The sequence below is a fragment of the Lepus europaeus genome, chromosome 8 (genome assembly GCF_033115175.1).
Source record: "Lepus europaeus isolate LE1 chromosome 8, mLepTim1.pri, whole genome shotgun sequence".
Classification (NCBI taxonomy): Eukaryota; Metazoa; Chordata; class Mammalia; order Lagomorpha; family Leporidae; genus Lepus; species Lepus europaeus.
In genome coordinates this window covers 108,607,917-108,752,095 of record NC_084834.1, presented here as the reverse complement: position 1 = coordinate 108,752,095, position 144,179 = coordinate 108,607,917, and the positions used below count along the sequence as shown (strand labels likewise).

The 144,179-nt window shown below is 39.3% G+C and overlaps 3 protein-coding genes and 2 pseudogenes across 3 annotated transcripts; 1 reads left to right on the top strand and 4 right to left on the bottom strand.

Annotated features, from left to right (window-relative positions):
• Positions 1–11,506: 11,506 nt before the first annotated feature.
• Positions 11,507–12,440, bottom strand: LOC133765351 (GPI transamidase component PIG-T-like; annotated as a pseudogene).
• A 960-nt stretch (positions 12,441–13,400) lies between these two features.
• Positions 13,401–25,890, bottom strand: LOC133765146 (UDP-glucuronosyltransferase 2B13). Its single transcript, XM_062198772.1, has 6 exons — positions 25,138–25,890; positions 24,409–24,557; positions 21,933–22,064; positions 19,697–19,784; positions 18,267–18,486; positions 13,401–16,076 (listed from the first exon to the last, which is right to left on the bottom strand). Exons 1-6 carry the CDS (start codon positions 25,862–25,864, stop codon positions 15,797–15,799), a joined length of 1,596 nt encoding a protein of 531 aa, XP_062054756.1. The 5' UTR covers positions 25,865–25,890; the 3' UTR covers positions 13,401–15,796.
• Positions 25,891–58,921: 33,031 nt separating this feature from the next.
• On the bottom strand, positions 58,922–68,142 carry LOC133765702 (UDP-glucuronosyltransferase 2B13-like). Its single transcript, XM_062199245.1, has 6 exons — positions 67,390–68,142; positions 66,652–66,800; positions 64,445–64,576; positions 62,827–62,914; positions 61,403–61,622; positions 58,922–59,374 (listed from the first exon to the last, which is right to left on the bottom strand). Exons 1-6 carry the CDS (start codon positions 68,114–68,116, stop codon positions 59,368–59,370), a joined length of 1,323 nt encoding a protein of 440 aa, XP_062055229.1. The 5' UTR covers positions 68,117–68,142; the 3' UTR covers positions 58,922–59,367.
• Positions 68,143–73,828: 5,686 nt separating this feature from the next.
• Positions 73,829–75,405, top strand: LOC133765701 (S-adenosylmethionine decarboxylase proenzyme-like; annotated as a pseudogene).
• A 23,545-nt stretch (positions 75,406–98,950) lies between these two features.
• On the bottom strand, positions 98,951–126,642 carry LOC133765145 (UDP-glucuronosyltransferase 2B13-like). The gene is made up of 6 exons (XM_062198771.1): positions 125,862–126,642; positions 124,071–124,219; positions 109,531–109,662; positions 107,537–107,624; positions 106,429–106,648; positions 98,951–102,083 (listed from the first exon to the last, which is right to left on the bottom strand). The coding sequence occupies exons 1-6, from the start codon at positions 126,601–126,603 to the stop codon at positions 101,804–101,806; spliced, it is 1,611 nt and encodes a 536-aa protein (XP_062054755.1). The 5' UTR covers positions 126,604–126,642; the 3' UTR covers positions 98,951–101,803.
• Positions 126,643–144,179: the final 17,537 nt, after the last annotated feature.

The following is a 144,179-nucleotide window of genomic DNA, read 5'->3' as shown; positions in this document are numbered from 1 at the left end:
TTATACCTGTATTGTGCAAAAGAGCACCAGAGTTTTATTTCCCTTAATTGTGACTTTGAACCCATTGACCAAACTCTCCTGACCCTCCCCTCCTCCATTCTGAGTCTAGTGCTCCATGTTCTACACTCTCCTTCTAGAGATTCCACATATGAGTGAGGTCATGCGGTATTTGTCTTTCTGTGTTGTACCCATTTTACTTAATATAATGTCTTCTAGGTTTGTACATGCTACCCTGAAATGCCCAGAATTTCTTCCTATTTTTTTTTTGTGGCTGAATAGAGTGCCGTTTTTTATCAGATGTATAATATTTTTTAAAATCTGTTCTTTCAATATTGAACATTCAGGTCAATAACACTTCTTGGATACTGTGTTTTATGCTGTGATAAATAAGGGATCACACATATTTTATTATATACTTATTTCACTTACTTTTGGCATAACTAGTAGTTGTATTGCTGGATTATATATAGTAGTTCTGTTTTTTCATTTTTTGAGGAATCTACATTCTGTTTTCCATAATGGCTACCTAATTTGCATTTCAACAAACAGCATATGAAGTACTGGCTCCAGGCTTTGGCCTGGACTAGTTTGGGTTGTTGTGGCCATTTGGGGAATAAACCTGCAAATGGAAGATCTTTTTCTCTTGCTGTCTGTGCCTCTCTCTCTGTCACTCTGTCTTACAAATAAATAAAAATGAAAAAAAAATTTAATCTTGGTAAAGTTCAATTTATCAATTTTAATTTTTTTTGACAGGCAGAGTTAGACAGAAACAGAGAGACAGAGAGAAAGGTCTTCATTTTCCGTTGGTTCACCCCCCCCAAATGGAGGCTACGGCCGGCATGCTGCGCCAATCCGAAGCCAGCAGCCAGGTGCTTCTCCTAGTCTCCCACGCAGGTGCAGGGTCCAAGCTTTTGGGCCATCCTCCACTGCCTTCATGGAACACAGCAGAAAGCTGGACTGGAAGAGGAGCAACTGGGACAGAATCCAGTGCCCCAACTGGGACTAGAACCCGGTGTGCCAGTGCCGCAGGCAGAGTATTAGCCAAGTGAGCCGCAGCGCCGGACTATCGATTTTAATTTTGTCACTTGTGCTCTTTTGTCATATTTTTAAAATGATTGTTAAATTCAAAGTCAGAAATTTATACTCATAATTTTTCTGTTAGAGTTTTCTACTTCTAGCTCTTAAGATTTTTGAATTATTTACAACTACTAATTGCATATGGTTTTATATAGAAGATTCAGTTTTACATGTGAATTGTTGATTTTTACAGCTGCATCTGTTAAAAATATTGTTCTTTTTTCATTATTTATGGTATCATCCTTGTCAAAAACCAATGGAGTGAGCTATATGGGTATTTGCAATGTTGTCAAAACATATTACATTGATCTATATGAAATTATCAATGGTAAATCATGTATTGAAGAAGTTGGTAATCAATATGATTCCACAGCAACCTATAGTAAATTACTAAAGACCTACACATTTGTTTTGTTTTATGTATCTAGATTTTGTATTTGCTTTTATGTTCTAAATTTGGATTTAACCCAATGTTTTCTTTAATCAGTGATTTGAAAATGATTTTATAAGAAAGGAAGGAGGGAGGGTGGGAGTGAGGGTGCTAGGGCAGATAGGTATCATTATGCTCTCAAATCTGTATATCTGAAACACTTGAAATTTGTTCACCTTATAGAAATAAAAAGTTAAAATAAGGAAAGATTTTGATTTGTGTCCACTGGTTTCACGTTATTTTATGAAAATTTGATGTGTTTGTTTTGGCAGAAAAGCAAAGCAGATTTGTATAATTTATATAACTTCTCAACTTTTTTGTATGGGGGACATCTAAAATCCACTCCTTTAGAAAATCTCATTTATGAGGTTTATTGTAATTAGCTACAATCTCATCTTTACAATACCTTTTCTTAACTTATTTCTCATTATGCTGAAATTTTGATTCATGTGAGAAGTTTTGACATGAATGATGTGTGTCAAGATTGGTAAATTTGGGGTTGGCACCATGGCTCACTTGGTTAATCCTCCGCCTGCGGTGCCAGCATCCGATATGGGCTCTGGGTTCTAGTCTCGGTTGCTCCTCTTCCAGTCTAACTCTCTGCTATGGTCGGGAGAGCAGTGGAGGATGGCCTAGGTGCTTGGGCTCCTGCACCTGCATGGGAGACCAGGAAGAAGCTCTGGCTCCTGGCTTCTGATCATCATCACAGCGCCAGTCGTAGTGGCCATTTGGGGAGTGAACCAACGAAAGAAAGACCTTTCTCTCTTTCTCTCACTGTCTATAGCTCTACCTGTCAAATAAAAAAAAGTAAAGGTTGGTAGGTTTGGAGATCCTTAAAATGAAGAAAATAAGAGCTGTTTGGCAATTTATAAATTACAATGTGATTTTTTTAAACTTTTGTTTAGTAAATATAAATTTCCAAAGAACAGTTTATGGATTACAATGGTTCCCCCCCCCCCCGTAATTTCCCTCCCACTCGCACCCCTCCCATCTCCCCCTCCCTCTCACATTCCATTCTCATCAAGATTCATTGTCAAATATCTTTATATACAGAAGATCCATTTAGTATATATTAAGTAAAGATTTCATCAGTTTGCATCCACAAAGAAACACAAGGTGTAAAATACTGTTTCAGTACTAGTTATAGAATTACTTCACATTGGACAACACATTAAGGACAGATCCCACGTGAGAAGTAAGTACACAGTGACTCCTGTTGTTGACTTAACAATTTGACACTCTTATATATGGCGTCAGTAATATCTCTACGCTCTAGTCATGAGTTGCCAAGGCTATGGAAGCCTTTTGAGTCCGCAGACTTTGATCTTATTCTGATAGGGTCATAGTCAAAGTGGAAGTTCTCTCCTCCCTTCAGAGAAAGGTACCTCCTTCTTTGATGGCCCCATTCTTTCCATTGGGATCTCATTCACAGAGATCTTTCATTTAGGTCTTCTTCTTCCTCTGCTTTTTTTTTTTTTTTTTTTTTTTTTTTTGCTGGAGTGTCTTGGCTTTCCATGCCTAAAATACTCTCATGGGCACTTCAGCCATAACCGACTGCCTTCCAAGCTGATTCTGAGGCCAGAGTGCTATTTAGGACATCTGCCACTCTATGAGTCTGCTGTGTTATCTCGCTTCCCATGTTGGATCGTTCTCTTCATTTTTGATTCTATCAGTATTAGCAGACACTAGTCTTCTTTGTGTGATCCCTTTGACTCTTAGTCCTATCAGTGTGATCAATTGTGGACAGAAATTGATCACTTGGACTAGTGAGATGGCATTGGAACATTCCACCTTGATGGGATTGTATTAGAGTCCACTGGTACGTTTCTAACTCCACCAATTGGGGCAAATACGATTGAGATTGTCCCAAATTGAACATCTCCTCCCTCTCTTATTCCCACTCTTATATTTAACAGGGATCACTTTTCAGTTCAAATTTAAACACCTAAGAATAATTGTGTGTTAATTACAGAGTTCAACCAATAGTATTAGAACAAAAAAAAAAATACTAAAATGGCTAAAGTATTTCATTGTACGTCAACAGTCAGGACAAGGGCTGATCAAGTCACTGTTTCTCATAGTGCCCATTTCCTTCAACAGGTTTCCCCTTTGGTGCTCAGTTAGTTGTCGATGATCAGGAGAATATATGATATTTGTCCCTTTTGGACTGGCTTAATTCACTCAGCATAATGTTTTCCATATTCCTCCATCTTGTCGCAAATGACCGGATTTAATTGTTTTTGATTGCTGTATAGTATTCTATAGAGTACATGTCCCATCATTTCTTTATCCAGTCTACTGTTGATGGGCATTTGGGTTGGTTCCAGGCCTTAGCTATTGTGAATTGAGCTGCAATAAACATTACTGTGTGGACAGCTTTTTTGTTCGCTAATTTAATTTTCTTTGGGTAAATTCCAAGGAGTGGGATGGCTGGGTTGTATGGTAGGGTTATATTCAGGTTTCTGAGGAATCTCCAGACTGACTTCCATAGTGGCTTAACCAGTTTGCATTCCCACCAACAGTGGGTTAGTGTCCCTTTTTCCCCACAACCTCCCCAGCATCTATTGTTGGTAGATTTCTGAATGTGAGCCATTCTCACGGGGGTGAGGTGAAACCTCATTGTGGTTTTGATTTGCATTTCTCTGATTGCTAGTGATCTTGAACATTTTTTCATATGTCTGTTGGCCATTTGGATTTCCTCTTGAAAAATGTCTCTTGAGGTCCTTGGCCCATCTCTTAAGTGGGTTGTTTGTTTTGTTGTTGTGGAGTTTCTTGATTTCTTTGTAGATTCTGGTTATCAACCCTTTGTCTGTTGCATAGTTTACAAATATTTTTTCCCATTTTGTCGGTTGCCTCTTCACTTTCCTGACTGTTTCTTTTGAAGTACAGAAACTTCTCAGTTTGATGCAATCCCAAATGTTAATTTTGGCTTTGACTGCCTGTGCTTCTGGGGTATTTTCCAGGTCTTTGCCAGTACCTATATTGCAGGGTTTCTCCAATACTCACTAATAATTTGATGGTGTCGGGTCATAGATTTAAGTCTTTAATCCATGTTGAGTGAATTTTTGTGTAAGGTGAAAGGTAGGGGTCTTGCTTCAAGCTTCTGAATGTGGAAATTCAATTTTCCCAGCACCATTTATTGAATAGACTGTTCTTACTCTAGGGATTGGTTTTCGATCCTTGGTCAAATATAAATTGGCTGTAGATGTTTGAATTGATTTCTGGTGTTTCTATTCTGTTCCATTGGTCTATCCATCTGTTTCTGTACCAGTACCATGTTGTTTTGATAACAACTGCCCTGTAGTATGTCCTGAAATCTGGTATTGTGATGCCTCTAGCTTTGTTTTTGTTGTACAAGATTGCTTTAGCTATTCGAGGTCTTCTGTGTCTCCATATGAATTTCAGCACCATTTTTTCCATATCTGAGAAGAATGTCTTTGGTATTTTGATAGTTATTGCATTGAATCTGTAAATTGCTTTTGGGAGAATGGACATTTTGATGATATTGAATCTTCCAATCCATGAGCATGGAAGATTTCTCCATTTTTTGGTATCCTCTTCTATTTCTTTCTTTAAGGTTTTCTAATTTTCATCATAGAGATCTTTAACATCCTTGAGTAAGTTTATTCCAAAGTATTTGATTATTTTTGTAGCTATTGTGAATTGGAATGATCTTAGAAGTTTTTACTCAGCCATGGCATTGCCTGTGTACACAAAGGCTGTTGATTTTTGTGCATTGATTGTATATCCTGCTACTTTGCCAAATCTTCTATGAGTTCCAATAGCCTCTTAGTAGCATTCTTTGGATCCCCTAAATAAAGAATCCTATCATCTGCAAAGGGGGATAGTTTGAGTTCTTCCTTCCCAATTTGTATCCCTTTAATTTCTTTTTCTTGCCTGGTGGCTCTGGCTAAAACTTCTAGAACTATATTGAATAGCAGTGGTGATAGTGGGCATCCCTGGCTGATACCAGATCTCAGTGCAAATGCTTCCAACTTTTCCCCATTCAGTAGAATGCTGGCCGTGGGTTTTTCATAAATTGCTTTGATTGTATTGAGGAATGTTCCTTCTATACCCAGTTTCCTTAGAGTTTTCATCATGAAAGGCTGTTATATTTTATCAAATGTTTTCTCTGCATCTATTGAGAGAATCATATGGTTTTCCTTCTGCAGTCTGTTAATGTGGTGTATCACATTGATTGATTTGCAAACGTTGAACCATCCCTGCATACCAGGGATAAATCCCACTTGGTCTGGGTGGATGATTTTTCTGATGTGTTGTTGCATTCTATTGGCCAGAATTTTATTGAGGATTTTTGCATCTATGTTCATCAGGGATATTGCTCTGTAATTTTCTTTCAATGCTGCATCATTCTCTGGCTTAGGGAATAAGGTGATGCTGGCTGCATAGAAAGAATTTGGGAGGATTCCCTTTTTTTCAATTGTTCTGAATAGTTTCCGAAGAATTGGATTTAGTTCTGCTTTAAACGTCTGGTAGAATTCAGCAGTGAATCCCTCTGGTCCTGTGCTTTTCTTTTTTGGGAGGGCCTTTATTACTGTTTCAATTTCTGTCTCTGTTATGGGTCTATTTAGGTTTTCTATGTCTTCCTCGTTCAATTTATGAAGGTTGCATGTGTCCAGGAATCTATCCATTTTTTATAGATTTCCCTGTTTGCTGTCATACAAGTCCTTGTAGTAATTTCTGATGATTCTTTTTATTTCTGTTGTGTCTGTTGTTATGTTTCCTTTTTCATCTCTGATTTTATTGATTTGGGTCTTTTCTCTTTTTTTTTTAGTTAGTTGGGCAACTGGGGTTTCAATTTTGTTTATTTTTTCAAAAAACCAGCTCCTCAACAAAACAATATGATTGTTGAAAAATCTTTAATTCTGATAATGATAAAGTATGTCTAACTGCCCATGAATACTTAAAATGAACTCAAGCATTGACAGCAGCAATTACTATGGTCTTCTATGACCAAGCTATTCCTATGACTACTACCAAAATAAGGTAATGGAGTTGGAATTCCCTATAATCTTCATAAAGGGAGTAGCATCTACAAGTGCTTAAATTCTATTTGGTAAGTGTGAAGTAAAATAACTTCAAGGTCTCAGTAAAAAAAATAGCATAGGTGATTCAGAGAATGCTATACTGTGTAGGAAAATAAAAATAGTTTTAAAATGGCAAAGTTTGTACATTTATATATTAAATATATTCTTAATGTTTCTATGGAAAAAAAATAACATTGGAGTTTCTTCCTGTGTCAGGCTTCCTTCTAGATGAATTCACACTAAATTGCCTTGTTCATTCCCAACTGAGAAAGGATGTTAATATAATGGGAAGCAGAGCCCTTTGAGGGTCACATCTTAAAAATTTGCAGGGTCCTATAGTGGAATGAGAAGGCCATGCCAAGGTGGTCACTGGCAAGAGAGCATCAGTTACTTAGGAATGGCTTTGAAACCCACCTGGCAAAGGAACCCTCCTGGCTACAGGCTGTGATTGGATGGCTTTGGAAACTGCCTGGCGACAGGTTGTGATTGGATGACTTTGGAAACTGCCTGGTGACAGGCTGTGATTGGTTGGGGCATAGACTGCCCCTTGACCAGATTGGCTGGTCTTGGCAATATAAGATGTTGTACCAACTGTAATAAACAAGTCTGCGGGCTGCTCGCCTCAAGCCTGCTTTCTCCCGACTCCCGGGGTCTGTGTGTTGACTCCGTGCCTCTTGCCCTCACCACGGTGCTCCTCTCAGTATCAAACCCACTGCAACATTGTTGAGAAATCAATGGCAACAGGGTCCACCATAAGAGAAGGATCCTGTGTTCACCTTTGGACTTACATCTGCCTGCTATGGACATTAGCAGAGCCAAATCAATAGGGCAGGTTGGATCACTCTAAAAGTGGCTGCTTTGGTGAATGCTTGGATACTTACTGTTTTGGTGAACACTGGACTTCCCTTATCTGGATAAATCCCTGAACAGCACAATGACCAGACCTATCCACAATTTATGGGAAGTAAAAAAAAAAAGCCCAAGATTACATGTTCAGACTAAAGTACATGTTAATATTTACCTTTTGCCACAATACCTGCTTATCCCTACTGTATGAGGGCAGTTACTCAGTAACATTTCTTTCTTTCTTGATAACATCAATAGAGTGTGCAGTGTCTTCAGTTAAATTTGTAAGGAAAAGGAGGGCATGACTTAGCAGAATTTGATGACTTTTGTGTAACTGCCTGACATACCATTATAATGCCAACTTCCCGTTGCATCTTGTAAATATATTTCTTTCTGATACCAATGTTAATTGCCAAAGTTATTATGAACAAAACTCAATCTCTTAATTTAGCATGTGCCATGTAGTTGTATATATTTTAGGTGATTTTGTATATACATTAGAACTGCCATAACAGTTTTCCTTTTACACAGGATGTTTCTGTAAGAAGAACTTTTTGTGGAGTCTGGAAAGGGCTGATGCAATCACACTGGCCCTTTCTGCTGATATATTCAGGATCACTGACCCCAGAGAAACCATCACAATACCTTTTTCTCCAGAGATCTGGACAAAGTCCTTCAATTCCTGTGAAGAAAGACATCAAAAAGAGCAGTAGTCTAGCAACTCTATTGAAAGTGTTGGTGCCAACAGCTAAAGAGAAAATCAAACATTTGTGTTAATAGCATTTTCCATTATAGAAACTTAAAATTTAGTACCACATCATATATTGACAGTACTTCTAATATAATCCAAATAGCCTGATTAGTTGGTGTCTCTATAAGATGAGAGACATAGGTCCTTCGATTTTTTCAGTTGGGCCCAAACTGGAAAAACCAAAGTCCAAGATTTACTGGAAATGTTAGAGTTCAGATTGTTTGAAACTTTGATTTTTTGAATGCCTGTCAAGAATGCCAAGAAGGCTCAAAATCCAAAATACCTGGTTGAAATAAGATTCCTTAAAATCATGACATAACATAGACCAAATTTGATCGTTGTTACAAGGTGATTATTCAAATCTTTGAAAATAAGCACATATTTCAATAACCCATAGCTCTTAGTAAAAATTCGGCTGTTTTTGAACAATTAGAATTTAACAGACATCAAGAGAACATAAAGATTACTTTAACACATAACTTTAACAGAGAATCAGATTTTAATTCTATGTCAAAGAGAACTTGAGCTTCCTGTGATCTTTTGCTGTGAGGTTTCCTTCCTTTACCTTCTTTCATATTGGTGACCATGTTTCTGTGTTTCTGTGTGTAACACATCTTTAAGCATCTTTTGCAGGGCAGGACGAGTGGCAACAAATTCTTTCAATTTCTGTTTGCTATGAAAAGTCTTTATTTCACCTTCATTCACAAATGAGAGCTTTGCAGGATATAATATTCTGGGCTGGCAGTTTTTCTCTCTTAGTACCTGGGTTATGTCTCGCCATTCCCTTCTAGCTTGTAGGGTTTCTGATGAGAAGTCTGCTGTGAGTCTAATTGGAGATCCTCTGAGAGTAATCTGATGTTTCTCTCTTGCACCTTTTAGAATCTTTTCTTTATGTTTCACTGTGGTGACTTTGATTACAATATGTCGTGGTGAGGAACTCTTTTGGTCATGTTTACTAGGGGTTCTATGAGCTTCCTGTACTAGGATGTCTCTGTCCTTCTCCAGACCCGTGAAGTTCTCTGCAAGTATCTCACTGAAAAGGACTTCTAATCCTTTCTCTCGCTCCATTTTTTCAGGAACTCCTAGAACCCGAATGTTGGTTTTTTTAATAGTATCCTGTATATTCCCGACAATATTTTTTAGATTTCTAATTTCTTCTTCTTTTCTTTGGTTTGCCTGTTTCCTTTCCTGTTCTCTGTCTTCTAAGTCTGAAATTCTCTCTTCTGCTTCACCCATTCTGTTTTTAAGGCTCTCTAATGAGTTTCTCATTTGATCTATTGAATTCTTCATTTCACTATTTCTTGTCACTATCACAGTTTCTTGTTCTACTAGTTGTTTCATTTCATTTTGATTCCTCCTTAATATTTCATTTTCACGAGAGAGATTTTCTATCTTGTCCATTAAGGATTTCTGTAGTTCAAGAATTTGTTTTTGAGAACTTCTTAATGTTGTTATCAATTTTTTGAGATCCATTTCTTGCATTTCTTCTATTTCATCATCTTCATATTCTTGAATTGGGGTGTCTTGTTCATTTTGGGGCATCTTCCTTGTTCTTGTTACCTCTGTTTTTGTGTTTCTTGTTGGCATGTTGGAGATATTTGGTTTCTTCACTGTGGTGTTTTTTCTTTTTATACTATGGCTCTATATTAAGTGGACTGTCTGCTTTTGATGGCGCCTTAGAGGCTTGAGATGAGTGTGGCCTGAGAGCTCTGTTGGGTTCCTCAGGGTTGAGGCTGTGCCAAAGGTAACACTCCCAGGTTAGGCGTGGTAAATCTCTCTTTCTTTCATTCTTTTTTTTTGATTCAAAAGGGAAGTAATTCCGCACAGCTGAACGTAATTGGAGGTAGTTAGCAGGCGAATGATATACCCACAGGAGCCAGAGATAGGAAGCTCTTTCCCAAGGACCACACAGGGAATCTCTGCTGCCCTCAGTGTGGGCTCCAGTTCTCCTGCAGTCTCCCACTGGGTTGCCAAGTTAGATCCTAATCTTCTGTTATTTCACACTCCCAGAGTCAGGTTTTTCTGCTAGGCTCAGGGCCGGTGCAGACCTGAGGTCGCCCTGCTTATGAATTATGTCCAAAATGGTTCCTGCTCTTTGTCTTGCTCACCTTTGAGAGGTGAGCGGAGAGAGAGAAACTCGTGTCTATATCGGTCACTTTTTTTTTTCCTCCCTCTCTTCTAGTTAGCCTGGTGAACTTTTCCCCACGGAGTTCCAAGCCTCATTCTCTCTAGTCTCCTCTTTCCACTTTCCCACTGGTGTTCGGGCTAATGAGGTTCGGCTCACCTCGCGTTCCAGCGCTGGTGTGTTGAGTCTGCCGCTGGTGTCCTGAACTTGGGCTCCCATGCTCTCCACATTGGTCCACTGTGAATCACTAGTTCCAGAAGAGTTTCCTCTGCTGTTTCTTCCCCTACTCTTCTTTGAACCTGCAGTATCTCCACTTTTATTAAACTGTCTCTTCCCGGACTATCAGTGTGCTCCCTTCCTATTCTGGCATCTTGCAGCTCTCTCTAAGGGGCAATTCTTAAAGGACTAGACATATGTCTATACACTCGTCATCAGCTGTCATCACTTCCCCTGATGCTGTGTGGCCAATTAGCTTTGGTGGTAAACAATTTTTTGTTCTGCCCAGCTTACTTCCTTTGGGTGCCTAATTTCCCCGTATATTCCCCCTCTTTTGTTTTAGCCTATCACCTATCTTGTTTGAGGTTCAAGCATGCCCACCTCATTTGAGGTTCGAGCATGCCCACCTTGTTTGAGGTTCGAGCATATGGACATCTCCATTAGGAATTACTTTCTGGCTACATGGATTTTTTTTTTTTATTAATTTTGTCATAATGTAATTGGAGAGTCACGAGTTGGATTTGTTCTGTTTTGGCTCAGATAAGTTGGACCAGTTTATCCAATTTTGATTCTATTTGATCCTGTACTTCCAGGAACCCATCCTTTTTGTTTTATTACAAATGAAGCTCCTAAGCCAACCCCCGTGGCACCCAAACCTATCAGTGTGGTTATCGCCACGGTGGTCATCACTGACGCTGGTGTAGGCACACCGCCACTTCTTCATTTGAGTGATATTGTACATGGCAGATGAGGGTCACTAGTGCGCAGGAATCATTACTGTGCTCCAATACCCCTATCGAAATACAAGGTGTGAGTCCTGTAGCCCTGCATAGTCAAAACATCCCTCCTTTCTGGGGTGCCACCCATTGGCCTAAGATCTCATTAACAATTTGACATCCATTCCAGATTTTTTCCTGAGACCCTTCTGACTAATCCAGTGACCCATCCCTGTAGTCTCACACCCCCCTTAAGATGGGGGCTGGTCCCCCCTTTTTGTTTTAAAAGTTGTTCCTTTAGGCCAGCCATTTGGCCAGGCCGCCGGTGCTAGGCTCCTCGATGTAGAAGGAGCAGTAGCACATGGCCACCATGGTGCATGTGAGACAGAGCACATTGTAGGGCATGCTGAAGTCCAGTGTGGGCAGGCTCACCAGCAGTGGCTTTGTGTACAGTCGCACGAAGTAGCTGGAGCTGTAGGAGACCAGGAACAGGGTGGCTCTCTTCCCAGTCCACTGGCATGGCTGCCACCATGTTGGGCACAAGGGCACTGAGGACAGACGGGCTGACATAGAAGCCATGGTTGGGGTCTGGAGTATATTCGTTCCACCTGAGCAGAACCCGCTCAAACTGGATGGAGACCTTGGTGATTGAGTTCGTGGGCAGCTGAATGAGCATCTCCAGGAAGTGGGGCTGCAGGCGGTCCTGGGCAGGCTGGTAGTGGATGTAACTTGGTTTGTTCTCCTTGCCCTTGGACGTGATGGTGAGCATGTGCATGTAGAGCTGCAGGTACCAGGCATGGTGTCCAGCAGCAGCACAGGGAAGGCACGGTATAGGTAGGTGTTGTACAGCATGGTGCTCAGCTCCCCCTTCTGCAGCCCGTGGAGACCCAGTGGCCCTCGATGGTGGGTGACATCTGCACGGTGATGCACGTGACATTGTGCAGATGTTTCAGCATGTAATGGCACTACGATTCCTTGAAAGCCCTCCAGGTGCTCTTCTCCAAAGACCTAGGATGGGACCTGCTGTGTGGATGAAGGAATGCAAAACCCTCCCTCAGCCCGTGCAGCAGGAGGGCCAGAAACAGGTATCTGAACAGGAGGCGGCACAGCCAGGACATCTCCAGTGCTCCTTGTGGGGCGCCTGCTCCCTGTGCTCTGAACCAATGCCAGTGCAGCCCATACCCGGCAGGCGCGGCGCGGGGCTGCAAAGCGCAGGCTCGCTCTTCGTCATTACTCTGGGGCCCGTGTCCGGCTCAAGTCAGCATCCGCATCGTGGCCTCTCAGCGAGTCGCCGCTGCCTCTCCTTGCCTGGCCCCGTGTTCCCTGCTTTGTTCGGCAGTGGAGATAGGGCCCCGGAGCCACAGCCTTCCCCTCCCACCACGTGGAGCCCAGCTCCACCGCCAGTCCGAGCAGCCAGGTGCAGCTCTTCGCATGGCTCTGGCAGTAACCGCATTGAGTCTGGGCCAGCCAGGCGGGTGGCCAGCGCCTGGCAGCCCTCGGCAAAGTTGATGAGGCAGTGCAGCAGGCGCACCCAGGAGCCCTGAAAGGCGGCAGCCACGTCCCTGGAAGGCAGCGGGGTGATCCTCCTGCAGGGTATCACGTGGGGGCTCTACCTGGCCCCTGTCACCTGGCCCCAGGAGCAGCAGCACCAGCAGAGTGAGTGGCATGGCCACAACCATGCCAGCAGCTGCCCTTGCACAAGTTACCTCATTTCTCCTCCCTTTTCCTGGGCAGTCGCAAGGGTCCAAAACAGGTAGCCCCCTCCGCAGCTCTATATAGGGGTAGGCCGCCTCTGCCCTTGGGAGGTATTGGGGGGGGGTTTCCAGTCCTTCTGGGGCAGATGGTCTGGGTGGGGTGACTTTTACTTGTGTTTTTACTTTTTGATTAAACTTAGCCAATTCTCTCTCCCCACCATCTTCCTCTGAGTCTTTAGGCTCTCCAAAGTCCTGTAAGGCCTTTAAGGCTGAGTCCACATTGGACGAAATTGCATTACACATAATGAGGGTTTCACTTACCCTGACAGACCGCTTGGCCTTGGACAAAACACTACTGGTCATGCCCCACATTGGGCGCCAGATACAGGGTCTTAGTCCACCCGTATGAGGATGGACTGGGCCCGTGGAAAGGTAAGCGTGCTGCTTGCCTATTTCCCAGCATTGCAATCCCAGAGACAATCAGACGCAGTGGGGAGTCAAGTCTAGGAGGAACTTCTTTATTGTGTGTATAACAAAGCCTTTCAAAGCACAAAAGCGCAGAGTCATTGGAACAGGGCATAAAGACCAACCAATCACTTAAAAGATCATTGTACGGGGTGATTCTTACAGGACTAGCCATATGTCTATACACTCGTCATCAGTTGTCGTCACTTCCCCTGATGCTGTGTGGCCAATTAGCTTTGGTGGTAAACAATTTTTTGTTCTGCCCAGCTTACTTCCTTTGGGTGCCATCTTTGAATTGCCTCATGTGCCTAATTTCCCCGCCTGCTGCACTGCCTCACCAACTCTGCCGAGGGCTGCCAGGCGCTGGCCTCCCGCCTGGCTGGCCCAGACTCAATGCGGTCACTGCCAGAGCCATGCGAAGAGCTGCACCTGGCACTCATTTCAAATGTATTTTGTTTATCTGATTTGATTTTTAAAAAAAAATCTTGATTTTAACAACATCATTACTGAATCTGTATTGGTTACTTCATGAGTATATAGAAAGAGCCTTGACTTTTGCTTTGGCAATGTATGTAGAGCTTCATTATTCATAATAATGGGCACGTATAAGTTTCCCCTCTTGTAACAATACATTAATGAAAAATTTAATAAAAGAAAGCACTTATCCATTTATTACTCTGGACATAATTATCACAAGTAGTTACCTTAACAATTATTGCTAAAAATTATTTTGTAGTGTAGAAGAGTGCTTGAAAATCTTATGCAGGCTTCTGTCCCCTATGAATGTTAAAAATATTTCTTGTTAGGCTAAAAAGTGTCATCTACTTGTTTTCGTTGTTCTTTATGTTTACTTTGCCATCTGATTTCTGTGTCCAAAGGCTTTGGTTAACAATGTTTAAAGGCAAGACGTGCAGATATTTTTCCATTTAAACAACTTTCTCCAAAATAGGTTTTAAAAATTGGTGTGCATGGCCAGTGCCATAGCTCACTAGGCTAATCCTCTGCCAGCGGTGCCGGCACACTGGGTTCTAGTCCCGGTCGCTCCTCTTCCTATCCAGCTCTCTGCTGTGGCCCGGGAGTACAGGAGAAGATGGCCCAAGTCCTTGGGCCCTGCACCCGCATGGGAGACCAGGAGGTGCACCTGGCTACTGGCTTAAGAACAGTGCGGTGAGCCAGCAGCAGCGGCCATTGGAGGATGAACCAACGGAAAAGGAAGACCTTTCTCTCTGTCTCTCTTTCTCTGTCCACTCTGCCTGTCAAAAAAAAAATTGGTGTGCATGATATTTAGCTTTTCATGACATCCACAATGTTATATTCTATGTATTGCGAGGGGAGACTTCATTAAAAAAAATTCTAGTTTCCATATCCTCAGTATCCTGGTTATTAAATTAGTTGGAAGTATCTGATTTGAAAAGGTAGGGCTAAGTAATGGAAGATCATCCTATAGGAGGAGGGAAATCTAGCATTGTATATATTGAATAAAGCAAAAATTGTAACTCAAGCATTTTCAAGGCATAGTGTAGAAAATATATCTCACCTTTCTAACCAAATAATTTACAAGATTACACAGATTTAGTTAGTAAGTGTTAGGGCCCTCCAAGTCAAAAAGAACTTTTCTTGATGACATATTTTGTATTTCATGAGAAATGTGAACTCTGAACCCCATGTAGTACAAAAGCGTTTCCTAAGCACCGTGCTAAAAGACTTGAGCAAGGTTGCTCAGTCTTGCATCTGCCCTGGGTCACGTGCTATATCCCTAAAGGTGAATCTGTCATCCATGGCTTAGTTTTGCTGAAGAAAACACAATTCTGTCAAATTGCAAAATGGACTTTTTCTAACACATCTTGATAATCACTTTTAGTGGTTTTCTACTTCATCTTCTCTAATGTTCCTTCTACAATTTTTTTTTTCTTACTTGTGGTTCACACTCTTTCTATTCAACCCTCACTTTCCATCCTTTTTAATGTCAGAGTCACTTTGAGTTAGTTAAAGTTCAGTCAGTTTATCTTGGAATCTCTCTTAGATTCATGGAAATCTTGGTAAAATCTGTGTACCCCCTTTACCAGGATCTGGCTCTGGTTTTCTTTGGTTTGGATACAAATGTTCTACTTGATTGTATTGAATTCAATAGATGATGTTTCTGGAAATGCTCATGAAAACTTCAGGCTACACTCCTCAACCACCAGCAGGTTAAAGTTCCAGAGAGTCATTTTTCAGTGCTGTGAGAAAAGTAGTATTACTTGAGGATCTCTGCAATTTGAGTTGTGTGTTTCTAAATGTTTAATCAGGAATGAAACATTTGGAAAAATCAGGAAGACACAGGTCTGACCAAATGAGAAGGACCATCTTCCACACAATGACACATAGTCTGATATAAAAGGAATGATTTCAACTCTGGTAAATTAACAGCCTTAGAAATTAACAAGCTCTAATCTCTCTTTTTCTTCTTTCCTGACCCAACAACATTTCGATAAACAAGAAGGCAACATTTCATGACAAGGTAAGTAGTGATTGCCACACAGGCCAGAAGGAACCCAATCACATCCAGAGAGTGGTACTGGTACCAGGTGAGGTCATGGGCTGCAACCCGGAGATGTTTGGCTCCTTTGTGGCGCATGACATACTCGATCCAGAAGACTGCTCGGTCCAGTGGCTTCATGGGCTGATCGTGGTGAATTCTTGATAACCTCATGGCATTCTCCTTATAGCTGAAGGAAAATCAATGGACATCATCTTATAGAGTCAACTAGGAATTGTGGGTCTATACTTTTCATGCAGATGGGAAAGATGAGTTTCAAGAAAATGTAGAAGAAAAATTATCTCTTCAGAAGGCATTATAGAGATCTTACGTTTATAGGCTGGAATTTGTTGGTTACATAAAATGTGAAGATGCAGAGAGAGGTTTGCAAAGATCAAGGATTTTTAACATCCCAGTCTAGAATTTGTAATTAGTTACATCCTCTTGATAAAGGGAAGCTACTGAAAGCAAAACAAGCAAAACCAATAGAACTACTTTGAGATGTGGAGCTGGAATTATTCAGTAAGCAATTGTGAATGGACCTGACATACAACGTTCAAAATAGTTCAAAACTTAAATACAGGCTGCTGGTCCACCATATAGGTTAGATAAATGTCTGTACAATGTTGATAAGTAGTTGGTATCAACCAAGAGTTGGTATAGTGTTGAAATGTTAATCATTAATGAATGAAGTAATGATTAACATCATGAAAGTATGAAAGCGAATTGCCTTTCTTTGAATCCTGATTCTTACTGACATTTTTTTGCCCCCCCCCCTTTTTTTTTGACAGGCAGAGTGGACAGTAAGAGTGAGACAGAGAGAAAGGTCTTCCTTTTCCTTTGGTTCACCCTTTCATGGCCACTGCGGCTGGTGTGCTGATCTGAAGGCAGGAGCCAGGTGCCTCTCCAGGTCTCCCATGTGGGTGCAGGGCCCAAGGACCTGGGCCATCCTCCACTGCACTCCTTGGCCACAGCAGAGAGCTGGACTGCAAGAGGGGCAACCGGGACAGAATCTGGCACCCCGACCCCCCAACTGGTACTAGAACCCTGTGTGCCAGCGCCGCAGGTGGAGGATTAGCCTATTGAGCCAAGGTGCCGGCCATTTTCTTGCCCTTTTTGTAAATTTTTGTGATCCCAGTTTTTATTGTTAGATAAAATAATGTTGGAGGGGCCAGGGCCGTGGCTCACTTGGTTAATTCTCCACCTGTGGCACCAGCATCCCATATGGGCACAGGGTTCTAATACCGGTTGCTTGTCTTCCAGGCCCGCATTCTGCCGTGGCCAGGGAAGGCAGTGGAGGATGGCCCAACTGCTTGGGCTCTTGCATCCACATGGGATACCAGGAGGAAGCACCAGGCTCTGGCTTTGGATTGCCATAGGTCCGCACATAGGGGCCATTTGAGGGGTGAACCAACTGAAGGAAGACCTTTCAATCTGTCTCTCTCTCTCTCACTGTCTAACTCTATCTCTTAAATAAGTAAATAAATAAATAAATAAATAAATAAAAGATAATATCATGTCTGAAGAAAATATCTCTAATTTCAAAAATATTACAAAATAAGGATATTCCATCTTATGTATTGCAAATCAATTAAATCTTTATTTTATAATCTCCCAGGTAAAACAGTAATAACCACAGCCATAAGACCTAAGAATATCCCCATATGTAAAAGAAATATCTCCTTTTTGTTCAGTAAATTTTAATTGAGAAAACTTGAAAACCCTAGTTGCTACTATTTATCCGTGACAGCATTGCAATATTAGAATAGAAAATTTGAGAATCTTGGAATGTCACTGGAAATATTGATTGACAGTTCCAGGCAGATTTACTGAAAACAAATAAGAATAATTTTAGAAACACAACTATGAATATATATGTGAAATAATGGCACATAGACTGGTACACTAAAGTACCATTTTTTACTATTAATATGTATTCCACATATTAGGCTTTATATCTTGTACCAACAACAAAATTGATTTTGAAATAAAATTTTAAGAGTTCTTATGCTGAAAGAAAATTATAACTGTGCAGAACATAAGTTTGTACAATTATAACATTCCTGCTTCCTGGCTGCAACTCTGTTCCTAATACTTCCTTGTCATCCTCTGTTAACCTTCTTCATTGATGCTCCACATGTCTATCATTGGCTAATTCAAAATATGTGCACTATCGTTAAGCCTCTGAAAATCATTCTTTATATCCATCACAAAAAGATAGAGTGATACTCCCAATGAATTATTGATGATTATCCTCTAGCATTCAGCAAATCTATACTCAGTCTGATGTTCATGTTCTAAATTAGTATTGAGTCCCTGGTCCTCCACTGAAAATTGATCTAAAAATACTGTGTAAATTTAAAGAAACAGTAATACTCACGAAGGGTCATTAATGACTGTCTTCAAGGCATTGAGCAAATCTGCACTTGACATTGTTTTCAAGTCCAACTTAACAGCTGCTCCCTTGGCCTTCATGTAGACAATGTTATCAAGTTGATCTCCAAACAAAGGAATGCCCACCATAGGAATGCCATGGTAGATTGCCTCGAAGACACCATTGGCTCCACCATGAGTTATAAAAGCCTTGGTTTTTGGATGACCTGGGATGGAGTGATTTTTATAAAATTATTAATTATAAATCTTACAAATGAAATGAGAAACATATAATATGAGGCACTGAAAGCACAGTGTACTCTGAAAACACAGTATCAATGTTCATGAAACTGCATTTAAATAGCTTTTAGATCAAGAGAAAGAGGCACCTAAGTGCACTGGGGAGGTAAGGGAAGGCCATGTGGGAGAGGTGGTGTGTGACGTGAGGCTGGTACTGTATGCAAGATTGCCAAATGGGTATGAAAGAGTAAATTCTGGGAAAAAGGAACTGTATATGTGTCACATTAAAAGGTCAAGTGCCCTGTTAGAACATGTTCTCTCCAAGAAACTGTGCCACCACTGAGTGTGTGATTTATAGGTTGTAGAAGGTTGCCTGTACTCTATCTTGAAATTCCTTATTACTTATTTTAAAGGTTGTTGATTTTTTCCCACAGAAAACATAGAATTCTGCATAATAACAGAAGGGTATTATTTTTGGTGGTATTTGTAACATTCTATATTAGGGGAAAAGGCAAATGACAAATGTAATGATTGAATTAGGATTCAATCTGACAGCCCAGGAGATTATTATTTAATTAATATATTTGAAAGAAACAGTTCAAGCACTAGACACACACATACACACATACACTTACACACACAGTGCAAGGGACATCCTTAGAGCAACAAAGAGAGAAGGAGATCTTCTTACTATGGCTCAGTCATCAAATGCACCGAACAGCTGGGAATGGGCCAGGCCGAGGCCAGGAGCTGGGGACTCAATCCAGCACTACTGTGTGGCTGCCAGTGACTCAGATATTTTAGCCATTAGCTGCTTCCTTGTTCATCTAGGATGAGTCAGCAGGAAGTAGGCATCAGAATTGGAGTTGGAACTTGAATCCAGGAACTCCACTATAGGAGGCATGTGTCCCCAAAGCATCTTAACCCTTCTGCCAAATGCCTCCCCTGTTAAAAATTATTGAGAAATTCTCTCTGAGAGGTAAATACACTGAAAATAAGGATGCTTTGATTCTGGGCCTACAAATTTTGTAATCATAAAATGCCAACTGTTATAATTCATTTTATTTACCCCAGGACTGGGCAAGGGTTGCAAAGACATTTGGCTTGATTCTTTAGGTTTTCAACAATAAAGTCTTACTACTCTCATCTTGATCGACTGTTACTCGTGTTTTCAGTGTCTGTTCTCCAGAGTCTTACCAAGAAGGTCATTCTGGGGCATCCACTTATAGAGCCGAGTGTTGGATCCTAACGTGTCTGGTTTCTTGCCTTCAAATCGCCAAAGAACCTGTTTGGTAAAGTAATAGCAATTTCATGAATTGGATTTCTAATTATGGCATGTTAAAATTCTAAGGAGGTTGAAAGATCAGTCACATGTGATGAATTCAAGCATTTAAGAAATTATTAGGTGGTCTTCATTCAAATGAAAGAAGAAGAATTCATTACCAGTTTACTTGTGATCTGCACTATCTATATATCTGTAAGACTCTATAGATACACAGCTATATAGATATGTTTGTGTATGCTTGTTTGTACATGTGTTTGTGTTTACCATGTGAAACTCATCTTCCAAATCTATGAACATTTTTATATTTAAAAAATGGAAACAAGGTTTTATTTGCATTCACTGTTCCATAAGTTGTTTTATGAGATTTGTCATTTTTTAAAGATTTATTCATGTATTTGTAAAGCAGAATTACAGAGGAGAAGAGGCAGAGAGAGAGAGAGAGAGAGAGAGCGAGAGAGAGAGGTCTTCAAGCCACTGGTACACTCCCCAGATAAATGCAATGGCCAGAGCTGAGTCGATCCTAAGCCAGGAGCCAGGAGCCTCCTCCATGTCTCCCACACAGGTGGAGGAGTCCAAGGATATGGGCCATTCTTCATCACCCTCCCAGGTCACAACAGAGAGCCAGAATAGAAGTGGAGCAGCCAAGACCCAAAGCAATGCCCACATGGGATTCTGGCACTGCAGGTGATGGCCCCACCAGCTACGCCAGGGTGCCGGCCAGGAAATTTGTCATCTTTTAATTTGAGTGAGAAATAAAATAGGTTGGCACTGAGGAACTACATATAATTTGTTATATAAAAATTTTGATACATTTTTGAATTGAAACCATAATAATACTATTATTATATTATATTATACTACTGCTAGAAATGGAATTTCTTTAAATATAGGAAAAAAGAGTAAGTTCATAAGCATGCAGTGTCTGAAAATAATCCATTATTGTGATAATGCTAAATTTTATTCAACTGACTGTTAGATTTTTTAAATACATATTGAAAGCATTGGCAGCTGTTAATTCTGATTACTGCTATATCCAGATCATTTCCATGTCAGCTACCAAAATAAGGTACTGATATTAGAAATCTGAATTTATCCTCATAAACTGGAGTATTTATCCTCATGAACTGGAGTGTACCATTTCTATTTGCTTCAGCAGAGGTAAAGTAATTTCTGATTCTCTGCATAATATTAACATAGGGAGTTACTAGAGGGTTATATCAGCTAGAAAGCTAAAAAGTAGTTGCAGAATACGAAGAGTTCAAAAGTGTCTTGTATATATCAGAAATTTAGTTCCTACTATTACTTATAGAAGGGGACATCTGAACTCCATCACATGTCAGGCTTGCTTCAAAATGACTCCTTCTTGTACTGCCATCTCCATCCTCAATCCAGAGGAAGTGCACTCATGAGTTAGGATCACAGTCCTGTGGAATGATGTTTTTATAAAGTATAGCAGGTGCCTTCAGAACAAGAACATCTCCGATTTTTCACTTATATCTTTCTGTGAAGCCACTGCTAGGGTTCAGTAGTGAGGGGCAGATTAATTTTTCTGTTTCTCTAAATCTAGTTAGATGAGTGCATAGCTGGATTCATGTTTGGTGAGCTGTGAACTTCTGCTCTCCAAATAGGCTCCTCATTAGTATCTTAAATACCCCTACATACCAATTAGGGAAAGTAAGGAGGCATGGATTATATGAGAATCCTAAACTTCATAATGCTCTTAAGATGTGTTTCAGTATTCCCTTAATGTTATTGAGATAGTGCAATCAGTAATGAAAATTCAGTTTCTTTGTGAATACAGCTTTAGAGTACACAGTGGCCTCACAATCCCACAAGAGAAAGAGACAAACAGCAGGGTAGAATTCAGTGATTTCTCGTTATCTGCCTGCAAGATGATTGTGTATTCCAAGGTTTCACAAGTCACCTGTTAGGTACATTTCTGATCAAAATGTCAATGTCAAAGTTATGTATAATGAAATATACTTTGTGCTATTTTTGCACCTGTCAGGAAGAGTTTAACTGATGTCTGAAGAAAATTAAAGATATCATATGTGTCTCCACTTCACATAGGAATATCTGTAATGAGACACTTTGCAGAGTTTAGCAGGCTCATTCAGCAGTTGCTCGCCATTATTGCACATTTCTGACCTTCTGTGGCAGCTGGGCAAGGGCTGATGCAATCACATTGGCCCTTTCTTCTGTCAGGTTACTGATCATGGATCCCAGGGAAAACACCACCACTCCCTCTTCTCCAGAGCTCTGCACAAAGTCTTCCATCTCCTGTGAGGGGAAAATTGGGTCTGTCATAAAGAGCAGCATTGTTGGTTACCAGTGTCTCAAAACACTTTCTTTTCCCAAACTAAAACTTCGTGCCCTATGGACATTATGTGATACGTACTAAGAGCATTGAAATCCTAATTTATATTCATCTTGCATTTTACAGAAAATATGTGATTTTTTTTATCTTCCTTGTTCTTCTGTCTGTAATAAACCTTCTATTTTACTGATTTAGTGTTATTAAAAGTTCTTCGATAGAACAATTTATAATGGTCTGATATGTATGTGTTTGCATATATTTGTATATATATATATATTTAAATTTTAATCATTCCTTAATATTCAGTTTAGGTTACTAAAAAGGTATTCTTATAAATAAATGCTACAGATACTGATTTGGCACTTACTAGTTCCTTTTCTCTGCACAAGTTTATGTCTGGTAAAACCAAAGAGTATATTTTTAAGTCACTCTGTTATTTGTTAAATTTCTCTCTTCTGTCTTACAAAAGGACAGAGATTATCTGAGCTTACAATAATTAATAAAAAAGCAAGTTGGTAAGGGAAACAGATGTTTTAACAAAATATGTAATTAAGTTCCAATTTCTGTACTTGGTTTCAAATATTTTTTATGTAACTAAATCTGTGAAGTCTGAGAAATAAAATTCTGCAAGTATTTGAACAGAATTGACACTGGTGCTTTAAACATGTTGGAAACCATAATTGAGAGTTATATCTTTTATTATTATTAAGAATATAAATGTAGATAGTGAAAGGATAATACAACAAGTTTTTCATATATGTCGCCTTATAAATAGGACATTGGACAAATATGAAACTTTTTGTGTATTACATAATAGCAAATAAATGACTTTCATTACAAGTACAATTATTTTCAGCGAAAACATGCAAAAATTTTTTTTTTTAACAGGCAGAGTGGATAGTGAGAGAGAGAGAGACAGGAGCCAGGTGCTTCTCCTGGCCTCCCATTTGGGTGCAGGGCCCAAGGACTTTGGCCATCCTCAACTGCACTTCTGAGTTATAGCAGAGAGCTGGCCTGGAAAAGGGGCAACCGGGACAGAATCTGGCACCCCCAACCGGGACTAGAACCCAGTGTGCTGGCGCCGCAGGTGGAGGATTAGCCTATTGAGCCATGCCGTCGGCCCAAAGTACTTTCAGGAAGCATCCCATCGCTTTTATGGCAATATGTTGTTGGATTCATGTGATACAGCTTGTTTTGATAGTGTCATTGGTCTTACTAATTTTGAATAATATGAGTTCTCTTGTCAAATCATCTTAGACAGTAATAGGTCCAAGCATTTTATACTTTCTTCCTCCTGATAGGTCCTGATTTAAATAATTTTCGGTATGTTAAGCATTTTTCTCTTTTGAAATCCAAGACATTTAAGAAATCTTTCCTGTTTTTGTCACAACTTTGTGAATAATCCATGGATTTACTAGACTCATATCAATTATTTGTTTGAAGAAAGCCTTACACAATTTTAAACCTTTAAAATTTGTTCAAGAACTGCATAGAGATGGGAAACATCACTACTTGCCAACAACAACAATAAACAGCATTATGAACCAGTGGATAAGGCTCGTTTTCTCTCTCTCTCTCTCTCTCTCTCTCTGTATGTGTGTGTGTGTTTGTATGTGTGTGTCTTCCCCTCTCTTGTAATTCTGACTTTGAAATAAATAAATCTTTAAAAATGTCCTTTTTATATATTTCTTCTTCCCTCTTCTCTACACCTATTCTTGCACATCCTTCATATTTCACCTTTGTTAGTGGCTCCTGGACATCTCTTATGATCCTTACTAGCACTGTCCTTCTTTCCATTCTAAACATTTCCAATCAAATTTAATCATTTGCCCATAGTGTATCCTAAAAGGATCTAAAGGAGATGGAGGAGAGCAGACACTGTGTCTACATTGCCTCTGTATGTCCAATACATGCTTCTGTTATATTCTAGTCACTTCATGAGTATACATCAAAAAAGTGACTTGTATTTTCTTATGTGTTGAATAATGAAGACCTTAATTTATCAGAGTCTTGTCTCAAAGTCTCCCAGATATTCCATTATACTCTGTAATGAAGGTGATCACTGGATAATTGTGATGGAGTTGAAATACAAGCATACTCTAAACAGTCCTTGGAAAGTGTACATTGGCTTCAAATTCAAACTTCCATGAACTTTTAAAAGTCCCCTCCTGTTAATTTCTCACTGAAAGGATTTTCCCCCAGTTCCTATAACTCTTCCTTTGAATCAAATGTTGTAAATGAAGAATGCCGAGTCATTTCCATGAAAATACGAAGCAAACCAAATACAGCACACAGGAACTTACTTACCTGAGGCAGAGGTTTGGCAGGTTTGCAGTGGAGCCCTCCAATGAAATCAAAGTTTGGTAAAAGTGGGCGAGGAAACTCCAAGTCCCAGGAGCTTCGAATGAGCCACATGTCAGCTTTCCCCATTAGCTCCAAGAATGTAACAGGTCTACCTGAATGTGAGAAAAAGAAAGAAGAGGGAGAGTAGTGAGGGAAATGTGATGTGAAGTATGTTATGTCAATTCTGCAAGGTGTTGGAATTATGCAGTGAATGATGTATAAAGTACACAGTGTAAAACCAAATATGTTATATAGGCATCGTATAATTTACATTTACAATTTATGCATTGTTCACATTGTATATGTATGTGTGTTTGTGTGTGTGTGTGTGTGTGACAATACCAGGGAATAAGAAACACAGAATCTCACCTCAGTAAGCTCATAACCATAAATAATCATTAAAATAGAGCACTACAAAATCAAACATGGAAAATGTAGAGTAAAATAGTCATGGAAAAGCTTGGTGAAATCCTCCTCTGTATTTCTATTTGTAGTTGTATGCAGTCCCGGAACATCCTAATCTAGTGATGGTCCATTGGCTTACATTTGCTTTACATTTGTGAGAATGACAGAACTTTTTATATTTTTATTTCATTATTTTACCTATAAAAGACAAATTCCTCTAATTTTCACATTCATATAAGCTCACATTCAAAGTCACAAAAGTTAGGATCAATTAAAAAGATGACTTACCCAGTACTTCACTGTAAAATCGATCCCATCGCTTCTCATTAAATTTTGGGAACCAAAAGTCAAAGTAAAGCATGCATAGCAGATTTTGCACCCTCTCCATGAATGTCATTTGACTGCTTAGACCAGACATCATAACAGGTACATAGGAAGGAGGCAATAAGAGTCCTCCACCATGCTTTTGCAATATGTAGCCAGGAAAGCCACGAAGACTGTACACGAGGGGTATTTTAAGTAGCTCAGCCAGCAGCTCACCACCAGGATTAACAGGATCTGCAAGAACAACATCAAATCTTGATTCCTTTAGCTTTGTCATGAGTTTCTTGTTCAAAACGACTTCTTTGCAGATGTCTTCATCAATGTCAGAATATTTTAAAACAACCATTTTCATTAATGAAAAGGATTCCCAGTAACTCTCTAATGACACATTATATATCGATGCATAGAACCAATCCATGAAAAAGCCCTCGATTTCATCTTTACTGTAGGATGTATGGAAAGTTTCAAATTTAATTCCCGATTCATTGTTGGAACTAATTACAATAGAAGCTGAAGATCTCAGGACAGTGACTTCATGGCCTCGCTGGACAAGTTCATCTAGGATCATCTTCATATTCATCCAATGACTGAATTCCATAGGCCACACCAGCACCTTCCCACAGCTCCCAGAGCTGAAGCAGCAGCTCAGCTGTAGCAGCAGCAGCAGAACTGAAATGCATTTCACAGACATCCTGGTGAAGTGCAGTGCTTCCTCTCCAGTTGCTGTTCCTTTTTTAGCTAGTCAAGCCTGTATCCATGAAGAAATTCATCACGTAGTTAAAATATAACCTGAATTAGTCATATTAAACATATCTCAATCTGATCTGTGCACTGAGATGGCATTTGGAAAAAGTTAAGGTAGGTGACCTTCTGTTTATATCAGTGTGTTTAGAGTCTCCCCCACATTTTTAAGGACTTACAGAGAGAGGGAAAAATAGAGAAAGACACCTTCCATCCACTAGTTTACTCCTTTAATGTTCACAACTGTAGGGCCTAAGTCCAAGCTGAATCATGAGACTGTGGCCCTCTTTGGGTTTCCTATTCAAGTGGCAAGCCGCCAAAATACTCATGCAATCTTTCTATGTCTTCCCAGGGACATTATTAGGAGTTTGATGAGAAATGGATCAGATGGGAGTTGAACTTCTGTCGCTTGAACTGATGCCAGTGTTGTGGAGAGTGCCTTGATCAGCTGTGCTTCACTGGCGGCCCCTGGAGTCTCTTTTATGGTTAAGTGCTGCCACCTCTCTTGAATTCTCTGACCTGCTTGTGTGAGGCAGTTAGGTTATGTAAGAGATTTTAGAGCAGTGTCCATAGCAGCAGGAAGTGAGAGGTGACTTGCATCTGCAGTCTCTGTGACACAGAACCTGACAATGTTTCATAGCCTGGTTCAGGGCATGATTTGGGGGGTAGAATCTCTGATAATACACATGCATCCATTTTGCTAAAGTAATGTGTATAATTCAGTGTTTCATGGTATTCTCATATAAATGTGTAACCACAATCACTATCAAATTTTGAGCCTTTCATAACTCCAAAAGAGAAAGCCAATGCCCTTTATCCTTTGTGCTTCCCCTTCCAACTTCTGATTCCTACAGTCATAGCAAGTACTCATCTACTTCCTGTTTCTAAAGATTTGCTGTTGCCGGAATTTCATGTTAATGAAATACTCCAGCATTTGAGGTGGAAACACTGATGCATGTCTGTGAGTGACCTCCGTGCCTGATGAGTAAGTCTGCAACCTCTTTTCTTTCTTTCTTGTTTTTTTTTTTAAAGATTTTTATTTATTTATTTGAGAGCTAGAGTTAGAGACAGTGAAAGGGAGAGACAGAGAGGTCTTCCTTCCATTGGTTCACTCCCCAAAGGGCCGCAATGACCAGAACTGAGCCGATCCGAAGCCAGGGCCAAGTGTTTCTCCCAGTCTCCCATGAGGGTGCAGGGGCCCAAGCCCTTGGGCCATCCTCTTCTACTGCTTCCCCAGACTACAGCAGAGAGCTGGATTGGAAGAGGAGCAGCTGGGACTAGAACCAGCACCTATATGGGATGCTGGCGCTCCAGGCGGAGGATTAGCTGACTGTGCCACGGCATGGGCCCCCTGAATCCTCTTTTCTTTGGTTGCCTCTCTTATCATAGAACCTCCAATGTTGGAGTGAGCTGGGCAATGATTATGTGGGATTCGGATTCTCAGAATGCAGTGCTTGAATAAAACATCTATGTTAAGAATACAACTAGTCAATGTGATCAGTTTCAGTTCAAAATTGAACATAATGATAGGATTAAGAGTCAAAGGGATCACACAAACAAGACTAGTGCCTGCTAATACTAACTGATACAATTAAAAAGGAGAGAACAATCCAACATGGGAAGCAGATACACAGCAGACTTCGTAGAATGGCAGATGTCCTAAACAGCACTGTGGCCTCAGAATCAGCCCTTAAGGTATTTGGATCCAGTTAAAAAGCCCATGAGAATATTTCAGGCGTGGAAAACCAAGACAATCAGGCAAAAAGAAAAAAAAAAGACCTAAATGAAAGATTTCTGTGAGTGAGATCCCAGTGGAAAGAACAGGTCATCAAAGAAGGAGGTACCTTTCTCTGAAGGGAGGAGACAACTTCTATTCTGATTATGGCCTGGTCTAAATTAGATTGGAGTTGGCAAACTAAGAGGCATCCATAGCCTTGGCAACTCATGACAAGAGCCTCGGTTGATTACTGACACCACAAACACTAGTGTCCGTTGTTAAATCAACAACAGGAGTCACTGTGCACTTACTCCCCATGTAGGATCTCTGTCCTTAATGTGTTGTACAATGTGAATTAATGGTATAACTAGTACTCAAACAATACTTTACACTTTGTGTTTCTGTGTGGGTGCAAACTTTTGAAATCTTTACTTAGTATATACTAAATTGATCTTCTGTATGTAAATATAATTGAAAATGAAAAAAAAAAAAGGGGAATACAACTTGAGACCCTTCTTAGTTATCTGGAATTAACCCTGACACATAGCAGACCTGTGTTTATAAGAAAGCCACGAGTACTGTTGTCCTCAATTTGGCTAATGGGAAGTACAACTTATGTCATAATTATAAACTGAAAGCTGTTGAGCAGAGGAAACTTGTGATCTAGTCAGTATCTACCTGCAGTGAAATTACTGTACACTCGGCTAGAAAGTTGGGAGAAGGAACAGGTCAAGTGTTAAATGCTACAGGCTCTCACTGTTTTTACCAAGTCTTTGAATCTCTCTCTCTCTCTTCCTCTCTCTCTCTCTCTCTCTCTCTCTCTCCCTCTCTCGCTGTCTCTCAATGCTATATACTCTATATCCAAATTTGAGAGCTATTAGTTTATTGTGCTTTTAAATACTTTTCACTTGGTATTCTTGCCTCACCTGAAAGCTCATCTATGGAGATTTTCACACTGCTATATGAAATTTTTCTTTTTCTTCTTACTATTTGTTGAATTCTTTACATAGTGGGGAGTTAAGCTTTGATTATAAAAATTAAAAGTATGTCGGCCTGGCTCTGTGGTGTAGTGAGTTAAGTGGCCGCCTGTAGTGCTGGCGCTCCAAATGGGTGCCAGTTAGATACCTGGCTGGTCCATTTCTGATCCAGCTCTGCTATGGCATTGGAAGGCTGTACAAGGTGGCCCAAGTACTTGGGCTCCTGCACCAGTATGGGAGACCAGGAAGAAGCTCCTGGATCCTGGCTGCAGATCAGTGTAGCTCTGGTCATTATAGCCAACTGGGAAGTGAACCAGTGGATGGAAGACCTCTTTCCCTCTCTCTGCCTCTCATTCTCTCTCTGTGTAACTCTGACTTTCAAACAAAATAAATAAATTATTTGACAGGCAGAGTTAGACAGAGAGAGAGAGAGAGAGAGAGAAAGGTCTTCCTTCCATTGGTTCACTCTCCAAATTGCCGCTATGGCCGGTGGGCTGTGCTGATCTGAAGCCAGGAGCCAGGTGCTTCCTCCTGGTCTCCCATGTGGGTGCAGGGCCCAAGGACTTGGGCCATCCTCCACTGCCTTCCCGGGCCACAGCAGAGAGCTGGACTGGAAGAGGACAGAATCCGGTGCCCCAACCGGGTCTAGAACCCGGGGTGCCTGTGCCGCAGATGGAGGATTAGCCCAGTGTGTCGTGGCGTCTGCCAAAATAAATAATTTTTTTTAAAAAAATTAAAAGCATGTCTTTATAAAAATTAAAAGAAAGAAAGGAAGAGGGAAGGTGGGAGCATGTATGGGTTGGAGGGTAATGTGGGAAATATCACTATGCTTTTTAAATCTGTATATATGAAATACATCATTTTTTTCACTTATATAAGTAAAAATTATTTAAAATGTGGCTATTTCAAGGTTTTCTTTTCAACTTTTTGGGTTTATAAACGTTGCATATATTTAGGTTTTTACAGGTATTGGAATATTTAATGTTTTTTGACAAAAGTTCATTCACAGATATGTAAGAAATTATATTGATTGTTTAAAAATGGGTACCAAGTGGATCTACGTTGGATTTCTGATCAGTTGAGACATATGAAGGATGTAGTTCAGGCCACCGAAGATTAGAGATGGGACACGGGCACTCCCTTGACTTGCATCCTCTGGTCTGCTTTAACACAAACCAGGAGGAAAAGAAAGCTAGGCATCAGAAGCAATGGGTGGCAGGCCTATTAATGGCTGATCTGTACAGTGATCTGCCCTCAAGGAGACCCAACAGGCCAGTCCACTGCAGTGGCTTTCAAAGTGGTAAGCCTGGGCTTCAGCAGAAGTCAGCTTGTGAAGAGCCCGGGCAGCTCTGCCAAGAGTTGGATCATTGGAAATGGACCTGCCCTGGAGTCGAAGGATGCCCAGGTCAGAGCCACAGATCTTATTGGCTCGAAGCTGAAAAGCCCTTCACTCAGCCCAACTTCCAAAGTGACCACTGCAGCTGAGGGTGTGGTCAAGTAGGGTCAGCAACATTGCAGGCAGAACTGTAAATTTCTTGATAGAGATGCCCCCTGCCTTTACCTGGCCAGCTCTCCTCCCAGGCCAGCCAAGTAATGAAAGTCAACAGAGTGCCTTCCCCTAGGAGGTTCACACCTCCCATAGGATATACCCCATGTGAAGAGATAGATAGGTCTGGGCCTCTTAACTTACAAGGCCTAAAGCCCACCAGATTATTATCAAGCCCCTTCTATCAGGTTCTATTTGCCTCTCAATCAGAAAACTTAATTGTAGCTTAGACAGCACCTTTCTTAGCTCCTCTAATAATGACTCTGTCCTTTGTTCTAGACCCTGTCTAGAGTACTTGGGCCTCATTCCTTTGTAATCATAACCTCTACTCTACCACCAATGGCTCTACTCCTAACCTGTGTGTACTGATGGTCCTCTTCCCCACTTAATGCTGTATAATTGTTCAGACCTGGTTAAGGCCACTCTTAGGATCATTGGTTACTATCCTCACCCTGTCTTTTATGACCTTGTCTAAATATGAGCAGAGTCGGCAAACTTGGAAGGCTTCCATAGCCTTGGCAACTCATGACGACAGCCTAGGGTGGTTACTGGTGCCATAAACTAGAGTGTCAATTTGTTGGGTCAACAACAGGAGCCACTGTGCACTTGCTCCTCATGTGGGATCTCTGTCCTTAATGTGCTGTACATTGTGATTTAATGCTATAACTAGTACTCAAACAGGATGTTTCACTTTGTGTTTCTATGTGAGTGCAAACTGTTGAAACCTTTATACTAAATTGATCTTCTGTATATGAAGAGAATTGAAAATGAATCTTGATGCAAATGGAAGGGGAGAGGGAGCGGGAGAGGGGAGGGTTGCGGGTGGGAGGGAAGTTATGGGAGGGGGAAGCCACTGTAATCCATAAGCTATACACTAGAAATTTATATTCATTAAATAAAAGTTTAAAAAAAAAAGAGTATAATATAGCATCTTAACCCTGCTCTGTTAGATTAGTATGGCTATTTTACCAATTGTTATTCTGAGTCACTAAATAGAGTTTTAAATTATCCTCATTGATTAATTTTATACATTATAGGATGTGGGGAACCACAGGCCGGCTGCTCGTGACAACCATTCCCTGAGGCTGGAGGGCATGTAGCCTGGCTCACTTAAAAACAATGGACTGAAGTACATCCTGTTTTTCATGCAGGACTCAAACTGAAACAATAGTTTGAGGAAGCACATCCTGTTTTTCATGCCCATTTTTAGTAATTGGGCTGTGGACTATATAAGAGGGATGCCTGGGGAGAACGGGAGAGGAAGGAGAGAAGCAATAAAGAAAAGCTGAAAAGCGCATGAAACGTGGTGGATTCTGCTTACTATATGGATCTCGGTCTTGTCGGGGACCCATTGATTTCCGACATCTGGTGCCGTGACTCGGATGCAAATCACCGATGGGAGAATGTAAGAAAATTCAAATTTGAAACGTCTATAGACGTCTAGGGGTAAACCTAGGAGATATCCACGGAAACTCAAAAATGGGAAACGCACCATCGGTGGTAAAAATGAGGGTGCTAATAAACCGCCTGCTGAAATCCACAGGGACGCCTGTGAAAGCAGCGGCAATTGTACGCTTTACTACAACAGTGGAAAAACACTGTAAGTGGCTTATCGAAGCGGGAGAATTGTCAGGAAGAGCGTGGAGACAGGTAGGACAAGAGTTACGAGAGGCTAAGTGTGAGGAAGGCATTCTCCGTTTGTGGTTCCTGATAGACACAGCCCTACACACGGAGGTTCAGCGTGTGGCAGAGCTGCTAGACGAAGGAGTAGAGCTAATGGAAGACATCAGCAAACAGTCACAAAGGGGTAGCGAGGGAGAAGAGGAGGAAGAAAAGGCAAGGGACCTGGATGGAAGGGAGTCCGGGAAACAATCGTTTTATCCCATGTTGCTGTCAGCTCCTCCATATGAGCCTCCAGACGAGAGTCCGGGCGGCAAGGCCCGAGGCTGCTATTTGGCGACAGGATCAGCCTCGGATTTTAAACCAGTAACTTTAGGTCGAGGAAAGGGGAGGCCACCCCGATTCCAACCGGTAGAGGAAGGGGATGATTTATCAGACGTTGAGACAACAACTCAGTCAGAGAGGGCATTTCCGGCCATTGCGAGAAAAAACGGACCCGTGCAGACAACGGTGCAGATCTAAGCCCAACTGGGGAGCCTATTATAATCCATTCCAGGTCTTTCCAGTAACTGAGGATGCACAGGGAAACAGGGGCTGGACTCCAGTTGATTTTGCCGCCCTTAAAGAACTTCAAAAGGTGGTCAATCTATATGGACCCCAAGCTAACTTCACTCATGCCATCTTGGGCATGCTGGGGACGCAAGGGCTAATTCCCGATGACTGGAAAAACATTTGCAAGGCAGTCCTTGGAGGAGATTTCCTCCTCTGGATGTCAGCTTATCAAGAATTAGCCCGTACCCAGGCTACTAAGAATCGCATGGATGGACAGCCGGCATGGAATGAGGATATGCTATTGGGAGAAGGACGCTTTGACACGGAAGACAGGCAGTGCAGGGTGCCAAGAGAGGTGTTAATTCAAATAAGGGAAATTGTGCTTAAAGCATGGAGGGTAGTGCCAAAACGTGGAGAGATAAAGCATAGTCTTACAAAAATCTTGCAAGGACCCTCAGAGCCCTATGCAGACTTCATTCATCAGCTTAATGAGGCAGCAGGCGCCTTATTTAACTCTGTTGATGAGGCCATGCCTTTAGTAAGACGACTGGCCTATGGAAATGCTAATAAAACTTGTCGTGCGGCCTTAAGACCCTGGCAACACAAGGGTATTCCTACCTTCCTAAAGATTTGCAGGGACGTTATGGATGACATTGCCTCTGGTTCACATGCGGCAGTCGCCATGGCAAAATTATTGCAAGGAGTTCCCCCGTGTTGCTGCAAACTGGCCACTCTCATTCTCTGCCGCTTTGTTTCAGATGTGTTTCCCTGTCCTAAGCAATGGGCTCCTATGCTGATGACCAGCTCTTTTCTGTGCTGCTGTAGTTAACTTATCTGAGAGTTTGCACGTGTCTTGAAGGTTTCGTGTTTTATTGGATTTGTCTGTCTTTAATGTTTGAGTGACTACCTAACTCTAATCAGATCTAGCCCACAGCCTTGGTTACTAGTTTTTGGCTGAGCGGTTTGACTCTCTAACAGTTTACATTCTCAAGTGGACTCTAACAACTTTGGGACTTCCAGTAGGATCCCTGGAACTCTCAAAGAATGAGACTCTAAGTTTGTTAAAGTAACAACTGTTTGAGTCAATTCAAATTATACAAAGTGTATAAAAATGTTGTAAGTAATGTCAGACCTATGTTGTATTCATGTTTTTGCTTTCCAGCTAAAGTGGTCTTACAAGTCTTTACATGTCCTGAATATGCTTTAAACTTGTTTCTTTCACAGATCTGTTTTTGCAAAAATTATAGAGTCTCTTTTTAACAGTGTCTACTTAATTGGTTACTCTGCTGTTTCTAAAGTTCTCTTTTTAGCTCTGTTAAATAGTTCTGAGTTATGCGAGGATTTTGTGTGCTAACTCTTATGTTCAAGGTTTTTATTTCTGGTTTCAAGGTAATCCAGTTTGTACTCTATTGTCTCTGTTAAGTTCAGATTGATGAAAAGCATTGGTAAATATCATTATGATTAGACCTAGTCTAAAAGTGTTAGGATCACCCTGTCTAATGAAGGGCTATCATTTCAGGATGTCAAAAAATTCTATTCTAACCAGATACTCTAAGTTCTCTTGGCACCTTTAACAAAGTTTCTAAAAATCAAAGTTCTAAATTCTCTAAACTTTTGGTATCTCCAAAAGGGCTCCTGGAGGTGTCAAAAGATATATCTCTCATCTTACAGAGATAATAACCAATTGGGATGTTTAAAAGTGCTGCCAAGACGTAAAATGATTCAACACTCTACTAAAATTCCTCACAACCCACAGGACATTTTTCAAAAGGGTCAAGGGAATCAAGGTTCCAAAAACATTGGGGACATTTAACCCCTAAACCTCAGATGCTCGTTAGATGGAGAGACCCTCTCACCCGACTCTGGAGAGGGCCTGACCCACTGATTGCATTGGGAAGAGGATTTGGCTGTGTGTTCCCCATAGGGGAGTTGACTACAATTTGAATACCGGCCAAAAATATCGGGCCTATGCCTGATGCAAGTAACAACCCACCCAGGGAGCAGTTTGTCCCTGAGGGAGATCCCCTTGTCTTTCCTCTTCCAGAAACAGACAGAGATCCAGAGGCAAGTGATGATGCAGACGCTGTGATTGTGACAAGAAGTGCCCGGCCCAGTGATGGGGGATTTGATGACCCAAACATGATCATCAAAACACTTCAGGAAGGAGCACCCATGGCATTCACAGATGGGGCTAAAGGAGGAATTGGAGAAGCCCTCCTAGGGGATAAAAGCTTTCAAGTAGTTACCGCCTCTCCATCTCCACAGCATGCTGAGCTAGCTGCTGTATCAAAAATCATTAGCTGTGTTTCAGGACCATTAAATATTTTTTCAGACAGTGCTTAAGTAGTCAATGCAGTAACAAGGTTAGGTTCACCATCCTTAATTTCCAAACATTCTGCAGTTCATGCCTATTTTGAGCTGGTACAGCAAGCCCTATTTCTTCGTGTCGAGCCCATATTTATTGGCTTTATCAGGGCTCATACAGGCTTGCCCGGACCCTTATCCAATGGAAATGCAACAGCAGATTCACAATCTCATTTTTTCATAATCGGTACCGTAGTGGATCAGGCCAAGAGTTTTCATAACCTATGGCATGTTAATAGTAAAACTTTATCTTTAAAATTTAAAATCCCTATTTGCATTGCAAAAGAAATTGTACGCAATTGTCCCAAATGTGTCACTTTCCAACCTGTTAAAACACCCACTGGGACTAATCCCCGTGGCCTATTTCCTTGCCACATATGGCAAATGGATGTTACCCATCACTCCGAGTTTGGTAAATTGGCATGCATTCATGTCACAGTGGATACCTTTTCTGGCATACTCATGGCGTCAGCCATGGCCAAGGAAACAGTGACACATGTTAAACAACACTTGTTGCAATGTTTTGCCACCTGGGGCATTCCTAAAGTCATAAAAACTGATAATGGGCCAGCATACATTTCTCAAGAAATGAAGCGCTTTGTTCAACAATTTGGTATTACCCACATTACTGGCATTCCCTATAATCCACAAAGACAAGCCGTTGTGGAGTGAGCAAATTTATATCTTAAAACTATCATATTAAAACAAAAAGGGGGAGTAGGGGCACTCATCCATTCCCCTAAGGATATACTTAATTATGCCCTATTTACCATTAATTTTTTAAACAAAACATCAAACGGCAAGACCCCAGCAGAACATCACATGTTCTGATACGACAGTTTTGATCATCCCTCACAGACAGTCGACAAACAGTCCTCTGCACACTCGGCTGAGAATGATAACGTTCCAGTCGACACAAAACAAATGATCCTATGGAGGGACCCCCAAGATAACCAATGGAAGGGCCTGTTCCCATTGCTAGGAAGGGTAAGAGGTGCGGTTTGTTTTTCTCCACAGGGAGCCTCACAACCGGTTTGGGCACCAGAGAGAAGGATTTGGCTGCTCGAGAAAGACCCAGAGGAGCAACCCTCGGAACTGTCCGCCGAACCAGCTGCAGAGACGGACTAATGAAAAGACTGTTGTGTGTCCTTTTGATAGCCTTGCTGTTAATCTGCCTTGCTGCAGTTTTGGGAATTATTCTTGATTGTGCTTTAGATGTATTTTTAGAGCTCAAAATGCTTCACGGGTATAAGAGATTTGCCTTAATGCTGATGGTGGCGGGTGTTGCCTGCAATGAGAAAGAAGGTGTCTCTTGGGGATTGCTTAGGGCACTTCCCTGGCCTATGCCTCTGTCCAATACCTCAGCTTACTTGCCTGTTATTATTGCTGGAAAGGCAACAGTGCACCAACTTGGTGATCCGACAGGCTATGTTGGCCATCCAGCGGGACGACCCCCATGATGAAGCAATTTGGCTCAGTATGCTGGAGCGGTAGTCAATGACGGGTAACCAAAGGCAAGCACACGGAGCAACCTAAGACAGAACAGGGAGAAGAGCCGCTCCCTGTTTCCATGATGGGTACGGGTAAGCCCGTGGTGCATTGCTGGGGACCTAAGACAGGCACGCTCTCTTGCTAGAAAACTAAAAAGGGGGAGCTGTGGGGAACCACAGGCCGGCTGCTCATGACAACAATTCCCTTCGGCTGGAGGGCATGTAGCCTGGCTCACTTAAAAACAATGGACTGAAGTACATCCTGTTTTTCATGCAGGACTCAAACTAAAACAATAGTTTGAGGAAGCACATCTGTTTTTCATGCCCATTTTTAGTAATTGGGCTGTGGACTATATAAGAGGGATGCCTGGGGAGAACGGGGGAGGAAAGAGAGGGGAGGAAGGAGAGAAGCAATAAAGAAAAGCTGAAAAGCGCATAAACTGCATGGATTCTTGCTTGCTATATGGATCTCGGTCTTGTCAGGGACCCACTGATTTCCGACAATAGGATATTGTTTTAACCAAGTGGTGAATAATATTCTCTCTCTCTTTTTTTCTTCTCAGCTATATGCAGAAAAAAGAAGAAAGATAAACAGATTTTATCTATTTTTTTGAGTGGTAGAGTTACAGAGACAGGCAGTGACAGAGGGAAAGGTCTTACATCCAATGGTTCACTCCCCAGATGGCTGGCTGGAGATGAGCTGATTGGAAGTCAGGAGCCTTGAGCTTCTTCTGGGTCTCCCATGTGGGTGCAGGGACCCAAGCAGTTGGACCATCCACTGCTGCTTTCACAGGCCATAGCAGAGAGTTGGATCAGAGGAGGAGCAGCTGGAGCCCATTTGGGATTCCGGCATTACAGGCAGAGGTTTAGCCCACTATGCTACCGTGCTGGTCCTACCTTTTGATTCTTTTCTCCATGAAAATACTGCCATCAGTGAACCATTCAACATCTAGATTTTCCAGAGGTTCATCTTGTAGATCAGCCTTGCTAGAATAGACCTTCTATGGGGTCTCTACATTAGAAAGAGCATTGTTATCATTGCCTTCCAATGGCAGAAGAGCAGCTGGATTGAGGACATGGTGTACTTTGAGAGTTAATTCAGATGATTTTTATTATGACTTCCTCTTGGTGATCACTAATGTCATTCATTCTTGAACTCCTTGTATCTGGTGTTGAATTTAAACTTTAAGTGACTGGCTTAAAATCAGCTGGTGTTTTGTTTCTGGAAATATGCTGTAGCAGTTCCTGCTCTTATAATGCAGGCCATTGTGCGATCCTTTATTTTTTATTACACAGGTAGATTTACAGACAGTGAGAGGGAGACAGAGAGAAAGGTCTTCCTTCCATTGGTTCATGCCCCAAATGGCCGCTGCTGCCGGTGCTGCGCCAATCTGAAGACAGGAGCCAGGTGCTTCTTCCTGGTCAGACATGCAGGTGCAGAGGCCCAAGCACTTGGGTCATCCTCCACTGCCCTCCTGGACTACAGCAGAGAGCTGGACCAAAAGAGGAGCAACCGGGACTAGAACCTAGCGCCTATATGGGATGCTGCCACTGCAGGTGGAGGACTAACCAAGTGCGCCACGGCGCCGGCCTCATCCTGTGATCCTTGAAACTAGTTTCTTAGAACAGCAGGCAACTGGTCATGAAAGTGGATGCAATTTCTGAGTGACCACACCCAGAGCCCTTCTCTGCTATAAACAGTGAAAATAAATTTCACCAACTCCCATAATAATAAAACTCTGAAAATTGGAGTCCAATGGGGAAACTTATTACATAATATGTGGCTCCTGTATCGATTAGTATATCAACACTGTTACCCTTGACATTAGTGATCACCAAGGGCTCTTGGCCAAGGTTTTTTTTTCTTTGTTTGCTTTTTTATTTATTTATTTTTTTGTTTGGTAGCTTCCTTAGTCCTCAGGCCCCATCAGTCTTCAGACAAGGACAAGAGGGTATTGTGAATCCATTCCTCCCTTTGCAACTGAGGATGGTCCCTCATCCAATAACTGTCTCTCTTACACTGGAGGTACAGAGCAGGTGAGTTCTTGAGGTAGAGGCGCTCTTGACCCCAGTATCCCACATTCCCACACCTAAAAACTTTCTCCCTTGAGTTTTTTAGCCATAAGAGAATATCCCCTGTGCTGACTTTCAGTTCACAGATGCTTGTTACAATGACCGCCATCCTTTAATCTTCTGTCTGCAATGCTTCTTACACTGAAGTACCTCTCTTCTTCCACCCTGTCTCTATCAATATATACATTATATGTTATTTTCTCTATCTGACTCCTGGGAGTTTTGGGCCTAAGTGCTTGGGCCCCTGCCACCCACTTGGGAGATTCAGATCAAGCTCTTGGCTCCTGACTTTGGACTGGCCCAGCCCTGGACATTGTAGTTATTTGAAGACTGACCCAAGGGGTGGAAGAATCTCTCTCCCTCTTTCTTTCTATCTTTGTCTTTCAAATAAATAAAATAAATCTAAAAACTGAAAGAAAAGACTTAAGTCAACCATATGGTATTTTGGAAGTAGTGTCAATCTTAGAAGGCAGAAACTCCTGCAATGGATGCTAGCATTGGAAACACAACAAAGCAGTCAGATCATGAGCACCCCATGTGCTCTAGAAAGCTGAGCAAATGTAAACAGTCATTGTCAGAGGCTGGACTAACAATGTGTGCTTCCCCTCTGATGGGTGCTGTGAAGAAATTATTAGGTCAAAATACAGAAATAGCAAGATTTGCATTTTTAAAGGCTTGTCCCAAAGCCTTGAGAGTGGAGAAAAATTTTTTCATATATTCAGGTTTAGTACCAAGTTTCACTTCCCATCCTATGCTCCTCCTGTATAAGCTCTTACACTTCATCAACCTTTATTTCTTATTCTTTAATTTTTATAATTAACATGCTTTTGGTTTATTTTATAGTCATAAGGTAAATCGTCCACTAAGTAAAGAATTCAACAACTAGTAAGAAGAAAAATAAGCACTGTTCTTAAACAGTAGGAAATAGGGCTATTAACAATAAAGACATTTCAACATCTCAATTTTGTTCATATGTATTGCATTTTTCCTACTCTAGATACCACATATCAAAAAATAAGACCCATTTATTTTCTGCCTACAAGAAACACATCTTCCCAACAAAGATACATGCAGACTGAAAGTGAAAGGATGGAAAAAGATATTCCATGCTAACAGACAGCAAAAACGGCAGGTGTAGCCTTCCTAATATCATACAAAATAGACTTTAACACAATAGCACAATGTAATAATTAAGGGTCATTTTACAGGAAGATGTGACTATAATAAATATATGTGCATCCAATTACAGGGCACTTGGCTATTTAAAAGAAATGTTAATAGTTATAAAAGGAAACATTGATTCCAATACAGTAGTAATGGGTGACTACATTACCCTGCTTTCATCAATGTACAAATCAACTAGAAAGAATATCCTTAAAAAACAAAGAGCTAATGGACACTATGGAAAGAATGAATGTAACTGATCTCCAAAGAACTTTTTGCCTAACGGTTGCAGAACCCACATTCTTATCCTCAGTGTATGGAACTTTCTATAGTATAGACCATATGCTAGGCCATAAAGGAAGTCTCAGCAAATTCAAAGAATCTACATCATAAAATGCTTCTTTTCTGAACGCAATGGAATAAAGTTGGAAGTTACCAGCCCAAGAATCTCTAGATCACTTGCAAACACATGGAGACTGAATGACATGCTCCTGAATGAACAGTGGATCACAGAAGAAACCAAAGAGAAATCAAAAAATTTCTGGAAGTGAATGAAAGTACAATAAAACATATCAAAAATTGTGGGATAGGGCAAAAGCAATGTTAAGAGAGAAGTTTATAGCAATCAGTGCCTACATTAAATAATTGGAAAGGTATCAAATGGTTTTGCCAGCCATGCATCTTAAGGATCTAGAAAAACAATTAATCAAAATCCAAAATAGAAGGAAGAAAGAAATAATTAAAATTAGAGAACAAATAAACAAAATTTAAACAAACAAACAAAAAACAATTTGAAAGACCAGTGGATTGAAGAGCTGATTTTTTTTTTGAAAAAAAAAAAAAGGAAAATTGATACACCATTGACCCAGCTAATCAAAGGAAGGAGGGAGAAGACTCAAATCAATAAAATCAGAGTGAAAAAGGAAATTAAGAACAGATAACACAAAAATAAAAAGAATTGTCAGAAAATGCTACAAATAATTGTATGCCCACAATTGGAAAATCAAAAAGGAATGAATAGACTTCTGCACACAAACAATCTATCAAAATTGAGCCTTGAAGACCTAGAAAGCCTAAACAGACCAATAATCAAGACAGAGACTGAATCAGCAATAAAGACTCCCCTAACAAATGAAAGCCCAGGACTGGATGGCTTCACTGCTGAATTCTGCCAGACATTTAAAGAAGAACAAATTCCCTAAGAATAATTGTGTGTTAATTACAGAGTTCAACCACGAGTACTAGAACAACAACAACAACAAAAACAACAACAAATACTAAAAAGGATAAAGTATTACATTGTACATCTAGAGTCAGGACAAGAGCTGATCAGGTCATTGTTTCTTATAGTGTCCATTTCACTTCAACAGGTTTCCCCTTTGGTGCTCAGTTGTCGTCGATCAGGGAAAACAAATGATATTTGTCTCTTTGGGACTGGCTTAATTCACTCAGCATGATGTTTTCCGGATTCCTCCATCTTGTTGCAAATGACTGGGTTTCATTGTTCCTTACTGCTGTATAGTATTCTATGGAGTACATGTCCCATAATTTCTTTATCCAGTCTACTGTTGATGGGCATTTGGGTTGGTTCCAGGTCTTAGCTATTGTGAATTGAGCTGCAATAAACATTAATGTGCAGATGGCTTTTTTATTAGCCAAATTAATTTCCTTTGGGTAATTCCAAGGAGTGGGATGCCTGGGTTGTATGGTAGGGTTATGTTCAGGTTTCTGAGGAATCTCCAGACTGACTTCCATAGTGGCTTAACCAGTTTGCATTCCCACCAACAGAGGGTTAGTGTCCCTTTTCCCCCACATCCTCTCCAGCATCTATTGTTGGTAGATTTCTGAATGTGAGCCATTCTCACGGGGGTGAGGTGAAACCTCATTGTGGTTTTGATTTGCATTTCTCTGATTGCTAGTGATCTTGAACATTTTTTCATGTGTCTGTTGGCCATTTGGATTTCCTCTTTTGAAAAATGTCTATTGAGTTCCTTGGCCCATCTCTTAAGTGGGTTGTTTGTTCTGTTGTTGTGGATTAGGTGTTTAAATTTTAACTGAAAAGTGACCCCTGTTAAATTTAAGAGTGGAAAAAGAGAGGGAGGAGATGTACAATTTGGGACATGCACAATCAGACTTGCCGCAAATGATGGAGTCAGAAATGTGCCAGGGGATTCCAATACAATCCCATCAAGGTGGCATGTACCAATGCCATCTCACTAGTCCAAGTGATCAATTTCAGTTCACATTTGATGACTCTGATAGGTCTAAGAATCAAAGTTATCACACAAGCAAGACAAGTGTCTGCTAATACTAACTGATAGAATCAAAAAGGGAGAGAAAGATCCAACATGGGAAGTGGGACACACAGCAGACTCATAGAATGGCAGACGTCCTAAACAACACTCTGGCCTCAGAATCAGCTCTTAAGGCATTCGGATCTGGCTGAAGAGCCCATGAGAGTATTGTAGGCATGGAAAGCCAAGATACCATGGAAAGGAAAAAAAAAAAAAAAAAGAAGAAGACGTAAATGAAAGATATCTGTGAGTGAGATCCCAGTGGAAAGAATGGAGCCATCAAAGAAGGAGGTACCTTTCTCTGAAGGGAGGAGAGAACTTCCACTTTGACTATGACCCTATCGGAATGAGATCAAAGTCAGCGAACTCTAAAGTCTTCCATAGCCCTGGCAACTCATGACTAGAGCCTAGGGAGATTACTGACGCCATGAACAGGAGTGTCAAATTGTTAAGTCAGCAACAGAAGTCACTGTGTACTTACATCCCATGTGGGATCTGTCCTTAATGTGTTGTCTAATGTGTAGTGATGCTATAACTAGTACTGAAACAGTATTTTTACACTTTGTGTTTCTGTGTGGGTACAAACTGATGAGATCTTTACTAATTATGTACTGAATCGATCTTCTGTATATAAAGATAATTAGAAATGAAAAAAAAAAAAACAACAACCTGGTGTTAAATTGAAATGGCATAGAAAATTAATTAATTTTTTAAAAAAATATTATGTAGGATCTCTGTCTTTAATGTGCTGTACATTGTGATTTAATGCTATAACTAGTACTCCAACAGTATTTTTTTTCACTTTGTGTTGTTATATTGGGGCAAACTGTTGAAATCGTTACCTAATATATACTAAACTGATCTTCTGTATATAAAGAGAATTGAAAATGAATCATGATGTGATTGGAAGGGGAGAGGGAGTGGGAAAGGGGAGGGTTGTGGGTGGGAGGGAAGTTTTGGGAGGGGGAAGCCATTGTAACCCATAAGCTGTACTTTGGAAATTTATATTCATTAAATAAAAGTTTAATAAAAAAAGAAGAACAAATTCCAATTCTTCTCAAGCTGTTCAAAACAACTGAAAAGGAGAGAATCTTCCCAAACTCCATCTATGAAGCTGGCATCACCCTAATTCCTAATCCAGAAAAAATACCACAGGGAAAAAGAACTACAGACCAAACCTCTGATGAACACAGATGTAAAAATCCTCTGCAAAATACAACTACACATCAGAAAGATCATTTACCCAGACCAAGTGGGATTTATCCCTGTTATGCAGGGATGGGTTAACATTCACAAATCAGTAAATTTGGTACATCATCTTAGCAAACTAAGGAAAAAAAAAGATTATCATTTCAATACATGCAGAGAATGTAATGATAAAATACAACATTTTTCATGATAAAACCCTTAAGGAAATTGTGTATAGAAGAAACACTAATCAAGACATTCAAGGCAATTTTTGATAAACTCAAAGATAGCATCTTGTTAATGGGGAAAAGTTGGAAGCATTCCCACTAATATGTGGAACCAAACAAGGATGACCACTCTCAGTATATATTCAGTATAGCTCTGGAAGGTTTAGCCAGAGCCAATTGGCAAGAAAAAAAAATCAAAGGGATACAGATTGGAAAGAAGGAAGTGAAACTATCCCAATTTGCAGATAATATAATTCTATAAAAGGGGAACCAAGAAAACATTAAGAGACTATTGGAACTCATAAAAGAGTTTGGTAAAGTGCAAAGGCATAAAATTAACACCCAAAACAAATAACCTTTGTATACACAATGCCATGTCTGAGAAAGAATTTTTAAGATCAATCCCATTCACAACAGCTACAAAAAATTTAAATAGTTTGCAATCAATTTAACCAAAGCTGCCAAAGAGCTTTATGATGAAATATACAAAACATTAAAAAATAAAATAAAAGACATTGGATCCAGTGCTGTGAGGCAGTGAGTTAACACCCTGGCCTGAAGTGCCAGTGTCCCATATGGCACCAGTTTGAGACCCAGCTACTCCACTTCCGATCTAGCTATCTGGTATGTCCTGGGAAAGCAGCAGAGGATAGCGATAAAGCCTCCTTTACCCATGCTGTGGAAAATACTTCCCTACGTAATTAACTAATGCATGTTCTGTTAAAATATCACTCACTGAGGTGAATTGTTCATCCTTTCTGTAACAGCTTTATGAAAACAAAAACAAACATCAGTGTAAGAAAATTTGGATAAATGTACAGGGGGAAGTATGTTTTATTCATACTTGTAATGCAAAACACCTCTTTTAACATTTGTGTGTGGGGCAAGCGCTGTGGTCTAGAGGGTAAAGCCATTGCATTCAGTGCCAGCATCCTGTATGGGCCCTGGTTCAAGTCCCAGCTACTCCACTGCTTATCCAACTTTCTTATATGGCCTGGGAAAGCAGTAGAAGATGGCCCAAGTCCATCTTACGGGTTGAAGACCAGGTGGAAGACCTAAAATAAGCTTTTGTCTCCTGGCTTCGTATTGGCAAAGCTCTGGCCATTGCCGTCATCTGGGGAGTGAACCAGCAGATGGAAGAACTCTCTCTCTCTCTTCCTTTGCCTCTCTTTTGACATGACTTCCAAATAAATGAATCTTTAAACAAATTTGTATGTGCTTTCTGGTTATTATTCTATTAAAGGAAATACTTGCATATATGTATATAGTTTTTTTTAAAGATATTTATTTATTTGAAAGTCGGAGTTACACAGTGACAGAAGGAGAGGCAGAGAGAAAGAGAGAGAGGGAGAGTGTTATGCCCAGTTCAGTCGTCCCCAAAGACCACCAAGGAGCCGATACCCTGTAAAGCACATAAGAGTTTTATTACAGGTCCGGGCCTGGTCTCTCAATCAACACTGACACAGCGGGTCTGAATTGAGAGCCCCGACCCTTTAGTTAACAGGGTTTTCAGAGACATTCTATACATTATGGTACCATTTAGCAAATCATCTCATCCCGCGGGAAATCAAAGGACATCTCTTAGAATTGATTAGTGCATCCAGCGGCAGGAACGGACCTACTAAAGGTGGTTGGATGGCTTTGGGGTTGATGCCTTTTGAATTGATTGGCCGAAGCATAGGGTCCGAGCCGATGGGGTGTATGTGCTGAACTGCAGGGTCTCAGGTAGCTATCAATCACCTTATCTGCCCTGAGAAGACACTAGGAACTCTAGGTATTTCTGTTATCTGTTAATCAGCTGTTGCTAGGAGAGTTTATTGCAAGGGGAGTTCATTTATTTACTTTTAGGAGCATTTGGCTCAGAGTTCAGGGCCTGGTCAGGCCCAAGTTACAAGAGGGAGGCCTAATTAAAAATAGTTACACCTTGATCCAGGCTCAGGTCTCACGAAGAGAGAGGGAGAGAGAGAGAGAGAGAGAGAGAGAGAGAGAGGCCTGCATCTGATGGTTCACTCCCCAATTGGCTGCAATGGCCAGAGCTGTGCCAATCCGAAGCCAGGAGCCAGGAGTTTCTTCCGGGTCTCTCACCTGAGTGCAGGGCCCTAAGGACCTGAGCCATCTTCTACTGTTTTCCCAGGGCACAGCAGAGAGCTGGATTGGAAGTAGAGCAGCCGAGACACTAACCAGCGCCCATAGGGAATGCTGGCACTGCAGGTGGCAGCTTTACCTGCTATACCACATCACCAGTCCCTGCATGCATATATATTTATAAAATCATGATATTATCACATGTCACTTTATCTGATTAGAAACTGGTGCTTATTTGTTTATCATTTAGACCCTGAGTTTCTAATTTTGCTATATAAAAGGGCACACAAAAATACAAAGTATGAGAGATCTACTATGGCTGAATAGGGTATATCCGCTGCTCTGGGATATGAAAATAACAAAGGTAGGGCCACATTTTCAGGGATCTGACTGTTGAAAATTTTCAGCAAAAAATTTAAAAAATAGCGAATACTCTGAGGGACAGGAGGAGAGGGGGCAGGGGTACTGCTTCAGCCAGCCACCTGATGCAGCCAGCTGGCAGCTGATGCGTCACCATCATAGGATGACAAGTGGGAAAGAACTTGCTGTGTGCTCCAATGCTCACACTGTTAGCTGAGAGGGGAGTCCAGAGTCACCCACTGGCTGTTAGTTCAGCCTGGAGAGCTGACTGGAGTCTAAGCTAATGCCAGGCTAGGAACAGGGAAGCTGACTTTCTTCTTCCCCTCCCCCACACCCCATGGAGCATCATACCTGGCAGCAAAAAGCCAGGCAGTGCTCCTCTATTCCACTCCTACCAGTATCAGAATCACCAGCTGAAGGAGATGGCATTTTCTTAAAGCAAAGTAAGAGACTGCAGCAGCCAGTGCCACTGATGATATTGCCTGAGGGAGAACCATGCAGACCACACAGACTGAATTTTTTTTAAATAATATTTTTTTTCAGACTGTGATTGTGACAGGCCATATGCTTTTTTTATTTTTTTATAAAGATTTTATTTTATTTGAGAGAGTTACAGACAGAGAGAGGGAGAGACAAAGAGTAAGGTCTTCCATCTGCTGGTTCACTCCCCAGATGGCCACAACAGCTGGAGTTGAGCCAATGCGAAGCCAGGGGACAGCAGCTTCTTCTGGGTCCCCAATGCATGTGCAAGGGCCCAAGCACTTGGGCCATCTTCTACTGCTTTCCCAGGCCATGGAAGAGAACTGGATCAGAAGTAGAGCAACTTGGACTTGAACTGGCGCCCATATGGGAATTCCAGCACTGCTAGCAGAGGCTCAGCCCACTACATCACAGCACCAGCCCCACACAGACTTTGAGTGTCACCAGGAACAATAGCAGGGGGCTTGGTACCCACCTAAACCTGTGAAGTGAGTGCACATTGCCAGCTTCCCTTCCCCCACCAGGGCTCCAGTGAATAGTAAGGAAGAATCTTATTCATTTTAAAAAGTGAGTATAAGTTTGCCTGTGACTTGGGGAGATTATCTGAGGGGAAATTCTGCAGTCTCTATAGATTAGAATGTGGCCTGAAAGGTTGGCATGGGATGGGGTGACCATATAATCTGTGAGGAACTCCCCTCCACTCTATATCACTGGCATCTCTACTCAAACTGTTGGGTGAATCACCTACAGGCAGCTGACTCTGGGAATGCCTTGGCTCTCTGCATTTGTGGCTCAGTGTTGCAGGTCTAAGTGGATCCCCTGCTCCCTGAATTTTGTAGGAGCCCTGTGTGCTGTGTCTGTGGGAAGTCTGTGACTGCATGATAGGGCATGTAGCTGGATCTTTGGGCAATTCCTGTGTCTGGCTTCAGAAGCTCAGTTTCTGCAAGTTCCTGCAGAAGGTTTGGTGCTTGTGATGAGGACCTCACAGATACTTTGTGTGGTTCTTGTGAATGCATGGGTGGAGTGTGTGGTCACTGTGGATATGCTCTGGGCATTGACCACCTTGACAGAGAGCAGGTAAGGCAATGACCAATCACAACGTCTCCCTGCTGACCATCAAGGAGATTACCACACTCAGCTTGGTTGTCACCTGGTACTCTTGTACCATATCTAGCATTGACTGGAACTCCTGGTCCCCACCCAGCACATAATTCTGAATATTCACTGAAGGAGCAGACTTTCTACTAAGCCACAAATATATTCTTCATACTTAAAAGCCATCAGAGGAGAAAACCAACAAAGAGTTCCACAAATGCCTCAAACTAAATGGGGAAACATGGACAAGGAGGACAATGTGACTCCCCCAAAGCAACACAAAACACTTCAGTACTAGAATGTGAAGACAAAGAGATTGATGGGATGCCTGAAAAAGGATTCAAAAGAATGATCACAGAATATTGAAAAGCAATGAGAAGCAAATTAATGAGTTAAAGACATTCATACATCACATGGAGAAAAAATTTTCCATAGGAATTGAGATTTTGAGCAACAATCAGCCAGAAATATTAGAAATCAGAATTCAATATGTCAAAGAAAAAATACAGTAGAAAGCCTTAACAACAGGCTTGGTGAGACAGAACAAAGAATATCTGAGCTAGAAGACAAATATTTGAAATATGTCAGTCGGACCAAAAAAAAAAAAAAAAAAAAGAAACCCAAGAAGAAAAAGAAATTAGAAAAATTAAAAGCAGTGTTTGCAATTTATGGGGTACTATTTAGAGACTCATCATATAGGTCTTAGGAGTTCCTAAACGAGTTGAAAGAGAGATTGGATTAGAAGACATATTCAGTGAAACTGAGAATTTTTCTTGCACAGTCCAACCTTAGAAATATTCTTTAAAGATGTACTGCACAGAGAAATACATAGTCATTATTGAAGAATGTGAAGGCAGAAAATCTCCCAGGAAAAGATCAAAGGAGGGGCCAGCGCTGTGGCACAGCAGGTTAAAGCCCTGGCCTGTAGTGCCAACATCCCATATGGGTTCCAGTTCAAGTACTGCCTGCTCCTCTTCTGATCCATCTCTCTGCTATGGTCTGGTATATCAGTGGATAGTCCCTGAGCTCCTGCACCCATGTGGGAGACCCAGAAGAATCTCCTAGCTCCTGGCTTCGGATCGGTTCAGCTCTGGCAGTTGTGGTCTTCTGGAGAGTGAACCAGCGGATGGAAGACCTCTCTTTCTGTCTGTACCCCTTTTTGTAACTCTGTATTTCAAATAAATAAAATAAATCTTTATAAAATAATACAACCCAAAAGAAACAATAGGAATATTTATAGAAAAATTACTGGCCCAAGTAGCTATTTATTAATGATAATCTTGAATGCAAATGGCATAATTTCTCTGATTAAAAGATACACACTGACTAAATGGATTAAAAAACTTGACCCATCTATTTGTTGCCTGCAAGAAACAACTCACCAACAAAGATACAGACAAAGTGAAAATGAGAGGAGAGAAAAAGATATTCCATTCAAACAAACAAACAAAAAAAGAATTGAGAAGGTATAGCCACTCTGATATCAGACTAAACAGACTTCAAGACAAAAACTATTAAAACAGACAAAGAAGGGCATTATGCAATGATTAAGGGATCATTTCAACAGCAAGATGTGACTATAATAAATGTATGTGCACACAATACTAGGGCACTTGGATACTTAAAAGCAACGTTGTAGGGAGACACAGACTCCAATACAATAATAATAGGGGACTTCAACATCCCACTTCCCTCAATAGACAGATCAACTAGACAAAATATCAACAAAGAAAGAGCACAATTAATCTAAATTACAGATCAAATGGACCTCATGTACATCTACAGAACATTTCATCTCACAGCTGCAGAACATACATTCTTTTCATCAATGCGAGGGACTTTCCCTAAGATAGACTGTCTGCTCTGTCATAAAACGAATTTCAACATATTCAAAACAATTGAAATTATTCCATGTACCTTTTCTAACCACAGTGGCATGAAGCTGGAAGTTAACACTTATAAAACGCCAGAAAATATGCAAACACATGGAGAATGAACAATATGCTCCTGAATGAACAGTGGTCACAGAAGAAATCTAAAGACAACCAAAAAATTCCTAGAAATGAATGATTATGACCATATCAAAACCTATGGAATACACAAAGCTGTTTATAGCAATCAGTCCCTTTATCAGCAAATTGGAGAGGCATTCAATAAGTGATTTAATAATACATCTGGGGAACCTAGAAAAAAACAAGAATAAAAACCAACATTAAAAAGAGGAAATAATGAATTAAATATAGAACATATTTAATATATAGAAATATAGAATATATTTAATATACCATTAAAATAAAAGATACAAAATATCAGTGAAATTAAGAACTGGTTTCCTGAAGCAAAAATAAATAAAATTGGTACACCATTGGCCCAACTAACCAAAAAAGGAGAGAAGACCCAAATTAATAAAATCAGAGATAAAAATGGAGATGTTAAAATAGATATCACAGAAATAAAAAGATTCATCACAAATTACCAATAACAGCTATTTGCCAACAATTTGGAAAATCAAGAAAAAATGCAGAGATTTCTGGGCACATACAATGTATACAATAGAGTCATGAAAATATAGAAAGACAAATTGAACGATAACTAAGATTAAGATTAAACCATTAATAACGACCCTCCCAGCAAAGAAAAGCCCACGACCAGATGACTTCACTGCTGAATTCTAAAAAATCTTTTAATGAGGAAATAACTCCAATTCTTTTCAAGCTAGTCAAAATGTTTGACAGAGAGGGAATCTTCCCAAACTTGTTTTATGAATCCAGTATCATCAAATTCCCAAAATAGGAAAAATGCAACAAATAAAAACAATTATAAACCAATGACCTTGATGAACATACATGCAAACATCCTCAACATTATCCGAGCTAAATCCTGTACCAAGTGGCATTTATGTCTGCTATGCTTGGATGGTTCAACACGCACCAACTAATAAGTGGATACATCACATTAACAAACTGAAGAATTCAAACTGTATGGTTAAATCAATAGATTCAGAGGAAGCATCTGAAAAAATGCAACATCTTTTCATGATAAAAGCCTTAAGCAAATTGGATATAGAAGGAACAATCCTTAACACAACCAAGGCAATACATGACAAACTCACAGCCAGCATCATATTGAACTATGAAAAGCTAGAAGCATTTCCACTATGATCTGGAAATAGACAAAGATGCCAACTTTCACCATTGATATTCAATATTGTTCTGGAAGTTTTAGGCAGAGCAGTTAGGCAAGAAAAGAAATAAATGTGATACAAGTCAGAAAGGAGGAAGTCAAAATACCCCTGTTTGCAGAGGATATGATCCTAAATATAGGGGATCTAAAAGACTCTGCTAAGAGGCTGTTGGAACTCATAAGAAAATTTGGTAAAGTTGCAGGCAATAAAATAAACATACAAAACCAATAGCTTTTGTTTACATAGATAATGCATTGGCTGAGAAGAACTTGTAAGATCAGCTCCATTCACAATAGTTATAAAAAGTTTTGAATAATTTGGAATAATTTTGACAAAGGAAGTAAAAGATCTCTGCAGTGACAATGTCAAAGTATTAAAGAAAGAAATTTAAGGCACAAAAAATGGAAAAATCTTCCAGGTTCATGAATTGAAAGAATTAATATAATCAAAATGTCCATACCACTGAAAGCAATTTACAAATTCAATGTGATCTCAAAGCTCTGACATTCTTCTTAGATCCAGAAAAAATGAAGCTAAAATTAATATGGAAACACAAGAGACCCTGAATTTCTAAAGCACTTTTAAATAATAAAAACAAGGCCAAGTCAATCATAATACCAGTGTTTTAGAAACACTACAAAATAATAAAATCCTGTCATTTGCAACAAGTTGGCAGCAATTGGATACCATTACATGTAGTAAAATAAGGCAGTCCTAAAAATACATATCATACTACTTGTTGAACTATCTTACTTACGATAGAGTTAACAGGATGATCATGAAGTATACTGAAAGTAGATTTTTATAAAAATTAAGAGTTGGAATGTGAGAGGGAGGGGAGGAAGGGTTGGAGCATTGGGAAGTGAAGGTGGGTGGGAAGTGCCAGTATGTTCCCAAATTTCATATATCAAATATATGAACTCATAAAATTAAATAAAATTTTTACAAAAGTCATACTATAGAGTAACTATAATGAAAACATCCTAGTCAAGACACAAAATTAGACATGTAGGCCAATGGAACACAATAGAAACCCAAGATCAATGCATCCGTCTACATCCAACTGATCTCTGAAAAAGGAGCTAAAATGTCCCTAGAGAAAGCACAGGCTCTTCCACAAATGGTGCTGGAAAAAGTAGATCTCAACATGCAGAAGTACGAAGCAAATCCCCTATCTTACAGCTTACACAAAAATCCACTGAAAATGGATCAAAGATGTAAATCTACAACCTGATTCCATCTTTCTCCCAAATTCTAACTCTACCTTTCAAATAAATAAATCAGTCTTTTAAAAATAAAACCATGGGATTCTCGTTGCACTAGGCCTCACTGTGGAGGACTCAGCTCTTGGATGCTGAGCAGTGACTTGTACACACCTCCCTTACTTTCCTCTAAGTTGACAGTGACTACTTCTTGTGCCGTCTGATGTTGAAGAGAGGATACAATCATTAGTCCTATAATCACTGTGGTTGGCACAAAGCCGAGCCACACCCAAACCCTCCAGTCCCCAGAGACTAGGGCTGCACAGAGGTAAGACAATGTGATATAATCTCCCTGTTACTTTTATCTATCTATAGTTTAAGTCCCCTGCAGCCAGCCACAGGTGATATGGCCATATCGGGAATATAAGTCCATCCCACTAGGCTCAGGGAGAGGGGGGAGGAAACGGAACAAGTCGTGTTTGTGTTAGCATGTGGGTGACGTAAACTTTAAACTGGGAGATGTTCCGACCCCCGCTCCTACATAAGCATTCAATCAGTGTAACTTGCAAAATGCATAAACATCGACAGTTTGAATTTATAGTGTTGATGGAAGAAATCATTTTTAATGTGTACTGTAAAACTTGAAATACTCAGGAGCTGAGTGAATATGTTTGTTGCTACTTACAATCCCGACCTGTTAGTCCCAGTAGTTTTGTTTTAACATGGTCTTTTCAACTTTGTTTCCTGTTTAACTACAGATGATTTCTGTTGTAGACTCACAAGTTTAACTGTTGTATTATAACAGTATTACATGTCAACAGTGTGGTTATGACCTTTATTTATATAAAAACCAAATATTTAGTCAATTAAAAAAAAAAAATTTAGGTCTGAAAGTTTCTTTCAGAGTCACTGAGCTGGAGATAATGGTTGTACTTTTTTCTCAGTGTTTTATTTTACTCTGGCATGGCTATACTAAGTTCGAGTACCAAGCCATGTATTTACTTTCCTGTTCTACTCTCACTGCCACCTGAGTAGATGGAAGTTTCCCCAGTTCCATGCTGCCCAAGGATTGGGGAGGGATGGTGGAGGCAGACCTCTTGACCAATAGGACTGATGCTAAACAGGACCACCGCTGAAGCTAACAGGTCAGGCCCCAGTTAAATGACAAAGACTTTACCTGTTTCTTATATTTCCCCTAATAAATGCTTCTTTATTTGCTGTGTGTTTATAGAACAATAGTTACAGAATTTTAGTGATTGCCCTTAAAAACAATTTTCTCTAGTTAATCTTTATTTTACTTTGGAGCTTTTTCATGGAATTTATCAGTGTTCATATTGGAAGTGGCCAAGATTTTCTAAAATTTCTCTATCCCTTCTGCATATATTATAGAAAAGTGCAAAACTAAGGGTTAAACAACAGAATAGAATTCTGCTTAAAACAGGATAGACATTCTCTAACCAAGATTGAGATATTTACTATTGACTCAAAAAATGCATCATATCATTATGCCAATTATGGTTGTATATGTAAACATCAGGGAGGTGATTACCATTGCGACTTCACACTCAAAGAACTAACTCTATGTTCATGTTTTTCAATACCTCTGTATGCTCTCCCTTGTAAGAATTTCAATTCCACGGGAAAACTATGTCTCTTATTCATGTGTATCCCAGCACGATATAGTGCCCAAAGGTGTCTACCACATCTGAGCTGCTAGTAAATGAGAAATTTGAGATTTTGTTGTTTGATGTACCAACTTTTTAATTTGCTTTTTCGTTGTGCTCCCACTGTTCCACTGTAGAGGTCAAGTTTGTAACAAATGAGCATGAATGTGATGTTGGGATGAAGGTAGTGATGTGAAACAACCTAGCTGTAGCTGCAACAGAATTGGAGTCCACTTAATAGACATCTTGTTTAAATGCAAAGCTTCCTGGGATACACAACAGACTCATAGAATGGCAGATGTCCTAAATAGCACTCAGAATCAGCCCTTAAGGCATTCGGATCTGGCTGAAGAGCCCATGAGAGTATTTTAGGCATGGAAAGCCAAGATACTCTGGAAAAAAAAAGACCTAAATGAAAGATCTCTGCGAGTGAGATCCCAGTGGAAAGAACGGGGCCATCAAAGAAGGAGGTACCTTTCTCTGAAGGGAGGAGAGCACATCCACTTTGACTATGACCCTGTTGGAATAAGATCGAAGTCAGAGAACTCAAAAGACTTCCATAGCCTTGGCAACTCATGACTAGAGCCTAGGGAGATTACTGACGCCATAAACAAGAGTGTCAAATTGTTAAGTCAACAACAGGAGTCACTGTGTACTTTCGTCTCATGTGGGATCTGTCCTTAATGTGTTGTCCAATGTGAAGTAATGCTATAACTAGTACTGAAACAGTATTTTAAACTTTGTGTTTCTGTGTGGGTGCAAACTGATGAAATCTTTACTTAATATATACTAAATCGATCTTATGTATATAAAGATAATTGAAAATGAATCTTGATGTGCATGGAATGGGAGAGGGAGCGGGAGGTGGGAGGGGTGCGAATGGGAGGGAAATTATGGGGGTTAGGGAAGCCATTGTAATCCATAAACTGTACTTTGGAAATTTATATTTACTAAATAAAAAAGAAATCTTCCTGAAAAAAATGCGAAGCTTCCTTTCAAATAATTGCTGCCTCTGCTCTTAGATACACATGAAAAGTATCAGTTAATTAAAATATAACTTGTACAGATCAACATGAGCACACAATCACAATATCTGAATTGGCAACTGAAAAAAAGGTTTGATCTCCTATTTATATGGGTGTGCATAAATGACATCTTCATTATTATAAGTGCTTTCCTCTAATTAAGAGTTGACACTGGATGTACATGTCATCTGTCATCTTAGAGATTTTAGAATAATGTCAAGAATAGGGAAATATTACTTATGTTTGTAACTATTTTGAAACTATAAAAGTGCAATACAATAGAGTTAGTATTTCCTCTATAGCATAATTCAATAGCTTTTCTTTTTTGTGTGAAAACTTTAATATATTCTTCATATTCCATACAATTAATTTTTAAGTATATAATTCAATAGTTCATAGTAAATTCTCCTAACTGTAGGAAACACCACAACAATCAATTTTAGAACATTTTAGTACCCTCAAAACAAACCTTATATCCTTAACCAATTCCCTTCCCCTAACACTAGTGATCACCAATGTATTTCCTGTCAGTATAGAATCATACCGCTTATGACCTTTTTTTTTTTTTTAACCAGATCAATGTTTTGAGGCTCACTCATATTATAGAATGTTTCAATATTTCATTATTTGATAGTGTGGATATAGCATATTTCTATTTATTCATTTGTATGCTGATAGAAATTTATTTTTTGCACATTTTTGGCTTTTATGAATGATGTTATTATTAATATTTATTAGTTTTGTGTGTACTTTTTTCACTTTTTGTGTGTGTATATGTAACTAGAAATGGTATTTGCTAAATCACTTGGTATTTAAACTGAAGAACTGTCAAATTTCTTTCCAAAGTGGCTGCATCATGTTCCATTGCTACAAGCAACGCACAAGGATTCTAATTTCTCTGCATTCCTGTCAACACTTCTCATAATTTGTCTTTTTGTTTATAGCCACACTAGTGAGAGTGAAATGCTATGACATTGTGGTTTTGGCTTAAATGGCCCTGTGATGACATTGAACCCAATTATGTTGAACATTGTTTAATGTGTTTATTGATCATTTTATATCTTTATTGGAAAATGTCCATTCAGTTCCTTTGGCCATTTAAAAATTTTTATTCTGTGTTCCCATTTTTATTCTTCTTTTTATTTTTCTTCTTTACTGAGTTGTTAAGCCTCTCTATATATTATTGATACAAGCTTTTTCTTAAACATATGATTTTCAAATATATTCTTCAATTTTAAAGCTTGGAAACTCACTTGTATTTTTTCATTCTTTTATTGGTACTTTAACATTGTACACAATTATGGGGTACTATTTGTTAATTAGATATATGTTTGTGGTTGCATATTGATCAAGTACAGGTAGCTGTCATATCCACCACTTCATGCATTTAACATTTTTTGTGGTGAGAACATTAAAATATCAGTTTTCTGTGTTGAGATATAAAATACCTTATCATTAACTCAGTCCCCCTATTGTGCAAGAGGCTACCAGAGTTTATACCTGTATTGTGCAAAAGAGCACCAGAGTTTTTATTTCCCTAATTGTGACTTTGAACCCATTGACCAAACTCTCCTGACCCTCCCCTCCTCCATTCTGAGTCTAGTGCTCCATGTTCTACACTCTCCTTCTAGAAATTCCACATATGAGTGAGGTCATGCGGTATTTGTCTTTCTGTGTTGTACCCATTTTACTTAATATAATGTCTTCTAGGTTTGTACATGCTACCCTGAAATGCCCAGAATTTCTTCCTATTTTTTTTGTGGCTGAATAGAGTGCCGTTTTTCAGATGTATAATGTTTTTTAAAATCTGTTCTTTCAATATTGAACATTCAGGTCAATAACACTTCTTGGATACTGTGATTTATGCTGTGATAAATAAGGGATCACACACATTTAATTATATACTTATTTCACTTACTTTCGGCATAACTAGTAGTTGCATTGCTGGATTATATATAGTAGTTCTGTTTTTTCATTTTTTGAGGACTCTACATTCTGTTTTCCATAATGGCTACACTAATTTGCATTTCAACAAACAGCATATGAAGTACTGGCTCCAGGCTTTGGCCTGGACTAGTTTGGGTTGTTGTGGACATTTGGAGAATAAACCTGCAAATGGAAGATCTTTTTCTCTTGCTGTCTGTGCCTCTCTCTCTGTCACTCTGTCTTACAAATAAATAAAAATGAAAAAAAAATTTAATCTTGGTAAAGTTCAATTTATCAATTTTAATTTTTTTTTTGACAGGCAGAGTTAGACAGAGAGAGAGGGAGAGAGACAGAGAGAAAGGTCTTCCTTTTCCATTGGTTCACCCCCCCTAATGGCCGCTATGGCCGGCTCTGCGCCGATCCAAAGCCAGGAGCCAGGTGCTTCTCCTGGTCTCCCACGCAGGTGCAGGGTCCAAGCACTTGGGCCATCCTCCACTGCCTTTCTGGGCCACAGCAGAGAGCTGGAATGGAAGAGGACAGAATCCGGCACCCAACCAGGACTAGAACCCAGTGTGCTGGCGCTGCAGGCAGAGGATTAGCCAAGTGAGCCGTGGCGCTGGCCTATCAATTTTAATTTTGTCACTTGTGCTCTTTTTTCATATTTTTAAAATGTTAAATTCAAAGTCAGAAATTTATACTCATAATTTTTCTGTTAGAGTTTTCTACTTCTAGCTCTTAAGATTTTTGAATTATTTACAACTACTAATTGCATATGGTTTTATATAGAAGATTCAGTTTTACATGTGAATTGTTGATTTTTACAGCTGCATCTGTTAAAAATATTGTTCATTTTTTCATTATTTATGGTATCATCCTTGTCAAAAACCAATGGAGTGAGCTATATGGGTATTTGCAATGTTTTCAAAACATATTACATTGATCTATATGAAATTATCAATGGTAAATCATGTATTGAAGAAATTGGTAATCAATATGATTCCACAGCAACCTATAGTGAATTACTAAAGACCTACACATTTGTTTTGTTTTATGTATCTAGATTTTGTATTTGCTTTTATATTCTAAATTTGGATTTAACCCATTTTTTTCTTTAATCAGTGATATGAAAAGGAATTTATAAGAAAGGAAGGAGGGAGGGTGGGAGTGAGGGTGGTAGGGCAGATAGGTATCATTATGCTCTCAAATCTGTATATCTGAAACACTTGAAATTTGTTCACCTTATATAAATGAAAAGTTAAAATAAGAAAAGATTTTGATTTGTGTACTGCGCTCATATGTTATTTTATGAAAATTTGATGTGTTTGTTTTGGCAGAAAAGCAAAGCAGATTTGTATAATTTATATAACTTCTCAACTTTTTTGTATGGAGGACATCTAAAATCCACTCCTTTAGAAAATCTCATTTATGAGGTTTATCGTAATTAGCTACAATCTCATCTTTACAATACCTTTTCTTATTTCTCATTATACTGAAATTTTGATTCATGTGAGAAGTTTTGACATGAATGATGTATGTCAAGATTGGTAAATTTGGGGCTGGCACCATGGCTCACTTGGTTAATCCTCTGCCTGCGGTGCCGGCATCCCAATGGGCTCCAGGTTCTAGTCTCGGTTGCTCCTCTTCCAGTCTAGCTCTCTGCTGTGGCCCGGGAGGGAAGTGGAGGATGGCCCAGGTGCTTGGGCTCCTGCAGCTGCATGGGAGACCAGGAAGAAGCTCCTGGCTCCTGGCTTCTGATTGGCACATGCCAGTCGTAGTGGCCATTTGGGGAGTGAACCAACGAAAGAAAGACCTTTCTTTCTGTCTCTCTCTCTCACTATCTATAGCTCTACCTGTCAAATAAAAAAAAGTAAAGATTGGTAGGTTTTGAGATCCTTTAAATGAAGAAAATAAGCGCTCTTTGGCAATTTATAAATTACAATAGGATTGTTGAAAAATATTTAATTCTGATAATGATATAGTATGTGTAACTGCCCATGAATACTTAAAATGAACACAAGCATTGACAGCAGCAATTACTATGGTCTTCTATGACCAAGCTATTCCTATGACTACTACCAAAATAAGGTAATGGAGTTGGAATTCCCTATAATCTTCATAAAGGGAGTAGCATCTACAAGTGCTTAAATTCTATTTGGTAAGTGTGAAGTAAAATAACTTCAAGTTCTCAGTAAAAAAAATAGCATAGGTGATTCAGAGAATGCTATACTGTGTAGGAAAATAAAAAGTTTTAAAATGGCAAAGTTTGTACATTTATATATTAAATATATTCCTAATGTTTTTATGGAGAAAAAAGAACATTGGAATTTCTTCCCATGTCAGGCTTGCTTCTACTTGAATTCATCTTATATTCCCTTGTTCATCCCCAACTGAGAAAGGATGTTAAGATAATGGGAAGCAGAGACCTTTGAGGGTCACATCTTAAAAATTTGCAGGGTCCACCCTAAGAGAAGGATCCTGTGTCCACCTTTGGACTTACATCTTCCTGCAATGGACATTGGCAGAGCCCAATCAAACAGGGCAGGTTGGGTCACTCTAAAAGTGGCTGCTTGGTGACTGCTTGGACACAGTGTTAGTGAACACTAGACTTCCCTTATCTGAATAGATCCCTGAACAGCACAAAGAACAGACCTATCCACAATTTATGGGAAGTAAAAAAGGCCAAGATTACATGTTCAGACTAAAGTACATGTTAATATTTACCTTTTGCCACAATACCTCTTATCCATACTATATGAGGGCAGTTACTCAGTAACATTTCTTTCGTTCTTGATAACATCAATAGAGTGTACAGTGTCCTCAGTCAAACTTGCAAGGAAAGGAGGGCATGACTTAGCAGAATTTGAGGACTTTTGTGTAATTGCCTGACATAGCACGATAATGCCAACTTCCCGTTGCATCTCGTAAATATATTTCTTTCTGATACCAATGTTAATTGCCAAAGTTATTATGAACAAAACTCAGTCTCTTAATTTAGCATGTGCCATGTAGTTGTATATATTTTAGGTGATTTTGTATATACATTAGAACTGCCATAACAGTTTTCCTTTTACACAGGATGTTTCTGTAAGAAGACCTTTTTGTGGAGTCTGGTCAAGGGCTGATGCAATCACACTGGCCCTTTCTGCTGATATATTCAGGATCACTGACCCCAGAGAAACCATCACAATACCTTTTTCTCCAGAGATCTGGACAAAGTCCTTCAATTCCTGTGAAGAAAGACATCACAAAAGAGCAATAGCATAGCAACTCTATTGAAAGTGTTGGTGCCAACAGCTAAAGAGAAAATCAAGTAGTAGGAATTATTAGCGTGCTGGCTCTTTTGAAAATTCAGTTAAAATACCCATAAAAAAAAAAGTCAATTCAGTAGGGTTTAATACATTCAAACTGTGGGCAAGCTTCAGAACATTTTCATTTTGCACAACTGAAACTCTGTGCCATTTAGGGTCTATAGTTTTCATACAGATGGGAAAGATGAGTTTCAAGAAAATGTAGAAGAAAAATTATCTCTTCAGAAGGGATTATAGAGATCTTACGTTTATAGGCTGGAATTTGTTGGATATATAAAATGTCAAGATGCAGAGAGAGGTTTGGAAAGATCCAGGATTTTTTTTTTTTTTTTTTTTGACAGGCAGAGTGGACAGTGAGAGAGAGACAGAGAGAAAGGTCTTCCTTTTGCCGTTGGTTCACCCTCCAATGGCCGCTGCGGTAGCGCGCGGCGGCCGGCGCACCGCGCTGATCCGATGGCAGGAGCCAGGTGCTTATCCTGGTCTCCCATTGGGTGCAGAGCCCAAACACTTGGGCCATCCTCCACTGCACTCCCTGGCCACAGCAGAGAGCTGGCCTGGAAGAGGGGCAACCGGGACAGGATCGGTGCCCCGACCGGAACTAGAACCCGGTGTGCCGGCGCCGCAAGGCGGAGGATTAGCCTGTTGGGCCACGGCGCCGGCCAAGATCCAGGATTTTTAACATCCCAGTCTAGAATTTGAAATTAGTTATGTCCTCTGGATAAAGGGAAGCTACTGAAAGCAAAACAAGCAAAACCAACAGCACAACTCTTTTGAGATATGGAGCTAGAATTATTCAGTAAGCAATTGTGAATGGACCTGACATACAATGTTCAAAATATTTCAAAACTTAAATACAGGCTGCTGGTCCATCATATGGGTTAGATAAATGTCTGTACAATGTTGATAAGTAGTTGATATCAACCAGGAGTTGGTATAGTGTTGAAATGTTAATTATTAATGAATGAAGTAATGATTAAAGCCATGAAAGTATGAAACCGAATTGCCTTTCATTGAATCCTGATTCTTACTGTCATTTTCTTGCCCTTTTTCCACATTTCTGTGATCTCAGTTTTTATTGTTAGATGAAATAATGTTGGAAGAAATTATTTCTACTTTCAAAAATTATTATGAAACAAGCATATTCCATCTTATATTAGAAATCAATTAAATATTTATTTTATAACCATCCAAGTAAGACAGTAATAACCAAGCCATAAGACATAAGAATATCATCATGTGGAAGAAGAAATATCTCTTTTTTGTTCAGTAAATTTTAATTGATGAAAACCCTAGTTGCTACTATTTATCAGTGACAGCATTGCAATATTAGAATAGAAAATTTGAGAATCTTGGAATGTCACTGGAAATATTGATTGACAGTTCCATGCAGATTTACCAAAAACAAATCAGAATAATTTTAGAAACACAACTATGAATATATATGTGAAATAATGGCACATAGACTCCTACCCTAAAGTACCATTTTTACTATTAATCTGTATTCCACATATCAGGCTTTATATCTTGTACCAACACAACAAAATTGATTTTGAAATAAAATTTTAAGAGTTCTTATGCTGAAAGAAAATTATAACTGTGCAGAACATAAGTTTGTACAATTATAACATTCCTGCTTCCTGGCTGCAACTCTGTTCCTCATACTTCCTTGTCATCCTCTGTTAACCTTCTTCATTGATGCTCCACATGTCAATCTTTGGCTAATTCAAAATCTGTGCAGTATTGTTAAGCCACTGAAAATCATTCTATATATCCATCACAAAAATTTATAGTGATACTCCCAATGAATTACTGATGATTATCCTCTAGCATTCAGCAAATCTATACTCAATCTGATGTTCATGCTCTAAATTAGTATTGAGTCCTTGGTCTTCCACTGAAAATTGATCTAAAAATACTGTGTAAATTTAAAGAAACAGTAATACTCACGAAGGGTCATTAATGACTGTCTTCAAGGCATTGAGCAAATCTGCACTTGACATTGTTTTCCAGTCCAACTTAACAGCTGCTCCCTTGGCCTTCATGTAGACAATGTTATCAAGTTGATCTCCAAACAAAGGAATGCCCACCATAGGAATGCCATGGTAGATTGCCTCGAAGACACCATTGGCTCCACCATGAGTTATAAAAGCCTTGGTTTTTGGATGACCTGGGATGGAGTGATTTTTATAAAATTATAAATCTTACAAATGAAATGAGAAACATATAATATGAGGCACTGAAAGCACAGAGTACTCTAAAAACACAGTATCAATGTTCATGAAACTGCATTTAAATAGCTTTTAGATCAAGAGAAAGAGGCACCCAATTGCACTGGGGAGGTAAGGGAAGGTCATGTGGAAGAGGAGGTGTGTGACTTGAGGCTTGTACTGTATGCAAGATTGTCAAATGGGTATGAAAGAGTAGATTCTGAAAAAAAGGAACTGTATATGTGTCACATAAAAAGGCCAAGTGCCTCTTAGACATGTTCTCTCCAAGAAACCATACCACCACTGAGTGTGATTTATAGGTTGTAGAAGGATGCCTATATTCTATCTTGAAATTCCTTAGTACTTATTTTAAAGGTTGTTGATTTTTTTCCCACAGGAAACATAGAATTCTGCATAATAGCAGAGGGATATTGTTTCTTGGTGGTATTTATAAATTTCTATATTAAGGGAAAAGGCAGATGAAAATGTAATGATTGAATTAAGATTAAATCTGACAACCCAGGAGATTATTATTATTTAATTAATATATTTGAAAGAAACAGATGAAGCACTAGACACACACATACACACATACACTTACACACACAGTGCAAGGGACGTCCTTAGAGCAACAAAGAGAGAAGGAGATCTTCTTACTATGGTTCATTCATCAAAGGCACTGAACAGCTGAGAATGGGCCAAGCCGAAGCCAGGAGCTGGGGACTCAATCCAGCACTACTGTGTGGCTGCCAGTGACTCAGATATTTTAGCCATTGGCTGCTGCCTTGTTCATCTAGGATGAGTCAGCAGGAAGTAGGCATCAGAATTGGAGTTGGAACTTGAATCCAGGAACTCCACTATAGGAGGCATGTGTCCCCAAAGCATCTTAACCTTTCTGCCAAATGCCTCCCCCCGTTAAAAATTATTGAGAAATTCTCTCTGAGAGGTAAATACACTGAAAATAAGGATGCTTTGATTCTGGGCCTACAAATTTTGTAATCATAAAATGCCAACTGTCATAATTCATTGTATTTACCCCAGGACTGGGCAAGGGTTGCAAAGACATTTGGCTTGATTCTTTAGGTTTTCAACAATAAAGTCTTACTACTCTCATCTTGATCGACTGTTACTTGTGTTTTCAGTGTCTGTTCTCCAGAGACTTACCAAGAAGGTCATTCTGGGGCATCCACTTATAGAGCCGAGTGTTGGATCCTAACGTGTCTGGTTTCTTGCCTTCAAATCGCCAAAGAACCTGTTTGGTAAAGTAATAGCAATTTCATGAATTGGATTTCAAGTATAGCATGTCAAAATTCTAAGGAGGTTGGGAGATCACTCTTAAATACCTTGGATAGGAATGACAAAGAATAGAGGGCAAGGGAATTTAAGTAATGAGAACTGAAAGATGAAAGCCTTCATGTTTGCTGTACTCTTGCTGCATTCAATCAGGTTTGGAATGTATTAATGGTGTGTCACATATAGGATCTAAGCCACGTAAGATGATGTGTGATAAATTCAAGCATTTAAGAAATTATTAGGTGTTTTTAATTCAAATGAAACTAGAAGAACTCATTACCAGTTTACTTGTGATCTACATTATCTATATCTATATATCTTTGAATCTATAGATACACAGATATATAGATATGTGTATGTTTGTTTGTACATGTGTTTGAAATGTGAGACTCGTCTTCCAAACCTATTAACATTTTTAAACTTAAAAAATGGAAACAAGGTTTTATTTGCATCCACTGTTCCATATTTTGTTTTATGAGAATATGTCATTTTTTAAAGATTTATTCATGTATTTGTAAAGCAGAATTACAGAGAGGAAGCGGCAGAGAGAGAGGTCTTCAAGCCACTGGTACACTCCACAGATAAATGCAATGGCCAGAATTGAGTCGATCCTAAGGCAGGGGCCAGGAGCCTCCTCTATGTCTCCCACATGGTTGGAGGAGTCCAAGGATATGGGCCATCCTTCACCTCCCTCCCAGGCCACAGCAGAGAGCCAGAGCAGAAATGGAGCAACCAAGATCCAAAGCAAAGCCAACATGGGATGCTGGCACTGCAGGTGGTGGCCCCACCAGCTACGCCATGGCGCTTAGCCCAGAGAATTTGTCATCACTTATATCTGTCTACTGAAGCCACTGCTAGTGTTCAGTAGTGGGGGGCAGATTAATTTTTCTGTTTCTCTATATCTATTTAGATGAGTGCATAGCTGTGTTCATGCTTTGTTAGCTCTGGACTTCTGTTCTCCGAATAGGCTCCTCATTAGTATTTTAAATACCCCTACATACAAACTAGGGAAAGTAAAGAGGCATGGATTATATGAGAATCCTAAACTTTATAATGCACTTAAGATGTGTTTCAGTATTCCCTTAATGTTATTGAGGTAGTGCAGTCAGTAATGAAAATTCAGCTTCTGTCTGAATACAGCTTTAGTGTACACAGTGGACTTAACAATCCTTCCAGGCAAAGAAGCAAACAGCAGGGTAGAATTTAGTGATTTCTCTTTATCTGCCTGCAAAATGATTGAGTATTCCAAGCTTTCACAAGTCACCCGTTACGTACATTTCTGATCAAAATGTCAATGTCAAAGTTATGTACAATGAAATATACTCTGTGCTATTTTTGGACCTGTGAAGGAAGAGTTTAACTGATGTCTGAACTAAATTATAGATATCATAAGTATCTCCACTTCACATAGAAATATCTGTAATGGGACACTTTGCAGAGTTTAGCAGGCTCATTCAGCAGTTGCCCGCCACTAGGGCACATTTCTGACCTTCTGTGGCAGCTGGGCAAGGGCTGATGCAATCACATTGGCCCTTTCTTCTGTTAGGTCACTGATCATAGACCCCAGGGAAAACACCACCACTCCCTCTTCTCCAGAGCTCTGCACAAAGTCTTCCATCTCCTGTGATGAGAAAATTGGGTCTGTCATAAAGAGCAGCATTGTTGGTTATCAGTGTATCAAAACACTATCCCTTCCAAAACTAAAACTTCGTGCCCTGTGGACATTATGTTATATATATGTAGAGCATTGAAATCCTAATTTATACTCATCTTGCATTTTACAGAAATATGTGATTTATTTTTATCTTCCTTGTTCTTCTGTTTGGAACTAAACCTACTATTTTAGCTGAGTTAGTGTTATTAAAAGTTCTTCGATAGAACAATTTATAATGGTGTGATATGTATGTGTTTGCATATATTTGTATATATATTAATTTTAATCATTCCTTAATATTCAGTTTAGGTTACTAAAAATGTATTCTTATAAATAAATGCTACAGATACTGATTTGGCACTTACTAGTTCCTTTTCTCTGCACAATTTTATGTCTGGTAAAACCAAAGAATATACTTTTAAGTTACTCTATGTTATTTGTTAAATTTCTCTCTTCTGTTTTACAAAAGGACAGAGATTATCTGAGCTTACAATAATTAATAAAAAAGCAAGTTGGTAGGAGAAACAGATGCTTTAACAGAATATGTAATTAAGTTCAACAATTCTGTACTTGGTTTCAAATATTGTTTATGCAAATAAATCTGTGAAGTCTGAGAAATAAAATTCTGCAAATATTTGAACAGAATTGACACTGGTGCATTAGAAATGTTGGAAACCATAATTCAGAGTTATATCCATTTTTATTATTAAGAATAAAAATGTAATTGTGAAAGGACAATACAACAATGTCTCATATGTAGGTCACCTTACAAATAGGACATGGGACAAATATGAAATTTTCATGTATTACATAATAGCAAATAATGACTTTCATTGCCAGTACAATTATTTTCATTGCAAAGACGCAAAATACTTTCAGAAAGCATTCCATCACATTTGTGGCGATATGTTGTTGGATTCATGTGACACAGGTTGTTTGACAGTTTCATCAGTCTTAACTAATTTTGAATAATATGAATTTTTATGTCAAATCATCTTAGATAGTAATAGGTACAAGCATTTTATACTTTCTTCTTCCTGATAGGTCCTGATTTAAATAATTTTAGGTATGCTAAGTAGTTTTCTCTATCGAAGTCCAACAAATATGAAATCTTTTCTTTTTCACAATGTTGTGAATAATCCATGCATTTACTAGACTCATATCAATCATTTGTTTGAAGAAAGTCTTATACAATTTTAAAACTTTAAAAATTTGTTCAAGAACTGCATAGATAGAAATGGGAAATGCCACTACTTGTCAACAACCACAACAAATAGCAATTGAATCAGTGGATGAAAGACCTCTCTTTCTCTCTCTCTGTCTCTCTCTCACTCTGTATGTGTGTGTGTGTGTGTGTCTTCCCCTCTTTTTGTAATTCTGACTTTGAAATAAATAAATCTTAAAAAAGGTCCTTCTTTACTTCTTTATAAATTTCTTCTTCCCTCTTCTCTACACCTATTCCTGCACATCCTTCATATTTCATCTTTATCAGTGGCTCCTGGACATCTCTTATGATCCTTACTAGATATTCTCCCAGCATTGTCCTTCTTTCCAATATAAACACTTCCACTCAAGTTTAACCATTTGCCCATAGTGTATCCTAAAGGGTTCCAAGGAGATGGAGGAGAGCAGATGCTGTGTTTACCTTCCTCTGTATATGTCCAACACATGGACATTATACATCAAAAAGTGACTTGTATTTTCTTATGTGTTGAATAATGAAGACTTTAATTTAACAGAGTCTTGCCTCAAAGTCTCCCAGATATTAAATTTTAATCTGTAATGAAGGTGAACTCTGGATACTTGTGTGATGGTGTTGAAATACAAGCACACTTTATATAGTCCATGGAGAGTGTACATTGGCTTCTTATTCAAATGTCCATGAACTTTTAAGTCCCCTCTTGTGAATTTCTCATTGGAAAGATTTTTCCCCCCACTTCCTATAACTCTTCCTTTGAATCAAATGTTGTAAATGAAGAATGCCGAGTCATTTCCATGAAAATACGAAGCAAACCAAATACAGCACACAGGAACTTACTTACCTGAGGCAGAGGTTTGGCAGGTTTGCAGTGGAGCCCTCCAATGAAATCAAAGTTTGGTAAAAGTGGGCGAGGAAACTCCAAGTCCCAGGAGCTTCGAATGAGCCACATGTCAGCTTTCCCCATTAGCTCCAAGAATGTAACAGGTCTACCTGAATGTGAGAAAAAGAAAGAAGAGGGAGAGTAGTGAGGGAAATGTGATGTGAAGTATGTTATGTCAATTCTGCAAGGTGTTGGAATTATGCAGTGAATGATGTATAAAGTACACAGTGTGAAACCAAATATGTTATATAGGCATCATATAATTTACAATTAAAATTTATGCACTGTTCACTTTATATATGTGTGTGTGTATGTGTGTGTATGACAATGCCAGGGAATAATAAACATAGAATCTCACCTCAGTAAGCTCATAATCATAAATAATCAATTAAATAGAGCAGTATAGAATCAAACATGCAAAACATAAAGAAAAATAGCCATGGAAAAGCTTGCTGAAATCCTCAGTATTTCTATTTGTGGTTGTATGCCACCCTGGAACATCCTAATCTAGTGATGGTCCATTGGCTTAAACTTACCCTGCATGTAAACACCATTGCATTACATTTGTGAGAATGACAGACTTTTTATATTTTATTTCATTATTTTACCTATAAAAGACAAATTCCTTTGATTTTTTTCATTCGTACAAGCTCACATTCAAAGTCACAAAAGTTAGGATCAATTAAAAAGATGACTTACCCAGTACTTCACTATAAAATCGATCCCATCGCTTCTCATTAAATTTTGGGAACCAAAAGTCAAAGTAAAGCATGCATAGCAGATTTTGCACCCTCTCCATGAATGTCATTTGACTGCTTAGACCAGACATCATAACAGGTACATAGGAAGGAGGCAGTAAGAGTCCTCCACCATGCTTTTGCAATAAGTAGCCAGGAAAGCTACGAAGACTGTACAGGAGGGGTATTTTAAGTAACTCAGCCAGCAGCTCACCACCAGTACTAACAGGATCTGCAAGAACAACATCAAATCTTGATTCCTGCAGCTTTGTCATGAGTTTCTTGTTCAAAACGACTTCTTTGCAGATAGCTTCATGAATGTCAGAATTTTTTAAAACAATCATTTTCATTAATGGAAAGGTTTCCCAATAGCTATCTAATGACACATTATATATCATTGCATAGATCAAATCCATGAAAAAATCCTCGATTTCATCTTTACTGTAGGATGTATGGAAAGTTTCAAATTTAATTCCCGATTCATTGTTGGAACTAATTACAATAGAAGCTGAAGATCTCAGGACAGTGACTTCATGGCCTCGCTGGACAAGTTCATCCAGGATTGTCTTCATATTCATCCAGTGACTGTACTTCACAGGCCACACCAGCACCTTCCCACAGCTCCCAGAGCTGAAGCAGCAGCTCAGCTGTAGCAGCAGCAGCAGAACTGAAATGCATTTCACAGACATCCTGGTGAAGTGCAGTGCTTCCTCTCCAGTTGCTGTTCCTTTTTTAGCTAGTCAAGCTTGTATCCATGAAGAAATTCATCACGTAGGGCATATTAAACATATCTCAATCTGATCTCTGCACTGAGATGTCATTTTGAAAAAGTTAAGGTAGGTGACCTTCTGTTTATATCAGTGTGTTTAGAGTCTCCCCCACATTTTTAAGGACTTACAGAGAGAGGGAAAAATAGAGAAAGACACCTTCCATCCACTAGTTTACTCCTTTAATGTTCACAGCTCTATGGACTAAGTCCAAGCTGAAGCCATGAGACTGTGGCCCTCTTTGGGTTTCCTATTTGAGTGGCAAGGCCCCAAAATACTCATGCAATCTTTCTATGCCTTCCCAGGGACATTATTAGGAGTTTGATCAGAAATGGATCAGATGGGAGTTGAACTTGTGTCACTTGAACTGATGCCAGTGTTTGGACAGTGGCTTATCAGCTGTGCTTCACTGGTGGCCCCTGGAGTCTCTTTTATGGTTAAGTGCTGCCACCTTAAATAGAGATTTGAAAGTGTGAGACATCTTCCATCCATTGGTATACTTCCTAAATCATCACAATTGTAGGGACTAGTCCAAGTTGAAGCCATGAGATGTGACCCTCTTTGGTTTCCTATTTGAGTGGCAATACCTACAAAGACTCAGAAAATCTTTCCATGCCTTCCCAGGGACAGTATTGGAGCTACATCAAAAGTGGGTTATATGAGAATTGAAGTAGTGCTCTGAGGCCAGTGCTCCAGACAGTGGCTTAATCAGCTGTGTCACAACAGGGTCTCCTGGAGTCTCTTTTATGGTTAAATGCTGTCCCCTAGTGGAGATTTATGACCTGCTAGTGTAGGTCAGTTATGTTATAAGAGATTTTAGAACAGCGTCAATTGCAGCAACAAGTGAGAGGTGAATTGCCTCTGCAGTCTCTGTGTCACAGAACCTGATAATCTTTCTTAGATAGACTGGCACAGGGGACTTTTTTGTGTAGAAACTTTTATACTAAATATCAATATAACTAATATATAATGTGTTGTACTATATATATTATCATATATAATATATATACACATGCATCCATTTTTGCCAAATCAAAGTGTATTAATCAGTGTTTCATCATATTCTCATATAAATGTGTAAGCACAATCACTATCAATTTTTGGGCTTTTCATAACTCCAAAAGAAAAACCCAATATCCTTTATCCTTTGGGCTTCTCCTTCAGATTTCTGATTCCTACAGTTGTAGCAAGTACTCATCTACTTTCTGTTTCTAGAGATTTGCTGTTGCAGGAATTTCATGTAAATGGAATCCTATAGCATTTGAGGCAGAGACATTGATGCATGTCTGTGTGTGACCTCCCTGCCTGAGGAGTAAGTCTGCAACCTATTTTCCTAGGTTGCTTATCCCATCATGGAACCCCCAGTGTTTGAGTGAGTTGGGAAGTGAATATTTGGGAATTGGAATTCTCAGAGTGCAGTGATTGAATAGAACGTCTATGTTAAGAATATCATTGGAGATCCTTCTTGGCCTTAGTTGTCTGAAATTAAACCTGCTACATAGCAGAAATGTGTTTGTCAGAAATACCCGAGTGCTGCTGCCCTCAATCTGGCTAATGGGAAATACAACTTATACCATAACTTTCAACTGAAAGCAATGGAGCAGAAAGAATCTAGTGATCTAGTTGGCATCTACCTGCAGTGAACTCTCTCTCTCTCTCCCTCTCTCTCTCTGCCATATGCTATATGTCTGAATTCCAAGAGCTATTAGTTGATTATGCTTTTAAACATGTTTCATTAGTTAGTCTTGCTTCACTTGGAAGCTAGTCTACAGAGGTTTTCACACTGTTACGTGAAGAGTTTTTCATTTTCTTACTATTCATTGAGTAATTTATTCAGTGCATAGTTAAGCTTATGATTATAAAATTTAAAGGCATGTCATTATAAAAATTAAAAGAAAGAATAAGGAAGGAGGAGGAAAGGTGTAAGTGTGGATGGGAAGGAGAGTTCGGTGGGAAATATCACTATGCTACTAAATCTGTATATATGAAATACATGAAAGACTTAGCTAAGTGAAAATTATTATTTTTAAACGAAAGGATAAAAATTATTTAAAAAGTGGCTATTTCAAGTTTTCTTGCCATTTTCTGTGTTCATAAAATTTGCATGTATTTAGGTTTTTGCAAATATTGGAATCTTTAATGTTTTTTGAAATAAGTTCATTCACAGATATTTAAAATATTATATAAATAGTTTAAAATTGGGTACCAAGTGGATCTATGCTGGATTCCTGATCAGTTGAAGTATTCTAGAGCATAGTAAATGATTAAAAGTATAATATAGTATCTTTTTAAAAATTTATTTGAAAGATAGAGTTAGCAGTGTGAGAGACAGAGAGAAAGGTCTTCCTTCTTTTGGTTCAACCCCCAAATGGCCACTACAGCCAGCGTGCTGCACTGATCCGAAGCCAGGAGCCAGGTGCTTTCTCCTGGTCTCCCATGGGGGTGCAGGGCCCAAGCACTTGGGCCATCCTCCAACTGCACTCCCGGGCCATAGCAGAGAGCTGGACTGGAAGAGGAGCAACTGGGACTAGAACCCGGTGCTCATATGGGATGCTGGTGCGGCGGGTGGAGGATTAACCAAGTGAGCCACAGCGCCAGCCCCATAATACAGTATCTTAACCCTGCTCTGTTAAATTAGTATGGCTAATTTCTAGTTATGTCTAAGCGTCAAACTCCATTGTCTGTATTCTTAGGTGTTTCTTTAAAGTTAATTGTCTCAAACATGGACTCTTGGATCCATGTCTCTGTGAAATTCCTATCTTGGATGCTTTAACATAGGATCATATACAGAGTACAGAATGGTTAAAAGCAACAGGACTACTAATAACACAGCTGCTTCAATGCACCTTATTGTGTGCTAAACCTTTGCCTAAGGGTAATTTCTTCTGCATCCCACTAAACCTGGAATCTGGGAAAGTGTGGATACAGAGCTTCCCAAACTTCAGGTTTCTAAACTAGAGGTAGCTTACCTTGGATATGTTCTAACTCCATAAACATGTGCTTTCTCAGCCAAGGGAAGAGAAAGCTGCCCTATATTTAAAAGGAAACTAAGGATATTTCTTGGAACAGCAGAATTCTGTGGAATTTGGATTCTAAGATTTGGATTGCAAGCTTTTGTATTTGCTTTAAAAAGCCCTGATGCAGACACTGTGCTGGAAAGGGTAGCTACAAGGGTTGTTCCAAAGAATTAAGGAGCTTCTAATAGAAGCTCCGACAATGGGAACTGCTGATGACAGGATTCTATAGGATATGGATACTGGGATTTGGATTCTAAGCCTTTATTGCTTCAAAAAGACCCTGACACAGACACACTGTGCTGGACAGGGGAGCTACAGAAGGTGTTCCAAGGAATTAAGGAGATTTTGACAAAAACCCCAACATTAGAAAGTCCTGAGCAAGCCATTCATAGAAAGATCCTCTTCAGATCAGTTACAGCTTAAATGAAAGAGACCTTAGGAGGTGCTACTAAGCACGACTACCTCAGTGAAATTAGTATTAAACTTCTACCTCCTAAGTCTTCACAGGTGAACTCAAAAGACATGCCTGATTATTTCTGTAAGCCAATCAGAAATCTTAAGCAAAAGGATAAGTAAAGCCTTTGCTTTCATCACATCAAGACTGCTTCACTTTAAGGCAGGCATGCTGTGACTGCCTCCTCTTTTGATTCTCTCTGGGAACTTTTATTGACAATAAAACTCCTAATGGGATCTTCTATTTTACTTCTCTATGCTCAAGCTAAATGGGTTTTATAATCTACATAAGGGTAGCTAATCACCACCCACTTTCTGGGAGTCTGTAAGATACAGTCTTTCATCTTAAGGGGCACTCCACTTACAACTGGGTTTGTTGCAGCTCTGCTTATGCTATTTAACAAATGTATATGTTTCAGAACTTGACTTCTGGCAATAACTGACCATACAGGGAATATAGACATTGGCAGTGATCAAGACTGCTCCAGCTCACAAAGCAAATTTGTTAGATAAGATAGAGACTTCCAGACCCAGGACAGGCAGGGCCTGTACTACGCCCCTCATAAGCTGGAGGCAGCTATAGAAGATGTGATGATTCTACGCCTTTTGCCATCCCTTAGGATTAAGGGAATGGAGTCTCTGAGAGGGGAATGTTGTAGGCAATCATGTAGGATAAAAATGACTAGGATTGTGAGCTGGAAGACCACACCTTCACCACTCCCCCTGTGTGACCTCATGCCCCCTTCCAGGCCACACTTGGGTGCCCCATTTGCCAATCAGGCTAATTAACCACTCCTCTTTGGAAGTGTTTTAAAGGCTTGCAACACAGTGGGCCCAGCCCTTTTTGGCCTTTTGCCTCTTTCGCCATTACAGGCCCTTACTGCCTGGCAACTTCAGGATGCATGGCCTTTGGGCCACCTGCCCCATGCTTCCTGGCCTGCATGCTCCTCCACATGGCTGGCTCCTGGTGCTTGGTATGAATCCAGATTTCTCTCTCTCTTTTAGATAGTGCCCTCACTACCCCATACATTTCTCTCACTGAATAAAAACCTTAAAAAATAATTTTTAAAAAGTATGACTATTATACCAGTTGTTATTTTGAGTCACTAAACAGAGTTTTAAATTACCTTGTTGATTAATTTTATACATTATAGAATGCTGTTTTTACCAAGTCTTTAAATAATAGTCTCTCTCTCTCTTTCTCAGCTATATGCAGAAAAAAATAGTAAAAGGATTTTATCTATTTATTTGAGTGGTAGAGTTACAGAGAGAGGGAGTGACAGAGAGAAAGGTCATCCGTTTACTGATTCACTCCACAAATGGCCAGCTGGAGCTGCACCTATTCCAAGTGAGGAGCCAGGAGTTTCTTCCAGGTCTCCCACATGGGTCCAGGGGCCCAAGGACTTGAGCCATCTTCTACTGCTTTCCCAGGCCATAGCAAACACCTGGATCAGAAGAGGAACATCTGGGACATGAATTGGCACTCATATGGGATTCCAGAGCTGCACTACACCATGGTGCTGGTCCTACCTTTTTTATTGTTTTTCCTTCATGAGAATACTGCCATTCGTGAAACACTCAACATCTGGATTTCTCAGAGGTTCATCTTGTGGATCAGTCCTGCTAGAGTAGATATTCTATATGTTCTCTACATAAGAATGAGCTGTTTTCAGTACCTTCGGATGGCAGGAGAGCAACTGGATTGAGCATGTGGCATACATTGAGAGTTACTTCAAGTGAATCTGTAAAAAAGCTTAGTATTTCTTAAGATATCCTCCTGTTGACCACTAATGTCATTTAATTTCTTGAACTCATTGTACTCAAGTGACTGGCCTAAAATTAACTGTTGACTTGTTCTACCAAAAATGCTGTAGCAGTTACTGCCCTTATGCATACTAGCTATCCTGTGGTCCTTGAATCTAGTTGCTTAGAACAGTAGGCCATGGGTCATGAAAGTGGTAGGCCATGGGTCATGAAAGTAGACGCAATTTCTGAGTGACCACACCCAGAGTTCTTCTCTACTGTAAACAGAGAACAAATTTCACCACCAACTCCCATAAAAATACAACCCTTTGAAGTTGAGGGTCCAGTAGGGGAACTTAATACATAGCACGTGGCTCCCGCATCAATTAGAAAATCAATACTCTGGCTTATACAGTATGGCCGGCGACATTAGCTAGCGCTCGCTCAACTCTCTCTAACGGGGAAGCAGCGGACTACAAGAGACTGAACTGTATCTGCCTCTTTTTTCCAACAGACTCACGTTCAACTTGCGCTCATAAAAAAAAAAAAAAGCCGGGAAAAATTTTATTAATCCTTTTTTTTAAAAAAAAGTTAATATAAAATATAGCAAAAAAAAAAAAAAAAAAAGGAACCTGAACTTTACTAACACAGCTGGAACAATCCGCAGCGGCGGCAGCAGCGGCGGGAGAAGAGATTTAATTTAGTTGATTTTCTGTGGTTGTTGGTTGTTGGCTAGTCTCACGGTGATGGAAGCTGCACATTTTTTTCAAAGGGACCGAGAAGCTTCTGGAGGTTTGGTTCTCCCGGCAGCAACCCGACACCAACCAAGGATCTGGGGATCTTCGTACTATCCCGAGATCTGAGTGGGACATACTTTTGAAGGATGTGCAATGTTCAATCATAAGTGTGACAAACACTGACAAGCAGGAAGCTTATGTACTCAGTGAGAGTGGCATGTTTGTCTCCAAGAGACGTTTCATTTTGAAGACATGTGGTACCACCCTCTTGCTGAAAGCGCTGGTTCCCCTGCTGAAGCTTGCTAGGGACTACAGTGGGTTTGACTCAATTCAAAGCTTCTTTTATTCTCGTGTAAGAATTTCATAAAGCCTTCTCACCAAGGGTACCCACACTGGAATTTCCAGGAAGAAATAGAGTTTCTTAATGCGATTTTCCCAAATGGAGCAGCACATTGTATGGGACGTATGAATTCTGACTGTTGGTACCTGTATACTCTGGATTTTCCAGAGAGTCGGGTAATCAGCCAGCCAGATCAAACCCTGGAGATTCTGATGAGTGAGCTTGACCCAGCAGTCATGGACCAGTTCTACATGAAAGATGGTGTTACTGCAAAGGACGTCACTCGTGAGAGTGGAATTCGTGACCTGATACCAGGTTCTGTCATTGATGCCACACTATTCAATCCTTGTGGGTATTCAATGAATGGAATGAAATCGGATGGAACTTATTGGACTATTCACATCACTCCGGAATTTTCTTATGTTAGCTTTGAAACAAACTTAAGTCAGACCTCCTATGATGACCTGATCAGGAAAGTTGTGGAAGTCTTCAAGCCAGGAAAATTTGTGACCACCTTGTTTGTTAATCAGAGTTCTAAATGTCGCACAGTGCTTTCTTCGCCCCAGAAGATTGAAGGCTTTAAACGTCTTGATTGCCAGAGTGCTATGTTCAACGATTACAATTTTGTTTTTACCAGTTTTGCTAAGAAGCAGCAACAACAGCAGAGTTGATTAAGAAACATGAAGAAAAAACGCAAAAAGAGAACACACATAGAAGGTGGTGGCTGCTTTCTAGATGTTGACACTGGGGGCCATGCTTTCTGTAACCACCACTTTGTAGTTGCACAGAGCCCTAGATGTAATGATAGTGGAATCATTTTGAATTGTGTGCATTATTATATCAAGGAGTTAGATATCTTGCATGAATGCTCTCTTCTGTGTTTAGGTATTCTATGCCACTCTTGCTGTGAAATTGAAGTGCATGTAGAAACTGAAGTTTGCATGTAGAAACTGAAGTATGCATGTAGAAGTGCATATATGAAACTTTACAACACTTGTGAAAACAATTCAATTTGGTTTATGCGCAGTGTAATATTTCTGCAGGTATTGTCCAAAATTCCCCACAGACAAGGCTTTCATCCTCATTAGGTGTTGGCCTCAGCCTAACCATCTGGGACTGTTCTATTGCTGCCAGGATTTTATGTCCAGTTACCTCCACTTTCTAGAACATATTCTCTACTAATGTTATGGAAACCAATTTCTACTTCATACAGATGTTTTTTTGCAACAGCAATTAAAGTTTTTCTTCATGAGTTGATTCCTCTTTAAAAAAAAAAGAAAATCAATACTCTTATCTCTGACATTGATAACCACCAGGGTCTCCTAGTAGACATGTTTATTTTATTTCTGGAAGCCTCCTTAGTCCTCAGCCCCTACCAGTCTTCAAATAAGGACTGTGAACCCATTCCTCCCTTTAGAACTGAGGAATGTCCCTCATCCAATAACTGTCTCTTATATTGAAGCCACATATCAGGTGTATTCTTCAAGTAAGAACACTCTTGACACCAGTGTTACACATTGCTACACATGAAACATTCTCCCTTGAGTTTCTTAGCCATAACAGAAAATCTCTTGTGCTGTCTTTGAGTTCACAGATGCTTGTTACAGTGACCACCATCTTTTGAATCTATTCTCTGCAATGCTTCTTACATTGAAGTACCCTCTCTTCTTCAGCCCTATCTTTATCAATGTACACCTGATAATGCTATTTTTGCTATCTGACTCGTGGGAGTCTTAGGTCCCAATGTGAGTTTCTGAAACTGTACCATTAGGAGTGAGTCCACTGGAATTGATACAAAATCATTCACAGCTGAAAGTCTCCCTGTAAGGTGTGAAAACAAAGAATAGACATGGTTCTGTGAAAGCTCAGGTAGGTTCAAGCATTTGAGTTTAACACCCACATTAAGTGAGATGTGGAATCTTAAGATCTCATTTCTGTACCTCAAGGCATGGTTCCCTGTAGATCTATATCCCAGTCCTTTTCAGGGCTTCTTTTGGTTGATCTGCACTGAAGATCTCCCAGATCTGAAATGATATTGCCCAAGTACCCAGATTGTTTTTTGGGGCTCCTACCACTGCACCTAGAGATTTTGATCTCCTGATGGGGGGGAAGTTCTGTGCCTTAGACTACATGTGGGTCAAAGGAGGCATTTAACCCAAGCCCCATATTCATATCCCAGTGCAGTATCAGCATCCAAGTATTTTGGAGCTAAAGACAGGTTTAAAAACATACTCAGATGTTGGAACTAAGAAAACCAGCTCCCAAACTTCTCAAAGCTGACCCTTGTGATAAAGTATAAAGCAGGTAGCTAGATTAGTCCATGATCTGGAAGCCACACCTCTCCCAAGCTATGTAATCCATTCTGCCTACCTGTCAGCCAAATAATCCCTTTCCCAAGATGTATACCCCTCACTCGAGACCTGGGGCAGCATCATGGAACAACTCCCCCTTTCAGCCTCATCAGAAGCCAGCAAATAGGAGGGGTTCTATCTCTCCCTGCTAATGAGGATTAGAAAGGGTGCTGAGGCACTGTCTTTGTTGTTCCCACTCCCACCCTTTTCCCCTCCTGACCCACTCTATTCTAAGCATTGGTCATGTGTGTGTATGTGTGTGTGTGTTTTCCTCACTTTTAAATAAACTTTATCCCTTTGTGCACCGTATTTGTGCCTGTATTTAGAATGCTTTTGTAGGTAACAGCAAAGACCTGGTTTAGGGATTTAGACTCCACTTCCCCATAACACCAGCAGTGTAAAGTAAGGAGCTTGATAACAAAAGATACCAAGTTCCACCTGGCCTACAGCAGCCACATTCATACCAAGAGCCAGCAGTCAGATGTGTTTAAATCTGCCTCCCAGCTCCTGAAGGATGACACCTTCTCAAATGGATAGGCCAGTAATGGCTGCTTACAGGTTTAACACACATCAGGCCCCAGCACATTTACCAAATCCAGGCTGTGAGCTGGCTGATGTGAAAGAGGGTGACGATGCCCCACATCTCAAATATGTTGGATATTTTTTTTTTGACAGGCAGAGTGGACAGTGAGAGAGAGAGACAGAGAGAAAGGTCTTCCTTTGCTGTTGGTTCACCCTCCAATGGCTGCCGTGCTGCAGCCAGCACACCGTGCTGATCTGAAGCCAGGAGCCAGGTGCTTCTCCTGGTATCCCTTGGGGTGCAGGGCCCAAGGACCTGGGCCATCCTCCACTGCACTCCTGGGCCACAGCAGAGAGCTAGCCTAGAAAAGGGGCTACTGGGACAGAATCCGGCGCCCCGACCAGGACTAGAACCTGGGGTGCAGGAGCCGTAAGCGGAGTTTTAGCCTAATGAGCTGCAGTGCCGGCCAAACATGTTGGATATTGAGCAACTGTCCTGTAGCTGAGGGGTGAGAGCAGTGATTGTGCATTTTCCTCAGAGCAAGAAGTTCCATCCCTGGCAGCAAGATGTGGTAACTGGGTAAAATGAACTAGATTCTCCCAACCTCCCTTCTGTTTCAACCATGGAAGGGAAGTGCAGACGAGGGGTCAAGAGAAGAAAAGTCTTCAGTTGGGATTTACATTGTAACATAGCATATTTAGCCACTGTCTGCAGTTCTGGCATCACACACATGTGCTAGTTCAAATCCTGGTTGCTCTGCTTCCAATCCAGATTCCTGCTAATGTACCTGGTAAGGCAGTGGAGGAGGGACTATGTGTTTGGGCCCCTTGCCACCTACATGAGAGACCCAGATAAAGCTCCTGGCTACTGGCTTTGGCCTGGACCAGCTCTGGCCATTGTAACCATTTGGGGCTTAACCCAGGGGTTGGAAAATCTCTCTCTCTCTCTCTCTCTTTCTAATTTTGGCTTTCAAATACATAGAATAAATCTAAAAAATGAAAGAAAAGACTTAAGTCAACCATATGGTTTTTTGGCAATAGTGTCAATCTTAGAAGCCACCAACTCCTGCAATGTGTGCTAGCTCTGGAAACATAACAGTGCAGTCAAATAATGAACACTCAATGTGGTCTAGAATGTTGAGCAGTTGTAAACAGTCATGACCAGAGACTGGACTACAACTTGTGTTTCCCCTCCTTTGGGCACTCTGCAGAATTCCAGAGCTGCTACTGGCTCCCAATTACCAGGGCAAAGTACAGAAATACCAAGATTTGCATTTTTAAAGGCCTGTGCCAAAGCCTTGAGAACTGAGAAAATTATTTCATATACAGGTTTAGGAGCAAAATGTCACCTCCCCTCCAGCCTCCCCTCCCACTGATGCTTTACCCTCCATCCTTCTTCTTTTCTTATTTTTTATTATAATTTTTACAATGACATATTTTTGGTTTATTTTATAATCACAAGGTTAACACTCCACTAAGTAAAGAATTGAACAAATAGTAAGGAGAAGAAAAAAAGTTGTTCTTCAATAGTAGAGATAAGAGCTATTAACAATAATTAAATCTCAAAATGTCAATTTTGCTCAAATGTGTTTCATTTTTGGTACTCTATTAGTTACCAAAGATCAAAAGTCAAGACCCAACTATTTGCTGCCTGCAAGAAACATATCACCAACAAAGATACCAAAGATACCATGCATGCAGTATACATGAAAGTGAAAGGATGGAAAAAGATATTACATGCTAATGGAAAGCAAAAAGGGTAGATATAACCATCCTAATATCAGACAAAATAGACTTTAATAAAATAGACCAAACTGTAAAAAGAAATGGAGAAGGTCTCTATGTAATGAGTAAGGGATAAATTCAACAGGAAGATATAACTATAATAATAGTATATAATAATAGTATAAAAAATGTACATGCACCCAATTACAGGGCTCCTGGCTACTTAAAAGAAATAGTCATGGATCTAAAGGGAGACATAGACTCCAATAGAATGGTACTGGGGGACTTCAACATCCTACTTTAATCAATGGACAGATCAACTAGAAAGAATATCAACAAAGAAACAACAGAACTAATCAACAGTATGAACCAAATGCACATAACTGATATCTAAAGAACTTCTCACCTCACAGTTGCAGAACACACATTCTTCTCATCAGTGCATGGAACTTTCTTTAGGATAGACCATATGCTAGACTATAAAGCAAGTCTCAATGAATTCAAAGAAATAGAAATACTATCAAGAATCTTTTCTGAACACAATGGAATGAAGCTAGAAATTAACAACTTGAGAATCTCTAGATCATATGCAAACACATGGACACTGAACAACATGCTCCTGAATGAACAGTGGGCCATAGAAGAAACCAAAAGAGAAGTAAAAAGATTTCTGGAAATGAATGAAGATGACAATATAACATACCACAACTTGTGGGATAGGGCAAAAGCAATGTTAAGAGAGATGTTTATAGCAACTAGTGCCTGCACTAAGAAATTGGAAAGGCACCAAATGGATGAGCTATCAGTGCATCTTAAAGATCTAGAAAAACAACAATCCAAACATGATAGTTATCTTAATGAGAAAGCCCCAGAGGCCTAAAGGGTTAAATACTTGTAAAATCCTACAGGTGCTTTCAAAAATACTGTGAAGTAAGCAAGTGCCTCTTGTTGGTTGATGAATTTATAATTTTAAACATGGCGACTTAAAGTCTTTTGTCATCCACAGTTATATATGATTTGCTGCTCATAAAACTAAAGAGTTGTGGGTTCTGTGTTTAGCTGCCCTCCTATAGGTTCCTATGGACTTTTTCCAGCCACTTCTATTGTATTCAGTATTTTGGGATGGCTCTGTAAACAGATGAAGCCAATAATGTATTAACAGTAGCAATTTAGAGAAAGTATGGTTAACTGAGGTTACTAAAAACAAAAAGCAATTCAAATCAATTGGCAATCTACAAAAAGAGTTAAAGATTTTAAAAGCTATTATTAAAATGGCTATATTGGTCTATTATGCTATGTTATATGTGTGTACATATTGTATGTCCACATGGGGAAATTTTATTAAGAGTTTTATTTTAAATGGCTTATAGATAAGATTGTCCATAAATTTAAGCTGCTAAAATCAATCAAGGATACATTTTAATTTGTGTGACCTGAATCTGTGTATCATATGTTTTAAACGTGTTGGTAGAAAGAAACTAAAAACATTTTAGATGGTTGTGCTTAAGTTTACTGGTTAAACAACTACACCGTGTTAGATATTTAAGAGGTGTTTTCAAATACATGATTCTTAAAATTTATAGAAGGCATTGGACCTTCTGGTAAATGTTTTCTTAAGTTGTTATCTAATGGTTGAAACTATTTGCTAAGTATTCATGTAATATTGCTAATGTCAGCAAGCGATCTAGGACTTGCTCCCTCATTTCTCTATTCTAAGCCCAACTTGTTCTTTCATTTCTCTATTCTCTTCAAGGTAGGAAACTAATTCTATTCTGAAGGAATCTGTAGGACACACAATCTAATCTTTAGACCTTATAAAAGAGATGGCTAACATTTTTCTGTAATAGCATAGCCAAAATAAGAACTTAAATAATAATCTCATAGCTAGATTCACTTCGCCATCAGCCAAGTATACAGTAAGTAGAAAAAACCTCCCTTTCAGACCAAAGGGAAAGAAAGTGTTAAAGTGAGAATATAATTTTCCTCATGGGCATTGTCTACCTTAGAAAAACTACTACAGAACGTGCCTGTGACTATAGACTTGTAGTTCAGGCCACCGAAGATTAGAGATGGGAAACGGGCACTCCCTTGACTTGCATCCTCTGGTCTGCTTTAACACAAATCAGGAGGAAAAGAAAGCTAGGCATCAGAAGCAATGGGTGGCAGGCCTACTAATGGCTGATCTGTACAGTGATCTGCCCTCAAGGAGACCCAACAGGCCAGTCCACTGCAGTGGCTTTCAAAGTGGTAAGCCTGGGCTTCAGCAGAAGTCAGCTTGTGAAGAGCCCTGGCAGCTCTGCCAAGAGTTGGATCACTGGAAATGGACCTGCCCTGGAGTCGAAGGATGCCCAGGTCAGAGCCACAGATCTTATTGGCTCTAAGCTGAAAAGCCCTTAACTCAGCCCAACTTCCAAAGTGACCACTGCAGCTGAGGGGATGGTCAAGTAGGGTCAGCAACATTGCAGGCAGAACTGTAAATTTCTTGTTAGAGATGCCCCCTGCCTTTACCTGGCCAGCTCTCCTCCCAGGCCAGCCAAGTAATGAAAGTCAACAGAGTGCCTTCCCCCAGGAGGTTCACACCTCCCTTAGGATATACCCCATGTGAAGAGATAGATAGGTCTGGGCCTCTTAACTTACAAGGCCTAAAGCCCACCAGATTATTATCAAGCCCCTTCTATCAGGTTCTATTTGCCTCTCAATCAGAAAACTTAATTGTAGCTTAGACAGCACCTTTCTTAGCTCCTCTAATAATGACTCTGTCCTTTGTTCTAGGTCCTGTCTAGCGCACTTGGGCCTCATTCCTCTGTAACCATAACCTGTACCACCAATGGCTCTACTCCCAACCTGTGTGTACTGATGGTCCTCTTCCCCACTTAATGCTGTATAATTGTGCAGACCTGGTAAATGCCACTCTTAGGATCATTGGTTACTATCCTCACTCTGTCTTTTATGACCTTGTCTAAATATGATCAGAGTCGGCAAACTTGGAAGGCTTCCATAGCCTTGGCAACTCATGACGACAGCCTAGGGTGGTTACTGGTTACTCAAACAGTATGTTTCACTTTGTGTTTCTATGTGGGTGCAAACTGTTGAAATCTTTATACTAAATTGATCTTCTTTCTATAAAGAGAATTGAAAATGAATCTTGATGCAAATAGAAGGGGAGAGGGAGCGGGAGATGGGAGGGTTGCGGGTGGGAGGGAAGTTATGGGAGGGAAAGCCATTGTAATCCATAAGGTGTACACTGGAAATTTATATTCATTAAATAAAAGTTAAAAAAAATAAAAAAAGAGAAAAGAAATAGAGAAGAATTAAACTAAATTGAAACCAAAAAACAATACAAGGGACCAGTGGAATGATCTGAATTTTATAAAATATTTGATACACTGTTGACCCAACTAATCAAAGAGAAGAGGGAGAAGACTCAAATCAATAGAATCAGAGATGGAAAAGGAAATATAACAACAAATACCACAGAAATAAAAATAATTATCAGAAATCACTACAGCTATATTCCAACAAATTGGAAAATCTAGAAGAACTGAATAGATTCCTGAGTACAATCTACCAAAATTGAGTCATGAAGACATAGAAATCCTAAACAGACCAATTACCAAGATGGAACTTTAATGAGTAATAAAGAACAATAAAAATAAGCCAAAGAACTGGATGGCTTCACTGATGAATTCTGTCAGACATTTAAAGAACTAATTCCAGTTCTTCTCAAGTTATTCAAAACAACTAAAAAAGAAGGAATCTTCTTGAACTCATTCTATGAAGCCATCATCACTCTAATCCTAAACCAGCAAAGGTTACAACAGAAAAAGAGAACTATAAACCAATATCCCTAATGAATATAGATGTAAAAATCCTCTACAAAATACAACACCACATCAGAAATATAATTTACCTGGACCAGATGGGATTTATTCCTGGTATTGAGGAATAGTTCAACATTTGCAAATCAAGAAATCATATTAACATAAGATCACATTAACAAATTGAAGAAAAAATTATATGATTATTTCAATAGATGCACAGAAAACATTGATAAAATATAACATCTTTTCATGATGAAAACTTTAAGCTAATTGGGTATAGAAAGAACACTCCTCAAAAGAAACAGGCAATTTATGATAAACTCAAAGACAACATTTTATTAATGCAGAAAAGTTGGAAACATTCCCACTAAGATCTGGAACAAGACAAGCATACCCACTCTCACCCTGCTGTTCAGTGTAGTCCTGGAAGTTTTAACCAAAGCCAATAGGCAAGAAAAACAAATCAAAGTGATACAAATTGGAAAGGAGGAAGTCAAACTATGCCTAATTATAGATAACATGATTCTATATATAGCTGAATCAAATGACTACTAAAAGACTAGTGGAACTTATAAAGGAGTTTGCTAATATGGCAGGGCATAAAATTAACATACAAAAATAAATAACCTTTGTATACACAGAAAATGTCATGGCTGAGAAAGAATCTCTAAGTCAAAACCATGCACAATAGGTACAAAAATTTAAATAGTTTGGAATAAATTTAACCGAAGATGTCTAAGATCTTTATGATGAAAATTACAAAGCATTGAAGAAAGAGATAGAAGAAAAAATGTAAACATTTTCCAGCTTCATGTATTTGAAGCCAAAATTAACAAATGGGATTATAGCAAATAGAGAAGCTTCTGCATTGCAAAATAAGCTATCAGCAAAGTGAAGAGGCATTTGATAGAATGTAAGAAAACATTTGCAAATTATGCAACTGATAAAGGGTTAATATCCAGAATATGTAAAGAGCTCAAGGAACTCAGCAACAACAAAACAAAAATCCAGTTAAGAAATGGACAAAGAACTTAAACAGGCATTTTTCCAGATAGGAAATTCAAATGTCCAAAAGACACTTGAAAAAATGCTCAGGATCATTATCCATCAGGGAAATGCAAATCAAAACCACAATGAGGTTTCACTTTACCTGTTAGAATGGTTTTCATACAGAAATCACCAAACACCAAATGCTGGCAAGGTATTGGGTAAAAAGTACCCTAATCCACTGTTGGTGGGAATGTACACTGGCCCAGTCATTGTGGAAAACACTATATAAGTACTTCAGAAATCTAAATATAGACCTACCATACGATCTAGCCATTCCACTGTGGGAATTTACCGAAACCAAAATAAATCAGCACATGAAAGGATGATCTGTTTTCCATGTTCAGTGCAGTTCAATTCAAAATAGCTAAGATGTGGAATCAACCTAGAGGTTCATCAACTCATCAACTGTTGACTGGATAAAGAAATTATGGTATGTACACACACACACACACACACTATAGAGTACTACTCAGCTTCGAAATAAAATGAACTGGAAACCATTATACTTAATGAAATAAATCTGTCTCAAAAAGGCAATTAAATATGTTTTCCCTGATCTGAGGTACCTAATAGAGTACCTAAAATGTAATGTATTGGAGAGAAATAGACATTTGAGATTCAATGAATGTTTATAGCCTTTGTCTCTTCTGTTGAGGGACATGGTTTTTTCCTTCATACTATTTGTTTATCTCTTAGTGCAGATTTAACTTATGATCATTAAAAGAACTGCAAGTAGGTCTTTGTAAAAATTAAGAATTGGAATGGGATAGGGAGCAGGAAGAAGTATTGGAGTGTGAGTGGTGAAAGGGTAGGGTGAGAAGTATCACTGTGTTCCTAAATCTATACTTATGTAATACAGGAAATGTGTATAATAAATAAAACTTAAAAAAAGAAACAAAATGATGCCTAAATTCATAAGGAAACACAAGAGATCCCAAATAGCTAAAGCAGACTTATACAACAGAAGCAAAGTCAGAGGCATCACAATACCAAATTTTAAGACATACTACAGGGCAGTTATAATCAAACAGCTTGGTACTGGCAAAAAAAAAAATAGACATGTAGACAATGGCTCATAAGAGAAACTCCACAAATCAGTCTATTCATCAACAACCAACTTATTTTTGATAAAGGAGCTAAAATCAATCCTTGAGTAAGGACATTTACTTCAACAAATGGTGCTGGGAAAACTGGATCTCTGCATACAGAAATATGAAATAAGACCACTACTTACACCTTTTAAAAAAACTGCCTCGAAATGGATCAAGGACTTAAATCTATGGCCTATTAACACCAAATTACTAGAGAACATTGGGGAAACTCTGCAAGACATTGATATAGGCAAAAACTTCTTGGAAAAGACCCCAGAAGCACAGGCAATCAAAACAAAAAATTGACAAATGGGATCACAACAAGCCTCAAAGTTTCTGCACTGCAAAAGAAACATCAGCAAAGTGACGAGGCAACCAAAGAGAATGGAAGATAATATTTGCAAATTATGCAACCAATAGAGGAATCCAGAATTTATAAAGAGTTCAAGAATCTGAACAACAAAGCCAACAATTCAGTTGAGAAATGGGCAATGATTTGAACAGGCATTTTCTCAGAGAGGAAATTCAAATGGCCACAGACACATGAATAGATGCTCAGAATCATTAGCCATAAAGGAAATATAAATTAAAAGCACAGTGAAGTTTCATCTCACCATAGTTAGATTGGCTTTCATACAGAAATCAATAAATAAAAAATGCTGGCAAGGATGTGGGTAAAAAGTTACCCTAATCTACTGCTGGTGGGAATGTACACTAGTGCAGCCATTGTGGAAGACCCAAAGGAGATACCTCAGAAATCTGAATATAGACCTACCATATCACCCAGCTATCCCATTCCTGAGAATCAGCATAAGAAAGAGTGATCTTGGGGCCAGTGCTGTGGCACAGCAGGTTAACACCCCAGCCTGATGCACTGGCATCCAATATGGGTGCTGGTTCAAGACATGGCTGCTCCACTTCCAATCCTGAACCGCCAACATCCCATGTGGAGGCCGGTTCAAGACCCGGCTGCTCCACTTCTGATCCAGCTCTCTGCTATGGCCTGGAAAAGCAGTAGAAGATGGCCCAGTCCATGTGCCCCTGCACCCACATGCGAGACCCAGAAGAAGCTCCTGACTCTTGGCTTCGGATCAGCACAGCTCCGTCCATTGTGGCCAACTGGGGAGTGAACCATCAGATGGAAGACCTCTCTCTCTCTCTCTCTCTCTCTCTCTGCCTCTCCTCTCTCTGTGTAACTCTGATTTTCAAATAAATAAATAAATAAGAAAGAGTTATCTTACCTCCATGTTTATTGCAGCCCAATTCACAATAGCGAAGATTTGGAGACAACCCAGATGTACATCAACTGATGATCGGATAAATAAATTACGGTATATATACACTATGAAATACTACTCAGTGGCAAAAAACAATGAAATTCTGTCTTTTGCAACAAAATGGATGCAGCTGGAAGCCATTATAATTCTTAAAATAAGTCAGTCCCTAATACAGATACTATATGTCTTCCCTGATCCGTGCTAAGTAATAGAATATTCCCTTTTATTGTAGGGGTTCCTACTAACCTCCAACCCACATAGCTACTCTCCTGAGGAGACAGAGGAAGCCTGTTAATGAAGATATTCACTAGATCCTCATGATTGGTGGAGGGATGACCAGGGGCACATATTTTTTTAACCAAAAATCTTCAATGGAATGTAATTAAGTGACTCCACAGTATTTGCCATCTGGGTCAGAATATCCACTTGTTATTAAGACCTTTGTGGGAAAAGACATGATTACTCAATAAGTGCTGAAAAACTGTAAGATATGTTTGGAGACTAATTCCCAAAATGCCCACTTACAGACCCCAGGAGCACAATGTAAGAGAAACTACCATGGAGAAGAATGGAAAATTCACTTCACTCACATGCTGTGAGGGAAATATTCCCATTACCTCCTGGTACTGGTAGACACCAACCCTGGTTGGAGAAAGGCTTATCTCTATTGCACTGAGCAAGCTCAAGAAGTATTGAAGGTGTTAGAATATTATATTATTCCTTGCTTTAGTGTTCCCTATAGACTCCAGAGTGACAATGGTCCTGATTTTCATTCAGAAATCACTTAAAGGATCTCACATCCCCTGGGAAGTAATTATCATCTTTACTGGGCCTGATGACCCAAGTCACTGGGCCAATGAAATCCTTAAATGACACTTAGGTAATTTAACCCAAGAAACTAAATTGAAATGTCCTAAACTTTTTTTCTGGTGATTTTAATTAGGATGAGAAATACTCTTAGATTCTAGGGCCTATCTCCTTTGAGATTAAGTATGAGCACCTTTTTTTATTTTGCTTTTGTTTTTAGAAAAGTATATCTTCCTTGATGAGGAAACAGGAGAGGTTTTAAATTAAGTCCAAAAAAGTACAGAGTTCCAACAGCTCCTATCAGCCCTCATTCAACTGAGCCTGGCTCTTTTCCTGAAGATATGCCTCTTTTCTACCCAGGAGCCCCCACTCTGATTATGTCTTTTGGACACTCAATACTTTAGTCTGCCCAGAGGGGTAGGAGCTCTCCCAGTAATCTTATCCATTTCAGTGGCAGTTAAAGTTGTACATATTGCTGTGTGGATCCATCATTCTCAAGTAAAACCTCAGAGTGCCAAGCTAGACTCTGAGGACAATACGAAACCTCCAGAGACAATCACAGAGCCTCATTACATGGATGGGCCAGTACAGGGCCTCATTTATCTCTTCAGGCAGATTTCACTTCAAGAGTATTTTCATCCTAATATTCTGTGGCCCATAAGAATATTTAAGCACTGTGTCAGTCAAAAGCAGAGGTAGATTAAAGGAATAGCTCCTAGTTTACACAGTATAATGGGTGACTATAATTCACAATAGTCTACTAAATATTTTATGTTAAAATAGAAGAAGTAGCTCTGAATTTCTAAACACAGAATAAAATAGTGGAGAAAATGTTGGTTGCCCTGGTTTGAACACTACACATTGTATACATAGGTTGAGATGCCATTTATAAATTTGCAGTCTATAACCATCTAGTAATACAAATTAAAATTAGTTAAAATAAAGGTTTTTACAATGTTATTCAAATGTTTATAGATTAAGGAGTTACAAATATAAGACAATAAATGATGAAATAGAATATTTTAGAATTTCTTGATATCAAGTGAAATCACTGATTATATGCAACATGATTGATTTTATAAAATCACAAGGGAGAAAATGGATAAATAAAAGAATGAACAATATCAGTGTTAGGGATAATTAGTGAATCTTATATTTTCCTAATCATAACCTCACTGAATTCCCAACAGGAATGACCAAAATGCTCCAAGAATTTTCATTAAGCTAATGAAAATATAAAAGCATAATTTTTATCATTTTACATTAAGACTTTCCTGATTGTTTGCTGAACTTTTAAAACTGTCTTATTTCTCATTACATTTCTGGCCTTACTCACCATATGATGCTTTATGAAGTAGTTGAGCAATTTGAAATGTTGTTTCCTCTACCAGTTTTTAATTTTAAAACATAGCTTTGTGGCATCGAATTCAGAGCCTGCCCATATTTCTCCTTTGTCAGCTAAATGATTGCTGAGTTTCATCCACAGAAGACCCTGGAGTGACACTGCAAGGTGATAGATAGAATCACACATCTCTTCTAACTCTCTACTCTTCATTTGTTCATTATTGTTGGGTTTTAAGAACATAATTGCTAAAGAATATACTTAATAATATTTTTTTTAACTTTTATTTGATGAATAGAAATTTCCAAAGTATAGCCCATGGGTTACAATGGCTTCCCCCCTCCCATAACTTCCCTCCTGCCCGCAATCCTCCCCCTTCCCGCTCCCTTTCCCCTTCCATTCATGTAAAGATTCATTTTCAATTCTCTTTGTATACAGAAGATCAGTTTAGTATATATTAGGTAAAGATTTCAACATTTTGCCCATATAGCAACACAAAGTGAAAAAACTACCATTGGATTACTAATTATAGCATTAAATAGCAATGTACAGCACATTAAAGACAGAGATCCTACATAATTTTTTTTCAAATTAATTAATTTTCTATGCCATTTCCATTTTAACACCAGGTTGTTTTTTTTTTTCATTTCCAATTCCCTTTATATACAGAAGATCACTTCAGTATATAATTAGTAAAGACCTCATCAGTTTGTGCCCACACAGAAACGCAAAGTATAAAAATACTGTTTCAGTACTAGTTATAGCATCACTTCGCTTTAGACGACACATTAGGGACAGATCCCACATGGGGTGTAAGTACACAGTGACTCCTGTTGCTGATTTAACAATTTGACACTCCTGTTCATGGCGTCAGTAATCTCCCTAGGCTCTAGTCATGAGTTGCCAGGGCTATGGAAGCCTTTAGAGTTCGCTGACTTCGATCTTATTCTGATAGGGTCATAGTCAAAGTGGAAGTTCTCTCCTCCCTTCGGAGAAGGGTACCTCCTTCTTTGATGGCCCCATTCTTTCCACTGGGATCTCACTCACAGAGATCATTCATTTAGGTCTTTTTTTTTTTTTTCCATGATATCTTGGCTTTCCATGCCTGCTATACTCTCATGGGCTCTTCAGCCAGATCTGAATGCCTTGAGGGCTGATTCTGAGGCCGGAGTGTTGTTTAGGACATCTGCCATCCTATGAGTCTGCTGTGTATCCCACTTCCCATGTTGGATCTTTCTCTCCCTTTTTGATTCTATCAGTTAGTATTAGCAGATACTTGTCTTGTTTGTGTGATCTCTTTGACTCTTAGACCTATCAGAACTATCAATTGTGAGCTGAAATTGATCACTTGGACTAGTGCGATGGCATTGGTACATGCCATCTTGATGGGATTGTGTTGGAATCCCCTGGCACATTTCTAACTCCACCATTTGCGGCCAGTCCGATTGAGCATGTTCCAAATTGTTCGTCTCCTCCCTCTCTTTTTCCACTCTTAGATTTAACAGGGATCACTTTTCAGTTAAAATTTAAACACCTAAGAATAATTGTGTGTTAATTACTGAGTTCAACCAATAGTACTAGAACAACAACAACAACAACAAATACTAAAAAGGATAAAGTATTACATTGTACATCTAAAGTCAGGACAGGAGCTGATCAGTTCATTGTTGCTTATAGTGTCCATTTCACTTAACAGGTTTCCCCTTTGGCGCTCAGTTGTCACCGATCAGGGAAAACAAATGATATTTTTCTCTTTGGGACTGGCTTAATTCACTCAGCATGATGTTTTCCAGATTGCTCCATCTTGTTGCAAATGACTGGGTTTCATTGTTTCTTACTGCTGTATAGTATTCTATGGAGTACATGTCCCATAATTTCTTTATCCAGTCTACTGTTGATGGGCATTTGGGTTGGTTCCAGGTCTTAGCTATTGTGAATTGAGCTGCAATAAACATTAATGTGCAGATGGCTTTTTTATTTGCCAAATTAATTTCCTTTGGGTAAATTCCAAGGAGTGGGATGCCTGGGTTGTATGGTAGGGTTATGTTCAGGTTTCTGAGGAATCTCCAGACTGACTTCCATAGTGGCTTAACCAGTTTGCATTCCCACCAACAGTGGGTTAGTGTCCCTTTTTCCCCACATCCTCTCCAGCATTTGTTGTTGGTAGATTTCTGAATGTGAGCCATTCTCACCGGGGTGAGATGGAACCTCATTGTGGTTTTGATTTGCATTTCTCTGATTGCTAGTGATTTTGAACATTTTTTCATGTGTCTGTTGGCCATTTGGATTTCCTCTTTCGAAAAATGTCTGTTGAGGTCCTTGGCCCATCTCTTAAGTGGGTTGTTTGTTTTGTTGTTGTGGATTTTCTTGATTTCTTTGTAGATTCTGGTTATCAATCCTTTATCTGTAGTATAGTTTGCGAATATTTTTTCCCATTCTGTTGGTTGCCTCTTCACTTTCCTGACTGTTTCTTTTGAAGTACAGAAACTTCTCAATTTGATGCAATCCCAAATGTTAATTTTGGTTTTGACTGCCTGTGCTGTTGGAGTATTTTCCAGGAAGTCTTTGCCTGTGCCTATATCTTGCAGGGTTTCTCCAATGCTCTCTAATAATTTGATGGTTTCGGGTCGTAGATTTAAGTCTTTAATCCATGTTGAGTGAATTTTTGTGTAAGGTGATAGGTATGGGTCTTGCTTCAAGCTTCTGCACGTGGAAATCCAATTTTCCCAGCACCATTTATTGAATAGACTGTCCTTATTCCAGGGATTAGATTTGGATCTTTGGTCAAATATAAGTTGGCTGTAGATGTTTGGATTGATTTCTGGTGTTTCTATTCTGTTCCATTGGTCTATCCATCTGTTTCTGTACCAGTACCATGCTGTTTTGATAACAACTGCCCTGTAGTATGTCCTAAAATCAGGTATTGTGATGCCTCCGGCTTTGTTTTTGTTGTACAGGATTGCTTTGGCTATTCGAGGTCTTCTGTGTCTCCATATGAATTTCAGCATCATTTTTTCCAGATCTGAGAAGAAGGTCTTCGGGATCTTGATGGGTATTGCATTGAATGTATAAATTGCTTTTGGGAGAATAGACATTTTGATGATATTGATTCTTCCAATCCATGAGCATGGAAGATTTCTCCATTTTTTGGTATCCTCTTCTATTTCTTTCTGTAAGGTTTTGTTGTTTTCATCGTAGAGATCTTTAACGTCTTTGGTTAAGTTTATTCCAAGGTATTTGATTGTTTTTGTAGCTATTGTGAATGGGATTGATTTTAGAAGTTCTTCCTCAGCCGTGGCATTGCCTGTGTATACAAAGGCTGTTGATTTTTGTGCATTGATTTTATATCCTGCTACTTTGCCAAACTCTTCGATGAGTTCCAGCAGTCTCTTAGTAGAGTTCTTTGGGTCCCCTAAATAAAGAATCATATCATCTGCAAAGAGGGATAGTTTGAGTTCGTCCTTCCCGATTTGTATCCCTTTAATTTCTTTTTCTTGCCTAATAGCTCTGGCCAAAACTTCCAGAACTATATCGAATAGCAGTGGTGAGAGTGGGCATCCCTGTCTGGTACCAGATCTCAGTGGAAATGCTTCCAACTTTTCCCCATTCAATAGGATGTTGGCCGTGGGTTTTTCATATATTGCTTTGATTGTATTAAGGAATGTTCCTTCCATACCCAGTTTGCTTAGAGTTTTCATCATGAACGGGTGTTGTATTTTATCAAATGCTTTCTCTGCGTCTATTGAGAGAATCATATGGTTTTTCTTCTGCAGTCTGTTAATGTAGTGTATTACGTTGATTGTTTTGCGAATGTTGAACCATCCCTGCATACCGGGGATGAATCCCACTTGGTCTGGGTGGATGATCTTTCTGATGTGTTGTTGCAATCTATTGGCCAGAATTTTATTGAGGATTTTTGCATCTATGTTCATCAGGGATATTGGTCTGTAATTCTCTTTCAATGTTGCGTCTCTTTCTGGCTTAGGAATTAAGGTGATGCTGGCTTCATAGAAAGAATTTGGGAGGATTCCCTCTTTTTCGATTGCTCTGAATAGTTTGAGAAGAATTGGAGTTAGTTCTTCTCTAAATGTCTGGTAGAACTCAGCAGTGAATCCATCTGGCCCTGGGCTTTTCTTTGTTGGGAGGGCCTTTATTACTGTTTCAATTTCTGTGTCAGTTATTGGTCTGTTTAGGTTTTCTATGTCTTCCTGGCTCAATTTAGGGAGGTTGTATGTGTCCAAGAATCTGTCCATTTCTGATAGATTTCCCTGTTTGCTGGCATACAAGTCCTTGTAGTAATTTCTGATGATTCTTTTTATTTCTGTGGCGTCTGCTGTTATGTTTCCCATTTCATCTCTGATCCTATTGATTTGGGTCTTTTCTCTTCTTTTTTTAGTTAGTTGGGCCAATGGGGTGTCAATTTTGTTTATTTTTTCAAAAAACCAGCTCCTCGTTTGGCTGATTTTTTGTAATGTTTTTTGGATTCAATCCTGTTGATTTCTTCTCTGATTTTAATTATTTCTCTTCTCCTACTGGGTTTGGGTTTGGTTTGCTGCAGATTTTCTAGATCCTTGAGATGACTTGAAAGCTCATCTATTTGGTGCCTTTCCAATTTCTTGATGTAGGCACCTATTGATATAAACTTTCCTCTTAACACTGCTTTTGTTGTATCCCATAGGTTTTGGTATGTTGTGCTGTTATCCTCATTTACTTCCAGAAAATTTTTGATTTCTCTTTTAATTTCTTCTATGACCCATTGTTCATTCAGGAGCATGTTGTTCAATCTCCATGTGTTTGCACGTGCTCTAGGGATTCCTGAGTTGCCAATTTCCAATTTCATTCCTTTGTGGTCTGAGAAGCTGCATGGTATGATTCTAATTCTTTTGAATTTGCTGAGACTTGCTTTATGGCCTAGTATGTGGTCAATCCTAGAGAGGGTTCCATGTACTGCTGAGAAGAATGTAAAGTCCTTAGATGTAGGATGAAAAGTTCTGTAGATATCTGTTAGATCCATTTGGGCTATAGTGTCATTTAAATCTACTGTCTCCTTGTTGATCTTCTGTCCTGTTGATCTGTCTATCTCTGAGAGTGGAGTATTGAAATCCCCCAGTACTACTGTATTGGGGTCTAAGTCTCCCTTTAAGTCCCTTAACAAGTCTTTTAAATAAACTGGTGCCCTGTAATTAGGTGCATATACATTGATAATCGTTATATCTTCCTGTTGAATTGATCCCTTAATCATTAAATAGTGCCCCTCTTTATCTTTCTTAACAGTTTTTGTGGTAAAGTTTATGTTGTCCGATACTAAGATGGCTACGCCCACTCTCTTTTCATTTCTGTTGGCATGGTATATCTTTTTCCAGCCTTTCACTCTCAGCCTGTATGGATCATTGTTGGATAGATGGGTTTCTTGTAAGCAGCAAAAGGATGGGTTTTGTTCCTTAACCCAATCAGCCAATCAGTGTCTTTTAACTGGACAGTTCAAGCCATTAACATTCAATGTGACTATTGAGAAGGAGTAACTTTGCCCTGCCATTAGCCAAAGATACTTTCTAATATATGGTTTGAGATTCCTGTGATCTTTTGGTGTGAGGTTTCCTACCTTTACCTTCTTTCATATTGGTGACCATGTTTCTGTGTTTCTGTATGTAACACATCTTTAAGCATCTTTTGCAGGGCTGGACGAGTGGCGACAAATTCTTTCAGTTTCTGTTTGCTGTGAAAGGTCTTTATTTCACCTTCATTCATAAATGAGAGCTTTGCAGGATATAATATTCTGGGCTGGCAGTTTTTCTCTCTTAGCACCTGGGCTATGTCTCGCCATTCTCTCCTAGCTTGCAGGGTTTCTGAAGAGAAGTCAGCTGTGAGTCTAATTGGAGATCCTCTGAGAGTAATCTGGCGTTTCTCTCTTGCACATTTTAGGATCTTTTCTTTGTGTTTCACTGTGGTGAGTTTGATTACGACGTGTCGTGGTGAGGATCTCTTTTGGTCATGTTTATTAGGGGTTCTATGAGCTTCCTGTATTAGGATGTCTCTGTCTTTCTCCAAACCTGGGAAATTTTCTGCTAGTATCTCACTAAAAAGGCCTTCTAATCCTTTCTCTCTCTCCATGCCTTCAGGTACTCCTAGAACCCGAATGTTGGGTTTTTTAAGAGTATCCTGTAGATTCCTGACAGTATTTTTTAGATTTCTGATTTCTTCTTCTTTTCTTTGATTTGATTGTTTCCTTTCCTGTTCTCTGTCTTCTAAGTCCGATATTCTCTCTTCTGCTTCGTCCATTCTGTTTTTAAGACTCTCTAATGTGTTTGTCATTTGATCTATTGAATTCTTCATTTCATTATGATTTCTCATCACTATCACCATTTCTTGTTCCACTAGTTGTTTCAATTCATTTTGATTCCTCCTTAATATTTCATTTTCACGAGAGAGATTTTCTATCTTGTCCATGAAGGATTTCTGTAGTTCAAGAATTTGTTTTTGAGAACTTCTTAATGTTCTTAGCAATTTTTTGAGATCTGCTTCTTGCATTTCTTCAATCTCCTCATCTTCATAATCTTGAATTGGGGTGTCTTTTTCATTTGGGGGTGTCATAGTGTCTTCCTTATTCTTGTTAGCTTGGTTTTTGCGTTTGTTGTTTGGCATGTTGGAGATATTTGGTTTCTTCACTGTGGTGTTTTTTCTTGTTACACTATGGCTCTATATTAAGTGGACTGTCTGCTTTCAGTGGTGCCTTAGAGGCTTGAGATGAGTGTGGACTGAGAGCTGTGTTTGGTTCCTCAGGGCTGAGGGTGTGTCAAAGATGACACTCCCAGGTTAGGTGTGGTAAATCTCTCTCTTTTTTGATTCAAAAGGGAAGTAATTCTGCACAGCTGAATGTAATTGGAGGTAGTTAGCAGGCAAATGATATACCCACAGGAGCCAGAGATCGGAAGCTCTTTCCCAAGGACCACACAGGGAATCTCTGCTGCCCTCAGTGTGGGCTCCAATTCTCCTGCAGTCTCCCACTGGGTTGCCAAGTTAGATGCTAATCTCCTGTTATTTCACCCCTCCCCCCAGAGTCAGGTTTTTCTGCTCGGCTCAGGGCCGGTGCAGACCTGAGGTCGCCCAGCTTATGACGTATGTCCAAAATGGCGCCTGCTCTGTCTTGCTCGCCTTTGAGAGGTGAGCGGAGAGAGAGAAACTTGTGTCCGTATCAGTCACTTTTTTTATTTTTTTTCTCTCTCTTCTAGTTAGCCTGGTGAACTTTTCCCCACGGAGTTTCAAGCCTCGTTCCCTCTAGCCTCCTCTTTCCGCTTGCTCGCTGGTATCTCGGGCTATGGAGGTTCGGCTCACCTCGCGTTCCAGCGCTGGTGCGTTGAGTCTGCCGCTGGTGTCCCGAACTTGGGCTCCCACGCTCTCCACACAGGTCCACTGTGAATCACTAGTTCCGGAAGAGTTTCCGCTGCTGTTTCATCCCCTACTCTTCCTTGACCCTGCAGTATCTCCACTTATATTAAACTTTCTCTCCCCCCGGACTAAGTGTGCTTCTGCCTATTCCGCCATCTTGCCCGGAACTCCGAAAAAGCAGAATATACTTAATAATATTAAAGAATATGCTTAAATCATACATGAAGACTTCTTATTAGCATATTTATATTATTTTTACTTTAATAAACATTGTAATTGAAAATTACTTGGCAAATTAATTACTGGAAATTAATTGACAAAATTCCTGGTCATGTAATTAGTTTCTGACAAAGATGGACTAAGCTTCATGTATCATTTTCAAAATGAAGTTCATGATTTCCAAGATGGCTGAATAGGAAAAACCCATACTGACTGCACCCACAGACTGGTAACAGAAATACAAAGGAAGGACAATGTTCACAGTGTACTGATTTAGAGAGATTTTTAGTGGAGAATGGAAAGAAGAGAACAGCACTCCGTGGAGCCATGAGGAGAGAGGTCTGACATGCAGCCACCAGTCTCATGCCACCAGGGACTTCTACATATCCATGATCAGCCCCAGACTGGGAAGCGTCATATTCCAAGGCAAGATAATTGGAGGTTGCCACAGCCTACACCACCAGAAGTTTTGATTGGGGAGAATTCCATCATCTTCATCAGCTTTATGTTTGACCTGGTGAACTGACAGGGGGCTGAGCAGCTGCTTCACTCTGTGAAGGGAGATCATGTTGCTATACTCCTCTCTCCCCAACAAAGCACCAGTCTCAATTTGCTGAGGTAGAGGTAAAGTTGATTTTGCCCTGACTCAGAGACTGGCAGAAAGCTCATTTAGGGCATGGGGAAGCTCACAAGGCAGATGGCAAAAATTCTGCACATGTTGACTGTGAGAGTTCTGGGCATAGGCCATAGAGATAAGAGAGCCATAGGTTGTGGCTGTGTTCCTATGCAATAGCACAGTCTGATTCTGGAAACTCAGAGTTCTTTGTGTACTAGGGACAGATCTCACAGTGTGCTGGGCAGACACACCATTGTGATAGGTTAGTATTCTGTATGGTGCATGTGCCTGGGTGGGTAGTGTGAGCAGGCATCATGAGATTTCTCTAGGTTGTAACTCAGAGGGTTCACCTTAGCACAAAGAAAGGATGAAATTGTGAACACACTAGTCACCTCCAAAATCCCCTCCCCCTACCAACAGTAGTCAGAGACACTATAGTATGCCCAATGTGGGTGTCACGCTGAATTCTTGGGACCATAGCTCCATGGTTCATCCCATCACACAGCCATGAACACAAATCTCAGGCTCTCTACTGACCCAGAGAGGCACCTTTTTAGAATAAAGCCTTCAAATACAAAAGAAAACAAATCCACTAGAGGAGATAACAGCAAGTGACCTCCCAGATGCATAAAAACCAATGTAGAAACACAAGAAACATGAACAAGGAAGGTAATATGACTTCTCAAGAGGATCAGAGTAATACATTAATTTTGTACTATGAAGAAGGGGAAGTTGATAAAATGACTGAAAAGAAATTCACAGAATGATTGTAAGTTTACTCAAAAACAGAGAAAAACAGATATATGAAATAAGAAAATATGTACATGACATAAAGAAGACATTAAGAAAAAGGTTGTTACCTTCTGTTGAAGTATTAGAAATAAAGTATTCCATAAGACAAATGAAAATAAAGTGGAACATGTTAACAACAGACTTGGTGAGTCAGAAGAAAGAGTATCTGATCTAGAAAAAAATTTTGCACAGCAAGGGAAATGCTCAACAAAGCAAAGAGGCACCTGCCAGAATGAAAGAAAATATTTGTAAACTCTGCATCTAATAAAGCACTAATATCCAGAATATATAAGAATTTCAAGAAATTCAACAGCAAAACAAACAATCCAGTGAAGGAATCAGTAAAAAACATGAAGAGGTATTTTTAAAAAGATGAAATACTAATGGACAACAGGCACATGAAAAAAATGCTCAGGATCACTACATATTGGAGAAGTGCAAATAAAAATCACAGTGAAGTATCACCTCACGCAAGTTAGAATAGTTATCATCCAAAATGAAATTAACAAATGATAGCAAAGATGTAGAGAAAAAGGTACCCTAATACACTGTTGGTGGAAATGTAAACTAACACAACCATTATGGAAGACAGTACAGAAATTACGCAGAAAACTAAAAATGGATCTACTCTGTGAACAGCCATCCTACTCCTATAAATTTACCCAAGAAATGAAATTAAGATGTGAAAGACTAATCTGCTCTCCCATGTTTATAGCAGTTCAATTTACAACAGATTGTAGGGAATCAATGTAAAAATCCAATCAATATATTAAGAAAATTTAGTCTATAAGGATGATGGAATATTAATCGGCCATAAAAATAATGAAATCTTGAAATTTGCAACAAAATGTATTTACCTGGAGAACATCTTGTTAAGTTAAATAAGCCAGACCCAAAAGGAAGAACATCACATGTTTTCTCTTATTTGTGATAGTTAACAGAGAGACAGAGAGAGAGAGCTCTTCCATCTAGATGCTAGTTCATTCCCCAAATGGTTGCAATGACTAGGTCTGTACTAGATTGAAGCCAGGAGCCAGGAACCAGGAATGTCTGGGTATCCCATGTGGATGCAAGGGCCCAAGGACCTGTACCATCCTCTGCTGCTTTCCCAGGCACATTAGCAGAGAGCTAGACTGATAGTGGAGCATCCAGGACTTCAATCAGTGCCCATTTGGGATTCTGACATTATAGACAGCGGCTTCACTCACTAAGCCTCTTTAATCAGCAATGAGTAGGTACAGACTTATGATTTTAATATAAAATTGAAAATATCATTTTGACAAAATCATCAATGAATTCACATAAGTTACTTCATTAAGAAAAATGTAAATATCTGATAACCTATAGTATTAACCATCTTCTTAAAAAATGTGATGTTTAGAGAAAAACAGGGAAAGAAAACACATATAGATTTGAATTTGGCTTCAGTAGCCAATGGAGAGCTTTCTTATTCAGAATAATGGATATGTACATGTTTCTCTTTTTATTTTTTTGTTGCAAAAGATTGGTTTATTTTTTTTTTCATTTTCAATTATCTTTATATACAGAAGATTGATTTAGTATATATTAAGTACAGATTTCATCAGTTTGCACGCACACAGAACATAAAGTGTAAAATACTGTTTCAGTACTAGTTATAGCATTAATTCACATTGGACAACACATTAAGGACAAAGATCCTACATGGGGAGTAAGTACACAGTGACTCCTGTTCTGTTGTTGACTTAACAATTTGACACTCTTGTTTATGGAGTCAGAAATCTCCCTAGACTCTAGTCATGAGTTTCCAAGGTTATGGAAGCCTCCTAAGTTCGCTGACTTCGATCTTATTTAGACAAGGTCATAGTCAAAGTGGAAGTTCTCGCCTCCCTTCAGAGAAGGGTACCTCCTCCTTTGATGGCCTGTTCTTTCTACTGGGATCTCACTCGCAGAGATCTTTCATTTAGGTTGGGTTTTTTTTTTTGTTTGTTTGTTTTTTGTTTTGTTTGTTTGTTTGTTTTTTGCCAGAGTGTCTTGGTTTTCCATGCCTAAAATACTTTCATGGGTTCTTCAGCCAGATCCGAATGCTTCAAGGGCTGATTCTGAGGCCAGAGTGCTGTTTAGGGCATCTGCCATTCTATGTGTATCCTACTTCCCATGCTGGATCATTCTCTCCCTTTTTCATCCTGTCAGTTAGTATTTGCAGACACTATTCTTGTTTGTGTGATTTCTTTGACTCTTAGACCTATCAGTGTGATCAATTGTGAACTAGTGAGATGGCATTAGTTCATGCAATCTTGATGGGATTGTATTGAAATCCCCTGGCACATTTCTAATTCCACCATTTGGGGTAAGTCCGATTGAGCATGTCCCAAATTGTACATCTCCTCCCTCTTTTATTCCTACTCTTATATATATATTTCTCTTTTTAAAAAATACATTAGTGAAATTAAAGACTGTTAACACAATTCTGTCTTCCTCTTCTATACTTAACTGTTGTACACTTTGCTTTATAGTGGCTAGATTATACATTCAATGTTTAGTGAAAGAAACATATTCATTATTTTATTGGCGATATAATAAGCTTTGTTATGAATTATTACAGAAAATAATTTTATAGCATTGAAGAATGCATAAAAATATATTTCATGCTTCAATAATCATTAATTATACTTATCTTCTACCTGATTATTTAAATATATCTTCTGTCAGACAAAAATGCTGTCCTTAACTCATGTTGTCTTTTCTCTGTTTACTTTGTAATCTTTGTGTTCTGAGTCCCAACTCTCTGCATAAAAATATTTGAAGGCAAGATGTGAATTCATTTTTCCATTTAGCTGTTTTCTCTAGAATAGGCTTTAAAGGTCCCTTTGTATAATACTTGTCTCTTTATTCTTCTATTTCTGCTTCTGTGCATTGTGAACTGAGAGTATACTAGAAAGTTAATATGAACTTCTGATTTCCATGTTCTCAGTACCCAAGCCTTAAAGCAGTTGGAAGCACCTGACATGGCAATGCAAGGCTAGCAAATGGAAGATGTTATTGTAGGAGGAGCAAAAATTTCTAGCATTATAAGCCAGAGGCAGTGGATTAAACTTGTTGGACCCAAGCTGTCAAACCTGACTAAAAGGAAGTAGTCTCTAATTTCATTTTGTGTGTTACTAACAACTTACTAGGATCACTTAATAGTATGGCAATTATATCTCAAGCATTTTTAAGGCTCCATGTAAAACAAGTATTTAATCTTTGAAACCAAATATTTTACTAGATTGTTCAATTTACATAGAAAGTAAGTTTGGGACATCTAAAATTTTTTAAACAAAATTTTAAAAATATCCATGATTACAGGGCTTGTACCTCATTAGAAATGTGAGCTGTACACTCCATGTAGTAAAAAAGACTTTCCTAAACACTGTGCTAAAGGTGAATCTGTTCTCCATGCTTATTTTTTGCTGACAAAAACATACTCCTGCCAAACTGAAAAATGGCCTTTGTCCCACCCACCTTGCCAAATCAATATTAGTAATTTTCTAACTCATTCTTTGAAAGACAGAGTTACACAGTGAGAGAAGGAGAGAGAGAGAGGTCTTCCATCCTCTGGTTCACTCCCCCGGTTGGCTGCAATGGCTGAAGCTGTGCCGATCTGAACTCAGGAGCCAGAAGCTTCTTCCAGGTCTCCAGCGAGGCTGCAGGGTCCCAAGGACCTTGGGCCATCTTCTACTGCTTTCCCAGGCCATAGCAGAAAGCTGGATTGGAAGTGGAGCATCTGGGACTCGAACCGGCACTCACGTGAGATGCCGGCCCAGGAGGCGGCTGCTTTACTTGTTATGCCACAGTGCCGGCCCACTTATCTTTTTTGTTTGTTTGTTTTAAATCACAGTCACTTTGTCTTAGTTTAAGTTGAAGTCAGTTTATCCTGGACTCTCTCTTCCATGCTACAGAGGTTTGGATAAAATTTCTCTTAGCACCTTTAAAAAAAATCTGGTTCTGGCTTTCTTTGGAAAGGATACAAATATTCTATTTGATTGCATTATGTTCAAGTACATGATGTTTCTGCAAATGCACATGAAAACATCAGGACATCAACAGACTAATGCTCCAGTGAATCTCATTTATTTTCAGTTACAATTAAAGTAGAATTATTTGAGGATTGATGCAACTCCAACTGTGTGTGTGTGTGTGTGTGTTTTCATGCTTAATTAAGAATAAAGTATTTGGATAAGCCAGGAATCCATAGATCTTATAAACTGTGGAGAACCATCTTGCCACACCATGATCCATTGTAGCTGATATAAAGAAATGGTCTCACTTGCCCTGGCTCCCGGCCTTAAATCTTGATGACCTCTAATCCTTCTTTTTCTTCTTCCCTGTCACAACCACATTTTGATAAACAAGAATACTACATTTCATGACAAGGTAAGTAGTGATTGTCACACAAGCCAGCAGGAAGCCAATCACATCCAGAGAGTGGTACTGGTACCAGGTGAGGTCGTGGGCTGCAACCCGGAGGTGTTTGGCTCCTTTGTGGCGCATGACGTACTCGATCCAGAAGACTGCTCGATCCAGGGGCTTCATGGGCTGATCATGGTGAATCCTTGATAACCTCACGGCGTTCTCTTTATAGCTGAAGGCAAATCAGTAGACACCAATTATAGAATGAAATAGGAAACATACATGTTTCATGCAGATGGGGAAGATGAGTGTCACAAAAGGTGAAAAAAAACATTATTTTCTTCAGTAATCATAACAGAGATCTTAGTTCATAGGCTGGAATTTGTTGGGTGCATTGAATATCAAGATTGAAGAGAGGAATTGGGAGAGGATAAGTACTTTTAATATCCAAATCTAGAAAGTGAAATCAATTAAATCCCAAAGACAAAAAATGGAAACTAATAGAAACAAAGAGTCTTCTGACACGTAGAGCTTGAATTATTCTGTAAGCAATTGTGAATGGACCTGATCTACAAAGTTCAAAATAGTTCACAAATTAGAGATGGGGCAAGTCCATGATAAGACTCAAGTACATATCTAACAAAGTTGATAAAGAGTTGGTATCATAAGGAGTTGGTATTAATGGAGAATTGGTATTGAGCTTCAACATTAATCATTACTTAATTGAAACCACGAAGGTATTGAAGTAAATTGCCTTCTTTGAATCCTGATGCTGATTGACACGTGCTTGTTCCTTTTATAACATTGTTAAATGGAATGAGTTGCAACAGTTTCTTTATTATCTGATTATTGTGAGAAATAATTCATTTATCCTTAGAATTCCTTTAATTATTCTCATTACATAGCAGAATGACAGTATTGTTGCTGTTTTCCTTGTTAAGTGTTATGATTTTAGAATGTGGAAAGTGCTCAAGACATTTAAAATGCCTCTGTTTCTATTGATAAAAAGTAATAAATAAGGCAAAGGGCCCACATAGGGATGTGGCTACAAAGTCTACATTGAAAAGTGCTATAGCATGCACTGCAGCATTTGAGATGGAGATAACTTCCATTCTTTTTATATAAAAGGAATGTTTTTCAGAGGAGTACACTAAATTTGATATGTTTTGCAAATAAAATGGAGAAAGGTTATAACAGAGAAGTCACACAATATATCCAAAAACTAGTACATTGTATGTTGTATCATGCACAATTTTTCAATTAAGTAAGAAACTAAATTCGTAATTTCCTAATTCATTTCATTATTCAGTATAATATATTTATAGAAAAGATGGCGCCAGGAGGACTGCCTGGGTGCCATCTTGGCAATCTCCTGAGGTGAGATAGGAACATCAGGCCTGCATTCCTTGGAAGGCCAAGGGTGCTGGGAACAGTCCTCTCATGCCTTAGGTTGTGGGAAGGCTCTGGCCACAGAGGCCTTGGGCATTTTGTTCCAGGATAATGGTCAAGGGTCTGTTTATCACACAAGATGTTCCTCCTCTCCTTGTGAAATATCCCCTGAGACAAACGGGCAATGGTCTGTTTGTTTCATAAGATGCTCCTCTCCTCCTCCTGAGAAATAGCCTGATGCATATTGCCACATAGGTAAAACTGCTGATGTGAACAAATATACACTTGCTGATGCAGAAAAGCTGCTACCTGGAGAGGATAAAAGCTGTGAGAAGAGGCAAATAGATGTTCTTTCTCTGCTCATGGAGAGGCTCCCTCTGCCGCCCCCCCCACCCCCTCTTCACCCTGGAAAAGTTGCTGAACAGGTCACAGCAGGTGGAAAGACATTTATACTAGAGAGGGGAGTTTTTACATCAAATTAGCAAAAGAAAAATATACCCTGTGGGTGCCTGCCTAGCCCTTGCAGTTAGCTTGACTGCTGGCAGCCAGAGGGAGCTCCAGGCACATTTCCACCACACCGCCTTCTGCCAATCAGGTAAACTGATCCCAGGTGTGTCCCAGGCCCACCTGAAAAGCTAGGTGACCTTCAAGTTGATTGGAGAGGCATATTGGCACCAGTGTCGGTTCTGTCCTATAGTTAGTGTTTGCCCAGAGTTAGTTAGGCCCCTTCTGCCCGCCCTTTAAAAGTATACATGGCTGTTAATAAAGATGGACATGTTTACTGCCTGTCCCTGGTGGTCCTTGGGAGAAGAACACCATCGCCCCGCTCTCCCCAGCAGTACGGACTTTGCAGGATGAGTCCACATTACCCCTTTTTTTAAAGAAGAGGTTTGCTCCTCATGATGGGGCTCATTAGGAAGAACAACAGCTGTAATAATATTAAAGTCACATTACTTTTTTTTTTTTTTTTGACAGGCAGAGTGGACAGTGAGAGAGAGAGAGACAGAGAGAAAGGTCTTCCTTTTGCCGTTGGTTCACCCTCCAATGGCCGCCGCGGCCAGCGCGCTGTGGCCGGCGCACCATGCTGATCCGAAGCCAGGAGCCAGGTGCTTCTCCTGGTCTCCCATGTGGGTGCAGGGCCCAAGCACCTGGGCCATCCTCCACTGCACTCCCGGGCCACAGCAGAGAGCTGGCCTGGAAGAGGGGCAACCGGGACAGAACCTGGTGTGCTGGTGCCGCAAGATGGAGGATTAGCCTATTGAGCCACGGAGCTGGCCACATTACTTTCAAAACTGTGTTCATTGTACTATTATTCTTAGAAAATATGTTATTTTCACTTGTCAATAAGAGATAAAAGTGGAAAAATATGTATCAAATATTATTGATTCCAAGAGCATATAGATAATAGTATAACCATAAGTGCTTTATACTTAGATAATTTAAGAACAAAATATCTCTTGTTTCAAAAATTATTAAACAGAGATTTTATAGCTTATCTATTTCAGGTCAATTACATTTTTATTTTGTAATTCTTCCAAGTAAGACAAAAAACAACTACAACCATAAGACCTAAGAATATTCTCATATGGAAAACACGTATCTCCTTTTTCAATAAGTTGAATCAGTAAATTTGAAAGCTTACAATAAGAATCAAAATATAAGAATACAAAATTTGGGAATCATTGGATGTAATAGAAAATAGAGATTGATAATTTCAGTATTGTTTACTGAAATCATATCATTTAAAGTTTTTTTAAAATACAAAAATATGAGTAAATATGTAAGAAACTTTTTTTCTATCTATATGCATTCTAGTTGTCAGGCTTTATATACGATATACAAAGAGTAAAATCTATTGAAAATAACATTTTATGAATTCTTATGCTGAAACAAATTTATAATGGTGCATAAAGTCTGTTAGGACAGTTATAACATTTATGATTTCAAGTTTCTGCACTGTTCCTAATGTTTCCTTGTAGTCCTGTTAACCTCTGTCATGAGTTTCAATGACTGGCTAATTCAAAATTTGAACCCTGTTTTTAAACATTAAAAATCTTTTTATATATTCACCAAAAATGTTGTGACACTTATAATGCATTATTGATAACTATCTTCTAACATGAAGCAAATCTGGACTCAGCATGATGTTCATGTTCAGAATCAGTTTTGTCCCTTTGGCCTTAGCTGAAAACTTATCTAAAAATACAATTGTAGTTTTAAAGAGAGTAATACTCCTAGGCTGTCGTCATGAGTTGCCAAGGCTATGGAAGCCTTCCAAGTTTACCGACTCTGATCATATTTAGACAAGGTCATAAAAGACAGAGTGAGGATAGTAACCAATGATCCTAAGAGTGGCATTTACCAGGTTTGAACAATTATACAGCATTAAGTGGGGAAGAGGACCATCAGTACACACAGGTTGGGAGTAGAGCCATTGGTGGTAGAGTAGAGGTTATGATTACAAAGGAATGAGGCCCAAGTGCACTAGACAGGACCTAGAACAAAGGACAGAGTCATTATTAGAGGAGCTAAGAAAGGTGCTGTCTAAGCTACAATTAAGTTTTCTGATTGAGAGGCAAATAGAACCTGATAGAAGGGGCTTGATAATAATCTGGTGGGCTTTAGGCCTTGTAAGTTAAGAGGCCCAGACCTATCTATCTCTTCACATGGGGTATATCCTAAGGGAGGTGTGAACCTCCTGGGGGAAGGCACTCTGTTGACTTTCATTACTTGGCTGGCCTGGGAGGAGAGCTGGCCAGGTAAAGGCAGGGGGCATCTCTCATGACGACAGCCTAGGATGGTTACTGGCGCCATAAACTAGAGTGTCAATTTGTTGGGTCAACAACAGGAGCCACTGTGCAGTTGCTCCTCATGTGGGATCTCTGTCCTTAATGTGCTGTACATTGTGATTTAATGTTATAACCATTACTCAAACAGTATGTTTCACTTTGTGTTTCTATGTGGGTGCAAACTGTTGAAATCTTTATACTAAATTGATCTTCTGTATATAAAGAGAATTGAAAATGAATCTTGATGCAAATGGAAGGGGAGAGGGAGCGGGAGAGGGGAGCGTTGCGGGTGGGAGGGAAGTTATGGGAGGGGGAAGCCATTGTAATCCATAAGCTGTACACTGGAAATTTATATTCATTAAATAAAAGTAAAAAAAAAAAAGAGAGAGTAATACTCACGAAGGATCATTAATGACTGTCTTCAAGGCATTGAGCAAATCAGCACTTGACATTGTTTTCCAGTCCAATTTAACAGCTGCTCCCTTGGTCTTCATGTAGAGAATGTTATCAGGTTGATCTCCAAACAAAGGAAGGCCCACCATAGGAACTCCATGGTAGATTGCTTCAAAGACACCATTGGCTCCACCGTGAGTTATAAAAGCTTTGGTTTTTGGATGACCTGGGATTGAGTGATGTAATTTTTGGTAAAATTATTAATTACAAATCTTACAAATAAAATGAGAAATGTACAGTATGAGGCACTCAAGGAACAATGACCTCTGGAAACTTTATCAAAAGCCATGAACTGTGTTTAAATTGTCATTATTTTTGGTAGCATTTGGAAATCCGTATATTAGGGAAAAAGGCAGATGACAAATGTAATGACTGATTTAAGAGTCAATAAAACAAACTAAGATATTATTATTGTTATTTAATTAATTAATTTATTTGAAAGAAACAGCAAGAACTGGAGGGAGTGAGAGAGAGAGATCAGACACACACACACACACACACACACTGGATAGAGGAAGGAGTGACGGAAACACAGAAAGCAAACTACTGATTTACTCTTGAAATGCATGCAACAGCTGGGGTTGGCACAAGCTGAAGCCAGAAGCTAGGAACTCAATCCAGGTCTGCCACATGGCTGACACTGATCCAGGGACTTTCATCAGCAGTTGCTGATGTATGTTACATTCCTGATGTATGTTAGCAGGCAGTAGGAATCAAACTTGGAGTTGAAACTTGAATCCAAGAAGCCGAGTATAGAATGTTTGTGCCCCAAGCAATATCTTAATAATTCTGCCAAATGTCCTTCCCCAGGAAAATATTGAGAAATTACCCTGAGGTGTAAGTATATTTAAAATAAGGATACTGTGATTCTGGGCCTAAAAATTTTATAATAAAAAATGCCAACTGTTATAATTCATTGATTGTCTCCTAGGTCTGGAAAAGGGATGTGAAGACATTTATTTTGACTTTTAAATGTTTCAATAATAAAGTCTTACTACTCTCATCTTGATTGGCTGTTACTCATGTTTTCAGTGTCTGTTCTCCATAGTCTTACCTAGAAGGTCATTCTGGGGTATCCACTTATAGAGTCGAGTGTTGGATCCTAATGTGTCTGGTATCTTGCCTTCAAATCGCCAAAGAACCTGTTAGGGAAAGAAATACCAATTCCATTAGTTGGATTTCAAATAATAAAATGTTCAAATTCTATGGTAGTTTAGAGATCACTCTTAAAATCCTTGGAATGTAATGACAAAGAAAAGTGGACAAGAGAGTAATAATAAAAACTAAAAAAATAATAAAAACTACAACCTAAAGCCCTTACATTTCCTGTACTCTTGTTCCACTTAATCAGGTTTGTAATCCAATCATGGTATTTCACTTTTAGTACCTTAATCAGGTAAGAATATAAGTGACAAATTCAACTATTTAAGAAATTATCAGGTCATAATTATAGTGCAAAATAAGAACTCATTATCAGTATTCTATGTTATATATATTGTATATATATATTTAACTTTGTGTGTGCATGTGTGTTTGAGTCTTATTCTCCAAATTTACTATGAATATTTTGTATTTAAACAATGGAAACAAGGGTGTACTTGTTCCACTGTTCTATATTTATTAGAATTTGATGTCTTTTAATGTACAGAAAGGAAATCTGTGTAACCTGCTGAGTGAAAAAACTCATTCTACTTAGGAACTGTATTTAAATTGTCCCAGAAAAATTTCCAAGATGCATTTTTGAAATGAATCCATGGCTAGGGTTGAAAATTCTTTAAATGCAGGAAGTAAGAGATAGTTTTAAAATAATGTAGTGGTTTAAAAAATCCATAACTATGATGATGCTATATTTTTTCAACTGAATATTAACTTTTCCAAGATGTATTAAAAGTATTGACAGCCAATATTGCTAATTACTGCCATATCCAGTTTCTTTGGTTGTGTAGCCACATTTTATAATGTAAAAGGTCTGATTTTTAACACAAGAATCATCTCCAAATTTTCCTTATATCTGTCTGCCTAACACACTGCTGGAGTCCAGTGCTGAAGGGCAGATTGATTTTTCTGTTTCCCCAAATTTGCTTAAATGAGGGCATACATTGACTCAAATTTGGTGAGCTCTGGCTTCTTCTGAGTAGTACCTTTTTTCTGAACAGCACTTTGAATAGTCCTGTCCCCAAATTAGGGTAAGTCAAGAGGCCAGGATTACATGGGAAATCTAAACTGCATGATGCACTTAAGACTTTTTTCAATACTCCCTTAATGTTATTGTGCAAGTGCAATTAGAAAATTTAACACCTTTCTGATAACATCTTTAGTATATGCAGTGACTTAAAAAATCCTGCAAGGAAAAGAAGCAAACTATGGAGTAGAATTTAGGGATTTCTCTTTATCTGCCTGCAATGTCATGATGACATCGAAGTTTCATACATCTTGTTTAAATATACTTCTATCATAATTTAATGCCAGTTATTTACAATAAAAGCACCCTCTGAGCTATTTTTGCACCTGTCAAATAGGGTTTTTAAAATTTTATTTTAAACTGATATCTTAGGGGCAGACATAGGTTAAGTATCTGCCTGTGAGGTTGGCATCCTATCTGGGTACCAGTTTGAGACTTGGTTGTACCACTTCTGATCCAGCTCCCTGCTAATGTGTCTGGGAAAACAGAAGAGGATGGCCCAAGTTCTTGTGCCTTTGCATCCACCTGGGAGACCCAGAAGAAGCTCCTCACTCCAGACTTCGGCTTGGCCCAGTCTTGCCATTGTGGCCATTTAGGGGAGTCAACCAGTGAATGAAAGAGAAACCTCTCTCTCTCTAAATATACATGCATCTCTCTCTCTCTCTCTCTCTGATTTATCTCTTCTCTCTTTAACTCTGCCTTCCAAATAAATAAAAATTAAATTAAAAAATCCTGATATCTGAGGTAAATGGGAACGATCATAAATATTTATTTTTCATAAAGGAACATTCCATAATATGACACTTTGCAGAGTTTCACAGACTCATTCAGTAGTTGGCTGCCGTTAGGGCATGTTTATTTCTCACCTTCTGTGGCAGCTGGGCCAGAGCTGATGCAATCACATTGGTCCTTTCCTCTGTCATGTTAGTGATCATGGACCCCAGGGAAAACACCACCACTCCCTCTTCCCCAGAGCTCTGCACAAAGGCTTCCATCTCCTGTGAAGAAAAAACAGATTCTGTCACAAAACAGCAATAGCACAGAAAATAGTATTGAAAGGATTGGTGCAATCAACCAGGAAAGAAATTTTATTATCAGGAATCATTACTGTAGTATCTGTTGTAAAACACATGGAACAAGAATCCATCCACCCATTTCCAGTTGTACAGGAGACAGTGTTAATAGTAGTCATATTGCTGTGGTGCCAGTGTCTCAAAAAACTTTTTCTTCCAAAACTAAAACTTATGCCTATGAACATTATGTGTTATATATTTAGAGAATTGTAATCCTAATAACATTACTTTTTAATTTTATGGAAAGATGTGATGTCATTTTAATAATCTTCTTTGTCCTTCTGTTTCCAACTTATTCTCCTATTTTAGCTGATTTAGTGTTATTAAAAGTTCTTTGGAAAAACAATTATAGTGGTGTGATATATACATGTGTTTGTGCATATATAGGTATATATACAAATTATTTAATCATTCTTTAACATTCAGTTTAGATTACCTACAATAGATTTTTTGTAAATAATTATGATAAATATTTATTTTGCATTTATTAATTACTTTTCCCTATATAGCTTTATATGAGTACCTAATACAGAGTATAAACATTTTCAAATCAACATAATCTGTAAAACTTGTCCTTTCTCTTTTACAAAATGACAGATTATCTGAGTTTATGATTATTAATGAAAAGAAAGTTACCAGTAGAAAGAAATATTTTTTAACAGAATAGAAAATAAAATTTTACAATCTTTGACTTGGATACAAATCTTTTTGTGCAATCCATGAAGTCTCAAGTACTCTATTCTGTAGGTATTTCAGTAAAACTGACAGAGGTGTATTAAAATAATAATTAAGACTTTATAAGCTTCATTATAATTAGGAATTAAAATATGTTTTTCAGTGGGACAATATAGTAACTTTTACATATATAAGCTATCCTTTAAATAGCCTTTACATCTTTTCATAATTACTCAATAACAAAGAAATGACTTTCATGACCTGTGCAATCTTAGTAATAGGCCTGAGGCTACTATACTTTTTTCATCTTGATATGTTCTAATTGGATGATTTTAGGTTTGCTAAGTAATTATTTCCTTTGAAAATCAACAAGTTTAAAAGATCTTTCTTGTCTTTAACAAATTTGTGAATCTATGAATTTACCAGACACATATCAATTATTTGAGTGAACAAAGACCAATAGCATTTTTTTACTCTAAAGTTTAGTGCAAGAACTGCACAAGTAGAGTTGGAAAACATAACTACTTGTTAAAAAATTATGACAAGTAGCAATATGTCAGAGTTTGTCAGTTTGCAGTGTAGTACATTACACATTAGTATGTAGTGTATATGTTTCAAATACAGGACAGCTATTGTCCAATACTGATTTTTTAAAGATTTATTTATTTATTGGAAAGAGTTACACAGAGAGAGAAGGAGAGGCAGAGGCAGAGAGAGAGAGGTGTCCTCCATCCACTGGTTCACTCCCCAATTGGCCACAATGGCTGGAGCTGTGCCAGTCTGAAGCCTGGGGCCTGGAGCTTCTTCTGGGTCTAACACACTGAGGAAGGGGCCCAAGGACTTGGGTCATTTTCTATTGCTTTCCCAGGCCATAGCAGAGAGCTGGATGGGAAGTGGAGCAGCTGGAACTAGAACCAGTGCCCATATGCAATGCTGGCACTACAGGCGGTGGCTTTACCCACTACATCACAGCACCAGCCCCATAATATTGATATTTTGAACTATAGCTCACTGCTTAAAATATAATGACATCCTAGTTTTAGAAAATCCTCCTATGAATACATTTGTTATATTACATATAATTTATGTGATATTTAGTTCAGTTGAACATTTAGTAAAAACATGCAATAAGGTGTATGACATTTTTCTAATAACTTTAACATTTTCAAATACTCTAATTACTCATATATTATTATTTCAAAAGGATGGAACCTAAAAGCATATATTTCTAAATTACCATGAGTGGTATATTTATTGTTCAATTTAAGTTTTTATAGGTTTCCTATGTATAGGATAATGGTACATAATGGTTAATAATAGCAGGTATTTTTACTAATTATCACCATTCAAGTGCTGTCATCTTCTAGTTTTCCTTGTACTCTCCTTTTTCTCCCTTAGTAACACTGTCGCTTCTCCTTTATAAATTTGTAGAAATATTAAATACACAGATATGTTGTATATAACTTTCACTAATATTGCCTTAGACTTTGGACCTGTGAAAATTACCATACAGAGCCAAAGCTACTATTTAATACATTTTAGTAATGTAACTGTAATAAGAAGTTAGATAAAAATGGTCTCTTAGGAGATCATATTTTATAGAATATATGTATATATATATATATATGTGTGTGTGTGTGTGTGTGTGCAGAGCACTTACTTTGAACATATTTTAAAAGTATGATATGAATTTAAGATATATTAAATATTTGTTTTCTTTTATAAAAAGTGCAATCTGTTGACAGGATTTTGTCCTAATTATAATCTAAGGGCCATTTTTAGGAATGAGTGGCAGGAGTTGCTATGTTTTCTTTACCTTTGCAGTATACTTTCCCCCTGTGCTCATTCTGCCCGGCAGCTAAGATGCTGAAATGCATGGTCCCCAGAGGAGCATCACTGAGTTGTCCCATCAACTTGGAAAAAGGCAGAAAACAATGACAAGGTGCCATGTCACTTATTTTGCTATAAACCTCTGGAACCTAATGAGAAATTAGATCAGCACTGGGGAAAGCAGGTACACATTGGATCTGGCTGTAAATATTTTGAGGGCCACACATTTATGTTGTTGAGAAATGATTTTCCTGTTAGCGTGGATTATTGGTAAAGAGCCTCAATGCTTGCAATATAACGTTAGTCTTCATCTTGTACAACTTTTTGCCCAAATGTATGTATTTGCTTTTCTAAAAAATTAAAAATTTGTTTATTTAAGGAGTACAGTCTTCATGCATTTCATAAGTACAACTTTAGTATTATAATGCTTCTTCCTACCATACCTGCTCTCACATCCACTTTACCATCCCTCCTCCTCCTCCACCCTCTCCCATTCCCAGTCCTGTTCTTCAGTAAGATCCATTTTTGCTTAACTTTATACACAGAAGACCAACTCTATATTAAGTAAAGAGTTCAAAAATTTGCATCGGAAAAAAAAAACAAAACAAAATAAAACCTGTTCCTCAACAGTTGAAGCAAGGGCTGTTCAAAGTCATTACATCTTGACATTAATTTCACTTCTTCTTCTTCTTTTTTTTTTTTAGAAATGGTTAACTTTAAAAAAGCACCCAAGATACATCTTTTGAGAACACTTAGAGAGGCCAGAAGGCTGGCGCTGTGGCTCAGCAGGTTAAAGCCCTGGCCTGAAGTGCCAGCATCCCATATGGGCACCAGTTTTAGACCTGGCCGCTCTTCTTCCAATCCAGCTCTCTGCTGTGGCCTGGGAAAGCAGTAGAAGATGGCCCAAGTGCTTGGGCCCCTGCACCCACATGGAAGACCCAGAAGAAGCTCCCGACTCCTGGCTTTGTATAGGCATAGTTTCGGCTGTTGTGGCCCTCTGGGGAGTGAACCAGCAGAGGTAAGATCTCTCTCTCTGTCTCTATCTCTTTCTGTAACTCTGTCTTTCAAATAAATAAAATAGATATTTTTAAAAAAGCACTTAATTATAATGCGACCCTTTGAGGAAAGAGGTCCTGCATGGGGCATTTAGTGCACAGTGACTCTTATTGTTAACTTAACAATTAATTATGTATGACATCAGTGATCACCAGAGGCCCTTGACATGTGCTACCTAGACTATGGAAGCCTTTTGAATCCACAAAGTCCATCAGTGTTTAGACAAGGCCATAAACAAAGTGAGCGTTCTCTCTTCCCTTCAGAGAAAAATACCTCCTTCTTTGATGACCACTGGGGTTTCACCCATTGAGGTACTTCATGTAGGACATTTTATGCCAGAGTATCTTGGCTTTCCATGTGTGAAATGTTCTTGTGGATTTTCCAGCCAGACCAGAATGCCTTAAGGGGCTGATTCTGAAGTCAGAGTACTATTTAAAGTGATTATCATTCTTTGAGTCTGCTATTTGGACAATTTCCCATGTTGGAGAATTCACTCCTTTTTAACTCTATTATTATTACCAGACCTTTAATCCTATCCATGTGATCACTTTAACACTTAAGATGGTATTTTTACTACCTAGCTTAAGGAGATTTGGGGCCCCTTGGCAAGTTCTTAAACTATACCCTTAAGGGCTGGTGCTTTAGTACAGTGGGTTAACACCCTGGCCTGAAGCGCTGGCATCCCATATGGGCACTGGTTTGAGACCTGGTTGCTCCATTTCCAATCCTGCTTTCTGCTATGACCCAGGAAAGCAATAGAAGATGGGCCAAGTACTTGGGCCCCTGCACCCACATGGGAGACCTGGAAGAAGCTCCTGACTCCTGGCTTCAGATCCACACAGCTCCGGCCTTGTGGCCAATTGGGGAGTAAACTAGTGTATGGAAGACACCTCTCTCTCTCTCTCTGCCTCTCTTTTTCTCTGTGTGTCACTCTGAATTTCAGATAAATACATCTTGTAAAAAAAAAAAAAAACCTGTGCCCTTACAAGTTAGTCCATAGAAATGTATGCAGAGCTATGCAGCTTTACAGTTACAAACTTCATATACTTCATAATTACAACTTTAGGAACATGGTGATTTTTCCCAGTGTGCCCACCCTCCCACCTATATTCCCAACACCTCTTCCTCCTCCCTCTCTTATTCTCAGTCTTATTTTTTTACTGAGATCTTTTTTTAGAATTTTTTTTTATTTATTTGAAAGACAGAGTTATAGAGAGAAGTAGAGCCAGAGAGAGAGAGAGGTCTTCCATTCTGCTGACTCACTCCCCAAATGACCACAACAACCAGAGCTGAGCTGATCTTAAGCCAGGAGCCAAGAGCCTCCTCTGGGTCTCCCATGCAGGTGCAGGGTCCCAAGGACCTGGGCCATCTTGTAGTGCTTTCCCAGGCCATAGCAGAGAGCCAGTTTGGAAGAGGAGCAGCTGGGACTCAAACTAGCACCCATATGGGATGCTGGCACTGTAGGCTGGGGATTTAGCCCACTGTGCCACAGCACCAGGCCCTGAGATTTTTCAGTTGACTTTATACACGTTTAACTCTATGCTAAGTAAAGAGTTCAACAAATAGTATTTAAAAAAAAAAATTCCTCAACAAGGACTATTCAAAACATTGCTTCTCAAAGTGTCAATTACACTTCTACAGTTTGCCTTTTATACATTTGCCTTTAAATTGCCTTTAATACATTTGGTTTTAAATGGATCAACACTATTTTTCTTCTCTTTGTGCTTGAGAATAAAATCTCAATCTGTTGGAAGCCAGTTCCTATTGAGCAAGGTATATCTAAAGTATCTGGCACACTTTAGGTAATTAATTGTGCCAGCAACAACATTGTATCTGGATTACTAAATGCCAGAGCCACTTTATACTGTTATGTATTTTTATATTTTAACTGACAGATAAAAATTATATACTTATAAGAATTAAGATTGAGGGCAGAGCCAAGATGGTGGAATAGTGAGGGCATGCACTGATAGTCCGGGAAAAGATATTTTAATAAAAGTGGAGTTACTGTAGCCTCAGGAAAAGGCCCAGGAAAAAACTGCAGAGCAAACACTTCTGGATCTAATGGATGTGAAACGGAGGACCTACGGGGAGAGCAAGGTCACCCACCACGTGGAAGCCCAGCCGCAGAGTCTGCATGCCAGCGCTGGAAGGGGAGGTGAGACAAAAACCTCAGTAACCCGAGACATTGGTGGGGAAAGGCAGAAAGAGCCTAGCGGGAACAAGGCCTGAAGCCCCACTGGGGAAAGTTCACCAGGCTGACTAGAGGAGAGAAAAAAATGAATAAATAAGGGGAACCGGCATGGACACTAGACTCTCTCTCCACTCGCCTTACAAAGCCAAGCAAGACAAAGAGGAGCCGCCATTTTACATACATAAAGTGGCGCCCACCATTAGCCAAGTAGAAAAACCTGACTCTGGTGGGGAGAATTAACAGGTTAGGACCTAGTGAAAATGTGAAGTTAACGAACTGAGACTGTGAAAATCTGAGGGGGGGTGAGAGAACTCACCGAGTACACAAACTCAGTAACCTTGGCAACCTGGTGAGAGACTGTGGAGAAATTTGAGACCACACTGAGGGCTGCATAAACTCTTTGTGTGGTCCCAGGGGTAAGCAGACAAATACCCACAGGGGACAGATTTCGTACATCAACTACCCTCAATTCCACTCAGCTGAGCAGAATTACTTCCCAACTGAGTCAAAAAGAGAGAGAGAGAGAGAGAGAGCAAGCAAGAGAACAGTCTGGCTGAGTCACCTTTGGCACACCCTTAACCCTGAAGAATCAAACAGAGCTCTCTGGCAACACCCATCACAGCCTCCAAGGATCCATCAAAAGCAGACAGTCCACTTAATGTAGACTCATAGTAAATGAGAAAAAGCACCAAAGTGAAGAAACCAAAGAATATCTCCACAATGTCAAAAAAATGCAACACAGAAACCAAGGTAACAAGAACAAGGAAGACACTATGAAGCCCCCAAATGAAAAAGACACCACAATTCAAGATTATGAAGATGATGAGATAGAAGAAATGCAAGAAGCAGATCTCAAAAAAAAAAAAAGATAAGAACACTAAGAAGTTCTCAAAAACAAATTCTTGAACTACAGAAATCCTTAATGGACAAGATAGAAAATCTCTCTCATGAAAATGAAAGATTAAGGAGGAATCAAAATGAAGTGAAACAACTAGTAGAACATGAAACTGTGATAGTGACAAGAAATCATAATGAAATGAAGAACTCAATAGATCAAATGACAAACATATTAGAGAGCCTTAAAAACAGAATGGGTGGAGCAGAAGAGAGAATATCAGACTTAGAAGACAGAGAACAGGAAAGGAAACAGTCAAACCAAAGAAAAGAAGAGGAAATTAGAAATCTAAAAAATAATGTCGGGAATCTACAGGATAGTATTAAAAAAAAACAATATTTGGGTTCTAGGAGTTCCTAAAGGCATGGAGAGGGAGAAAGGAATAGAAGGCCTTTTTAGTGAGATACTAGCAGAAAATTTCCCAGGTTTGGAGAAGGACAGAGACATCCTAGTACAGGAAGCTCATAGAACCCTAGTAAACATGACCAAAAGAGATCCTCACCACGACATGTTGTAATTAAACTCACCACAGTGAAACATAAAGAAAAGATCCTAAAATGTGCAAGAGAGAAACGTCAGATTACTCTCAGAGGATCACCAATTAGACTCACAGCTGACTTCTCATCAGAAACCCTACAAGCTAGAAGGGAATGGCGAGACATAGCCCAGGTACTAAGAGAGAAAAACTGCCAGCCCAGTATATTATATCCTGCAAAGCTCTCATTTGTGAATGAAGGTGAAATAAAGACCTTTCATAGCAAACAAAATTGAAAGAATTTGTTGCCACTCGTCCTGCCCTGCAAAAGATGCTTAAAGATGTGTTACACGCAGAAACAAAGAAACACAGTCACCAGTATGAAAGAAGGTAAAGGAAGGAAAACTCACAGCAAAAGATCACAGGAAACTCAAAGCATATATTAGAAAATATCTTTGGCAAATGGCAGGGAAAAGTTACTCCTTATCAATAGTCATATTGAATGTTAATGGCCTGAAATGTCCAGTTAAAAGACACTGATTGGCTGATCTGGTTAAGGAACAAAACCCATCTATTTGCTGCTTACAAGAAACTCATCTTTCCAACAATGATGCATACAGACTGAAAGTGAAAGGCTGGAAAAAGATATACCATGCCAACAGAAATTAAAAAAAAGCGGGCATAGCCATCTTAATATTGGACAACATAAATTTTAGTACAAAAACTGTTAGGAGAGACAAAGAGGGGCACTATTTAATGATTAAGGGATCCATTCAACAGGAAGATATAATGATTATCAATGTATATGCATCTAATTACAGGGCACCAGTTTATTTAAAAGACTTGTTAAGGGGCTTAAAGGGAGACTTAGACCCCAATACAATAGTACTGGGAGACTTCAATACTCCACTCTCAGAGATAGACAGATCAACAGGACAGAAGATCAACAAGGAGACAGTAGAATTAAATGACAGTATAGCCCAAATGGATCTAACAAATATCTACAGAACTTTTCATCCTATACATAAAGCATATACATTTTTCTCAGCAGTACATGGAATCTTCTCTAAGATTGACCACATGCTAGGCCATAAAGCAAGTCTCAGCAAATTCAAAAGAATTAGAATCATACCATTCAGCTTCTCAGACCACAAAGGAATGAAGTTGGAAAATAGCAACTCGGGAATCCCTAGAGCATATGCAAACACATGGAGATTGAACAACATGCTCCTGAATGAACAATGAGTCATTGAAGAAATTAAAAGAGAAATTAAAAATTTTCTGGAAGTAAATGAGGATAACAGCACAACATACCAAAACTTATGGGATACAGCAAAATCAGTGTTAAGAGGAATGCTTATATCAATAGGTGCCTACATCAAGAAATTGGAAAGGCACCAAATAGATGAGGTTTCAAGTCATCTCAAGGATCCAGAAAATCTGCAGCAAACAAGACCCAAATCTAGTGGGAGAAGACAAATAATTAAAATCAGAGAGAAATCAACAGGATTGAATCCAAAAACCATTACAAAAAAATCAGCCCAATGAGGAGCTGGTTTTTTGAAAAATAAACAAAATTGACACCCCATTGGCCCAACTAACTAAAAAAAGAAGAGAAAAGACCCAAATCAATAAAATCAAAGATGAAAAAGGAAACGTAACAGCAGACACCAGAGAAATAAAAAGAATCATCAGAAATTACTACAAGGACTTGTATGCCAGCAAACAGGAAAATCTATCAGAACTGGATAGATTTCTGGACACATGCAACCTACCTAAATTGAACGAGGAAGACATAGAAAACCTAAGCAGACCCATAACTGAGACAGAAATTGAAACAGTAATAAAGGCCCTCCCAGCAAAAAAAGCACAGGACCAGATGGATTCACAGCTGAATTCTACCAGATATTTAAAGAAGAACTAACTCCAATTCTCCACAAACTATTCAGAGCAATCAAAAAAGAGGGAATCCTCCCAAATTCTTTCTATGAAGCCAGAATCACCTGCATTCCCAAGCCGGAAAAAGATGCAGCATTGAAAGAGAATTACAGACCAATATCCCTGATGAACACAGATGCAAAAATCCTCAATAAAATTCTGGCCAATAGAATGCAACAACACATCAGAAAGATTATCCACCCAGACCAAATGGGATTTATCCCTCGTATGCTGGGATGGTTCAATGTTTGCCAAACTATCAATGTGATACACCACTTTAACAGACTACAGTAGAAAAACCATATGATTCTCTCATTAGATGCAGAAAAAGCATTTGATAAAATACAACACCCTTTCATGATAAAAACTCTAAGCAAACTGGGTATGTAAGGAACATTCCTCAATACAATCAAAGCAATATATGAAAAACCCACGGCCAACATCCTATTGAATGGGGAAAAGTTAGAAGCATTTCCGCTGAGATCTGGTACCAGAAAGGGATGCCCACTATCACCACTGCTATTCAATATAGTTCTGGAAGTTTTAGCCAGAGCTATTAGGCAAGAAAAAGACATTAAAGGGGTACAAATTGGGAATGAAGAACTCAAACTATCCCTCTTTGCAGATGATATGATTCTTTATTTAGGGAACCAAAAGAACTCTACTAAGAGACTATTGGAACTCATAGAAGAGTTTGGCAAAGTAGCAGGATATAAAGTCAATGCACAAAAATCAGGCCGGCGCCGCGGCTCAATAGGCTAATCCTCCGCCTTGTGGCGCCGGCACACCGGGTTCTAGTCCCGGTCGGGGCACCGATCCTGTCCCAGTTGCCCCTCTTCCAGGCCAGCTCTCTGCTGTGGCCAGGGAGTGCAGTGGAGGATGGCCTAAGTGCTTGGGCCCTGCACCCACATGGGAGACCAGGATAAGCACTTGGTTCCTGCCATCGGATCAGCATGGTGCGCTGGCCGCAGCGCGTCTACCGCGGTGGCCATTGGAGGGTGAACCAACGGCAAAGGAAGACCTTTCTCTCTGTCTCTCTCTCTCACTGTCCACTCTGCCTGTCAAAAAAAAAATCAACAGCCTTTGTATACACAGGTAATGCCACGGCTGAGGAAGAACTTCTAAGATCAATCCCATTCACAATAGCTACAAAAACAATCAAATACCTTGGAATAAACTTAACCAATGATGTTAAAGATCTCTACGATGAAAATTACAAAACCTTAAAGAAAGAAATAGAAGAGGATACCAAAAACTGGGAAAATCTTCCACGTTCATGGATTGGAAGAATCAATATCATCAAAATTTCCATTCTCCCAAAAGCAATTTATAGATTCAATGCAATACCAATCAAAATACTGAAGACCTTCTTCTCAAACCTGAAAAAAATGATGCTGAAATTCATATGGAGACACAGGAGACCTCGAATAGCTAAAGCAATTTTGCACAAAAAAAAAAAAAAAAACAAAGCCGGAGGCATCACAATACTAGATTTCAGGACATACTACAGGGCAGTTGTTATCAAAACAGCATGGTACTGGTACAGAAACAGATGGATAGAACAATGGAACAGAATAGAAACACCAGAAATCAATCCAAACATCTACAGCCAACTTATATTTGATCAAGGATCCAAAACCAATCCCTGGAGTAAGGACAGTCTATTCAATAAATGGTGCTGGGAAAATTGGATTTCCACATGCAGAAGCATGAAGCAAGACCCCTACCTTTCACCTTACACAAAAACTCACTCAACATGGATTAAAGACTTAACTCTACGACCTGACACCAACAAATTATTGGAGAGCATTGAAGAAACCCTGCAAGATACAGGTACTGGCAAAGACTTCTGGAAAATGACCCCAATAGCACAGGCAGTCAAAGCCAAAATTAACTATTCGGATTGCATCAAATTGAGATGTTTCTGTACTTCAAAAGTAACAGTCAGGAAAGTGAAGAGGCAACCGACAGAATGGGAAAAAATATTTGCAAACTATACTACAGATAAAGGGTTGATAAACAGAATCTACAAAGAAATCAAGAAACTCCACAACAACAGAACAAACAACCCACTTAAGAGGTGGGCCAAGGACCTCAATAGACATTTTTCGAAAGAGGAAATCCAAATGGCCAACAGACACATGAAAAAATGTTCAAGATCACTAGCAATCAGAGAAATGCAAATCAAAACCACAATGAGGTTCCATCTCACCCCGGTGAGAATGGCTCACATTCAGAAATCTACCAACAACAGATGCTGGAGAGGATGTGGGGAAAAAGGGACACTAAACCACTGTTGGTGGGAATACAAACTGGTTAAGCAACTATGGAAGTCAGTCTGGAGATTCCTCAGAAACCTGAATATAACCCTACCATTCAACCCAGCCATCCCACTCCTTGGAATTACCCAAAGGAAATTACATTGGCAAACAAAAAAGCTGTCTGCACATTAATGTTTATTGCAGCTCAATTCACAATAGCTAAGACCTGGAATTAACCCAAATGCCCATCAACAGTAGACTGGATAAAGAAATGATGGGACATGTACTCTATAGAATGCTATACAGCAGTCAAAAACAATTAAATCCGGTCATTTGCAACAAGATGGAGGAATCTGGAAAACATTAACCATTATGCTGAGTGAATTAAGCCAGTCCCAAAGAGACAAATATCATTTGTTCTCCCTGATCTGCAACAACTAACTGAGCACCAAAGGGGAAACCTGTTGAAGTGAAGTGGACACTATGAGAAACAGTGACTTGATCAGCTCTTGTGCTGACTGTTGATGTACAATGCAATACTTTATCCCTTTTAGTAATGTTTTTGTTTTAGTACTAGTGGTTGAACTCTTTAATAGCACACAATTATTCTTAGGTATTTAAATTTTGACTGAAAAGTGATCCCTGTTAAATATAAGAATGGGAATAAGAGAGGGAGGAGATGTACAATTTGGGACATGCTCATTTGGACTTGCCCCAAATGGTGGAGTTAGAAACATGCCAGGGGATTCCAATACAATTCCATCAAGGTGGCATGCACCAATGCCATCTCACTAGTCCAAGTGATCAATTTCAGTTCACAATTGATCACACTGATAGGTCTAAAATCAAAGGGATCACATAAGCAAGACTAGTGGCTGTTAATACTAACTGATAGAATCAAAAAGGGAGAGAACAATCCAACCTGGGAAGCAGGATACACAGCAGACTCATAGAATGGCCGATGTCCTAAATAGCACTCTGGCCTCAGAATCAGCCCTTAAGGCATTCGGATCTGGCTGAAGAGCCCATGAGAATATTGTAGGCATGGAAAGCCAAGACAGTCTGGCAAAAACAACAACAACAAAAAGACCTAAATGAAAGATCTCTGCAAGTGAGATCCCAGTGGAAAGAACGAAGCCATCAACGAAGGAGGTACCTTTCTCTGAAGGGAGGAGAGAACTTCCCCTTTGACTATGACCCTGTCGGAATAAGATCGAAGTTGGCGAACTCAAAAGGCTTCCATAGCTTTGGCAACTCATGACTAGAGCCTAGGGAGATTTTTGACTCCATAAACAAGAGTGTCAAATTGTTAAGTCAACAATAGGAGTCACTGTGTACTTACATCTCATGTGGGATCTGTCCTTAATGTGTTGTCCAATGAGAAGTAATGCTATAATTAGTACTGAAACAGTATTTTTACACTTTGTGTTTCTGTGTGGGTGCAAACTGATGAAATCTTTACTTAATATATACTAAATCGTTCTTCTGTATATAAAGATAATTGAAAATGAATCTTGATGTGAATGGAATGGGAGAGTTTGCGGGAGATGGGAGGGGTGCGAGTGGGAGGGAAATTATGGGGGGGAAGCCTATTTAATCCATGTACTGTACTTTGGAAATTTATACTTACTAAATAAAAAATGAAGAAAAAAATATATATTTATAAGGTACCATATAAAGTTTCAATACATGTGAACATTATGCAATTTTCAAATCATGATAAAATATTTATCTTTTCAAACACTTATTTCTTTACAGTAAAATATTGCAAACCTATATACATTAGCATTATTCTATCTATACAATAGAACATCAGGTCTTATCACCTGTTACTATAACTATGTGTACCTATTTGTCAATATTTTCTTATTCCTCCAATCCCCGTCCTTTCCCTGGCTTCCAGTAACTGCCATTTTACTTCCAACTACTATGAGATCAGGTTGGTTAGATTCTTCATGTGAAGCAAATAATTTAGTAATTGCTTTTCTGTGACAGGATTATTTCACTTAATGTAGTAACATAAGCTCCCCCCTTGTCGTTGCAAATGACATGACTTCATCCTCTTTCTTGAATGGACATTTAAGTTGCTCCCATTTCTTGGAATGTACACTGAATGAAGATTTCTCTTTCACAGACAGTTTTCATTTTATTTTGATGCTAGAGGCATTTTCAATGTTTTATCTATTTTAACTATTTTTCTTACAGAATACACGATAGAGTTGCTATAGTGATATGAAATCCATTATAGTCGCATCTATGACTATTGAAGTCTGTTTCTTCATTATCTGTTGTATGAACTCTTAAAAGCATCTTAATTCTCACCTTTTCCTTAACTGTACCTCTAGAAAATATAATTTAATTACTGCATCTTCAAGACTTTTTTCTTTTAAAAGAAAATCCATGGCTGGCACTGTGGTGTAATGGGTGAAGCTGCTGCCCATAGTGCCAGTATCCCATAAGGGCACTAGTTCAAGTCCCAGCTGCTCCACTTACAATCCAGCTCTCTGTTATGGCCTGGGAAAGCAGTAGAAGATGACCCAAGTCCTTGAGTCCCTGTACCTGCATGGGAAGACCTGGAGTAAGCTTCTGGCTCCTACCTTCAGATCGGCACAGCTCTGGCAGTTGAGGCCAGTTGATTGAAGACCTATCTCTCTTTTTGCCTCTCCTCTCTCTGTGTAACTCTGACTTTCAAATAAATAAATAAATAAATCTTCAAAAAAAAAAAGAAAATGATTCAATTTTTTACTACCTTAACTCTTTCTGGACTCCTCAATGTTCTTAGGAGCTATATTAAACTCTTTCCTAAAATATATCTTTTATTTCAAATTTCTCATGAGTGTCTGATGGGAACTATATTTTTTCTCACTTCCAATATCTCTGCCTTAGCGTTAAATACCTCAATGAATAATGCAGAGTCATTTCCGAAAATCTGCCTTAGCGTTAAATACCTCAATGAATAATGCAGAGTCATTTCCGAAAATCAACCATAGCACACAGGAACTTAGTTACCTGAGGCAGAGGTTTGGCAGGTTTGCAGTGGAGCCCTCCGACAAAATCAAAGTTTGGTAAAAGTGGACGAGGAAACTCCAAATCCCAATAGCTTCGAATGAGCCATATGTCAGCTTTCCCCACTAGCTCTATGAATGTAACAGGTCTTCCTAAAGAGAGAGAAACAGAACAGGGAGAGTAATGAGAACTGTCACATAAAGCACACCATGTACTTTTCTGAAGAGTATTGAAATGATGCAGTAAAAGATGTGTAGTATCTTTGCTGCTAAAGCAAATGTGCTTATTTAGGTATGATAACACTTACAATATAATTTATGCACTAATCACATATTTTATATATGCAAAAGGCAGTGTCAGGGGAGATCGTTCTGTAATGTCACATCAGTATGTTCACAATCATAACTAATCATTAGAACATGCCACTATGAAATCAAACATGCATTATTTTTCTTAAAAATAGTAGGAAAGGCAAATATAAACAATTATTTTAGCTCCAAAATCAAGTATTGCCACCATAATAATGAACTGAGGCATGCTAGGAGTTCTTAATCTCAGTTGTATAATTTAGCAAGCTGACCCCTGATCTTTGAATTTCCAAATGAACTGTGAGTTGTTTTTTTTTTTTTTGTTTGTTTTTTGAGTGTTGCTAAATTCTTTATACATACTTCTGCTTTTGGTCTACTTTAGAAATTTGATATAAAAAATCACCTGCAATTTTTATATATTTGCAAATATCACCAGCATTTGTTAAATTATGAAATTCATGTTTCCTCTTATTTTAGTTCATTTTTGTAAAAAATGAGAAATATGATTTTTTTTTTTTGACAGGCAGAGTGGACAGTGAGAGAGAGAGACAGAGAGAAAGGTCTTCTTTTGCCGTTGGTTCACCCTCTAATGGCCGCCGTGGTAGCGTGCTGCGGCCGGCGCACCACGCCGTTCCGATGGCAGGAGCCAGGTGCTTATCCTGGTCTCCCATGGGGTGCAGAGCCCAAACACCTGGGCCATCCTCCACTGCACTCCCGGGCCACAGCAGAGAGCTGGCCTGGAAGAGGGGCAACCGGGACAGGATCGGCGCCCCAACCGGGACTAGAACCCGGTGTGCCGGCGCCGCAAGGCGGAGGATTAGCCTGTTGAGCCAAGGCGCCGGCCGAGAAATATGATTTAATATGTAGACTGATTACATGTATTTTGACATTTCAATAAGATTTTAGTACTAAATCTGATGATTGTTAACAATTTATTGAAGACATGTTTAAATATTACACACCTCAATATGTTTTTTATATTAACCAAAGAGTTTGATTTGGTGGTATCTCATATTAGAAAATCTGTATCTCTCACCTGTGAAGGAATCCTCTAGGTAATATGAAAAATATTTTAGTTTTAAATGAAGAAACAGAGCTATACAACAGTAAATTACTTCCTCAACATCACATCAATAATTGTGCTAGAAACATATGTAATAAATCAATGTAGATATCTTCATTAACCAACATATTATAATGGGGTCTACTGACATTTTACAACATGAAAAAAGTAGAGTAAGATGGGCACGGAATTGATATGAGAAATCTTCAACATTTTCATTTACAGTTATTTGTGACTCTGGAATGTCCTAAGCTACAAAGGAGCCAATGACTTCAACTGACCTTGCAATGTAAACCTTTTCATTATATTTGTGAAAGTGATAGAACATTTTATATTTTTTAATTAAATTCCTCTGATTTTACATTCATACAAGCTCATCTTCAAAGTAATAGGAAAGCAGCACCAATTAAAATCATGCCTTACCTAGTACTTCACTGTAAAAGTGATTCCACCGCTTCTCGTTTAATGTTGAAAACCAGAAATCAAAATAAAGCACACATATCATATTTTGTACCCTCTCCATGAATGTCATTTGACTGCTTAAACCAGACAGGATAATAGGTACGTAGGAAGGAGGAAATAGAAGTCCTCCACCATACTTCTCCAGTAAGTAGGCAGGAAAGCCACGAAGACTGTACACCAGGGGTATTTCCAGAAGCTCAGCAAGTAGCTCGCCACAGGGAGCAAAGGCATCTGCAAGAACAACATCAAACCTTGATTCTTGAAGCTTGGTCATGAGTTTCTTATTCAAAACTACTTCTTTGCAGAGACTTTCATAAACATCAGAATATGCTAAAATAAACTCTTGCATTACTGGAAAGTGCTCCCAATATATATCAAATGACACATTATATATCAATTGATTGATCCAGTACATGAAAAAAGTTTCCACTTCATCTTTGGTGAAATTTGTAGGAAAAGTTTCAAGTTGAATTCCAGATTCACTGTTGGAACTAATGACAACAGAAGCTGAAGATCTCAGGACAGTGACTTCATGACCTCGCTGGACAAGTTCATCCAAAATTGTCTTCAAATTCATCCAATGACTGAATTCCATAGGCCACACCAGCACCTTCCCACAACTCCCAGAGCCGAAGTAACAACTCAGTGGTAGCAGCAGCAGCAGAACTGAAAGGTGTTTCACAGACATCCTGCTGAAATGCATTGCTTTCTTTCCAATTGCTGTCCCTTTCTGGAGCTCCTGGTGCTTATGCCTATGAAGACATTTATCATGTAGTTAAAGTATAACTTGCATTGATCAAAGTAAATACATCGTATGAACAATCAGACCTGTGGACTGGGGTGGCAGGAGGATAAAGTCAAGTTAGAGGATCTCCTGTTCATACAGAGTCTCTTTTTCAGAATGAGAGAGACAAGATACATCTTCCATCCTATAGTTTACTCCCCAAAAAACCACAATGTCCAGGGCCAGCCAAGCTGAAACCAGGAGCCTGGAACTCCATTTGAGTTTACTGTGTGAGTGTCACAGCACCCAATTACTTGGGCCATCCTTCCTGGCTTCCCAGGTGCATTAGCAGGGAGCTGGACTAGAAATGAGGTAGCTGGGACTCGAACTGGTGCTCTGATCTGGAATGCCAATGTTGCAGGCAACAGTTTAATTTGCTGTGTCCCAGTATTGGCTCACAGAGTCTCTTTTATGATTAAGTACTTTCACCTGGATCACAGTCAAAGAAATGTATGTGTAAGGCAGCTATATAATGTAAGAGATTTGAGAATAGGGCCCATAGCAGTGGCAAGTGAGAGGTGACTTGCATCTATAGTCTCTGTGAGACAGAACCAAAGATAAAGTTATTAAACAGCTGATGCACATTTCTTAGCATGATTCAAGGTATTTCTGGGTAGAAATTTTGGTAATTTACATATACCCATATCACCAATGCAGTAGGTATAATTCAATATCTTTTTCTTATTTTTATTTATTTAAAAGGCACAGTCACACGGAGAGAGGGAGAGACACACAGAAAGATATTTTCCAATCACTGATTCACTCCCCAAATGGCTGCAAAGGCCTGGGCTAGGCCAGACCAAAGGCATGAGCCAGGAGCCTCCCCTGGGTATCCCACATGGATGCAAGGGCCCAAACACTTGCTCCTCTGTTGCTTTGACAGGCATGCTAAGAAGGAGATGGATAGGAAGTGGAGTAGTTGTGACTTGAATTGGAGCCTATATGGATTGCCAGAGCTGCACTTGGCAGCTCCATCTGCCATGCCACTATGCCAGCTCTAATATTTTGCAGTATACTCACACAAGCATGTTTCTACAATCACTATCAATTTTTGAGTATTTCATCACTCCAAAAGAAGCTCTGTACCATTTATCCTTTTACCACTTTAGTTTCTGATTCTTAAAGAGTTGGTCAAGTACTAATTTGCTTCCTGTTTCTATATAATTGCCTATTGTGCAAGTTTCATGATAATGGAATATATAATGTTTGGGGCAGAGACATTGACATGTCTCTATGAGTGACATGGCTGCTTATGAGGTAAGCATATAACCGATTTTCTTAGGTTGCTTCGCCCATCATGGGACCCAATCTTTGAGTGACTTGGGCAATGACTGTTTGGGAGGTAGGATTGTAGGGTGCAGTGCCTGAATAGGACTTCTATACTAGGAATACAACTGAAGAGCCTTCTTGAACACTCTTGTCCAGGAGCTAACATGACATATGGCAGACCTGTGTTTGTAAGACAGGAATGCTGTTAACCTCAATCTTTCTAACAGGTGGTACAACTGATATCACAACTTCAACTGTCGGCTGCAAGCAGGAGGAGTCTGGTGCTATGGTCTGTATCTACCTGCACTGAAGTTGTTCTAACACTGTGCTAGGAAGGTGAGAGAGGAGCGAATAATTCTCTCTCTCTCTCTCTCAACTTTTCTCTATGTCTTTAGAAAGATTCCCAGATTTATTCATTGATCATGCTTTACAATAATTTTTACTAGTTATTCGTATTTCATTTGGGAGCTGTTCCATGGTGAGTCTCATCTGGCACTGAGAAGTGGCCATTTCAAGGTTTTCTTGTCATCTTTCTCTCTGTGGCTTAAAAGTTGGGTGAATTCAGGTTTTTACTTGCATTAGAATCTTTAATGTTTTCTCAATAAATTCATTCATAAATGTTTAAAATAGATACTTGAAATACAAAATAGTTGTCTTAAAAACAGTTTCCCATGTGAAGAGATAGATAGGTCTGGGCCTCTTAACTTACAAGGCCTAAAGCCCACCAGATTATTATCAAGCCCCTTCTATCAGGTTCTATTTGCCTCTCAATCAGAAAACTTAATTGTAGCTTAGACAACACCTTTCTTAGCTCCTCTAATAATGACTCTGTCCTTTGTTCTAGACCCTGTCTAGTACACTTGGGCCTCATTCCTTTGTAATCATAACCTCTACTCTACCACCAATGGCTCTACTCCCAACCTATGTGTACTGATGGTCCTCTTCCCCACTTAATGCTGTATAATTGTTCAAACCTGGTAAATGCCACTCTTAGGATCATTGGTTACTATCCTCACCCTGTCTTTTATGACCTTGTCTAAATATGATCAGAGTCGGGGAACTTGGAAGGCTTCCATAGCCTTGGCAACTCATGACGACAGCCTAGGGTGGTTACTGGTGCCATAAACTAGAGTGTCAATTTGTTGTGTCAACAACAGGAGCCACTGTGCGCTTGCTCCTGATGTGGGATCTCTGTCCTTAATGTACTGTACATTTTGATTTAATGCTATAACTAGTACTCAAACAGTATGTTTCACTTTGTGTTTCTATGTGGGTGCAAACTGTTGAAATCTTTACTTAATATATACTAAATTGATCTTCTTTATATAAAGAGAATTGAAAATTAATTTTAATGTGAATGGAAGGGGAGAGGGAGCGGGAGAGGGGAGGGTTGCGGGTGGGAGGGAAATTATGGGAAGGGGAAGCCATTGTAATCCATAAGCTGTATACTGGAAATTTATATTCATTAAATAAAAGTTAAAAAAAAAAAAAACAGTTTCCAAGTGAATCTATGCCAGATTCCTGAAATTGATCATGAATATAATATACTATCTTAAAATTGCTCTCTTAGATCAGTATGACTATTTAACCAATAGTTATTTCGAGTCACTTAGCATAGTTTTAAGTTTTCCTTGTCTATTAAATTTATATATTATAGGATACTGATGGGTTATTAATATAATAATGCAATTGTTTTGGACAATGTTACTTGCATGTCTGTTCCTCCTACCCCACAATTTTGAAAGTAATATGTATAGCGCACAAATGGAGAGGAATAGCTAGAGATTTCTAGTTTCTGTTTCTTGCTTTTAACTTATACTTGGTTATGCAGGCTAAACCTGAAGTTAATATAAATGGATATATAGGCTACAATGGTTACAAAAAATAGAAATATGTATATGTACAAAAATTAAATACTTCCTCTTATGAATAAAGAGAATTGCTGCCATTTATGAAGATACAATTTCAAAATGAGATACATATTCTTTTGTTCAATATGATCTTGGTAATTATCTTTAAAACCTGGGTAAAAATCTTTAAATTTATCATTGAACATATTTGTTATGTTTTTATGATTAAATATGTACATATAGTTATATTGAGATTAATAGAAATGATGTTTAAATAGCAATGGGAACTCTAGTACTTAGAAAAGATGGTTAAGTATATATGTACTTTTGCCTTTGTCATGTCTTTTAAAATGTTTCTTGCATTTAATTTGAAAAACTGTTTTTCAAAATGTATGGTTTACAATATGAGGTTCTGATATACTTCTACAAGGTGGAAAGGTAAAATCCAGCTTATTAAATTAACATACTTACGACTCCCATACTTTTATTTTTGTAGTGAGAACATTTGAGATTTACAAGTTTGAAACATGCCTATTATTAACTGTAGCCACCATGGTGTCCAAGAGATCTCTAAAAATTTTCTCTCTGTCTAGTTGAAACTTTTTACCATTTGGCCTTCACGTCCCTGTTCTACACTTTGCTTCTACTGGTTTGGTGGTTTTAGTTGACATATCCTGGTGAGATCATGTGGTGTTTGCCTTTCTGCTCCTGGGCTGTTTTATTAGGTTTTCTTGTAGCTTTGTCCATGTTGTCAAAAATGGCAGATATTTGGCCAGTGCCGTGGCTCACTAGGCTAATCCTCCATCTGGGATGCCAGTACCCTGGATTCTAGTCCCGGTTGGAGTGCTGGATTCTCTCCCAGTTGCTCCTCTTCCAGTCTAGCTATCTGCTGTGGCCCAGGAAGGCAGTGGATGATGGCACAAGTGCTTGGGCCCTGCACCCACATGGGAGACCAGGAGGAAGCACCTGGCTCCTGACTTTGGATCGGAGCAGCGCGCCAGCAGTAGTGGTCATTTGGGGGGTGAACCAACGGAAGGAAGACCTTTCTCTCTCTCTCTCTCTCTCTCTCACTGTCTAACTCTGCCTGTCAAAAAAAAAATGGCAGATGTTCATTCTGTTTTAAAGGCTAAACAGTATGCTATTATGTATTTTATTCTATCTTGACTGTTGGAACCTCTGTGTCCTCTTTATAACTGATTAACCCAGTTCTAATGCTCACCTCCTCTGACTTAGAATTTTAGATTAATTTTAACAGATTTATCTGAACTTCATTGATCTCACTTTTTTTTTGCCAGTCATTCTGAGTCTCATTTACCATGACTTGGTATTCTAGATGCTTTATATTTAACAAATTTACCCTTCATGCCTTCTCCACACCAAAGAAGAGTCAGCAGAAAAGACAAATCACAGGTAGCATTCCTCTTCGGAAAGCAGAGCATTTTCTGTTTTTTCTTAATAACTGGAATCTGATGAACAAGGACATAAGCCTCAGCCATTCTCTCTCATTGCCCAAAAGAGATAAACTTTGGAATGTATTGCTTGACCTTGAATCTCAATTGGGTTTCATACCCTATTGCCTTCATCCCCGGTCCCCCACAGCCTCCTGAAAGTCCAGTTGCTCTGAACACCTGAAAGACCAGTTCCAGGGATTCCCCTCTGTCTGCTGCCTCCTACCCCATCCACATCCCCAGCCCTCCTAAAATATAAAAAGGCCAGGTCCCTGGGGGTCAGGGCCTTCTGCCACGTGTTCCATCAATGTACGTGGGCCATCAATGTGCACCTGGGCAGTTGGTCACCCACCTCTACGGATTTATTTTCTCTGAATAAATTCAATCTGGCTGTAAATTTGTACACTGGCCCCTCTCTATTCTGTGCCTCTTTTCCTAACATTTTTGTGCCCCTTGTGAGGAAGCACCAATCTGCAACTCTTTTCCTACAGGAACTGATAGAATTTTCTAAATAATCAATCATTTAAAAATTATGTAAATTCTTGCAATATCTCTTTATGTGAAAATATTGTTGTTAAGGAAATAGAACTTGCTCCATAATTTAATGCTCATATTCCACCTTGTTCTACCAGTAGATTGGTAGCTTTGGGATTTTCAAAGACAGAAGGCCCACACTTCCCAGAATAGAGAGTCCCTATCTGAACTTCCAGGAACAAAAAGTCTTTGTCAAAGTCCCCGAGGGTGCCTAAAGGTCAACCAATGAGGATCAGACCTGCCTCAACCTTTAACCCCCACACCCTGTATCTATAAAAGGAGCCCTCCCAATCTCTGATGCGCGACTTCCCGGCCTGGCCTCCCTCTGTTGGGACCAGTGAACCTCTCCTGGGAGCAGAATTCCAGTAAAAGCTTGTGAATTAATTGATTCATCTGGCTGGGAAGATCTCCTTAAATAGGTGGGAAGATTTGTTATGCGCCGGATATCTTGCATAGATATTCTAGGGCTAATTGATTGTCCGAGTTCCTCAGCTAGGGAATTCATGGACATGAATATTTGTTGTAAAATCTGACCTGGAATCTGAGCTAAACTACCAAAATCAATAGACTGATTTTTGAAAATGACTTCATGAAACAGAGCAGGATTTTTCCCTGTTACTGTGGATTAACTCAACAGAATTTTCTTCCCAATAACATTTCCTTGAAAGAATCAGGGGGAAAGGTAGGGAAAACATGTCTACTATAATCCTGGAATAGGCTTAATATGACAAAAACAATTTTATTTATCTTTTTTGCCTGTTGAGAGTTATCTCAGATCTTCAATTCACTCAGAAGAGCAGGCAGATTTATCTTTGTGCATCTGTGCACTCAAGAAAAATGTTGACAGACAGACATATCTCAGCAGAAATTCCATGTAATTTAGCTGCAGTAGGGATGCTAAGTAGCACTTCACTAGGCCTCTTCATTCTCTGTTTCTCTGTTATGAACAGAATGGGAATCAGATTTGCATAAAATGCTGCTATGGTCATGGTCCAGCCTCAGTAGCCCAGGGGGTCCCAAAAGAGGGGAGTTAGTGAAGAAGGGAGACGAGGTTTAGGTAGCAAGAGAAGACATCACTCTGCTGGTCTTTCTCATAGCTTTATTTTATACTCTTTTTACACTTATTTTTCATTAAGCCTTCTTCCTCCTATGCCTCTATTCTTTCTGAGAAAGAACATATCACAAGTGATCATTTATGCGTAATGTTTCTCTATTAATCTTGTTTTGTTTCATTTTCCTTTCAAGGCCTCATTGTAACCTCTCCATTAATCTTTTCTCTATTCATAGTGGATGTGTCAGCTACATGGAACTTGCTTAACTTATCTAAAGGTGCTAGACAAAAAGTCTAAGGTTTTAAAAGTTAATGGATTTATTTTAAAAGGTTAAAATTGTATAGAGAAAGTTCTGATGATTATATCCTATTTTTCTAAAGGTAAGTCACACCTCCAACAGCTGTGTTTTTTATAAAACCTATTCCATTGTCTAATGTAAGAGTTCCTTGTTCCTTTGTTCTACATTTCCAAGCAGGGACATAACGTCCTAACCTTTGTAAGAATCCTAGTGCTTGTTCATCAATCTACTTGCTGTAATATTAACTACACACCTACCATTCTCTCATACACTCCTGTGTAAGGCAAGGGGGGAGAGTCTGTGGGAACAAGCACCTGCATGCTCTTTCTGTTCTATTTTCTCATAAAACTCCTCATTATTCATGTTCCTAATAATATTTTGCTCTAGACAAATTTTGGGAGATTCCCCTCTTATTTCTCCAGTCACCTCCTGTAACTCATTTTTTTTTTTACAAGAAACAACAATTTCGCTTACATTGATATCCATGATTCCCACACCCAAACCCAATGATTACAATTATGAAACCTAATAAAAACAGACAAGAAGACTGGAAGAAAAGCTGCTCATCTCTTACTGGTAGAGGGGTTTGTCTGTAGAAAATTCTGAACAATCATACAGCGTTAAGTGGGGAAGAGGACCATCAATACACACGAGTTGGGAGTAGAGCCATTGATATAAGAGTAGAGGCTGTGATTACAAGGAATGTGGCCCCAAGTGGTCTAGACAGGGTCTAGAACAAAGGACAGAGTCATTAATGGAGGACCTAAGAATGTGTTGTCTAAACCTTGAATAAGTTTTCTGATTGAGAGGCAAATAGAAACTAACAGAACGGCCCTGATAATAATTAGGCTTTAAGACCATGCCAGTTATGAAGCCCAGACCTGTCTCTCTTCACATGGGATACATCCTAAGGGAGGTGTGAATTTCCTAGAAAGGCACCCTGTTGACTTCCATTACCTAGTGGGCCTGGGAGGACAGGTGGCCAGGTAAAGGCAGGTGACATCTCGAACAGGAAATTTACAGTTCTGCTTGTAATGTGCTGAACCTACTTGGCTGTCCTCTCAGCAGCGGTGGTTACTTTGAAAGCTGGGCTAAGTGAAGGGCTTTTCAGCTTAAAGCAACCCTGATCTGTGGCTCAACTCTTAGCTGGGCATTGCCAGGGCTCTTCATAAGCTGACTTCTGCTGAAGCTCTGGCTTTCCACTTTGAAAACCACTGCAGTGGACTGCTCTGTTGGGTCTCCTTGATGACAAATCATTGGGCAAAGCAGGCATTAATTGGTCTGCAACCTATATTTACATTGTTTCTGATGCCTAGCTTTTTTCCCCTCCTGTTCTTTGTTAAAATAGACCAGAGGAAACCTTTAAGAGGATGCAAGTCAAGGGAGTGCTCAAGTGCCATCTCTAATCTTTGGTGGCCTAAACTAGAATGCTATATTTGTAGGCATGTTTGGATAGTAGTTTTTCTGTGACAAGAGCCCATGAGGACAACTATGTCCTCACTTTAACATCAAACATGATGACTATCTTATATATAAAAGTTGAAGTCATTAGTAAAACTTTCTCTCCCTTCCTTTGGTCTAAAATGGAGTATTTGCCTGTTTACTGTGCCTATGACGAAGTAAATCTAGCCAGGAAATCATAATATAAGCTCTCCTTTTGGCTATGCTATTATTATAGAAAATATTAGCCAATCCTTTTATAAGATCTAAAGATCAAATTGTACATCCTGGAGAATCCTTCAGAATAGAATTAGTTTCCCCTCTTGAAGGGAATAGAGCTCTCTTGTGGGTTGGGATTACACAGCGTTGCCTGTGGCAAAGAGAGAGCCTCAGAGATGTCACTGCTGTCAGCACAGTGGGAGACCTGAGCCGATAGTGGGGATTGTCCATGAACCCCAAACCTCTCGATGAGTCAAAGAAGTCCTGTTGTACCAGGGTAAGATGGACAGTTGCTTTGATTGTGACTGTGGTGAGCTGGAGCCATCTGATCACTAACAAAAGACATTCTCTGTTAACCAATAGCCTCCCGGGCTTCCTGTTGAAAAATACAGTAACAAAGGAAGAAAAGAAACAAAACAAAAGTAGTGCTTACCAGCACCTTAGAATGATGCTGCTCAGGACCAGTCCAATGCTGAATGTATCTGCACTGTGAGGAGAATGTTCACAGAAGCCTGTTGTGTGCATATTTATTCACATTTTTGTGAAATGGTAAATCATTTAGCACAGTAAATCTGAGAACCTAGCATGTCATTTCATTCTGTTTGAGTTTCTTTTTTTTATATTACTTATTATTTATTTATTTTGACAGGCAGAGTGGACAGTGAGAGAGAGAGACAGAGAGAAAGGTCTTCCTTTACCGTTGGTTCACACTCCAATGGCCGTTGGGGCCAACGCGCTGCGGCTGGCACACCACGCTGATCCGAAGCCAGGAGCCAGGTGCTTCTCCTGTTCTCCCATGTGGGTGCAGGGCCCAAGGACCTGGCCCATCCTCCACTGCACTCCCGGGCCACAGCAGAGAGCTGGATTGGAAGAGGGGCAACCGGGACAGAATCTGGTGCCTGACCAGGACTAGAACCTGGTGTGCCGGCGCCACAGGCGGAGTGTTAGCCATTGAGCCGCAGTGCCAACTGAGTGTTTTCTTTAGATGTCTGCAGAGTTGCTGCCATTTCTTGAACTATGAGTACTGCAATCTTTTTAATTCTCAATATAAGTAGAGCTTTGTGCTAATACAGAGAGGGTTAAAGAGGAAAGAATGCTCCAATATGGGAACTAGTCCATACAGCAGAATTATACAGTGACAATCACTGTAAGTAACACACAGTGGCCTCAGAATCAGCCTATAAGGCATTCTGGTCTGGCTGAAAAGCCCACTAGAGCATTTCAGGTGTGCAAAGCCAGAACACTGATGTGAAGAGTGTCCGTCCATGAAGGACTCTTGTGGATCAGGCCGTAGTGGAAAGTGGTCATGAAAGTGGAATGTCCTCCTCTCTGAAGAGAGGGGAGAACTTCCATTTTGCTCATGGCCTTGTCTAAAGACTAAAGGGGCTTGTGGATTCAAGACCCTTCCGTAGCATAGGCATCTCATATGAAGAACCTCAGGTGATCACTGACCTCAACATAAGAGTGTTAATTGTTAAATTGACAATAGGAGTTACTGTGTGCAAACTTCCTGTGCGTGCTGTACACAAATAGCTGTATTATTAGAGTTAATGGTAACTTGCTCTAAAAGATTTACTTTTAGCCTGTTAAATAGCATATATTCTTATCTCACTAATTTTTAGTTATGTCTGAATGTCCAACTCCATTGCATGGAACTTACTTGTTATCATCCTTAGGTGCTTTCTTGAAGTTGATTAAGTTTCTTAAACATGGACTCCTGGCTCTTTGTAAGTCTCCTTGTAATACTTCTATCTTGCCTGTTTTACTCAAATGGAGAGTAAAAATCGTTCAAGATCTCAGGTCTGTTAATGAGGCCGGTGTTTCAAGGCACCCTATTGTATTAAACACTTTCCTAAAGGATGTTTTCTTTCTTTCTTTTTTTTGATTAAAGATTTATTTATTTATTTGAAAATTGGAGTTACAAAGAGAGGAGAAGCAGAGAGACAGAGAGAGAGAGAGATCTTCCATCTGATGATTCACTCGTCAGTTGGCTGCAACAGCTGGAAATGCGCTGATCCAAAGCCAGGGCTTCTTCTGCATCTTCCACGTGGGTACAGGGCCCCAAGGACTTGGGCCATCTTGTACTGTTTTCCCAGGCCATAGCAGAGAGCTGGATGGGAAGTGGAGCAGCCGGGACATGAACCGGTGCCCATATTGGATACTGGCGCTTCAGGCCAGGGCGTTAACCTGCTGTGCCACAGCACCAGCCCCCTAAAGAATGTTTTCTTCTACCTCCCATTAAACTTAGAACCTAGTAAAACAAGGTTACAGATTTTTCCCAACCAAAGCTCAGGTTTCTAAACAAGATATGAAGGACCCAAAGCTGGTGGGGTCCTTGGTAGCACCCTGGGGACCCAGAAATTCGGACTCCGGACACCGGCGATGCAAACAGCAAGAGGCGGTTTATTTACGTTTTGTGCAAAACGGACCCCTCCCTCCTGAGAGAGTGAGGTACTGGACAAGGGTTACAGGCAGTATTTAAAGGCAAAAACCACAAAATTATCTTAAGCAAGTGAATACAAAGGGGAAGGGGATTTTTGTTTACAGTAATTTCACTTATTTTAGTATACAGCAGTTCTGCTTATCTCAGTACACATCAGTTTTACTTATCTTAACCATTGCACAAGGGGGGTTTCCAAACTGCTATTCCCTGTTATCTGCTAAATTGCAGTTTCCCAGAAACTGACCTTTCTTGAAACTTTTTAACTGACATTTCTTGAAACTTTCTTGTTTTTCAGCAGGTTAGTCTGGTAAATTTTCAGAAGTCCTTCAGATATAGATTACCCAGGATATATTCTGACCCCAGGAAAGTGTATTCTTTAAGTGAAGAGAAAGGAAGCTATTCTATGTATAGGGCAATATAGATGAAAAAACAACACAGAACATTTCTGGGAATGGCAGGAGTTTGTAAAATATGGATTCCAGGGTTTGTGTTAATAGTCAAACCTTTGTATGAAGCTTTAAAAGGTTCTGACACAGACCCACTTTGCTGGACAGGGGAGCTATAAGACATTCCAAAGAATTAAAAAGCTATTAACAGAAGCTCCAACATTAGGAATCCCTAATCTGAGTAAGCCATCCACATTGTTTAAAGCAGAGAACCAGGGGGTTGTTCTAGGAATACTAATTCAAAACCTAGGTCCACTTCCATGACAAGTGGCCTATTTTTCTAAACAGCTAGCTTCAGTGGCTGTAGGGTGGCCTGCATGCTTAAGGGCTTTTGCTGCTACAACACTCTTGGTGGAGGAAGCCATCAAGCTTTCTGCTAGCTATTTGAAGTTCAAACACCACCTCAGGTGCAAGGGATACTGGAAATTAAAGGACATCAATGGCTGACAGGAGGACATCTCACGAAGTATCAGGCCCTATTTTTAGACTCACCTGAGATAACCTTTAAAGTGTGTCAAGCCCTCAACCCAGCAACTCTGTTGCCACATGAGGATACTAAAGAGTTAATTCACTCTTGGGTAGAAACTATAGAACAAGTGTATTCTATAGACCCGACCTCTCTAGAGAATCTAGCTGTTGAATGGTTTAGTAAAAGCAGCAGTTATATGAAGGAAGAAGTTAGAAAGGCAGGTTTTACCATAGTGAATCATATCAAGGTAACAGAAAGGCATTGCTAAATAATATTTCAGCTCAAAAGGCTGAACTGATTGATTACATTAATTAGAGCCCTGCAATTAGAAAAAAGCCAGTGAGTTAATGTATATATAGATTCCAAATATGCTTTCGTTGTGTTACATCACATGCAGCAGCAATTTGGAGAGAAAGAGGCTTATTGATTGCAAAGAATTCCCCCATTAAGTATGGGAAGCAGATATTAGCTCTACTTCAGGCAGTACCGGAACCTTCAGGAGCGGCTGTCATCTTCTGTAATGGACACTAGAAGGAAGACAGCCATGTTAGCAAGAGAAATGCAATAGCAGATAAGGCAGCAAAAGGAGCCGATGCACAAGAAGCTTAGAAATGGATCTAATAAATACCTCAGCCTGTAACAATGACTAAAGCACCTCACTATACTGAGTCTGAGGTCAAATGGGCCCAACAACAAGGTCTACTAAAGATACTAGTGGATGGTAGACTTTAGATCATAGAGTTATCTGCCCAATGGTCTCCCAAGGGATAATTATTAGGGAAATTCATGATGCTATCCATTTGGGAAGAGGAATTTTAATGCAAATATTCTCTTAAGTGTTTGGAGGGAAAAGACAACATGGTGTTGTAAGAGAAGTAATTTGTTCCTGTCCCTTTTGTTTACAAAATAATTCTGGTGGCCAAGTGAGGCTACTTCCTTTGTTGACTACAGGCAAAGGAGAGATTGTCAGACAGACTTTCTAGCATGACCCCAGAAAATAATCACAAACATCTTCTAGTTTTATTGATGCTTTCACAGTATGGATAAAACCTATTCCAACTTGAACAAAACACAGGCACCAGAAGCCTTGGTAAAGGGCATAGTGCCATGCTTTGGACTTCCAAGGTCACTCCAGAGTGACAATGAACCCTCATTTGTATCTAAAATAATGCAACAGGTAGCCGTTGCTCCAGAAGTTTCCTATCATTTCCATGCCTCTTGAAAACCTTAGTCATCAGGTAAAGTTGAAAAGGCTTATCATAGTTTTAAGAAAATTCTAGCTAAGCTTTGTAGAGACCTCATAATCATAACTTAATCTATTGCATATTGCCCTCTTTAGGGTAAGAATAGCACCTATAGCTGCTCTAAAGCTTAATTCATTTGAGATGCTTTATGGGAGGCCATTCCTCACCTCTGACATTGTCTTCAGTTCAGAGACTCAAGATCAGATAAAGTATATTATCAATTTGTCTGGGAACAAAAAGCTATGATAGAGTAATCCCAGTGCTGGATCCCAAAACTCACGCACAGCCTATTTTACCAGTAGACTTAGTTTTATTAAAAACTTGGAGGGAAGGATGCCCACCAGACCAGTTGTAGTCTAAATGAAAGGGATCCTGCCAGATGCTGACGAGCACATCTACCTCAGTAAGATTACCTGGCATCCCAAGCTGGGTGCATTGTCAAGGATTCAACTTCTACCTCTTGAGTCTTCACAGGTACACTCAAAAGGTAAGTCTGCCTACTCTTATGGACCAATTGAGAATCTAAATACCTCTTCCAAAGGCAAAAAGGTAAATAAAGCTTTTTCTCTTGTCACTGCTGCACTTTAAGGTTGACATGTTGTACCTACCTCTCTCTCTCTCTCTCTCTCTCTTTTTTTTTTGACAGGCAGAGTGGACAGTGAGAGAGAGAGACAGGAGAAAGGTCTTCCTTTGCCGTTGGTTCACCCTTCAATGGCCGCCGCAGCCACTGTGCTGCTGCAGGTGCACCACGCTGATCCGCAGGCAGGAGCCAGGTGCTTATCCTGGTCTCCCATGGGGTGCAGGGCCCAAGCACCTGGGCCATCCTCCACTGCACTCCCGGGCCACAGCAGAGAGCTGGCCTGGAAGAGGGGCAACTGGGACAGAATCCGGCGCCCCGACCGGGACTAGAACCCCGGGGTGCCAGCACCACAAGGTGGAGGATCAGTCTGTTGAGCCATGGCGCCGGTCCTGTACCTACCTCTTTTGATTCTTTCTAAGAACTGTTATTGGCAGAAAAACGTCCTAGCTGGTCCTTCTATTATAATACTGGAAGATCCTGGTATGTCACATGAAGCTAATTTAAAAAGCTTGGGTATTGTTTTAGGTAACCTGGCTTATACTTCAGGCCAACTTTTAAAGTAAATAGTCAAATCTGTGGACACTCTAACATAGGGTGGATAAACAACAGGCCTTGGAATATGTACTGATAGAAAAAGGAGGAGCATGTGCAGTGACTAATGGAATCTGTCACCTCTAACAATAGTGTGTTCAATGAAAGAGACTTTAAAAATCTCTATACTCAAGAACAAGGAAGACACTATGACACCCCCAAATGAAAAAGACACCACAATTCAAGATTATGAAGATGATGAGATAGAAGAAATGCAAGAAGTGGATCTCAAACAATTGATAAAAACATTAAGAAGTTCTCAAAAACAAATTCTTGAACTACAGAAATCCTTAATGGACAAGATAGAAAATCTCTCTCATGAAAATGAAATATTAAGGAGGAATCAAAATGAAATGAAACAACTTGTAGAACATGAAACTGTGATAGTGACGAGAAATCATAATGAAATGAAGAATTCAATAGATCAAATGACAAACACATTAGAGAGCCTTAAAAACAGAATGGGTGAAGCAGAAGAGAGAACATCAGACTTAGAAGACAGAGCACAGGAAAGTATAGAGTCAAACCAAAGAAAAGAAGAGGAAATTAGAAATCTAAAAAATATTGTCGGGAATCTACAGGATACTATTAAAAAACCTAACATTCGGGTTCTAGGAGTTCCTGAAGGCATGGAGAGGGAGAAAGGATTAGAAGGCATTTTCAGTGAGATACTAGCAGAAAATTTCCCAGGTTTGGAGAAGGACAGAGGCATCTTAGTACAGGAAGCCTATAGAACCCCTAATAAACATGACCAAAAGAGATCCTCACCACGACACGTTGTAATCAAACTCACCATAGTGAAACATAAAGAAAAGATCCTAAAATGTGCAAGAGAGAAACGTCAGATTACTCTCAGAGGATCTCCAATTAGACTCACAGCAGACTTCTCATCAGAAACCCTACAAGCTTGCCGCGGACCGGCTCTCGCGGAGTCTCAGACCGAGGGGGAATGAGGGGAGTCTCAGACTGAGGGGGAACGAGGGGCGAAGGCTCTTAGGAGAATCAGGAATTGGCGGGGAAATGACAGACAGACACACACGTTATGTGTATGTTACTGCTGCGATTTACTGTAGTAAGGCTTGGGTTTATATAGTAAAGGACAATGCTACAGGCAAATGTAAAACTTTTATCACAAAGGTTGACAAAATGAGTTAAAACAATGATGTCATATGAGTGGTTTTATGAGGAACATAGTGGGGACATTGTTTTTAGACAATTTACGGAGGATGAGAATTGACCTTTGGCTTAGTTTCATTTACTGAGGATGAGAATTGACCTTTGGCTTAGTTTCGTTTACTGAGGATGAGAATTGACCTTTGGCTTAGTTTCGTTTTATGAACTGTTTAGGGCAATTACTACCCAAAGTTTTGCTTGCCTTTAGATACTTGGAGATAATCCCTGAGCAACCTTAACATTTTTCTGTCACTATAATGGGAACATAATGATATGTTTTGACTTGCATTCCTAGCTCCCTCGTAAATAACTTTAGTAAACAGAGGGGCAAAGATTGTTTGAATTTCTCCATAATCTTATGGGAAAGATTAACTTCTTTTTCTTGATTTTTTTGTTCCTGATAATTGTGAGAGCAAGCAGTAAAGTGTAAACACAGCTGGTAGATAATGCATAATGAGATCATCAACAGAGCAGAGACACGGTGTCCCCAAAATTAGCAAGGACAGTCTTCGGCTTCCCTAATGTGAGTCGGGGGTCATTACAACCGTAGACTGCACAGGAACTGCCTGAGGCCCCACTCCAACAGAGCGCTCACCCCAAAACCCTGCAGCCTTAGACCTCCGACACAGCAACATTTTGCCACGCGGGTATCACAGCTGTGGGCGTGGCAATTCCTCTTTTTTTATTTTTAAAATGAAGCTCGAAGACTTCCTGCTGGACGCTCTGTAAAGAATTAAATATGCATTTTAGAATTTCAGGAAGAAAAATTATAATTAGCAATACTACTAATGCCACTATCCCTATATAAATGAGGTAGTTTTTCCAATTTATGGGGTTTAAATTTTTGATTTTTGTTTTTAAACTAGTAGCTATATCCTGTAAATCCCCTATTTGTAGCCTTGATTGACTAGCAACAGTAATTTTCTTTTGTAAAGCGTTTAAATCATGTGTAACATCATTATCATGCCATACTCCCTGTAAATGCGCTTTTACTTTCTCCCAAGATTTTGAAGAATTATATGGTAGTGGAGTAACACAGATTGACTTAAAGTTACTATGACAACAAGCAGAAAACATTGTTTGGAGGTTAGCTATATCCTGTCCTAAAGCTAAGACCACTTCCTCTAACACATTAATTTTGGCTTTTAACTTTTGATCTATTGTTTTTTGTGTAATTAATGCCATGGTAATATTTCTATTTAATGTATTGACATAGTGAGCAGTTTGAATTTTTTGAATTAAAGCAGTAGTAGCTATTGCAAAAGTTGTAATAATAGTAATTAAAGCAGTAATTTCCAAAATCAAAGCAGCAGCAAAGCGTTTTGGTCACAAAAGTCCACTTAACAGATCTAGTACTTGTAGAGCAGAATTATCATACCAACTTTCTTTTCCTAATTCAACAGGTAGCAGCACAAATGGCAGTCTGCGTACTAGAAGTATGGTAGTAAAGTCTTTAGGTTTAGCAGAGGTAATGCAATTTGTCATTTTACATGCAGCACAAGTGATTTTATAAGAGCGACCTTCTTTTGTTATATTTACAGCTTCAGTTTGGGCTAACAATATAGCACTGGGGTAAGCTACGCAAGCCTTAACACCTATGGGTTGCGAAACAGTTTGATTAGGTTGTTTTTTTAACAACATGTTTGCAGCAGCTACCAAGCGATATAAATCGGTATGTTTTCTAGTTACATTGTCTTTTACTGCAAACCAGGTAGGTTCTACAAAGCCAGGAGAAAACCATCGCCGTAAAGGTTCCCCCAATCCAAGATAAGTATAATTATGAAATTTATTACTTTTTTTAAGTACTTTTTATAATTTTTATCCCCAGGATTTGAATTAGAAAAGTCCCAAATAGTTATGTCACCACCCTCAGGTTGATACCACGCAGCAACAGAAAATCCACAAGATAACCAGGTTGGGAATTTAGTTAAGGACGATAACCACGTCCTATCTGGGTTTTGATACTTTTTTACACATGGCGTGAGTGGCAGATCAAATTTTGGGACATGTGTAAAGCTGTTATTGAAATAAGGGGCCTGAGCCCCTAATGTTTGAATTTCTGTTTCCCAGACCCATCGCTTACCAGGACTGTCGTGGTCTGGGCCGTCAGTTAGGAAAGTTTTATAGCGCGTGGTGAGACAACCATTAGGAGCTCTTTCTTGCAGCGTGAGACATATCGGCAATGAATCTGCTCTCCCCTCAAAGGAAATTATAGAGGAGGAAGAGACTCTTGCGTCAGAGTCCTGCACGCCGCCTAACCGTAATGAGTCATTTGTTAACACTTTCACAGGTTCCCTATCCAGCCACCCCACAGGTTGCACAATAGGTGGATTAGGAACATAAGCCCAATATGAAGTACCCTCAGTTTTTGGAGTTGAAATCAAGGCAAGAAAAGCCACAAAAAGATAGGAAGTTGTGCGAGGCTTCCCCTGCTCAGTG

Excerpts from the sequence above, each read along its gene's own strand:
- LOC133765145 (XM_062198771.1), bottom strand. The coding sequence starts at position 126,603 with ATGCATTTCAGCAGGATGTCTGTGAAACACCTTTCAGTTCTGCTGCTG. Across the intron at positions 124,220-125,861 it reads CTTTTACAGTGAAGTACTAG|GAAGACCTGTTACATTCATA; the intron begins GTAAGGCATGAT and ends CTCTCTCTTTAG. Across the intron at positions 102,084-106,428 it reads ACAGTCATTAATGATCCTTC|CTATAAAGAGAACGCCGTGA; the intron begins GTGAGTATTACT and ends ATTTGCCTTCAG.
- LOC133765146 (XM_062198772.1), bottom strand. The coding sequence starts at position 25,864 with ATGTCTGTGAAATGCATTTCAGTTCTGCTGCTGCTGCTACAGCTGAGC. Across the intron at positions 24,558-25,137 it reads ATTTTACAGTGAAGTACTGG|GTAGACCTGTTACATTCTTG; the intron begins GTAAGTCATCTT and ends TCTCACATTCAG. Across the intron at positions 16,077-18,266 it reads ACAGTCATTAATGACCCTTC|CTATAAGGAGAATGCCATGA; the intron begins GTGAGTATTACT and ends ATTTTCCTTCAG.
- LOC133765702 (XM_062199245.1), bottom strand. The coding sequence starts at position 68,116 with ATGTCTGTGAAATGCATTTCAGTTCTGCTGCTGCTGCTACAGCTGAGC. Across the intron at positions 62,915-64,444 it reads TTGCCCAGCTGCCACAGAAG|GTTCTTTGGCGATTTGAAGG; the intron begins GTCAGAAATGTG and ends TTTACCAAACAG. Across the intron at positions 61,623-62,826 it reads GCCCCAGAATGACCTTCTTG|GTCATCCAAAAACCAAGGCT; the intron begins GTAAGTCTCTGG and ends ACTCCATCCCAG.